This window comes from Chionomys nivalis, chromosome 5 (genome assembly GCF_950005125.1).
Source record: "Chionomys nivalis chromosome 5, mChiNiv1.1, whole genome shotgun sequence".
Classification (NCBI taxonomy): domain Eukaryota; kingdom Metazoa; phylum Chordata; class Mammalia; order Rodentia; family Cricetidae; genus Chionomys; species Chionomys nivalis.
The window spans coordinates 86145812-86289990 of record NC_080090.1 but is presented as its reverse complement, the minus strand read 5'-3'; the positions used below and the strand labels follow the sequence as shown (position 1 = coordinate 86289990).

The following is a 144179-nucleotide window of genomic DNA, read 5'->3' as shown; positions in this document are numbered from 1 at the left end:
GTGACCCCTCACTTTGTCTGCTGTGCTCTCTATAATGTTCACTGGTGCAAACTCCTTTCTCCTTCAGCCAGACAGCTGGAAGGTGAATTTGCACAGCCGTCTGTTCCAGCCGGGCAGATGACAGGTCCGTCACCATTCCTTTCTCTGAGGGTGTATTTCTCTGAGGGTGTATTTCTCTGAGGGTGTATTTCCCTGAGGGTGTATTTCCTGCCACCACCCAAGACATCAGTTTCTATATCTGTTCCCATCCAGTATTGCAAACGTCAGGACTCGCTTAGACTGATGAACTCTGAAAAGGAACGTATGAGGAAAAAAATGACCAGCTCATAAAATAGACGACGAGAACTGTGCTCATGTAACAAGCAGAGACAGGGCTGGCAGCCCCAGGCAGGCAGGAACTGTACAGAATTTACTAAGCCTCTCCAGGTACTGGCCAGAGCCTGTGTTGCTGAGAGCTTGGGTGAACACAACCAGAAAGCCATGGGCAACCATACCTTTACACAAGATCTTAGTGGTCTGTAGTCTTTAGACAGGGGATCAAAGCCAGCTAAAAGCCTTAAGGGTCACCTGCACACGGGCACTTGGTCATTTGCGATGCAGCAAAGCAAAGTCTCCTCCTTTCTTCTTCCTTCCTTCCTTCCTTCCTTCCTTCCTTCCTTCCTTCCTTCCTCCCTTCCTCTTTTCCTTCTTTCCTTCCTTTCTTTCTTCTCCTTTTTAAATTAGATTTAATCATTTTATCTTATGTATGAGTATGTTTCCTGCATGTACATATGTTCACCACAGTCACAGTTGTTCTTGGAGGTAGCCTCCCAAACTGAAGGTATGGTTGGCTGTGAATCACTAGGTAGATGCTGGGAATCGATCTCAGACCCTATGCCAAAGCAATGCATGCTCTTAACCACTGAGCCATCCTTCCAGCCCCTTCCTTTGTTCTCAGACTTCAAGTTCTTTTCAGCTTCTCAAGCACTTGCGTTCTAAAGAAAATTATTAGAATTAATAAGCTTAGACATTCAGACCATAAATCTGCATTGCTACCAGGAAAGAAAATCTTTCAAATGTGTACACATTAAATCCTGTGGATTTATGGGTACAGCCTGATTGTCAGGTCCAATTTGGCTGCAATTCCGGTTTCCAAGTTAACCTGGGATGGCACCTTGCTCTCTGTATCCTCACCCTGGCCTCAGCCATGGCCCACCCACCAGGAGTTCAGCCCCTAGATCTCACAGCTCAACTCTCATCAGTGAGCCAGCTTAAGAGCCCTGTTTCTGGAATGTTCTGGAGCAACCAGATCCTTACCCCTCCCCTGGCAGGAAAGGCAGGCTAGAAAGTGCCTCAAAAAACCAATCCCTTTTAATCCCAGCACTCGGGAGGCAGAGGCAGGCGGATCTCTGTGAGTTCGAGGCCAGCCTGGTCTTACAAGAGCTAGTTCCAGGACAGGAACCAAAAGAGCTATGGAGAAACCCTGTCTCGAAACCCCCCCCCCAAAAAAAAAAATCCCTTCAAAGTTGAGAGTCGAACTTTCTCCTGTTCACTCGAGTTTTAATTTCATCATTCTTTTTCAAAATCTTTCCTAGAGTAAGCCTGCTGTCAGCTCCCTTTAAGGTCAGTCACCCGCATGCAGCTATGGCAGGAGCTGCAGAAGGTGTATGGTCTTCTAGACTGGTCCTCTGCAGCAACCACCATGCCCTGTTACACTACAGTTGTGTTTCTGCTGCCCTGGGATCCTCTTTTTCCCTCTACTGGTCCTGTCTGAGGCTGTCACCTACACCACCACCGTGTCTGAATGCACATCTAGGGGACACTGCCTAGAGTTCCCATTTGCCTGCAGCCAGCTCCCGGCCGCATCGTGAGCACTTTTTACCCACTCTGACACTGCCCCTTTCCCTACTTGCTAAGCCTAGATTGCTATTTCTAACACAGCTTGTTATTTTTCTTGAGCTTGCCTATGTATAATCCTTGCCCACCTTGAGTAATGACTCTTTCGTGCTGGTCTGCAGGAATGAACATCCATTGATTTCCGGTAAAAGCTGCTCTCTCTACAAGACAATGGTTTTGATTGGATTGTGTATTCGTATGAGAAAACAGTCTTTCTTGTTGTATCCTGTTACATGTTGGTCATTCATCCACTTAATCCATTTTTATTGAGCAGTTACTGTATAATCCAGGCACCACGTTAAGTGCTAAGAATGGCAAGATGATTAGGCCACGGTTCTTACCCTCAGAGTCTGGAATAATCAGACATCCTTTCTCAGAGGTAGCACAAAGCCATTTGTGAGGCATGCGCAGAATGTAGCTTTGTTGTAGATTTGGTTTTCTTCTTAAAGGGACGATTTGATCAGGGTCATGTACCCAGAAAGTATTGGAACCAGGGATGCTGTGGGTCCCAGCCTCCTCGACGGCATCTGAGGTGGAGGGGAAGGAGGGCAGGCATGGCAGCAAAGAAGCTGAAGGCTACAGAGTGGATGGAAATGGCGGCGTGAGCGTAGGATGTCTACCATCAGTGTTCAGCCAATAAACTCTCGAAAGAGACTCACTCTAGGATTTAGAAATACATTTTCTATTAGCAGAAACTTAAAGCAAGAAGGAAGTCCAGAAGGTAGAAGGGAAAATTGTTCATTAAATCCTCAGGATTTTTAAAGGACTAGACCAGAATACACCCTTTTATATGATGCTGACCAGAAAAATTAACAAAAAGGATAGATCAAAGAAAGGCTTCATGAAAGGCAAATGCCATTGTGAATAATTAACTCTAAGTTTAAATAAAGTATGATCCACACAACTAAAGCCAACTCTTCTCAAGTGCACAGCTCAGTTGTATCTACACATGGCAGTGCACAGCTCGGCGGCATCTACACATGGCAGTGCACAGCTCGGCGGCATCTACACACGGCAGTGCACAGCTCGGCGGCATCTACACATGGCAGTGCACAGCTCCGTGGCATCTACACATGGCAGTATTGTACAGCTGTCTTTTCATTACTCCAAGAACAGACCCCCAGGCCCAGGAAACAAACAGCTCCTCCAGCCCCTGGGAAGCCACCAGTCTTCTCTAAACATGGTTTCTTACCCTGGATATTTTTGTGGACCGATGATGCACTGTGTGACCTTTTGTGGCTGGCTTCTTTCACTTAGCATCGTCCTTCTGAGATTCATCTACATTGTAGTCTGTGTCAAGACAGCATTGCTTTCTGTGGCTAAGTAGTACTCCTCCACTGATGGGCTCAGTTTGTATTCAGCTTTGGGATACTTACGCCAGGTGTTTGTGTCTCTGCTTTCAGTTCTGGATAAAGTCCTAGGGATAGAACCACAGGGTCATGTGATCATTCTATGTTTAACATTATGAGGAACCAGACACTTAACTACTAATCAGAATACGGTGTACGTCTGCCAATAATAAAGGAAACAAAGGACTATAGGACTTTGAGAAATCCATATTCAGGTAGGTAAGGACATAAGCCGAGGGCTGGTCATCCAACCTAGCTCTTTATCTCCTCACCCATAAGTTAATGTGCATTTCTCAGCCTCTGCAGCAGTGAATACCATGAACTTTCAACAGAATCTGAGAGGCAGTGTGCAAGGCCTGTCCATGGAGGCCATATTCAGGCTCCTGTTCTCTCCTGCAGGCTGGGTGAGGACAGACATGATAGCCCAGAAACCAATGAGGGGGGAGGTGTCACAAGGCAGAAGAAGCTTGGGCCCCTGGGTCACCAGTAAGCAATGGCTCGGTAGCCCTTGTTTTAGGCTTAGAGTGACAAATTGACAAATGAACTTTTCCTGCACGCACTCACAAGTCTGTGGGTCCTCCATTGCAGTAACAGTATTTCCACAGTGAGAGGACCACACCTTGCTCAGAGACCTAATGCTTGAAGCCAACATGAAGGATCAGAGACCAGGCGAGGCAAGAGGCCACTTCAGTCTGGGGGCCAAGGGGTTTGAGCCCATGGTCTTTCTGGGTCACATGTCAAGGGAGACCCAGCAGGAGCCTGTCTGGGGAGTCTTAGCAGTCTGCCAGGCCAGGGTTACGACCAGTGAGGCTGTATCCCCCCCACAGCACTTCAGTTAGGGAAGTTATGAGTTAAAAATAGTGTCTGTGTGATAGAGGGAAAGGGTTCGAGCTCTCCGAGTTTGGGAAATCTGTCCCTGTTCTCTGCTTTCATGCTTTGTGCTTTCTTTGATAATTTCCCATCTGTCTCCCTCAGCTTGGTAAGAAAGTTCCACTGGAAATGGAAAATTCCAATCTAGAATGTGTGATGGGGTGATGGTCATGGAAGGCAGCCCAGGAGGACAGGGGCATGCCAACAGCAGGGACGGTCCTGTTGCTGCCCAGGAGGACAGGGGCATGCCAACAGCAGGGACAGGCCCTGCCACAGCCCAGGACAGAGGCATGTTAACAACAGACAAAGGTCATGCCAGACTGATTCTCTGCCTGGCACTGGCATTGGGAAAAGGCCATTCTTCCTCAGGAAAGACTATCCCCAAAGCTTCAGCATTCTTGGCCCATCCTTTCAGTGGATCAGGGTCTCAGTCACTGTGACAATCACACATTTCCAAACACCTAGAGGCAGGGGTCATATCCTAACCCCTGGGCTGAGAGCCATTGTATGGAAGGTAGAGAAAATAGAAAATTTAGAAATGTAGAGAAGATGGTCTTTAGTAAGGTGAGAGGTGAAAGGTCAGAGGCACTCTGCTTTCTTCATGGAGAGTTCAAAGGTCAGAGGCATTCTGCTTTTTTCATAGAGTTCATCTGTCACCTGGAAAGATTCCATCCCTCTCTGTGTTTGCTCATTTCTCCCCCTTCCCCAGCATGAGTCAAAATTTAGATTTTTCATTTCTTTTGCAAAAATTTCCCACGAGTCCCCAGCCCACACCTTAGCCTTCTTGATGTTCTGCCGTCTTGTAATCAGCCATTGGCCCAGCCCATGATCTAGCGTGTGTCTAATATCCACTGTACTTTCTCTCAGAAAAACAGATTGATAGAACAGAAAGACATACAAGGCTAGGAAGATCACATTATCAAAGGCTGGGGTCTGGAGGAGTTGGACCTAGAGAAACAGCACCAGACGTCTGTCTACAGGCTTCTTCCTAGAGTGTCTGGACAGATGGTGAGGAGTCAGAATGGAGGTAATGCCCGCCTCATGCCTCATCCCCGTGATGGGCAGGGGGAGAATTCCCAATGCTTTCTGGCGAAAGTCTATAGGGATTCAGCTTGACATGACCGCAGCCATATTGAGCGGTAACCACTACGATGGCTCCAGAGCCATTCTAGTTTGTTTTTCACAGCAAACTATAACTGGTGGCTTCTGGGGCTTCTCAACCAGACCCTGATGCCAGGAATGTACCTGATGGTTAGTTTGACATAAGCCAGGTACATGCCAGCTTAGGTGAGCTCACATTTGTCCTCACCAGTATATATCTTCTTCTGGCACAAATTGTGGAGGTCCAACTAGTTATGCTGATACCCAGGACCATGTTTTGTGTCTGTATGTCTCTCTGGTGATAAATGTCATTCTGCAATTCTGAATCATTCTGCCTCAATTTCTTCTGTTTCATGGCACCTTGCAGTTGGTCCTTTCATACTAAGCTAGGTTATTCCAGAATACAGCTCAGAGATATGAGCCTCTCAGGCTGGTGACATCATAGAAGATCTGAACAGTGGACAGCAATGGGGGAGGATCTGATTAGAGAAAGGAAGGAATCTTGTCTGCAATTTTTCTGTGTGTCACTATTGGGAATGAGATGTCAGGTGTGACTGTGGCCGTGGGTAGTTACCCTATAGGCAGTAGCCCTGACAGCTGCCAAGGAATTCTAGTGGTTGAGCGATTGGCTAGGATGCTCACCAACACACACAACTCCTTCACTGAGGAGGATATTCTCTCGTGGTGCAGACCAATGAGGCACGCTGACTCCATTCGCTGATGAATTCAATCAGGCAATCGACTCGACTATCTCTCAATTATCATTTTCTCTTAATCACAATGTGCATCTTTCCCCTTCCCAGCACACATCTTAACATTTCTGAAATAGGCATGGATCTTAAAATAGATGTGCATATTTATTGCGAAGTTCCACTTTTTTGGGGGGAGGCAACTATTGAATCAAGGGCGTATCTTTTAATCAGCGGGAAATTAAAATCGAGGAAATAAGGTAATCACCAGAATTGATTTCCCATTTTGATGGCATATAGATAAAATTATTGTGGGGAGATGAGAACACCTGTGCTTACTCTGGGATGCGGAACTCTTCACAGATAGCCTCAGTGGGCCTGCAGGTGTGCTATGGGGTTTGATGCCATTGGATGCTCATGAAACTCGCAGAAATGCAGCACGCTCAACCCATCCCTCCTTTATAACTGTTGTGAAGGATCGCTTTGGTCCCACCCTGCTGTTGACATCTCTGTTGACCAGGTCAGAAAGGAGCAGGGCACTGAGGTACTTGCCTCAGCTACTGAGTCCTGCAGAGAAGCCCGCAGCTCACACTTAGGCCCTCCTTTCTGTGCCTGGCCTGATTGTCTTTCTCTGGTGGATAATTTCATGCATCTGCTTGTCCAGGTTGAAGGATGCCCAGATAGCTGGGGAAACACTATTTATTACTACAAAAGAGCCATTTTCCCTATACAGGAAGGCATCTTCTGAACAACTGAGGGGCCAGATAAAATGGCAGAGCAGAAGGGGGTCACCCCTCTTTCTCTTGGACTGGGGTGTCAGTCTCTTCCTCCCAAAGCTCCTGTGTCTCAGACTTTCAAAACTAGTTAAATACCAGCTTTCCTGGTATTTCTGACTTACAGGCCTGTCACCACACTTCTCGGAGAGCCAGGTCCCGTAACAAATATCCTCTTCTATGTTTATCTTATTGGCTTGGTTTCTCTGGAGACCGGTGACCTATTCATGTTCAATCTCTCTTTCTTGAAAGGAGGGTAGCATATGGGTGACAAGGTGGTGTAACTTGTCCTGAGGGGAGAAAGAGATGGATTACCTGACTAGGCCACGATTGTGGAGAACCTGAGCAAAAGCTGGAGGCTGCAGGGTCTCCTCAGGGAGATTCCAGGAAATGTTTCCTGCCCAGAACCTGCCCTTGGGAAGAGTAGAGGTACCTAGCAGGAGCTGTTCTCCTCAAGCCTGTGAAATATTCAGAAATACTCCAGGCTATGCTGAGACACCCCCCTCGCCCCTCCCTCCCCACTGCAAGTTCCACATGGTCTTTCCCACGGCATCACCCCAACCTCAGATTTGTGGCCATGGGCATCTCCGAGCTCTCTAGAAACTTCTATCTTTCAGCTTCCTTTTGAGGGTGAGTGTCTGTTCTGTGGAGTGGAAAGTGGGTGAGGGATAAGTTTCGACCATGAGCCAAAGATGCTTGTTTGGGCGCTATTTCTCTATAGCGGGGAGGAGAAACCTGACCGACAGACCGGGTGTTACTGCAGCTGCTGGCAGAGAACCGGAGGCAGCCCCACAGAAGGATCGGCCCCACCCCCACTCATTGTCTCAGAGCAGCCCCAAGGAGATCGATCAGCCAGCCTCTCCGATTTGTAATTTCACTTAATGCTATTAAGGGGGCAGTTTGGGCCATTTGCTGGAGAGGGCTGGAAAGGGTCCAGAATCTTCTGCTAATGAATCCCAAGCATTAATCCCATTAGTCTTCCACTGTCTGCTGCTTCTAACGAGCCTGCTCCCATTTTGCTTCCCCTAGAGGAAGCTCCATGACCCCCAAGGCTCAGGCATATTCCCGTAAGCTAAGACTAAGTTGGCCTTCCTCACCAAGCCAATATCGCCAGAAAATGATGTAGCAATTGAATGGTCTGCCATACTGGGCAATAAAGGCAGGGCTCCAAGAGAACCAGAGTCTGTCTCAGTTTGAAGAGGGCCAGGTCGGCAGGGATCCCTCCCCCTTTCCCTCTATAACAAAGCTTGAAAGAGCACCTCCTTCATCTATTCTGCAGCATCCACCTTCTAGGGTAGGCTGGAGGAATCTGCAACCCTCACATTGCAGACAGGTGGTCCAGAGGCCAGACTGTTGGTGACCCTGAAGGATAGCACAGTGCCTTCATCTGAATCCACAAGAGCCTAGCCTGGTCTGATCCCACAAGGCCACCCTTCTAGTATGTGAGCCTAGCACCCCAGGCTAGAAGCCCAAGAATGTACCAGCTGCAGAATCACAACAGCCGGAGAGTGCAATTCCAGCTCTTCTCCGGAGCTGCTGGGAGATTTGGGGCACGCAGCTGTGGATGGTGCTCACAGGTTCCCCCTCCCCCCCAGGTTCTAACAGGAAGAAAAGCTCCATGGTAATCGTTCTGCATCCTGTTCCAAAGCATATGATTTGAGGCACATGTAAATGAGTCTTTCTGTACTTAAAGAACAGGGAAAATGCACTGGAGACTTCTGGGACAATGGAATGTGCGCGCTTTTCTCACTCTTTCCCGCTAAGTATAACCTGCACCCTGAACATATCACACAAGCTCAAGAAGGCTCTGAAGGTGGGACCAAAGGAACCCTGGCTTGGAGACTCAGGACCCAGGGATGGCACAGTGGCGAGGTCCTGGGTGCTCTCCTTGATTTGCACGCCCTTGGCTTGAGCAGAATATGCCAGCTACCACTAACAGGTGCTAAACCACAAGAGCGAGCACTCCATGAAAAACCAAACCAAAACATCCGCAGAGGGGCGGCCTAGCAGGTCAGAACACAGACAGCACCTGCCCCTAGAGATTGAGGAGAAACTGAGATTTCTGCCGTCGGTCGGTTGTTACATGTTGTTCCAACATAGTTATTAGAAGTATGTCCAAGAAAGCAAAGACTTAGTAATAAGTTACCCACAGCTGGTGTCCGTGTAGACCACTGGGAAAGCCTGGTTCCTGCCTTCGCTGACCAAGTAACAGCACCATGCCCCTCCTCTGCCAGGTGGTATTAGATGAGGCCTAGCAGTCAGGGCTTCTCCCAGCAGTCAAGAGTAACTAAACCACCCGACCACTGTGCTAAGGGAGATCAACCCTCACCCCAGGCAGCAGAGGTGAGGAATCCTCCCTGGCTGTCAATGGAAGCTGAGCAGAAAACCAGGCTTCTACCTAGTTCACCAGTGACAGTGGCTCACCTCCTGCCACCCATTGCTCTGTCGAAGTCTATTTCCAAGAAAGCAGTGTAAAAGGGAAGGTTCACGGAAGACAAGGAGTCCCATAACATAATATGAAAAGGCTCATGTCTCAATAAACCTCTTGCCATACAAAGAATGAGAAAGATATCAAACCAAATTAAGAGTGGGGTGGGGGAGAAAGTGGGTGGGCGCTGGTATTGAGATAACCCCACTGCTAACAGCCTAGCACAGATTCTGAAGTACAGTAAATGCTTTGATAAACAGTTACAAGCACACTCGACTGCGACCAAGGGGCAAAGCCTCAGCGAAGAAATAGATCGTCAAGAAAAGCAAGGAAGTTTGATAACTTAACAATATATCCCCCAAATAGAAAGGCTCAATGGATGGACTGAAGGAAGAATACAAGAAGTAGACATTATCAAGAAAGAAGAAAGAAAGAAAGACATAAAGAAAGACAGAAATAAAGACAGACAGACCGACAGACAGAAAAAGAGTGTTTGACTTGGAGATAAAGCAACCAGAATGACTACATCTAAATAACTGATAAAAATCAAAATGGGGAAAAAATGGCAGGACCTCAGAGGCCTGGGGGAATATAGCAAGGGGTCTAAACCTGTATCACCAGAGTTCCCAAGAGGAAAGGCAAGAGGTGGAGCTGAAAACTGCTTAAACCCTGATGGCTGGAAACGCCCAAATTTAACAAGACCCATCAACCTATAGAATCAGAGCAAACTCCATCAAGACCAACTAGAAAAACTCCATGCCAATATATACCACAATTCAACCTCCGAAACGCAAAGCCACCTTGAAAGGCTCAGAGAAAATGACACGTCACCCATGGGAAAAGCAATTTGGACAGCAGCTTATTTCGCAGCCGCAGCCGCAGCCGCAGCCGCAGTCATTGAGGCTTGAGGGAAATTGCACATTTTCGCCCAAACACTATCAACCTGCTACCCTCTGCTTAGTGGAAACAGCTGTTGGAAATAAAAGGGAAATTAACTCATTCTCAGTCGGGGGGAAAAAGGATGAAAGTGGCTATGGGGGCTGGAAAGATGACTCAGTGATTAAAAACACATGTACTTCTTGCGGAGGACCGGAGTTCTGTTCCCGGTCAGGCAAAATACTCATACACGTAAAAATAAATAAATGCAAAGAAAATATTGTGGATTGTTTTGTTTTGTTTTGCAATGGCTGCAGAGGGCCAGCTCCATGCACGGCACTGTCCCTGGCAGGTGAGTTTGATTGTGGAGACAGCGTGGTGGAGACAGTTGTCATCTGCCCTCCACACAAACGACATTAACACGCACCCAGTTCACACTCCCAAGGAGAGCGACCGCCGGACATTTCACAACAGAAGGGAAATGATAGAAGAAAAGACCTTGAACCATCGAGAAGGAAAGAAAAACAACAAAAAGAGCCAAAATATGGGCAGATACAGTTTTTCTCCTCTGGAGTTTTCTCAATTATCCCTGACTGCTGAAAGAGAAATTATAGCATGAGCTTACATATTTTTTAAAATGTGACTACGGAGGAGGTATTTAAGAAAATTGTATTTTAAATAGGAAAGAGAGAGACATAAATATGGCAAGAGTTTGTAGAGTACATTCAAACTGATCGAATGATGACGACGGGTAGACTCCGATGGCTATTGTTTGTGATACAATGCCTACAGGAAACCCTGGGGAAGGGATACAAAGGATACACTCAAAAACATTCAGAATGGCATTCTTCAAAAAAAAAAAAAAAAGGTTCAAGCAATACATACAAAAGCATAGAAAAGGAAAACAGTATTGAAAAAGAGAGCCCAAGTAGAAAATAAAGACAAAACAGCAGATTTAAGCATTAAAATATAAATAATTAATTGTACCAAATACAAATAGTCTAAATACACTGATTAAAGACCAAAATCGAAACTGAACATGCAGGTGCTTCTCTGTAATCCTAACACCCGGGTGGCAGAGGCAGGAGATTGTCATTAATGGATCTGGGCTGTATAGTGAGTTCTACGCTAGCCTGACCTATATAGGGAGACCCTGACTCCCCGGACCCTCACTCTCAAGAAGAAACAAGACTGGAGAAACATGGCTGACTATATGTTCTTAAAATAGTTGATTTCGGGGCTGGAAAGATGGCTCGCTGTTAAGAGCACATGTTGTTCTTACAGAGGACCTTGGTTAGGTTCCCAGAAGAATCTCCACTGGGTCTCACAACTACATGTAACTCAAGTTCCCAGAGATCCAACACCCTCTCCTGACTTTAAAGGGCATAGGCATTCATGGGGTACAAATGTACACATGTCCTCTCTCTCTGAAGTGGAAGTTTGTGGGGCGGGGCTAAGATGACATTGGTTGAAAGCCTTTATGGAAGGCATTTCTATTGCCCAGACCCAAACCCTTACTCCTCAGAACTACACAATGACTCCAGTGCTTCCGGCAACTGAACAGGAAGAAACAGGTGCTCGTCACAGGGAAACAGACCAACCAAGGGGAAATGACAGCAAAGCAAAACCCCATTGTCCACGCTTCACCCCCTTCCCTACTTGGCTACAGAACATTGACAGACAGGCTTACACCTACCCATCCACCCACAGCACACACACACACATAAACACATACACACACAAAAATACACACACACACACACACACGTAGTAGATCATATTTATTTCTTTAAAAGTTATTGACTTTCTTTTTCCCCAACCCCCCTGCCTCCTACATGGCAGAAATCCGTCGGGTCTCCATGACACCCACCTGCTAACACATGACACATACAGCTGAGTTTCCAACTAGACTCTGAGTCTCTCGTGCTTTGTTTTGTTTTGTTTTTTGAAACAGGGTTTCTCTGTAACCTTGGGACCTGTCCTGAAACTAGCTCTCATAGAGTAGGCTGACCTTGAACTCACAGAGATCCACCTGCCTCTGCTTCCTGAGTACTGGGATTAAAGGTGTGTGTGGGCCACCACCACCCAGCTAAGTCTCTCATTCTTAAGTGTGAATGAACGACCAAGAATCAACAAAAACAGACAAGTCGTTCTCCCGGGGAGAAAAATGAACAAGGGATGGATAGCTAGCTTCCTTACCACTGTGACAAAGCACCCAGCAGAAGGGACTTCAGGAAAAATATTTTGGCTCAAGGATTTATAGTATACAGTCCCTTTTGGCTGGGAAGGCACAGCAACTGGAGTGGTACAGCTTGCTCAGATCTTCATAGATCAGAAGGCAGAGAGTTCTAGACCAGATGCAAAGGTTGGTGTAACTCACAGGCTCATTGAGAGTGGTTACACCATGACCTAGATCCTATATTCCAAAGATTTCACAGGCCTCCAAAACAGTACACCCAAGTGATCAACTTATGAGCTTGTCACAGAGGTTTCATGTTCAAACTATGACAAGAGAAAAAGAAATATGAAATAAATTATAGTGGCAAATGCATAAGAAAGCTTTTAAAATCTTGATGTCTTTGGACATATAGGAACATACATTACGCCAGTGGAAGGAAAACAGAGCTCTATAAAGAACATTCGGAAAACAAGAAAGAGCTGAATGTGGTGGCGCACCCCTTTAACCCCAGCACTCTGGAGGCAGAGGCAGGAGGATCTCTATGGGTTCAAGGCCAGCCTGCTCTACATAGTGAGTTCCAGAACAGCCAAAACTACACCGAGAGATCCTGTCTTTAAAAAAGTAAAATAAGAAAGAAATCTTGCAGTTAAATGCATATGTGGCAGAAATTTCAAAAACAGGTTGAAAAATAAAGATGGAGAAATATCTTAAGCATCAGAATAAAAATACAGCAGATGGAGGAAACAGGGAAGAGTTAAGAAAATCTGAAAGCTAGTACACCATAACAGAAGCTCAGGAAGGAGACGACGGCAAGCAGTAGCTATTAGGGGATAAGTAATAGTTAAAAATAATCACTGCCTCCAGAGCCCAGGCTGTGTGCCGCCATGTAGACTGTCTGCAGAACCCAGGTACGGACCACTGTGTCAATGTCACAGAGTCCAGAACCGTGTCAACTGTCTCCATAGCAAACATACTTTCTGATAGAATGACAAAATGCATACGCAATAGGAAACATCTTCAATAAATCTCCAGACATAGAACAATCTAAGAGATTTTTTTTTGTATGCTTTTTTTTATTGGAAAAAAAAAATTTCCGCTTCCTCCCTGCCTCCCATTTCCCTCCCCCTCCTCCCGCCCCTCTCCCCCTCCCCCCACTCCTCTTCTCCTCCCTCTCCAGTCCCAGGAGCAGTCAGGGTTCCCTGCCCTGTGGAAAGTCCAAGGTCCTCCCCCCTCCATCCAGGTCTAGGAATGTGAACATCCAAACTGTCTAGGCTCCCACAAAGCCAGAACATGAAGTAGGATCAAAACTCCATGCCATTGTCCTTGGCCTCTCATCAGCTCTCATTGTCCGCCATGTTCAGAGAGTCTGGTTTTATCCCAAGCTTTTTCAATCACAGTCCAGCTGGCCTTGGTGAGCTCCCAATAGATCGGCCCCACTGTCTCAGTGGGTGGGTGCACCCCTCATGCTCCTGACTTTCTTGTTCATGTTCTCCCTCCTTCTGCTCCTCATTAGGACCTTGGGAGCTCAGTCCGGTGCTCCAGTGTGGGTCTCTGTCTCTATCTCCATCCATCACTAGATGAAGGTTCTATGGTGATATGCAAGATATTCATCAGTATGGCTGTAGGATAGGTTCATTTCAGGTTCCTTATCCTCAGGTGCCCAAGGAACTAACTGGGGACATTGCCCTGGGCACCGGGTAGCCACTCCAAGTTCAAGTCAATCTAAGAGTTTTTAAAGAGAGAACAAAGCAAAATGAGAGAGAGAGAGAGAGAGAGAGAGAGAGAGAGAGAGAGAGAGAACAAAAAAATAAATGAACCAGGGAAGAGACTGGGAGTGAAGAAATCTCTAAAAAATTCTTACTTGGAGGGTGAAGAGCTGAAGAACATGAACAGAAGCCATTTGAGGTTCTAAAGGTAGCTCCTATCTTCCTCACAGAAAAGGTTTCCCAGTGTTCATCTAAAATAATTTTTTTTCCCAGATGATCAAACTATCTGTAGACATTTACAACCCCATCTATAAGGCCAATATCACACTGACATCAAAGTCAAGACAACACACACAACAACTACAGACAAACATCTCTTGATTATAAATGTAAAAATATTCAACCAAAATACTAGCAAACTAAATTCAGCAACATATAAAAAGGCTCAGACGTTGTGACTAAATGAGCTTTATCCTGGGAATGTGAGTTAGATTTAGCATATTAAAGCCAATTTAATATAACGTTGTGTTAACCAGCTTTCAGTCACTATAATGAAACATCCAAGATAATTAACTTATAAAGAGGAAATGTTTACATAGCTCACACTTCTGGGGGGTTTTGTCCAAGGTAAGTTGGACACATCTCTCAGGGCCTGTGGTGTGAACGTGGGATGGCAGAGGTAGAAAACGCAAAGCAGAGTGAATTGCTCACCTCCTGGCTTAAAGCAAAAAGAGAGTGACTGACAGTCTGGGGTCCCCCAGATCCCCTGGGAAAATACCACTCCAGAGACCTAAAACCGTCTCAATACTCCTTCTACCAAAGGTTCCAGCACTTTCCAGTCATGACACCTGACCCAATCTTTAGTCTGTGGGCCTTGTGAAAGCAAGTAAGTGCTTGATTGGCTAGGTGGAGTAGGGGTAGGGGGGTGGGGGTGTAGCATCACATGATCACAGACTGGAAGACTGCAACCTGCCAAGATCACAGCACCCCTCAAACTGGTCTACAAACCCAGTACCATCACTATCAGAATGCATATCAAGAGATACATCAGGGCTGGAGAGATGGCTCAGTGGTTAAGAGCATTGCCTGCTCTTCCAAAGGTCTTGAGTTCAAATCCCAGCAACCACATGGTGGCTCACAACCATCTATAATGAGGTCTGGTGACCTCTTCTGACCTGCAGACAGAATATTGTATACTAAATAAATAAATAAATAAATAAAAAGAGAGATACATCAAAGCCATCCATTCGTCACAGCAGATGAAGAACAAATATGGCAGCGAATGCTGGGGTTACAGCCACCATGGAAGACTTGCTGGACACCCTGGGATGCAGCTGGAAAACAGCGGGAACTCTAAGAGTGGACATGCTGAATAGTTTTGTGTCAACTTGACCCAAGTTAGAGCCATCTGAGAGGAAGGAACCTCAACTAGAAAATGCCTCTGTAAGATTGGGCTGTAGGCAAGCCTATAAGGTGTTTTCTTAGTTAGTGATTGATGGGGGAGGGCCCACACTATCGTGGGTGGGGCCATTCCTGGGCTGGTGGTCCTGGGTCTATAAGAAAGTAGACTGAGATAGCCACAGAGAGCAAGCCAGTACGCAGCCCCCTCTGTGGCCTCTGTATCAGCTCTTGCCTCCAGGTTCCTGCCCTGTTTGAGTTCCTTCCCTGATTTCCTTCAATGGTGGACGACAGTGTGGAAGCGTAAGCCGAATAAACTCTTTCCTTCCCAATCTGCTGTTGGTATGGTGTTTCATTCCAGCAATGCAAACCCTAACTAGGACTGCGAGGCTCAATGGGAAGAAGTTACGTTACAGGGGTACTCTCTTAAAAGGGTGATTAGACCTCAGACCTTTCCTGCCTTTTTGGTTTTATATTCCTTGCTGCCAGGAGGTGAGAGGCTCCCTCCCCATGCTCCCACCATGATACAGCCTTACCACAGGCCCAAAGTAATGGGGTCAATTAATCTTAGTCTCTCACCCGCCCTGAATCAAGATCAGTCTTGCTTCTCCCAAGCTAATTACCTTGGATATTTTGTCAGAGTGACAGAAAACTGACTAGGACACCTGCCAACTCCACTGCTACATATCCACAAAAGAGAAATGAAATGAAACCTCATATTCACATAGAAACCCATGCTTCCAGCAAGGTTATTCGAAACAGCCAAGAAATAACAGCACCCGAAATTGTCCCTAAACGGTGACTGGGTAAACAAAATCTGGTGTAGCCATGCCCCAGAATAGCATGCAGCAATGTAAAAGGACAGTGAATAGAACATATCCCCACAGGAACAGAGATGTGATGCCAAAGTGGAAGAAATCAGTGGCAAAGGACTCCAGGTGTCACATCACTCACTGTACGTAGTGTTCAGTCAGCAAGGCCACAGACACAGAAAGGAAGTCAGCCGTCACCTGGGATGACTGCAGCACAGCACGTGAGAAAAGCCGGAGCAACAGTGAAAGGCTGCGATGTGGACGGGGTTTGGGGTGAACTGAAGGTGCCCTAAAATTAAACTGTTTTCTGCATAACTCTGAACAACTGAAACCTGCTGAGCTATCTGCTTTTAAATGGATGATTTTCTGGACATCTTCAGATATGCCAGGTTTCAAAAAACTAACATTTATCTTTTTACAAAAATGCTGCTGTTCGAAGGGGGGGGCAGAATAAACCAAGAAAGAGGGCATCATGGTTGATTTGGATGGCAACTGGCCACAAATTAGAATCACCTGTGTAGGGAGCCGCGGATGAAGAAGTGTCCTGATGGCACTGAATGATGTGGAATTGAGGGGGGCACTTCAGGGCGTGGCCAGGGGAGGATCATCTGGCCTCTGGTTGGCCTGACCTAGCTCCTGTCACAAGTCAATCCACCCTATTGTTATTGCTGCTGCTGCTGCTGCTGCTGGTGACTCCTCCACTGAGAGCCGAACCAGGGTTTCCAAGATTCCATTATGGGCTAGGGACTAGCAGCTCTCCAGGAAACTCTCAGGCTTCCGGTGCCTGCTTGGGACTGCTGAAGCACCCAGCTTTGTGGACTCTGCAGCTACTAACTTTAGGTATCCCCAGTAAGAGACAGCCAGTGTGGGGCAACTCAGAGTGCAGAGGCACCCGGCATCCAGTTGGAGTTAACTACTGGGTTCTCTGCTCTCAGGTGTAATTCTGCTTTTGTTACTATTATAAAACTGACAATTAATGTGTGTGTGTGTGCTCGCGCGCGCTCGTGAATTCATCCTATCAGTTCTGTTCCTCTAGAGAACCCTAATACAGAGAGAAACATGGAATTCTGAAAATAAGAGGCTTAACACAGAAAATAAGCAAAGGGAATTGTCAGATTAGAGGTAAAATGGCTTTCCCAAAACAGCGAGTAACAAGCTTAGAGAGCTACAATTTAGACATGGCAGAGACAGGGGGCTGGAGAAAGCAGAAAAGGGTGAAAAGAAACACACTATCTGATGTTGAACACATTGTGACAACTTTTATTGTCATGGAAAGGGAGTCTTTGAGAGTGACTTTAAGAGAAACCCATGGAAAACCAAGCAAGTGGGCAAACTTGAGGCAACTGTTTAAAAGAAAACAAGGTTGCTTTACTGTCCCTATCAGTTGTAAATCATACTTTGATCAGAAATGACAGCTGTTGATTCTCCCACCCCCCCTACCCCCACCAGTGTAGTGTGACAACACTGTATCCTGAGGGCTAAGAGAAGCAGTTATGTGAGTGTATTCGGTGACTGGAAACTGGGTGTGTGTTTGTGTGTGTGTGTGTGTGTGTGTGTGTGTGTGTGTAAATGACTCTAACCCTAACCTCCCAAGAGGCAAACAAAAGCCAAGAAACACCGGTGTGATCTGCTGCCTGGAGATAAAGTGGGGTGGGGGCTGGAGACACAGGGACAGGGGATGATACCTGACTGACCGGAAGCAACAGACAGTAGCTGAAAGCATGGATTCTAAGAAGGAATTCAAACAGTAGGGCGGAGAATTTCATTTTATCCCATTCCAGATAAAGTGTTACTTTTAATTAAAAAAAAAAAAAAAACTAAACTAAAGAACAATACTCATACAGGAGTCTGGCTTTTTTTTTTTTTTTTCTCAAGACAGGGTCTCTCTGTGTAGTCCTGGCTGTCCTGGAACCCACTTTGTAGACCAGGCTGGCCTCGAACTCAGAGCTCTACCTGATTAAAGGCATGCACCACTGCCACCAAGTCTGCTTCACACACAAAGTCCGGCCTTAGACCCTCTGCACCACATACAGTGGGCACGGTGGTGCAACTCTGTAATCCCAGGACCCTGGAAAGAGAGACAGGAGGAAGCTCCAAGTTTATTCTCCTCTACTACTTAACAAGTTCAAGGCCAACATACGCTATGAGCTCGCAGGTCGCCTCTCAAAAACAACAAAGAAAACAACCCCCCCCCCCCATGGTGGCTAAAGCTACTGAAGCCAGCCTCCCCAGACAGCTCTGCAATTGTAGCATTCCAGCCTGCATTCCCTGAACTGTTCACATCAGCCTCCCTATAATTGCCGGGGCCCCTTGACCACCTGTGCCCGTCCAGCTCACCCGGCTTTGACATCAGCACCTGCTTCTCCTGCAGTTGTCCAGGTCCGTTCTCTATCTCGACCCTTCCTTCTGCCTTGGAATCCCAGACACAAGCTGGGGCCAGCTAAATTACCATCTGTCCTCCTCAGCTAAGGAGTCTGGTCCCCTCAGCTGCTCCGCTCGCCTTGTACATTTTCTGTATCGACTACAGCAACAGCTGTCACCTCTGCCTCTCCTTGTGCCTTGGGCAGCCCTGAGCGCGACTGTCCAGAGCGGCCTGGCACGTGGGTACCATGTCCTCTCCCGAGAGTCAGATGTGCATCCACTAATGAAGTCGTAAGACATACAGGCTCAGCAGCCACCACATCACTCCCATCACTGAGCCCAAGAAGCTACAGCTTAAACTCTGTTGCCAAATTTCCCCGTGCCTGAACTGGTGTGGCAGGTGTTTTAACACAAAAAGGCAACATGTTTGTAGACATATTTTAATTCATCTGTGGACCAAAGGCACTACTAACAGACTTAAGCAGAGTTCTCAGGCACATGATTGACAGGATGGATGCGGGCCCCCCTGACCACTGACGTCACATGGAGGGCCACAGTTGGCCTGACCATGGTGTATGGTGTCTAACATACATTTGAGAAGTCCAGAAGAGGACTCTGATGCCTTATATTCTTGCATATGAGTGATGGGTGTGGGAAGGGATGGTCCTGAGTTGTGCTATCTGGGTTACAGTCCCCAAAATGAGAAGTCGATGCTCCCCAAGTCAAGATCTCTGGGGAGTTTGTGTATCAGCACTGTCCAGGCCAAGTTCTTGAGACCCTCCTATAAGAACCTGGAGAGATACCCCAACTTGCCTCTCCTTCTCAAGTTGTTAGAGGGCTGACTTGTGTTTTTATCTTTGTATTATCTTTTCCTCCAAGTTTTTAATAATTTGTCAAAGCCATGAAACCTCTCAATATTTTAATCCTGCAGAAGTCAAGGCTAGCTCCCCTCCTCTTGTATATTACTGTAGACTTTTGTCTTCAGTGATGATGAACTGCGCTCTTTCTGTTAAACAGGCAAGGTCTCCAACCAACACACTACTGCCTGTCTTCTCCCTCCAGGTTGTAAACACAGACAGGTGAGGCAGGAGAAAGCCAAGGGAAATTGTGGTGACCTGGGAAGGGACCTTGGGGAAACAGACAGGCCCTTCATCCCAGGTTTGGTCCTGTCCTGCCCACTACAGGACATAAGACTTTAAGTGCCGCTGATGAAGACAAAATGGTTGACAGAGATGATATGATATGTTGTACCGCCCATTTGTACAATGAAGCCTGACCCTGGGGTACCCGGCTCCCACTCCACCCTGCCACCAGCCCAAATCAGTGAGTTTAGTGCTTGGAATAAAGTAGCCACCCAGGAAAATGTAAGTTGAATAAAGGAAAGCAAATGTCTGTCTTCCTATAGAAATGTTCAAAGACCACATGCAGGAGACCCCACCTGCACCATGCAATGCTGCCCTCCACTAACCAAGGCCAATGAGAGAAATTCGTGACACACCTCTGTAACTTTCCCCCAGTCTGACTTGGGTTGGAGAAGCTTCCTACGGGACAGGGAAGTCGGGGTCATCTCCTGAAGTCTCTCAGCAACCACTGTCTGGTACTAGCAGTGCCCGCTCCCACCCTCCTACTCAGCATCACTTCTCACACTGGCATCAGTGGTCTCTACTGTGAGCTGGCCTTGGGTGAGAAGCCGTGGACAAACAAGTCACAGGCTTGCCTTCTGGAAACTTTCATCCTACAGGGAGACAGCCAATACGATTCAACACAGAACAGGCCAGGTGGCGGTCAGACCGGGGAAGGGGCTGAAGAGAGCCTGGGCCAGTGTGATACACATGCAGAGTCTGCCCAGCCTCCTGTTCCTCTTGAGAGCTTCCACCTGGCTGCCCTAGCCATACTGCCTGTCACGCTCTCTCCAAAGTGCCCTCCTTCTGTCCTAGCATCCTGCTGCTGTGACAAAATGCCTGAACAAAAGCAACCTAGCAGAGAAAGGGTTTGTTTGAGTCCACAGATCCGATGTATAATCTATTGCTGAAGTGGTTGCAGGTAGAAACTTCAGCATCCACAGTAAAGGCCAGAGAGAGAGTGCGTGTTTGCCTACTACTCAACTCACCGGCTCCATTCTTATACAAGCCCAGGGGATGGTGCCACCCACAGTGGACTGGGCTATATAACATCAATTGAGTGTAATCGGACACCACCACCACCCCAGCTCCAGACATGCCTGCAGGCCAATCTGAGCTAGATAATCCCTCCTTGAGACTCTCTCCTCAGAAGCTTATGGGTTGTATCAGGTTGAGTTAAAACTAACCATCACTCCCTATCAATCATCACCGACCATCAGTCTCCGAATCTAACCATCAGCGCTCCATACAGCTCCTGTTGTTTCTGCTGCCTGCAGCACTGCTGCTCACCTCCCCGAGGGTCACCTCCTCTGCACGCATGCTCTGACCACCCTTTTTCAGGATGCAACACCTTCTTCATCTTGCTCTACTCTGTTTTCCGAACAACATTTGACCCCTTAGAGCACAGCGTACAGTTCACCTGTTTATTGTATCTATTGCCCTGCTCCCTTTGGTAGGGTTCACTGTGGGAATGGGGGTCCCTCTGGCTCCCCGGTACTTTTCAAGGGTCTGGACTAAGGCTGAGCATAGAGTAAGTGCTCGACAAGCCCTTGCGTACTCAATCCAGAAGCAGGTGTCCACCATTTTTTGGGTGCTGCACTTTAGTGAGTGAGATGATCCTTTATGATGGGGGGAGGTCAGGGGGAAACTGTCCTCACTCCCCGGTGAGCCATTTGGGTCTAAAGCTGATGGAAAAGGATGGCCACACGGTTTGGGACTCTCCCTGCCGCTTTGACCCTCTGCTCGCACAGAGGTGGAAACCTGAAGTGGAGCACAGATAGGGTGGCATGGAAGAAGGGGAGGAGGGCAGGAGCCAGTGTTGGCAGAGGCCACTTGTTTGTTCCCAGCCACCCAGACCTGAAATAAACACACAGAAACTATATTATTTGCAATACTGTTCGGCCAATAGCTTAAGCATATTTCTGGCTAGCTCTTACATCTTAAATTAACTCATTTCTATTATTTTATATTTTACCATGAGGCTTGTGGTTTACCGACAAGGTTCCGGTTGGAGGCTCATGTCTCCCAAACAGTGCTTTCCCAACTCCCTTTCCTCTAGCTCAGCACCTACCCTGCCAGGTCCAGGGGGTCTTCACTGTGACCCACTCCAAATACCCAGTTTCTCCACTGCCAACAAGTATTCTGTGGGGCCAGTCAGAGCAGAGCCCAGGGCACAATACTTCTTTCTTGTTTCTCCCACTTCTGAGTATGAAATTATCCTTGAGCAAATCAATACCGCATCAACCTATCCACTGCTAGTCCACATCACCTCAGGCTAGACTTAGAAATCCTGCCTTCCCCAACTGATCCCACCATGCAGCATCTTTGGGATAGAGGTGGCCACGATGCTCCCGGTCAGGACCTTTTCCCCTGCAAGCCCTCTCACAACTGCCCCTGCTTTTCAAGTCCTAATCCTATCTGATTGTCTTGTCCAGAGCCCATCACTGTCTTCGTGTCCAGTGTGCTCTTCAAGATCTCCTTCTGTGCCCAGTCTGGCGAGCACTGAGAATCTCCTGGGCTTGCGCTCAGTGAACTGTCTTGCTGCAGACAGTTCACAGTGAGAAGCAGACAGTTTGCATTTAATTGCATCCCATTTGCCTCATTGTGGCAAGCTCTGTCTCCCCTCAGAGCGGTTCAGCCACAGAAGGGCAGGACGTGAGCTCCCAGGAGCCCTCGCCACGACAAACAGAATGCACTAATGGAAGTTTCTTGAACCTGCATTCCCCTTCTCTCTTAATCCAAACTACCTCTACCTCTGAGCCCTCAATAACACTTGCCCTCTGGCCCTCAGAGATTAGGGGCCCCTAAGACCAGGCTGGCAACAGTCCTATAAAGGATTAGAGGGAATACAGACAGCCTGCTACGGCATACCAGGCTGCCGGTGTTGACACTGCCCCCCAAAACAGATGACAGAGAGGTAAAGGAGTCAAGGGGCTCAAGGCGGGAAGGTAGAGGATCCTTCTGTCTAACTCTGTACGGTTTCCCAAGCACGTTCCCATCGTTAGCGCACTGACCTTCAACCGTCCAGGAGATACAGGTAGACAGAATGATTAGTGCGGTGTCCTAGTGATGAAACTTGTTCTCAGGAGGGAGTGGGCAGCCATGTTCCCATGGTGGGGTAGGACAGGCTTGGGGCTCCCATGCAGATCCCGAGAGGTCACATCAGGGCTCTTCAGTTCCTGTCACTGGACTCACGCTGCAGCTGTGGGGAAGGCCGGGTGTTAAGCCTGACTCGGCTACCTGCCGCAAGCTATTTACACAGCTTCAATTGATTTCTTGTAACCTGTAATTATGCTGCTGATTTTTTTTCCACGCTCCATTTGTGTTTTCCTCTCCAGCAGGCAACTACAGGAAAAAGTCTTGAGAGGACGGTGGGGCTAGAGAAGCTAAGTGTGGCTCCAGGACGGGAGGAGAGGGGGTCCTCGAGGCTGTATGCTTTCTCACCACCACCTCCTAGACAACTCCCCTCAGCCCCATCATCCCCCTCCACGTGTGCGCATGCACACACGTGTGTGTATGTGTGCGCGTGCGTGTTTGTGTTCATGTGTGTTTATGTGTGTGCATGTGTGTGTGTATGTGTGTGCATGTGTTTGTGCCTGTGTTTGTGCGTGAGTTTGTGCGTGAGTGCGTGTGTGCTTGTCCAGGGGTTTTCCCAGGTCTGCCTCTGCTTCTGGCCTGAAACCTGCCTGTGGAGTAGCATCCCTACTTCTTAATTCTCCTTCTCTCTGGAACTGTTACCTCTTGTACATCTGTCAGAACGATGACTGGAAGAAGAATTAATGCCACAAGGAAAACTGTTCATCTACCCCTCCCTTCCGCCCTCCCATGCTGTGGCTGGAACCCAGCTAGGCAAATGCTCTTCTACAACACTATACCCACAGTCTCTCGACTGTTAATTTTCTAAATGAGGATGATGCAAACCCATCTATGTGCCTAGCTGGTAGAGTCTGCTATATTTCCTAAACTCTTGAGTGTATGGAATGGCAATGACTCTTTGGCTCGTGACCAAAACTACAGTCAAACTCCCCTGGGCTCACTGCCCGTAGTGCCAAGGTTCCTTCTCCGTCCTTGTAGAAGCCCATTGAAACAAGAGCCCCGCTCAGCCACTTCCATTTTTTTTAAACTACTTCAGTAATTTGCCTCAGCAAATCAGTTCAGCCAGAAACCTTCATTTTCCACACACTGGCAGCCCCCCATCTTTCATTATCCCCACCTATGTTTTTTGGAGGCACGGCTGAGCCCAGTCCCTCTCCCCTGCAAGGCCCTGTCACAATGGTCCTAGGGCCACGGGCCCCTTGATTCAAACCTGTCTTAGAACCTGTAACAAACATTTGGACTGCCTGTTTTTTTTTGTTTTTCTTTCTCTTTAACAAAGATAACCAGCTACTCAATTCAGAAAGCTTGGGGAAAGACATTTATAGTTAAACTTTGCCTGTGGGCCATATTCTGCCTGGGGCTTAGCCTCATCTGGCCTTTGAGTTAAGCATGGTTTCTACATTTTTATTTCTGGTTTTTTTTTTGGGGGGGGTGAGCAGTTGTTTATTCAACCTGGTATGAAAATATTTCAGAACAATGAAATAGTATGTTCCCGAAACAGGTGGGATTCAAGTAAAAGCTAAGTATGTACAAATTTATAATTATTAAGAAGACATGAGAAGGTGATGTCATTCTCGCTGCAGAGGTGCCAAAAGGCATGGCTAACATTTTTTTTAGCATTTTACAGTAGGCAAAAGTCCCTCAACTTGCAGTGGGGTTATCCCCATAAATACACATAAATTGAGGATATCATAGAAAATACTCTGAAGACATCTAAGCCAACAAAACCAACAGCTTAACAACATGACCGTGTCTATACTTCCGAGTGGCTGGAAAAGAATCAAAAGCATAGTAACATTTTGTGACATGTGGAAATTCTACATAATTCAGTTTTCGTTGTCCCTAAATCAAGTTACATCATCGGGATGTAACTTGTGCTTGCTTTCATGCTGTCCCGAGAGGTTCTAATCTATGACAACACAGCTATGCAGCTGCAACAGACTGTACATGGCCTGCAAAATCCAAACTGTTTACCCTCCAGTCCTTTAAAGAAAAAGCTGGCTATGGCCAAACACTGCTGCATGCCTGGAATCCAGGCAAGACCTTGTCCAGGCAAGGCCCCAGAGCTACATATGCCTGCAAACCCAGGGGTGTGCAGCTCTGTCTATAAGGGAAACGCTGAATTTTTTCAAGAATGTAATGGACAGGTTGTTAATCATACCATCAAAAATGGATACAATAGCCAGGCGGTGGTGCACACTTTTAATCCCAGCACCCAGGAGGCAGCACAGACAGAGGCAGGAGGATCTCTGAGTTTGAGGCCAGTCCAGTCTACAGAGCAAGTTCCGGGATAGCAAGAGATACACAGAGAAACCCTGTCTGGGAAAATAAAACATAGTAAGAAGCAGACAAACAAAAAAATGACACAAACTTACAATTCAATAATTTTTTTTACTGTGCTGGCTAGTTTTTTTTTTGTTTTTTTTTGTTTTCTCCACTTCCCTCCCTTCCTCTCCGCTCCCCTTCTACCCTCTTCATGCTCCCAATTTACTCAGGAGATTTTGTCTTTTTTTCCTTCCTATGTAGATCCATGTATATCTCTCTTAGGGTCCTCTTTGCTGTCTAGGGGTTGTGGACTGTAGGTTGTTTTTTTTCTTTGCTTTATGTCTAGAAGCTGCTTATGAGTGACTACATATTATATTTATCTTTCTGGGTCTGGGTTACCTCACTCAATATGGTTTTTTTCTAGATCTATCCATTTGTGTGCAAATTTCAAGATGTCATTATTTTTTACTGTTGTTTAGTACTCCATTGTGTAAATGTACCACATTTTCTCGTCTGACTCCAATTCAATAAATTTTTATTAAAAGCAAGGTAGTAAAGAGATCCTATCACTTCCTAATTCTCTTTTAAATTATTTTTGTTGATTTTATTGAGCTATACATTTTTTTCTGCTCCCCTCCCTTCCTCTCCCCTCCCCTTCTACCCTCTCCCATGGTCCCCATGCTCCCAATTTACTCAGGAGATCTTTTCTTTTTCTTGTGTTTTTCTACTTCCCACGTAGATTAGATCACTTCCTTAGATCACTAAGCATTTTATTAGTGTCTGTGCTCTTGGGGTTGTTTAGATCTATGGTCTCTGTGTGGTAGAAATAGCACGTAGCACTTAATAGGTTTTCTTTAGCCCAATATTAGGTTTCTCTACTGATGTGGTAAAGCCAGATCAAGCCAAATTGGAAAAGTAAAAGAACGAGTTTATCTAAGCAAAGCAATCCCCAGGTAGTTTCTCCAGCCCCAGAGATGGAGGCTAGAGAAGTCACACCCCCAAACTAAAGCAGGGAGGGGTGATGTTGTGCTCACCACAAGCTGGGGTTGTGCCCAAGTATGGCCCCAAACTGAACGCTTTAGGCAGGGACTTGGGCTGCTGGAAACTTCAGATGAGCAAGTACCACATCTGCCAAGAATATGGAACTGGGCTTTTTGGTTCCTTTTCTTTGTTAGAGAGTCTCCGAAAGGGTAGGGTTTGGAGAGAGAGAGGGGGCGGGGCTTCTCAGGCCATGCAAGAGTGAGCTGGAGTTTCCGACTGAACAGCGCTGTTACTGCCCCCCTCCTTGGCTCTGCACCCGTGGTATCATATTTGGTAAACTGGCCATGGTGGAAGCGTCTGCACCTTGGCAACGGCAAACTCTACAAATCAGACATTGCTCCCTCTCACATCTGCGGGTCAAACAGTTATGAGTGACTGTTGGGACCAGGACCCCTCTGGCTAGGGGGCTCACAAGGGAAGCAGGACAGGTGAATGGGGATGACAGGGGACAGAGGCTTCACCATGGGCTTCATCTATCCTAGGAATACTGGCCCACAGAGAAGAACATTTGGGGACTCAGACTTCAGCAATTTTCCCAGAACCCCTAAAGTCATAGCCATCCAGTGATCGACAGCTTTCCATTATACTTACAAAATGCTGAAATCTGAAAGAGACAGCTGTGTAAAAATGAGGCCACTAAGGTTTGTGGAGACAAATGACTTGCCTGAAGCCAAGCAGTGGCCAAACCTAGAACACTTTCCTCCCAGCAGACGAGGTCTTCCCAGAATGGAGATGTCTTTTCAAGTACCCGCGGCTTCCCACGTCCTCGCTGGCCCTCCTTCTCACGGCCTCCCAGTCATCTCCTCAGACGGTCTTCCTTTTCCTAACACAGGCTCGTTAAGTGCACAGGGAGCGTTCAGCACATGACATGCTTGGCATACAGGTAGGTGACTGACTGTGGCTTTGGGAAGTGCCAGGAGGCTGTGCTGGAGAGGGACGTCTTCACTTTCTGATGAGAGGACTGGACATCTTGACTTGTGTGCTCCTTCAGGAACAGTATAGGAAACTGAACACAGGGAAACCGGGGACAGCATTCCGGAAGCGATCCTCCCAGAAAGCACGTGCAATAATTTTATGTCATCTCGTCCATTCAGTACTATGCAAAACAGTAGGCATTTAAAAGTCATGTTTGGAAGAAACCCAAGAGACGGTCACATCCAGAACTGCACTTTACAGATGGGGAAGCGGGGGGTGGAGAGAGAAAATTATCAGAAAAGTGAGGTTTGTGGGTGAAAGCTTTATTTCTCTATCCAGCTGGACCCTGTGAGGTCACGAGCAGTGTACGCCTCCCGCTTGCCCCACAGCTCCTCATACATGTGTATCACCAGACGGATGACTGCTTTTGTGCACTAGTCAGATGACTAGCTTTGGCGAGTCCTAGATAGCTTCAGGAGAGACCAGCTCACCAGGACAACTGAGTCATGCCAAGCCATGACCAGCAGGTTGAGACAACAAGTCGTGCCTCCCACCTTTGGGGAGAAGAGTCAACCAAATGTTTGGTTGGTCATCTATGAATAGTGACATCATCCGCGTCTATGGAATGAAGTAGCCAAAGCCTCCAAAGGACAGAGCTCAGAGAAGACAGAGTTTATGGAGCTTTGGAGGAGCTAAACACCTGGGGACTTCTGAAGGGCCACACTCAAGAGGGCCTGGAAGCTCTACACCTATCCTACACACCTTATCTTGGTGTCCACACCCCAAGCCCTGAGACACCCGGTGTAATAAACTGCTAGCCGACAGCAGTTTCTTTTTTTCCTCTCAGTTCTCTGAGTTGTCCTGACAAATTAACCCAACCCTAGAGCCGGGGTGGAGCTGCAGCTTGGATGTGGAGCATGGGAACACAAGCTGCACCTGAGGCTTGGAGGGCGGCTCCAGAACACTGAGGGGCTTTTGTATGACCATGCTCTCACCTTACAGCGTTGGGTGCTCTCTGCTTCAATTCAGGGCTGAGTTGAAGCACAGAACCTTCGGTGTCTGCTGGATAACTAGTTGGTATGAAGGGAAGAAACCCATACATCTGGCCACAGGAGTATGCTATGGTGAAAAATTGTGTATGTGTGTGTGTGTGTGTAAGTATGCTTGCATATGTGTGCATCCATACATGCACAGGTGTGCATATGCGCGTATGTTTCAAGGCCAGAGGTCAATTTGAATGCCTTCCTCTATCCCTCTCCACTTTATTTTTTACAAGAGAGTCAGCGAACCCGGAGCTCACCAATTTGGTTAGACTAGCTGCCCAGAAAGCCCCCAGATCCATCTGTCTCTCTGGCAGCTGGTTTACAGATGCATGCTGCTCTGTCTCTTACGCAGGTGCTGGGCATCTTAACTCAGGACCCCATGCTAAACAGAAATCACTTTACCCACAAAGTCAACTTCCCAGCCCTGAAATTTTTTTATTCAGACCAGCTCTTCTTGAAGTTTCTTCTTTCCTAAGAACAGAAGTAGAACTTTGTCTCCAGACTCCATTTGAAATTTGTGAAGCCATTATTATTTTTAAAAAGTTATCTATTCCAGGAACTACGCTCAACACCATGAAATGAACTCTGTAAACACGGTTCCTGCTGTCCGAACAGTCCGGCTGCAGCTTAACCTTGAGGAATGGATGTAGAACGAGAGTTTATGTAGGGTTAGAAAACCAATAAATATCTAGAATGTGCATTCCCTGACTGGTGATATATATAAACCAGTATATATATTAGTATGCTACAGAGAGTACTGGCTTAAGAAGCAAAGACCCGAGATCAAATCCTGGCTCTGCTGTTTACAGCTGTGCGGCTTCGGATGAGTTACTCAGCCTCTCAGAACCTCCGGTTCCCTGATGGAGGATGCTCAATTTCTGGGCATTGTTGGGGGGACTGGAGAGTACCCAGTACGCGCGCAGGGCCGTGGCAGCTGGCGTCCTCATGCTCATGACAGACTACAGTACTCAGTGGGGTGAGAGAGAGTTGGAAGCCTGGGCATTGGGGAGAAATTGCTCACCTACCCGCTTTCCTCGCAGCAACAGCCAACGTTCTTCGTATCTGCCTCTCTCCTCTAACTTCAGAAAGCCCCGGGAGACAGCGTTGTCTGCCTGTTTTGCGGGCTAATGAGCGTTCATATTTATTTATTCAGTTATGCTTTTGGTTGTTTTTGGTTTCCGGGCATGTTCTAACTTAAAAGAATATAGTGATTATATTATTTCTATGCTTCACTTTCATATAATGAAATACCAGAGGCAAGCTAACTTGATAAAGAGGTTTATTGAGTTCATGGTTCTGGAGGTTCAAGGACACGACACTGGCTTTGGCTCAGCTCTGATGGGGACCCTGTGGTCGACATGATCATAACACATGTGGGAGGAATATCTCATGTCCTGAAGAAGGGAGCCATAGGGCAACTCAGAAATCAAGATTGATTTTGTGAGAATTTGCTCAGAAGTTCTATAAGAACTACCTTAATCTCCTCCAAGAACAGTGTCCCAGCGACCTAAGGAGTTCTCAGCAGGTCCATCTCCTAATGCCCTGCCAGCCCCAGCATCACTGCAGCAGGTACTGAGCTTCCAGCATTTGAACCCTTGGAGGCAAACTTGTTGGGAGCAGTAATACCCCAGATCCTGAATTTCTTGTAATCCCCTGATCTGAGTGCCTACAGCTGCTCTGAGCACGAGACCTTCAGGAGTTCCTGATGGCAGGAGAGTGGTTTCTGGTGGGTTTGGCTGGGACGTGGCTATCTCTATATAATCTGCCCCTGAACACAATAAAGGGGCATTCTTGGGGAATTCAAGGATGACCCGTGTCGCTGTTTCTCTGTCTCTGTGTGTCTGTGTATTTTAACCTCCAGTGCGGCGAACTCCCTGACCAGCAGGAAAAGACGACCACCAGACGAGGATTCTTCCCAAATCACGCTTTATTGGAGCCTCTTGGTTGAAGGGAGAGTGGAAGCGAGGCCCCCCCCCCCCCCAGCGCCAAACGGCAGCTGCTTATATAGGGGGTAAGGGAACGAGTCATGCCTGGATTGGCTGATGCGCGCCTGCCAATGCTCCTGGCCACGGGATTGGCCCTAAGCACATCATCGTCACTGCACATACGAGAGGCACGGTTCCACTGCATTGCCTAATATGGAGCTGTCCAGCAAGCGAGGCCGGGGCCAAGTGCCATCTTGTAATGGTGGCCACTCAATCGGCTCCCAGCACTCCAGCCCCCTTGCCCGAAGCTCGCGAACTGGGTGCCAGCGCACAGAACGCAAATACCGGGGCGCGGTGCGCGGCACAAACTATTTCTAAAACAAAGCTATGGTGCATTATCAAAGGCTGGTGGACACAGCAGCCCAGACTCTGACTTCAGATTCTCTAAACTGGGTTGTCATTCAGGCCTCACTCACACCACTAAAGCAAAAAAGGCCACGACTCTTCAAAGTGTCCAGACATAAGAGAAGATTAGAGGCAGGACCAGAAAGGGGCCACTCCATGTTCACTCATCCCGTGACTGTCTAGAGTCTTGGGGGAGCAGCCAGGTCACCTCCCAAGGCCTCTTTCCTTGATGGCCCTTCCTGACTTGGCAGACACCCATTCTGGGCTCGTGGAGGCTCATTCCCATTGGACCCTTGCTTCTGGGACCCATGCCAGGCAGACTCTGGCATTCACCCAGTTGAAGCCAGAGTGTGACGAGCGGAAGACAAGACAGGTGCTGTGGCATGAAGGAGGCGAGAGAGAGATCAGTCCTTGTGTGGGCACTGTCACGGCCACGGCCAGGTAGGAGCCGGCTGGAGAGAGAGTGTGTAAAGGGGTGTGCATCTATAGAGGAAGAGCAGCCATTCGGGTGATCACTTCTGGTCAGATTTCCTGAACTTGGAAGCTGGAAGAGGCTCCTATTTGGGTGTACGGATATGCGGATGTGCCTAAGGCTTGGGTGTTAGAGTGTGCGCTGTGTGTTATGAGAGCGGTGGGTGGGTGTGAATATGTGTGTGAGCTGTACACATCCACGATGTAAACAGGAAGCAAAGAGGCTGACGCCGTAAACCGAAGACAGAAACTTACAGACAAACACTGTTTCCACACTCGAGCTTGCATGTGTTACTGTCGGGTGTTGCTGTGGTCTGAATGCTGGTGTTTCCTGCCCCCACACTGATAAACTCCCAAACATGGCAGTCTTAAGAGAGGGGCTTTGAAAATGGGACAAGGATCCTTAGGAAAGAGATTGAAGGAAGCTGCCTGTCCTTCTGGCTTATGAGGATGCAGCAATCCTGACTGGTACCATCTTGCTTTCCTGGACAGTTTAAATCAATAAGGCTCTGACCATGCATGTCTTAGTCTATAGGGAGTTCCCATTAGAAGCCCCAGGCTGGAGGCACGTGTGCTTTCTAAAGCAAAGAGATGCATTTTCTTCACAGTTTTGGAGGCTCAAAGTCTGAGATCTTGGAGTCACAGTCTGCGAGCCTCTGGTAATGGCCGCCAACAGGATGCATCACATGACAGTGTGTGCAAGAGAGGTCACATGATGAGCATGGAAACACATCAGCCTGTCTCTTTTATAGGAACCCACCCTCGTGAGAACTAACCCATGCATCAAGATCTAACCCATGTTGACAGAGGTTTCTGTCCCACCAGGTCCCATAGCTGTTTAGTCCCAAAGAAATCACACAGAGGTCTACATTAGTTATAAACTGATTGGCCCATTAGCTCAGGCTTCTTATTAACTAATTCCTATAACTTACATTGGCCCATAATTCTTGTCTGAGTTAGCCGCGTGGCTTGGTACCTTTTTTGGTGAGGCGGTCACATCTTGCTTCCTCGGAGGCTGAGTCACGACTGTAAACTGCACTTCCCTCTTCCCAGAATTCTCGTTGCCCCGCCTCTACTTCCTGCCTGGTTACCCTGCCTATATTTCCTGCCTGGCTACTGGCCAATCAGCATGTATTTAAAATATAAGTGACAGGGTACAGACCATAGTCCCACAGCAAACCCAGTCTCAAGACCAACATGAATCCCTTTATAAAGGTGGTCCTAATCCAGTCATTCCTAGGCCCCACCTTCTGAATGCCCTGCCACTGGGAACCAAGGTTCTAGCATATAAACCTTTGGGTAACAAACCATTTCAACCCACAATGACCCCAACACTCATGGTTCTAACCTAAATTACCCAGACATGCTATCTAGGTTCACATAACCGAGGAAGAGCCTGTGACCCAAGGGTTGAGTAGTCCCAAAGACTGCCATATTCACCCCAGTCCTGTCACTCAATGCAAAGGGCCTGCTGCCCAAACTGAACAGTTTACACCAGCATCCTGTATCCTAGGGATAAAGGGGCTGATGGGAAGGATCGGATAATTCCCTTACTGCCTTGCTGTCTCCTGGAAGCTGCTTGCTCACACAGGCTGAAGGGCTGACATCCCTTCTCTACTCATTTCCCTCGGCTTCTGTCTAATGAGGTACAGAAGGCTGCTGAAACTGACAGTGGAATTACCTGGATGCTGGGTTCTGCCAATCTCTATTAGGAACCCAGGGAGAGAGAGCCAAAACCCTGGGACACCTGGGAGCTGTTATTGCAATAGAGCTTGCTACGAGAACAAATACAACAAACTTTCCCTGAGACACTCACCCCGACCAATGGATGAGTCTGGCATCCAGCCCAGGCTGCAGCATCCACCCTCTCCAGAGTCCAAGGAGATGGAGCCCTGGAGAGCGAGGACCTCACCGCCAGGTGCCACTGACCATTGGTGAGGCTCACCCTTCCCCAGAGGAAGGAGCATGAGGTTGGCTCAAGAACCTGCTCACCGTTTAATTACTTCTGCAAAGGCCAAAGCCTCTGCCAGATTCTCTGACTTATGGACTCTTGACACTCTAGTTTTGAACCTTTGGTGAGTTGCCTAGTAGGTAGACCATCTCTCTGATTCTTTCCTCTTCATAAGTTTTTCCCATTTGCACAATTTCAAGCTATTGTGGAACTCCATCTTTTTCCTCAGTGGGTTAAAAAAAAGAAAAAACAACAACAATAGTCCTGGAGCAACCAAACATACACGCATATGCACACACATATACACACATACATGCATGTGCACACACATACACACATACATACATGCATATGTGCGCACACATACATACATACATGCATATGTGCACACGTACATACATACATATGCGCGCACAATACACATACATACATGCATGTGTGCACACACATACACACATACATACATGCATATGCGCACACACATACACACATACATACATGCATATGCACACACATATACACACATACATGCATGTGCGCACACACATGCACACATACATACATGCATATGCGCACACACATACACACATACATACATGCATATGCGCGCACACATACACACATACATACATGCATATGCACACACATACATACATACACCACCTAAACTGCACTACTTATACAAAAATTAACTCCAACGTAATTCTGAATGGGTCAGGTCACATTTGGATCATTCATAAAACATAAGACTACACAATTTCTGGAAGAAAACATGGGAATCTTTGTGATCTTGGTTAGGTAATAAGCTTTTATATGAAATTCTGAAGATGTCATCCACAAATGAAAAAATGATAAATAAGATATAAAATTCAAAACTTTGTTTTGCAAATGATCCTGGTAATAAAAGGAAAACACAAGCCATAAACAGGGAATAAATGCAGATCACACATTTAGCAAAGTGCTTAGATCCAGAATATATAAAGACCCCTCAGAAATCAACAATAAACTGGGCATGGGGACACATACCTGTAATTTAGCACTCGGGAGGCTGAGGTGGGAGGATAGTGGATTTGAGGCCAGTCTGGACTATACAGTGAGTTCAAAGCTAGCTTGGACTATAAGGTGAGACCCTGTCTCAAAAAAACAAAAACAAAAACAAGCCAAAAATCCCAAACAAAACAAGCAACAACAAAATTCAATGGTAAGGAGATAAACACTCAAAGACAGCAATAGACAAAAGATCAGAAAGGGCAGTTCTCACAAGGACAATAGCACACGTTTGGAAAGGTTCTCTAGGACTGGTCATTGGAGGGATGTTGGACGGAACCTGAGAATCTGTTACAATGGCAAATAACTAACCGTGAGTGACAGCACCAGGCCCGGGGAGACCCAGGAGCAGCTGGAGCTCTTGAACCTTGTTCAAGCAGAAGGCTCAGCTTCTTGGATGGCTTCTCTTGTTGCCACACACACACTACTGTATGGTCTACAACTTCATTCTTCTTTGCTCAGTCACAGAAACTTGTGTTCAAGCAAAGGTCTGAGCCATGAGCGTAGACTGCACAGCAGCTTTACCTGCGCTTTTGCTGAGCTAGAAGCACCTAGACCTTCTTTAGCTGACAAACACACAGCAAACTGCAGAATGGAATACTACTCAGCAAAGACAAGGGGATACCGTTTGACACAGTAGCATCACAATGCTGAACCTTAAATATTCACTGAGAGATGTCAGATCCAAGATGGTAAGAGTCCCAAAAGACGATGTTCTAGAAGGCATAGCTATAGGGACAATAAAAATAGATGCATGGTTGCAGGACAAAGGAATTTCTGGCAGGAATTGTTCTCTATTGTGGATGTGGTGATTGAATTCAAGAAGAGCTGCATAAAAATTTAGCAGAAAGTTCAAAGAACCTAAAATATAACATAAGCTAATAAACTGAACTGTGTTATAAATGAATTATATAGCCATACCGAAATAATAGCACAGATGAGAAAGAAAATAGCTCCCCTGCACAACGGAATGGTTTCAAAGGCCTGATGCAGCGCCACTGTGCTCAGAAAATGTCTCCAGGGGCTTTTCAAGCTCAACACCACTTCTGTGAGAACTTGTAGCTAGAAAAGCAAGTCCATCATGGTCCTTCTAAGGTGACTATGTTCCACCAGTGATTGCAAGCTCTGAATGAGTGGTCACTGTACATACAGAAGTATTTCCATAAAGAAAACACAGGCATGGGCTTCGACTCCTGGAAGCCCCTTTCAAGAACCATCAATACTTTAGCTTGTTTTAACATATGTTTCTGTTTTTAAAGCACCATGCCTAACATATATTGTTGATCTGCTAACACTGAACTCACAGCTGACACCTAGAACTCACATCTGTATGAAATTTACCCAAACCCACATATTTTCTCTGCCAGGCACACCACAGCCTGCTTACAGGGAGACTAAGCCACACATTGACACCATGCTTGTAGGCCTCCTAAAGGGCAAAATCACCAATAAGAGACACACACACGTGGGGAGCATGGTATTAACTACTGCAGAAGAGGACTTTGTTTCTAGTGGCAGAAAGCAGCCAGAGACCTGTTGACCTCAGCCAGGACCGAGTGTGTGAGCTGCAGCTGCTTGGTGCTCTGCCCTGGACTGACACAGTGTCCTGAGTGCCGGCTATGTGGTTATAAAGGAAGTTTAGTTAGTAGAAGAATTTGCCCTACAGTTCCTGAGCTGTGAATAGGAGGACGGGCCGTGTATTGTAGACAGTGACAGACTAGGGGAATGAGGGATCCACTAACCCACCCTGGTAACATCAATGACACGGGCTGGGCACTGGGCTTTCTGGCGTTGAACTGTGAAGAGTCCTCACGGACAGAGGTCCCTTCATTCTCAGACCAAGGAAAAAACAGGAGCCTAGGAAATGAAGTGACTCCTCGGGTCCACCTTGGGTCCTGCCTATTTCCTTTCAAGATCTGAGACCCTAAGAGCTGAGTGTTTTGCAGGCTGGGGAATCAGAATCTTTGAAACCCAGGCTTCAGTTTACCTGGATGGTCCATCCTCCCATTCCACGGATCTGCCACTAGTGCTGAGTGCTAGGCCTGGTATAATCCACTCTCATCCCAGAGGCGCTCGCTCGGCCAGTGAGCTCACCTAGCCTCATTACTGTGAGTCCTGTGTGCAGGTGTGTGCCAGAATCCTGCTCTTGAACATCAGGTTCCCATTGCTGACCACATTTTCTTCACTACCTGGTTATCCCAGGCGAATCTCAAAGCCAGCATCCCCAAACAGGGCTTTGATGTGCTCCTCCTACATCCATTCCCACCTTAAGTCAGTGGTAGCCCTAATTGCTCAGAGAAGGCATCGCCCTCCCACCTCCATTCTACACGATCTGGAGCCATTTTTCTCGGCTCCTAGGACTTCCTGCCTTCACCGCTGTCCCCACCTGGAAATGCTGCTCCTGCCTGGGCCCTCTGCCTGCTGCACCCACAAGCTCTGCCTCACACAGCCGGGCGAGCAGGAGCTAGAACTGCCCCGAGAAGACACACCCAGCTTCTTTTTTGCGTGAAACTTCCCAGTGGCCTCCCTGTTCCTCAAAGCAAAATCCCAAGATCTCTGATGACCCCCAAAGCCATCTGAGTGCTGACCTCTCCTCCCCCAACCCCTTTCCCCAGTTCCAGCCTCATGGCTGGCAACTGCCCTTAAATGACATCAGCTGGTCTGTAAAGCAAAGGACACGGTCAACAAGACAAAACAGCAGCCTACAGAATGGGAAGAGATCTTCACTAACCCCACATCAGACAGAGGGCTGATCTCCAAAATATACAAAGAACTCAAGAAATTGGTCATCAAAAGAACACATAATCCAATAAAAAAAAAATGGGACACAGACCTAAACAGAGAACTCTCAACAGAGGAAGCTAAAATGGCTGAAAGACACTTAAAAAAAACTGTTCAATATCCTTAGCCATCACAGAAATGCAAATCAAAACAATTCTGAGATTCCGTCTTACACCTGTAAGAATGGCCAAGATCAAAAACACTGATGACAACTTATGCTGGAGAGGATGTGGGGTAAAGGGAACATTCCTTCATTGCTGGTGGGATTACAAACTGGTACAGCCACTTTGGATATTAGTGTGGTGATTTCTCAGAAAATTAGGAAACAACCTACCCCCAAAACCCAGCAATACCACTTTTGGGTATATACCCAGAGGATGCTCAATTGTGCCACAATGACATGTGCTCAGCTATGTTCATAGCAGCATTGTTTGTCACAGCCAGAACCTGGAAACAACCTAAATGCCCCTCAACTGAAGAATTGATAAAGAAAATGTACATTTACACAATGGAGTGTTATACAGCAGGAAAAAAAATGACATCTTGAAATTTGTGGGCAAATGGATGGATCTTGAAAACATCGTATTGAGTGAGGTAACCCAGACTCTGAAAGACAAATGTCACATGTACTCACTCATAAGTGGCTTTTAGACATAAAGCAAAGAAAAGCAGCCTACAGTTCACAATCCTAGAGAACCTAGACAACAATGAGAACCCTAAGAAAGACATACATGGATCTAACCTACATGGGAAATAGAAAAAAAAACAAAATCTCCTGAGTAAATTGGGAGTATGGGGATCATGGGAGAGGGTAGAAGGGGATGGGAGAGGACGGGAGGGGAGTGGAGAAAAATATATAGTTCAATTAAAAACAAAACAAACTCTCAGCTGGCATTCCTAAGCCAGGCCCGGAACTGCCTGGGAACCCTCTGCACAGAAAGCAAGTCAGGCTTATGCTTCTGGGCTTATGCTCAAGCTGTGTATCTGGTGGTGGGTGCTCACCTCCATCAAGGTGCTTCTCAAAAAAAAAAAAATCCCCTTTCCAAACTGCATCTTCAGCATCATGCTCTGGTGTCTTCCTCCTGAGTTTTCTGTCATTGCTACCTGCAACAGTGCATTCATTCATTTGTGAATGTCTTTTTCAGATTGGAAGCTCACATCTAATTTGTTCACTGATGTATATCCCCTGTACCAAGAATACTGCCTAGAGCGTAGAAGGCACTTGGGTTTTTTAATTAATTTATTTGTTTTTGGGAGGGGTCTCACACAGCCCTGTCTGACCTTGAGTTTGATCTATAGGCAAGGATGACCTTGAACTCCTAATCCTATTGCCTTCCCCTCCCAAGCTGTGGGACCACAAGCAAGCACACACTCCTCAGCTGCTACGGTTTTTTTTTCAATGACTGAATGGACAAAAGTGGGTTTGTGTTCTAAGCTAGAACCCCCTACCTTTAGAGGGGTGAAGTCGGAGACCATTGCTGGATATCCTCCCTCCCCCCAACAAAGTGAGCCCTCTCTTAGGTACCCTAGGCGCACAGTTCCATTAAAGCTATAGGGAGAAAACAAGCCAGTTTCTTAGTAGCCTCCATTTGGAGAGGCACAGGAGCATTTAGCAGTGCAAACCAAGAATTCAGAGGCTTAGGACTTGTAAACCCATCAAGTCTGTCCAAATGTGACTGGCACCAAGCCGTGCGTGCCTCTCCTGCCTCTCACGGGATCAGGGTGTCCCTCTGGCCTGCAAAGCAGCCTGCTTTCCATGTAGGCACAGCTATCATTCCCAGAGTCAACATTCTCCAGTCCTCACAGCTGTCCCCAGAGCTTATCTGGAACCTTCTGATTGCATCTCCAAAGGAATAAAATAAATTCCAGTGCCAGCTGTTTATTTTTTCCTTCTGTTCACCCAAGACAGACCTCTTGTGGCTCCTGTGATCCTCAGTGGGTAATCAAGGTGACTTCCTGATTTCCGGGGGTGGGGCGGCAGGGGAGCAGAGGGCAGGGGTGAGGCACTGGGGTGGTGGGGGATGAAACTCAGGATCCTTCACAGTGAGAAGCGGGAAGCTACAACTCCAGCTTGAAAGGAGGTGGGCGGGTAGGGCAGGGAGAACAAACACAAAACCTGCCTGATACAGACACAGCCACGTTTGCATAGCAGAGACCAAGCACCGCTTAGAAGGAGTGGTAATTAGATTCTCAGGTGAACGGGGACACTTTCCAAGCGTACAGAGAGGAGATGAAAACCCAGCCTTGAAGTGGAGGAAGGATGCGGAATTCAGGATCCCCGCAGGGTTTGAGTTGAGCAGGCAGGCAACACTGGGAGGAAGAGGTTAGCAGCCGGTACCTGGGGTGCGTGGTGAGACGGAGGACTGGGAATATTAGGGACATGGCCTTAGATGGTTCTTCTCTCTCTCTGAGCCAATGCTCAACTCTTCCCCTAAGAAAAGACATTGCGGGGTCACCTTGAGTACGGGGTCTGTAAATATGCCTTTATTATCAGCAGCAGATAATTTGGCCCTACCTTTCATTGCTTGGATTAAATGGTTCTTTGTAGCAGTCTTTCTCTTTGGGCACCCAATCAGTTCCCAAAAAAAAGACACGGAGACTTTTTATTAGTTATATTAGTTATGAACACTCAGCCTTATCTTGTGCTTGTTCCACTAGTTCTTAGAACTTATTTTAACTGTTTCTCTTCTATGTTTTGCTTACAGGCTTTTTACCTTTCTTTCATTCTGTATGTCCTGCTTTTCCTGTTTTCCCCATGGCTGGCTGACTAGCTGCTCCCTGGCTGGTTGACCCTGGGCATCTCCCTTTCTTTTCTCCCATGTTCTCTTCTCTCTTGAGCCTAGATTCCTCCTCCTACTTAATCTCTCTGCCCACCAGCCCCACCCATCTCTCTACTGCCTAGCTATTGGCCATTCCGATTTTTATTAGACCAATCAGGTGCCTTAGGCAGGCAAGGTGAAACAAGAGTAACACATCATTGCATAGTTAAACAAATGTAACACCGTTTTACAAAGTTTACAGCAGTTCTTGATGACAGGGACTGGACTTTTCATTAGACTTGTCTATTCCCGGCACTTGTTTCTTTGGTGTTGTGGCTCTGGTTAATGGCGAAGCAAACATGTAAACCTCTGCCTGTAGCCATCATGACTCAGCAAAGCCTTAGGGACTTGGAGGACACAACACTCTGGACAAACTTCCAAGTAACGTCTAGGCAATCAAATCAGCCCCTGGGTTTCCAGGAAGACTAGACAGCGAGGGCTTTAAAGAAGGGCACATTCAGGCCAGTCACACCTCACACCTGGATCCAGCATTAGACCTAATTGCTGTGAAGAGAATGAACCAACATCTATTCTTAAAGGTGTGTGTGTGTGTGTGTGTGTGTGTGTGTGAGAGAGAGAGAGAGAGAGAGAGAGAGAGAGAGAGAGCATGTGTGTGTGTGTCCATCTAAGTTGTGGCTATTGTAGTTATGGGTGTATTACTGCAAGTCAAGGATTAGCTAACGCTAAGAGTTTGTGGTCGGGCAGTTTCCATGGTAACCCAAAGCTCCTTTGCTCTCCTCTCTCCTCCCTCCTCTGTGATAGGAGATACTCCTCTCAACAGGAGGGCCAAGGGTGGTTACAAAGAAGGGAAGTCATCCACCCAGCCTCAGCTGCTCTAGACAATGGCTAAGAAACGACTGTAAACCCAGCAAGTCTTCACTGATGTAATGGGCATGGAGCCAGTGGGTAGCCAGCTCCCACTCCAAGGTTACCACTTTCTCAGAATCCACCCTGCCCTGAAAACCCTCTGGTGTTGTAGGCTTAGCTGTGCCCAGAGACCTAGCTACACACTGGATTTCACAATCTCTGAGACCAGAATTTGTCTTTAAAACAAAAGAACAACACGGAGTTAGAAAGGAGACAGATGGAAGAGCTAGAGGGAAGAATGAAGACAGGGCAGGAGAAGGGGACAGGGCAGGAGAAGGGGACAGGGCAGGAGAAAGGGGGCAAGGCACGAGGAAGGGGGACAGGGCAGGAGGCCTGGGAGCTGGGCACTCAATGCTGCTTCCTCTGGAAGAGCAGCAAGTTTTGTGCCCTCTCTCCAGATCTCATGGTAGTTTTGTGGCTGCTTATTTTGAGGCAGAGTCTTACTAGGTAGCCCTGGTTGGCCTGGTACTGCATAGCCCAGGCTAGCCTGGCTCCCAACAGTGCTCTGGCCTTCACCTGCCAAGTGGGGGTCACTCCTGCTGTTTTAAGTCAGCAACAGCCCCAAAGGGATTACAGGCAAAGGCGTTAATCAGAGGCCAGGACTTGGGCTCTACACAAATGTAGGTTTATCCTGTACATTCTGCAATCTGCAGGTTGCCTACCTGAGAGCACGTGGTACATAAGCCTGTAAAGATGCCTTCCTCCTACAGCGTATATCAAAAGTTCTCCCCAATTATTTCTGTAGTATTTCCTGATAAACACCTTCATGGTAGAAAGAGCCACAGACTCAAGATTCTGTTCAATCTCACAACTGCTGCGTGTGTCAAGTGTGACTACAGTCCCATCCATTAACTTGTTTCATGCCTACAAAGACCTTAGGCTAGAGGTGCCATTAAGAACCACCACTTTATGGAGATGCAGTTGGCACAGAGACGTTACATAAGTTGTCCAAGGTCACACAGCAAGCAAGTGAGAGAGTAGAGTTTGTGCTTGTGACCTCCACTAACACAGCTAGGGGAGAATTTAGAGAGCTGCCATCCAATCACCTAGCTTCACAGAGACTCAGTCTTTGACCTTTACAAGGTCATACAGCCTACGAGCAGGTGCCACCTGCAAGTATCCAGATAAGCCTTAGCGTTCCCATCCTGCCTCAGAGCAAGTTCCTTATAGCAACCACAGCTGCCTCCCGCTTCCGGGGTTCAAGCCCTTGCTCCTTTCCTTAGAGGCCCCTACCCAGATGCCCTGTCAGACTGTCAGGCTCACCTTCCTGGTGACAGTGGAGGGGTTCTGCCCAGTAGTCCCTGCCGAGAGTGACAGCACCACCCACCACCCTGTCATCTCTGCCTAGCTCTGTCCCTGTCAGACGCCTCCCAGCTCACAGCTGTCTGTCAGCAGCTGCTCCAGGATATAAATAACCAGCCGTTGGCAGAGGCGCCCTGGGCCGGGTGGGAGGGGGCAGAGTGGGGAGGCAACAAGCAGTGAGGAAATAGAGGTCCCTCCTGTGGGCTCGGATACCTAAAGCTCGGAAGAGGAAAGGGAACCTGGGCTTAGCAAGAGAAAGGGCCAGGGAGCCAGCTGTCACCATGCCCCCAGGCTTTCCAGTGGCTGTAATCCAATCCTTCAGTCCACACCCTGGTTCTTGAAGAAGTATCTGAGAGACTCCCCTCACCTCCAGACTGTGGATGTGAGGATGCCTGCTCATGCTAGGGGAAGGACTGTGCCAGAGAGGAGGGGTCCCAGAGCCTGAGGCAAGCACAGAGTGGGGACAGGAAGGAGAAGGAAAGAAAAGTTTGAGCAGGATGGAAAGACATGAGAACATTTATCAAGCCTCTACCAGGTGTTGGGTACACACACACAGAGAGAGATATACACACAAACACACACATACATGCATACACACACACACACACACACATACACACACACCACCTCATCTCCTCAGAGTATCTCCTCACTACTAAGGACAAGGACACTAGAGTAACGAAGAGGATCCAGATAAACTGAGGCGAGAAGAACCCAGAAGGTCACCCCTTCAAGCCTCATCTTCTGCTGGGGAGACATACAGAAGTCTGTGATGTGTCTCCAGACACAGCCAGGCAGTGGCAGGCCAAGCTGTAAAGAACGAGACAACAGCTGGTAACCGCTGTGTGGCCGCCCTCCTCCTCTGGGTGCCATCTGACCGCGATGAATACATGTCACTTTAGGAAAGCCCCGAGAGTGTCCCGCTGCTTAGGTAAAGTTGGGGAGGTGTCCTCTGCACACGCATTGGACGGGACTGTCTATAACTGACAGACTGCCCGTAAAGGGGTTCTTGATGTATGATTCTTACACCTGTGTGCACTGGACTCACCTGCTGTTAAAGCAGAGAGCTGGTCCCCACCCACCCCAGGGCTTCTGGGTCAGCAGGTACATTGTTCACGTTTTCACTTTTGAGCACATTTGTATGCCTTGATGTTTAAAGACATGTCTGGGTGGGGGAAGTAGCCTTCCAGGAGAGTCAGGTTCTTAGAGCATTCTAATATGCAGATTAGCCCATCCCAGCCGGAGCGAGCCCTGCTTTGCCTAACCTTACACCTCCCAGGTTCAGGATCCAGGCAGTCAGAGCTGGCAGCCCTGAAACATGCCTTCACCCTGCTTCACTTTCCCCCTGGGCTCTCCCCTCAACCCTTCCTCTCTAATTCCTGTCCATCCTGATGCCGCCCCACAGGCTGTGAGGAAAATAATGCCTAGGCTCTTGGACCTAGGTAACCTTGTTTCCCTGAGCTTCCTCTGTGACCACCCAAGCTAACAGTCACATCCAAGGATGCTACTGCTCCAGCTTGGGGCCTCGGCTTTTGAACTTTGAGAAGCAGCTGGGCATGACAGGAGACAAAACTTCATAGGGCCAAGGAGACTTCTGGAAAGAAGAGAATAAAGACGCTGTTCTCTTATTTACTCCACTGCAGGGGCCTGGAAGCCGTGGCTAGAAACTCAAGCCCTACTGCTTAGCTAGGAGCCTAAGTCCATAATGTCCAGGTCCAGGATAGGGATCCTTGGGTGAGGGGGCAAGAGTGGGTCTGTGCTGTCATTTGGTCAGCAAGGGTATCTGTGGCGAAGCCCTATGGGGCTGTAGAAATAAATGGGAAATCATTGCTGATGGGAGGGATGGAGGGACGGGCTAGGCAGGCACCCCCAAATCTGGTCATCTGTTCCTTCCGTGTGTGTTGGGGGGGGCATGCACACACATACACATGCATGCATGCAAGCATACACACACTACACATGCACACACACACACACACACAGATTTTCTTACCATCGGGAGGAGTGAAAGAGAAGACACAAAGATGGGGATGCTGAACTTTCTATTCAGAGGGTAGCTTAGAGGATACATTCACATATTAAAAGATCTGTCAGGCCTGGAGAGATCGCCGAGTAGTTAGCACAGGCTGCTCTTCCAGAGGACCTGGGTTCAATTCCCAGCACCCACACGGTGGCTCACAACTGGCCATAACTCCAGTTCCGGGGCATCTGACGCCCTCTTCTGCCTCTGTGGGCTCTGCATTCACATGGTGCACAAACAATAATGCAGGCAAACATTCACACACATAAAGTAAGAATAAACAAAAAAAATCAAAAATAAAAGCTCTGTGAACATTGTGCCCTAAGCTGTGAAGCGGGCCACACTGGTCATCTTTCACCGTTTTCACCATTTAGAATATTTGGTTTATGCCTCTAATAGAAGAGGTGGCTACTGGTATAGTTGACCCTCCGTACTCACAGGTTCATCCAAGGAGTCAGCCCAAGGAAGAAGGGAGACAGATAGATAGATAGATAGATAGATAGATAGATAGATAGATAGATAGATAGATAGATCATAACGAATAACTGAAATAAACCTAGTTGTCCATCAACAGACAAATAACTAATGGAAATTTGGCTTACATGAATGTAATGGAATACACTTAGCTCTAAGAAAGAAAGTTAAAAACTGCAGGAGATTGGATGGACTTAGAACATATTGTAGGGAGCAGGAAAGCTCTGCCTGAGTTAGTGAAGTCCCAAGAGAAGGTGTATGTTGACATGAGCACAGCCATGTCAAGGACCCCAGAGCCTCGGACTCATGGATGAATAGCAGAATCTTACCACTAAGATTAGGCTCAGAGGAAAATGTCAAAGTCCTCCTCAGAGGACAGGGTATAAGTGTTGACAATGTTTGTAGAAAATGTCCACCATAGCTCTCCCACCATGCCCAAGGCATGAAGACTGCTCCCCCATAGAGACTGCTGCTACAGAGGTAGCTGAACCCATCTCTTAGATCCAGCTGTATCCCATAAACCCCGCCTCCTTGTTTATCTGCATACAATGAACCCGCCTCTCTGTTCAGCTGTGTGCCATGACCCTGCTTTTCTACCCAACTCTACATAATAAACACGCAGGCTTTCTTGGGCATAGCAGCTTTTCCAGCAAGAGAGCCTAGACCACCGCATTTCCGTGTTTCTGTGTGTCATTTCTTCATTCCCGTGCTGTCCCGATCAGGTCCAAGTCCTGGGATTTGTGCAAGGATGCAGCAATCTCAGAAAGAAGTGAACTACATGCTCTTTACCATATGCAGAATCCAGCCTGGAATGCATATGTAAACGATTGTACCTGCGGGTTCCGTATAACATGAAGACAACAGAACAAAAAAGGACGGTAAGCGGGTAATGACATGAGATATGGAAGAGGAGACCAAGATAATTGTCTTTCCAGTTCTTATTCTGTCAGGAGTCCTGTTTGGTGGTGGATAGCACGTGAAGTACATTCGCTACTGAAAGGGTGATGTTTACTATTCAGCTCCACGGCTTCCATTCCGAGCGCCTATTCTAACTGCACAGAAGTTCACTGAGTTGTATAGACTTCAGCTCTGGTTAATCTGAGTGTGTGATGCTTTTATTTATTTGCAAATGTGTGTGTGTGTTTCTTTTAATAATAAAGGCTACAAAAAATTAGGGGAGAAAATACACCTGCATGACACATGTAGACTGTTTTTCTGATTGTTATTCCCTAAACAACACAGGATAACAACTATTTGCATAGCATTTATATTATTCTAGATATTCTAAGCCATTCAGAGATGATTTAGAGTGTTCCAGGGAGTGTGTTGTTATATGTAAATTATCATCTTCTATAAGAATCTCCAACCTCCTCCAATTATCGTACTTGCAGGGGGCCCTGAACCCATCCCCTATGTACACGAGGAATCATTGCATTTGCAGGGCAGAACTGAGACAAATGGCGAGTAGAGAGTGGGACTAGCAAACACGAGCATCTGAGTACACCTGAGGCCGGTCTACCGAAGGCTGCTGCCAAGGAGAGGCCAGGGGAGGAGTGAGAAGGCTGGGGCACCTGAGCACTCAAGGGCACCTGCCTCCCTCCCACCTTGCACCCACCCATGTTCCTGAGTTCCCTAAGCATCTTCCTTAGCCTGGAACTCTAGTCTCTCCTGTCTAAAGCATGGGCTCTCTGTAGTCTTGATGCCTCTTGCTTGAAGGTTTTCCAGACCCGTCCTTAGATTCTCCTGCACCACCCCCATGTGTTCTGCCCTTCCTCATAGTGCAGAGATTTTCCTCTTACCTACATTTTCTTAGAGCAAAGGTTGCTGTTGGGGGGGGTGGGGATAGTCAATCACACTGTGAACCTAAGTTTGCATTTGAGTTAACTAAATAAAATTAACCTCGAGTCAGGAGGCTGAGTTAGCAGCTATTGACAGAAAGGAATCATAGAACATCAGAGGGCATCCGGGAGAGATAGAGAGATGCATCAGAAGGAGTAGGGAGGGATTTGGAGTGCTGTGGCTTTTTTCTTTTGGCGAGCAGAAGGATGGGATCTTCAGAGATGCCAGCAAGGAGAGAGGGTTAGCTAGTTGCTACTCAGTCTCTCTGAGCTAGCCAGTTCTCACCCCAACCTTTGAATCTCGAGTCTTATTTATAAATAGAATGGTAGAGGTTTAGTTAAAATAACCTTGAAGGATGGTGACAGGGCTGTTGCCTTTGGGAACAAAATTCCCACCAGGATGCAGCCTGAGAGCCAGGCTGCTGTTAGAGAAGCAGCCCGGTAACTGTGGAGTTGCAGTTGCTGACATAGCAGTAGATTAAGATGCAGCCACTGTGCTGAGAATAAAGCAACAGGTTGCCTTGGCTGTCCTTTCTGACTCAGCATCCACACGGTGAAAAAGACAGATACTGCTTAGGTGACACTTAGAATCAAGTGGCGTTATTATAAAGGAATCCAAATCAGGGAAGCTATAAATGCCTGGTATTTTACCACAGACACCACTAAGACCCACCACAACAGTCCTTGAGGTGGGAACACCATTCTGGTAAGAGTGGCATGTCTCTTGCCCCCAGCAGGTTCCCAGAACTCTGTGAACTTAACAGTCGTTTCCCAATCTCTTAACAAAATGAGAAATGTGGCCTCAGGAAACCCACACACTGAGTTGTCTTAAGCAGAGGAAGAGGCCAGCATCTCAGTCTTCCACCTCAGAGGCAGCCCTGTTGGCATCGCCTGGTTTGGGTGCCCATCTCTATAGACAGGCAAATCTGGGGGTGGGAGGACGAGACAGAGGATCCGACACGGGACACAGTCTGAACAATGGGGGGAGAGCAAACTGTACTAGACAGACAAAACCACTGCTCCAGGCTGCTGAGGAGGCTAGACACACATAGGCCCAGCTGAGAACATAGACTCCTCGCATGCACACAAGAGGCAAGGGCAGATCAGTACTCCAGACTGCACTTAAATGTTGAGAAGGACCTTGGTGTTTGGGGTCAGATGGAATTAAATGGGGGAGGTTTGTGGGAATTTGAAGAAAGAAAGCAACAAGTCTTTGGGAAAGAGGAACCTGGGGAGGTCCTCATTGATGGCTTGGCAGGACAGAATGACTTAGGGATGGACTGAGAAGGGAGATGGAAATACCAGAGGATGTCACAGGCCCAGCATCCTCCGGTTCCTACAAGCCTGTTCAAGGGCCTCTGGAGTAGCATCAGACACTCGCCACCCCTCGTGTGGGATCAGCCTGTGGGAAGCAACATGTATAAAGAGGGAAATAAGGGAGGGGGTTCAAATTCTATGAAAATTAGAAATAATGATGGTGTGGTGGGAGAGAGAGAGAGCTCTGCTGCTTGTGAAAGGAGCAGAGGATGAGATGGGAGAGAACAGGGGCAGCTCTCGCTATTGTCATGGCAACAAGACAAATCCAACTCTGCAGCAAACACCACTCTGTGTGAGTCCTTTTCTGAGATAGAACCCAAGACAGGCAGAAACGGGGACATAAAGCCCAGGGTGTGGGGATCACTCAGGCAGCCTGCATCTCTCCTCCTGTGTCTAGTCTGTGCCACCCTCTGCAGAAAGGGATGTAAAGTGTGCCTGTGTCTTGTACACGCAGGTTGGCTGGGTCACAGGGAGCAGCAGAGGTTGGTTCAGAGGTGGCCCTTTCCTGCTCAGCACATATTGCATGGGACACGGGGATCTACTTTGAAATGGCAGGGCACACCTGTTCTGCTCTCACTGGGCTCTCTGGAGCAAACACCAAATACCAAGAAAGTCAGACGGCGTGGAACCCATCTGCTCCCTTTTCGTCTTCCTGTTCCAATATTCTCTACTCTATGCCTTTCAGTTGCCCCACTGGGCCCTCCGTGGCCCTCTTCGGCCCTCCTATCTTTTCTTCCTTAGCGACTCCCTTCTCCCCTGACCACCTTCTCTCTGTTGAAACTGAAACCGAAGCCAGAAGAGTAGGCGACAGCATGCAGGGACACTCGGCATTATGCCTTTCCTTCCGGCTCCCCGGTGCTCCCCACAGAAGTCCCCAGAGGAATTCCTATCGTCAAGCCCCACAGGGACCCTGGCTATTCTGTCATTTAGAGTTTAGCAAAGCCCTAATCGAAACATCCCTCAACTCTCAAGATGGAGAACGAGGAGGCAGGCTCTCTCACAGCGACTGAAACACTGTAGTCCCATAGGGGCCCATGCTGGGCTTGCAGAGGACAAGTCAGCCTGAAAGGGTCACTGGACAGGAAAGGGTCACTGGACAGGAGGTCAGAAAGACACTTTTAGACTCAAAGTTTGGTTCTGAGGAAGGACCTCTGAATTTCATTTTTCTAAAATTGGATTAATAAAGCCAACCAACAGGGCAGGGCTGTTCCTAATAGCCTAGAAGCATCTTTCCTCAAGTGGCTGGGCCCTGATGTCCAAGTCTCTGAACCCTGGAAACCTCTATACTAGAACAGCTATATTGCCCCCAGGCTAGCAAAAAGTGTCCTAGGATGTCATTCGGTCTCCCTTGGAGTGACTGTGTAGTGAGGTAACTGAGACAGACCGTAAGGAACAATTGTCAGCAGGTACAATGTAACTCTGAGACAGACTGTGAGGAACAATTGTCAACAGGTACAGTGTGACTCTGAGACAGACCATGAAGATCAGTCATCCAGCAGGTACAATGTGACTCAAAGACAGACCATGAGGAACAGTTGTCAACAGGTACAATATGACTTGGAGACAGACCATGAGGAACAGTCATCAGCAGGTACAATGTGACTCAGAGACAGACCATGAGAACAGTCGTCAGCAGGTACAATGTGACTCTGAGACAGGCCGTGAGGAACAGTCATCAGCAGGTACACTGTGACTCTGATGAACACATGAGCACTTCTGTAACAGAATCAGAGATCTAGCTGAATGTAGTCTCTACATTCTATCCCTGTTCATCCATTAGCTGTGGTTGTCAAACAAACTGAAGCATTCAGAGCCCATTCTCATCTATGACCTCATGGGATCCTCATAGTTATTTCTTAGGGGTCACCTTCCTCACTTCCTGAACTTAGAGATGCTGTGTGGCCTGTCTAAAATCACTCTGCACGTTAGACTTAACAAAATGCTTGATTACAATATGACCCCTCTTTTATCCATGAATTCCACAACTGTGGACCCCACTACCCAGAGATTAAAAAAAAATATACCAGGCAGCTAGAGAAACAGTCATAGGATCTGACTCCCAGCACCCACATAGTGTCTCACTATAGTCTATAACTCCAGTTCCAGGGGATCTGATGCCTTCTGCTGGCCTTTGTGGGTACTGGGCACACAAATGTTGCACAAATACACATGCAGACAAAATACACACATAAAATAAATAGATTATGTAATCTTTAAAACTTGAAACCTGCACTGAACAGAGTTTTTCCTTGTCATTATTGCCTTGATTGTTCCTTATTCCCAGAGCATCTATGTTGTATCAGAGATTGAAGTCTATAGATGATCTGAAGCAGACAGGAGACTGTATAGGTTCTATGCAGATACGATGTCTTTATATAATGGATGTGAACACCCGTGGGCTGGTGTCTTTGGAAGGACTTAGGATCAACCCCCCACCCCAGGGATACTTGGAGACAGATAAACCACTGGGTCTTCCAGTGGTTAGAAATGTCAAATTTGCCAGCAAAGGATGGCACACTGCTTTGCATCATGCTGGTCTAACATGCAAGAGATCTGACATTGGTCCAGTGCAGCCTGGGATATGCGCCTCTTAGGTCTGCTGAATGTAATATGTGGGCAGCTGCCATGCAAGAGAAAAGAATGAGTTAAAAACTAACCTGCCTCGAGCAAAGTGGCTCCCTCCAAACTTGCGCTCTGCAGCTCGGTTAACGTCTGTACGCATGTACAGGTACAGGTGTGTGTGCACACATGCATGCAGGCAGGTGCACTCTCTCTGATGTCCTGAGTGTCCTTCCCGAATCCCCACGTTCAGGACAGCTCCCAGAGCAGAATCACAGATCTAGCTGAGGGAGCAGCCCCTGTCCCAGCTCTCCAAGCTCTCCCTGTGTGGGCAGGTTATGCACACACAATGACTTAACACAGTCAAAGAAAATACATAAACAAGCGTAGAGTAACAACCCAGCTGAGAGAGAGAGAGCCTTGCACAGCAAGCCAGGGGGCGGATGCTATGAGCAGGGAAACAGAAGTGGGGGTGCTGATTCAAAGCAGCTGGGTTCTGGGCCCAGACAGACTCTAGCAGGTACCTGTGCCTTGGCCATTCAGTCTGGTAGTCAGCATGACTGAATGGATATCTTAGGCCTGTGGACTCTGACCTAGAGACTGAGGCTTCTGGAGCAGGCATGAAAGGGACAGGAAGACAGCGTGTCCCTGCCAAGGACTGGGGTCAAGTGCTTCCGTACAGTCCTTGGGCTGGCTACGATCTGTAGTCAAAGATGACAGTGCCTCAGATCTGTGTCAGGACCGTGTTCTCCATCTTGTAGGGCCAGGTCTCTATTAGGTTAATGGTCTTCCAAATAAGGTCACAGTGTGGCTGGAAACCCGAGCCCAGTACTTACGGGAGGCTTGCGTAGGGTTCTTTTACTCCCAACTGGCCTCATTTGAGGTCTTCTGGAAGTTGATTTAAACTAAGCTTAAAAAAATAAAATAAAATAAAAAATAAACACAGTCCCTACAGTTCCTACCTTGTACTACCTTGTATCCCAGGCTTTATGTTCCCTGGGCTCCAGTTCCCTGCTTGTAATCTGAACCACCCCGAAAAGACATAAAGATGTCTGTATTTGAAGGGTCTCTGCGGAGCCACCTCGGCGCTGGCTCTCTGTTGATGCGGGTAGCTGCCATGGAGGCAAGTGGAGACACCAGCCCTACCTCCTGCTGTCCTGTCCTGTGAACCTAGATCTGGATGCACCTGTGCCCTGGGGTCTGAGCTGCTGGAGAGGGAGCAATGGCCCGGCCCGCCTTGGGAGCTCCTTCTCCCAGCACTGGTGATGTTTCTGCAGTTTACAGCAGGCACCTAATTCATAAGCTGCTTTTACAGCTGTTGTCAAACAGCCACAAACCAAAGAAATAAAGTAGCCAGAGGGGCAATGTCTTGTCTACCTTGGCCTCCCAGCCTGTCTGCTGCATCGGGACGGCTCTCTGTGGGGGCTGGCCGATGGAGAGCCCCTGAGCAGGCCTACAAAGTCACTTCCTTAGGGCCAGGTTTCTATGAGGTTAACAGGACAAGACGTGGTTAGCCAGGGTCATAGGAAATGAGCTGCTCCCGCAAAGGACGCCTCAAGAGAAAGCTCCCAGGCCTCCTCTGGAGAGAGGGCATGTGTCCAGACCTCACTGCCCCTGGTCCAGGATAGCAGGATCCCTTACATGACTACCTCCCCAGTTTTCTCTCAACTGCCAAGGGATGAAGCCAAGAGCATGCTTGCCTGAAGGAAGACTGATGATGTTGCCATCCGGGGCTTCCTTCATCCTTCCCCGGGAGGACAGTGCAGCCACTGCTCTGCCACACTCAGCCCTCCTGATCCATCATTCTGTGTTATCAGCACCAATAAGCCAGCTCAGTACCTCTGTACTAGTGCCGTTTGCTGTGGGTGGCCACAAATACCTGTCCCCCGTAGCACGGGGCACCTCACACCGCTTCCCTGTCTTCTCTTTGTCACTTTAGGCCAGGCCCGCGATATGCAGGGGACCAAAAATTACAAAAGGGATGAAACTGAGTGATTCTGGGGAGAAAAAGGTCTGGGTCACAGGGAGTGGCAGCAGACAGGGGTGAGGCCGAGAGGGTTGAGTGTGGGAGAACTAACCAAATGGAGCCGTGACCACTCCATACCCCTCCACGCCTGCAGGTCATGGCCATGTCTGGCTGCTACTCCGCACTCCCCACCCTTGGAATGTTCGAACCCCTCCCCAAAAGGTTCTCTCCAGTGTCTCCAGTGACATTGTCAGGGCCTCTCATTCTTCCTGCTGAGCGCAGAGGAGTGATGACCTCCCCAGGGACTCCGAGTCCTGTGCAGAAGACGGCTGAGTGCTAAAGCCTGGATTTCCTGGCTGGAGAGAAGACAGCTGTTCCGCTTTATGAAAAGAGGGAAATTCGTGATGACTATTGCTGAATCCTGTCAGCCGTGGCTCAGCACAGAAAACCAGCTGCAGTCACAGCCCTGGAGCAAGACCCCCCTCTCTCCACAGCCTCTCTCCCAAACCATGGGCTCTTCAGGGTCTGCTCAAAGCCCCTTTGCTCAGGATAGCCAGAGTGAGCAAGGGTCCCACCTGCATTCTCCAGTCTACACACAGAGGGCCACAACCCGGCTCCTCTTCACTCACTACCACTCTCTCCCTTCACTCTTGGCCAGTACCACCCCCTTCTTCCTCTCCCTACTCACTGCCTCCGTCCATCCCCCACCACTCAGCAGTCACACAAGGCCACTCTCACCCAGGAGAGTGAGGGCCACGGGGGTGCTTGCTTTGTCTGATGTTTAGTGGCTGCCCTTGAGGAGGTCACAGATGAGTGGATGGATGATCACGGCCTGGTAGTCAGGAGTGATGACCAAGACAGCCTGTCTAGGTGACATAACAGTAAAGTAACCCGAAAGATGGAGTGAACTGCCATATCACAGAGCAAGACGGCAGAGCAAAGGCTAGACCTGAAGCGTGTAATGTCTCATGTGGATCTGGTGACAGCCTGGACTTCCTTCCCGGCACTGCCGACTTCTAGCTGTTGGACCATTGACATACCGCCAGCATGTCTGGGACTTGGTTTCTTGGCACGCATGCCAAGGGGCAATGCTTGTGGGAATTGTGAGGATCAGAGTGAGATGACCGACAGTTGGGCACAGCAGACCCAGTTCTGGGCTGGCATTTTACAGGAGCAGAGGCAGGAGAAGAAGGAAGAGCCATAGGAGCTGACACTGCTGTGTGCCAGTCACTTGGTGTGCAGCTCCTCACGTCTACCCTCTGAACCAGGCTCTTCAGACAACAAGAGAAAGAAATTGGCCCTGGAGCCCCATCCAGAAGGTGTGGAGACAGAGTACTCACAACCCCGCTCCTGCCCATGGCTGTCCTGGCCCAGGTGCCCCCTATGCAACCCTCTGACCCTTAGCCCGTGAGCATCTGTTGGTGTTTACCAAGCAGAGGACAGAGTGCTCAGGGAGGAAGGACACTAATATACACAATAGCCACTTTTCCAGGCCCTTGTCAAACAAGACCATACGAGTGGGACCCAAGAAGGGTCCTAGGGGTGCCGCAATAAGGGAAGGTCTCACAAGGAACTAGGGGCTCTAGGAGGAGCTTAGGAGAGCAGATGCTATAGGAAATGATACAGATAGCCTGAGTGTTGGGGTGCACACCCGTAACCCAGCACTGGGGATGTGCAAGGTAAGGGATTCCAAGTTAACCTCAGCTGCATATAGAGCTTAAGGCCAGCATGGGCTACTTGAGATACTCTCTCTACAAAGTTATCAATAGGAAAAAATAAATAAACGAAGGCCCAGGGACAGGATGGGTGTCGCTGTGGAAAGTGGGGGAGCCCCTCATACACCATCTTTTTTGTCTGTTTTCCCTTCTTTAAACTTCATTAGTACTGTGTGTGAATAAAGTACACGTGGGCGCATGAGTGCTACGGCGTGCATGCGGACCTCAGAAGACACACTGTGGAGCTGATTCTCTGCTTCCACCTTTACATGGTTCCTAGAGATTAACCGCAAGTCACTGAGCTTTCAAGGCAAGTGCTGTTACCCGCCGAGTCATCTTACTGGCCCTCTCTCATTCCTCCCGCTACTCATTCAATCATCCAGTAAATCTTTCTGGGGCAGCTATGGCTGTCAGTCATTGCGCTGAGGCTTGGTGGTGAGTGACGGGGATGAACAAGGTCACAGCTCTCAGTTCAGGCTGCCGACCAATCACAGTATAAGGGGAGACGTGGAGGAAGACAAGGACAACCGCTGAAGAATATTTTTAAAAGACTGTCTGGATTGAATATGTATAGAGTTTCCCCTTGTCATCATTTGCTAAACAATACCAAAGATGGCTATTTTCATAGCATTTATATTGTTTAGGAATTATATATTATATTGTTTAGGAGAGACAATTCCAAGTCTCGAGGAGGACATGCTTAGGTTCCAGGCCAAGATTGTGCCATTTTGTATAAAGGGCTTGAATACCTATCCACGAGTTGTGAGGAGGCCTGGCACCAATCTCCCTCAGGCACCAAAGGATAGGATCCAAGGGAACAAAAGGGTGGCCCTTTTCTGTCCTTGTGGCATCATCAGGTAAGATTCCCTAGAGGAAGTGGGGGCTGAACCGAAGCAGGAGGGACACATCCACAGAGTGACTCAGAGACAGTCATAGCTACTATCACCATCATCGGCATTGTCAAAAGAGCGTACATTTGGTGAGGCCTTGATAAATGCCAGGGACTAGATTAGGCACTTTACACACATTGTCTTCTGATGCTCAGGACAACTGTGTGCAACAGATGCTATCCATTACCCTGCTTAGAGATGAAGGAATGGAAGCTGGGTGTTTACAGGCTTCTCTAAAGCTGTGTGGTGAGGAGGTGGTACAGATGTGTCCCTAGCTGCTCATCATCTTACTGAACTCTGAGGTCATAGGGCATGACATTAGGGGATACCAAAAAAAAAAAAAGTCCCTGACACTTGCTTTGGAAAGCCTGCAAGTCCCTGTTGCAACTATGAAAGAAGACAGGAGTGTGTGTGTGTGTGTGTGTGTGTGTGTGTGTGTGTGTGTGTGTAACACATTGGAGAGTTTTAGGCTTCTCGCAGTACTTCCTAGGTCACACCAACTACCCACAGCTTCAGGGCCTTGGCCACCCTGCCCACGGTGAAGGATGACAAGCCTGGAGTTCCAAAATGCCAGAGCATAGAAAGGCAAAGTCAGAGATGTTTCTTTTTCTCTACCTGCTTCCCCAGTTCCAGAAGAATCAGTCCCAAGGGAAGCAGGGAGGGTGGGTGCTCTTTAGCCTTCACCGGGTGCCTCAGATGATGGATGTCCTATGACTGACTGCTGTTTTGTAAACTCCTCAGTGAAGAAACCAGAGCTATGGTCCACAAGCAAGTATTCGCTTAGAGTCAAAAGACCTGCACTGCCTTTATCCTCTGGGAGACTCTGGGTCCCACCCACAATGTGGGTCTTGGCCCAGAAAACCTTGTCCGTTTGTAAGGAGCCAGAAAGAAAGTGTTGGGGGCAGGACAGGAGGGGGTGGGGTACAGGTGATCTGATTGCCTGTCTTCCTGGGAGCTCCTACAAGGCTGAGCAGCAAAAGACAGGCGTGTAGCTGGGTGAGCAGCCTGTTCAATTTTGATAAGAGCAGAAAAAGGCCTGTCTTTCTCTTCCAGAGATCTGTGCAGGCGGAATGAGCTAGGTTTCTGAAGGGGAGCGGGCCTGTTAATTTAACCAAGACTTCGAATAGCTCATTCTGGCTCCTGAGTGGAGGGAAGCGCCATGTATCCCATGCCCAGGACAAGGTGGAGGCTGGGATCATCAGAAGAGAGGCAGGCACAGGGAACACAGATTTGATTCCAGAGTAAGGCAGCGAGGCGAATGCTGTTCTACCATAATTGAATTCAGGGTCTTCCTCCAATTTGAAGGTGAAGCTCATTCGGCTTAGGACAAACAAAAACAAATCTAGTTTATCATCACAATTCACAGAGTAGGTAATCCACTTAGAATATAATGTCCCGAGAGCTGGCATAGGCTTGAGAATCAGGCGCTCCCAAACACGATTATGATGAGTCGGGAAAATGGATTCATGGGAGATCGAGGTTGAAAGAGAAATGAAGTATTCAGCTCTGTTCCTAGCATTTGAGCCTGCCAAGGAGGCTCTGCCCATCCCAAATCACTCCAGCTCCAGGAGAGATCAGGCAGGTCCAGGACTCGAAGACAATGGTAAGGTAAAACGAAAGAAGCTTCTTTAAGAAGAAATAAGCACTTTATCTAGAAGTGATTACATATGCATAGGAAGTTGCAAAATAGTAGAGGAAGAGCAATGACTTCCTCACCCACATCTCTTTAATGGCAAACCATGTTGAGTGGTTACAGTACAATGACAAATCAGGAAATGAAGGTTAGACAATGCACAGACCTCTCTTGGTGTGTGTGGTGTGCGGTGTTTGTGTGCAGTGTGTGTGGTGTGGGTGTGTGCAGGGTGTGTGTGGTGTGTGTATGGTATGTGTAGCGTGTGTGTGGGAGGTGTGCATGTGGTGTGTATGTGGTATGCGTGTATGTGTGTGTGGTGTGCATGCTATGTATGTGGTGTATGTGTGTACTGTGTATATGTGTAGCGTGTGTGGTATGTATGTGTGTGCTGTGTGTGTGCTGTGTGTATATGTGTGATGTATGTGTGTATGTGGTATGTGTGTGCTCTGTGTGTGTATGTGTACTGTATGGTATGTGTGGTGTACGTGGTTTGTGTGCTGTGTGTGTATGTGTGCTTTGTGTGTGTATATGTGGTGTGTGTATGTGTGCTGTGTGTATGTGGTGTGTATGTGTGCTGTGTGTGTATGCAGTATGTGGTGTGTGGTATGTGGCGTGTGGTGTATGTGGTGTGTTTATGTGGTATGTGTGTATGTGTGCTGTATGCTGTGTGTATGTGTGCTATGTGTGTATGTGGTGCGTGTGTATGTGTGTTGTGTGTGTGCGTGCTGTGTGTGTGCGTGTGTGTGTGGTATGTGGTGTGTGGTGTATGTGGTATGTGCATGTGGTGTGTGTGTGTGTGTGTGTGTGGTGTGTGTGTGGTGTGTGTGTTGGCAGGTGTTATATCATCACCATCATGATGGCCGGAGCTCAGAATTATTCCATTGACAGAGACCCCACACACGAGTCATAGCACAGCTTCTCTCCTCAAGCCTTGGCAACCACTCACCTGTTTTCCATTTGTATAATTCTGCCATTTTGAGGACGTTTTGGGAACAGGATCATGTAGTGTGTGACCTTTGGAATCAGTGGTTGTTCCACTCTGCACAGTGCCCGTGACATCCATCCATGTTGCCACATGCATCAGTCAAATAATCTTTCTTTTTTTCTTTTTTGCTGCTGGGCAGTGCTTGGTGACGCTGATGTACCACACTTGGTCTAATCACTCACCCACTAAATGCCTTTCACAAATGAAGCTGCTGTGGCTTGTGCAGGATTTTCATGACCCGCGACTCTCTAGAAAGGCCAGGGTAGTAGTTACTTTTCTCTTTACTTCAACAAAATACCTGGCAAAAGCGACTTAAGGAAGGAAGGGTTTATTTGTCTCGCAGCTCTAGGGAGTACAGCCCGACATGGCGGGGAAGGCATGGCGGCAGGCACGGGAGGCATGGCGGCAGGTGCGGGAGGCAGCTCACATGGCATCCACAGTCAGGAACCAGAGGACAGTGAATGCGGCCCTCAGTCTGCTTTCTCCAGCACAGGCGTGCTCAGAGACTGGTTTCCATGGCGATTCTAAATCCCTTCAAGGTGGCAACCAAGACTAACCATCGTAGCAAGTATGTTTGCTTTGAAAGAAGTTTCAGTTAGGAGTGAGTGAGCAGAAAGCACATCTGGGGACCAGACGGGTCTCTGCTATATATTCAGGGGTGTTCTCTGTGCTTGGGATAGGGCTCCACAGGGAAAGAAGCAGGCACTTATGGCCCGTTAGAGACTGAGGCCGCTGCTCTCACGGCTGGGAAATGAAAAGGGTAATGGAAGAAAGAGCAATCCACACTTCAGAGCTACTCAGAGCAACCTGGGGAGAACTTAGGAACAAATTTTAGTCATCAGAGTGATGTTGGCCTCCAATAAATGCCTAACCATGCTAGAAAGATGGGGTGCTCAGGATGATAACCACACCATAACAATGTACTGGTAAATCAGAACTGGGTGCACGTAGCACACAATCAGATAGGCTGAACTGTTCACTAGGAAGTCACATGGTCCAGCCCCAGCTTCTCCAAGGCTCACCCACTGGGAGGGCTGCTAAACAGAGAGCCCCCGACCACTTCTCCTCCTGGATGGACACTTGAGGAAGCCCTGTTCTGCACTAGGCTGCTGGCCAGTGCCAAAAAGATTGGCATGTGAGCAGGTGATCACATTTGGAGGTGAAGTAAGTTTGAAGGCTGGGGTCTCGCCAAGTCTTAGGCCACCTTAAGAAAATTAGCATCTGCCCAGCTAGAGCCTCTCAATAGAGGCAGACAGGAGGACATGTGGAAGAGGCAGGGTAGGAGCCTCAGCAGCAAAGGCTAGTGCTGCACACCCAGCCGGGTGCCAGGCCCCAGTGCAGCGGTAAGCAATTTATGATAATTTAAATGTTTTGTTATATGCATGTGCATACATGTGAGGGAACAGCAAGTAGGGTAACTGTGGAGGTCAGAAGAAGGCACTGGATACCTTGGAGATGGAGTTATATAGATGTGAGATGCTCAACGTGGGTGCTGGGAACCAAAGAGCAAAAAATACTCTTAAATCACTGAGGCATCTCTCCAGGCCCATGTTTTCATAATTTAATACCTTAAGATTTGAGAAACATGTATCTATTGAATTTCCTACTAGACACCAGAATGATCAAAGATTTTGAAGAATGAGGAAGAGATTTGGACAAGGAACCAAAAGACTGTTGGGTAATCCCCAACAGGCATGTCCTAGGCCTCTCTGATTTCCTGTGTTTCCATTCTCCAGTGGGGAATAGGGGGAGTTTATCCTCCAAGGTGGAACTCAGCTGGAACTGGAAAAAAAAACATACTCAAAATTCTGCCTTTGGAAAAATAAATGTGATTTTATTTTTATTAATTTATCTAACAAAAAGTCGAGTAAGTTGGGATCAACATTATGGCCTTAGCTAATATGGACACACAGAAAAGCAGTAACTCTCAACTGAGGACGAAATTCTGGAGCAAGATGCAGCAGAATCTCCACATAGGAGTGGCATTCTGTTTATACTGAAAATAACTTGAATGAAAAGAAAAAACTAAAACACTACTAACCAGTTAGAAGGTAGCACTCTCGGGGACCCTTGCAGCTCTTTCTTCCGTCCATCTCTCTAAAGTTGGCGCTGTCCCTCCAGGCCTTTAGGGGATGTCAAGCTGTCCCTTTTGCCCCAAAGACTGAGTGAAGGCAGAACTGTCATTTTGGAAATAGGAGTGGACCAGCTGAAAGTCTCCTCAGTTGGGGATGTGCCTGGTGTCCACCTGGGGATAGGGGTTAGAGCAGGAAGCTTTTCGTTGGGCACGTGTGTCACTAGGAGGGCAGGAAAGGAGGGCAGGTAGTAGGACGCCAGCCCCCCACAGCTATCTGGCTGCCCCCAAAGTATTCTGAGTGCCAGTCCATGGGAAAGGAGCCAGATCAGCATTTTCTCTTTGTCCTTAAGAAAGAAACACTCCAGATAATTTCACCAGGACGGAAGAGAAGGAAGCGCTGAAGTAGCAAAGGAAATAAGTTAACGCCATCTCAGCTAAAATCACACACAATTAAAGCCTGGATCTGAACGTGCCTTCTTGTACAGAGAGCAGCCTAGAAATGGTAAATACTGGTCACTCATTCAAGCCCCCGACACTGTGCAGGAATGCCAGGGAAGGAGCGGTGCTGGTTTCTGATGCTGGTTCTCGGCCTTGGGTTTCCCCATTGATGTCTGAAATCCTACCCTTCTGTGGCTGGGGTGTCCAGGTGAGTCACATAGGAAAAACATCTTCCCTTTGGAGTGAGACCTCCCTAGGCAGGGGTATTGGCTGATATTTCTGTCCTGTATGGTTCCTGCAGCAGTTAAGTTCCAAAGAAATCACACAGAGGTCTACGTTAGTTATAAACTGATTGCCCCATTAGCTCAGGCTTCTTATTAACTAATTCTTATAACTCACCTTAGCCCATAATTCTTGTCTGAGTTAGCCACGTGGCTTGGTACCTTTTTCGGCAAGGCAGTCACATTTTGCTTCCCCTGAGGCTGGGTCACGACTGGAGATTGAGCTTCCTCTTCCCAGAATTCTCCTGTTCTCATTGCCTTGCCTTTACTTCCTGCCTGGTTGCCCTGTCTCTACTTCCTGCCTGGCTACTGGCCAATCAACATTTTGTTAAAAATAAGACAAGTGACAGGATAAATGACCATTGTCCCACAGCACAGAGGCAGAGACCTGGGGTGTCTGCAGGCTCTGGACTTTTAGTGATGCAGAAACAAGGCACGGTGACTAAGGGCTCTCGACTCTACTCAGTATTTTGGGGTAATCTCTGTCTTGAGGCTGCCAGACTCCCTTGCTCAGGAAGGATGAGTTTCTCTTCCTTCTCCTACTTTTCTCCTTTTAGATTTTCTTTCCTGGAGAGACAGAACATCGTTTGATCCAGGGAAACATTCAGTCCCTTAGAGCCCGGCCTGCACACTCCTAATTTGTGTACATTTATAACAGTGGGGCCAATAAGAATAAAGACTAAAAATAGACCCAGGTAGCAGTTGAGGGGACAGACTGCGGGCGTGGTCCTTGGAGAGGAATTCATCCAAATATTAGAAGTCAGACCATAATGACCTTTTTTCTGAAATAAGAAGTAATAATAGGAAGGAGGAGACAGTGATTAGAGAAAGAGCCTTTGGGTTTTGTTTTTAAAGAACAGGATCAGGAGACTTGGAGTCCCAGTGGATGATATGTTCCGAAATTAACAGAGTCTGACTGGAAAAGAAGACGGTGTTCAACCTAAGAATGCCCAGCACAGAAGGATGCATTTCCTTCTTAGCACATGAAACACTCGACCTGTAACTTTTTTTGCAGGCTTTGGGATTAAATAACCAAGGTTCAACAGCAACTCCTAGGAAGGATCCACAGACTCAGTACCCACACATGTCTATGGGAACCCGGGACAGAGAGACTACTGAATGCCAGGACTCAGTACCCACGCATGCGTCTACAGAAACCTGGGACAGAGAGACTCAGTACCCATGCATGCGTCTACGGAAACCAGGGACAGAGGAGCCACTGAAATACACCCCTCTTCTATGTCATCTGCTTTTGAAGTGGGTCTCCACCTGCAGTTTGGACACCAAGCAGAGGAGAGGGCGTGATGAGTCCGTGGGGATGGTCTTCCTGACAGCCTGAGGGCTGTGTTGAGGTGACCAGAAGTTAAATCTATGGCGCCAAACTCTTGGTAAGCCTCACCATCCCTGCTACCTGGGGCATCCGCAAAGTTCACTCCTCCAGCAAATACTTCTGGAGCAGAACTCCCAAGGTCCAGCGTTGCTCCGACTCAGGGATTCCAGGCTCCCCGCCAGAAGCCCCAATTCTTGATTTATGCACTGACTGCCCTTGGTTTAAAAGTATGTCCACTGGAATGGGCAGGCTGTGCCACCACCGAGGCTGCCTGGCCAGTCTGTTCCCCGATGTGCTGTGTGATACAGAGCCCTACCTCCAGCTTCAGACTTCTGAGAACCACTCTCTTGCCTATTGGGGTCTTACGGAGGAGGAGCAATCTCTCACCCGCTTCATGCTCCTTCTCCCCAGATCATTTCCCCCCAGCAATTTCTTTTCTTTACTTTAAAAAAAAAAGTCAGGATTTCCCTATGTACCCTTGAAGTCACTGTGTAAATCAGGCTGGCCTCGAACTCACAGAGGTCTGCCTGCCTCTGCCTCCGGAGTGCCAGTATCAGAGGTGTGCACAACCACACCTGATTCCCTTGGGAATTTTATGAATACATTCAAGTAAACAGCATGGGATTTGGCTACCATATTGCCCAGTCTGTTTTAGATACTCGGGTTCCGTTTCCGAAACACAAAGTACAGGTGCACCATTTGCAGGTGACTAAATATGGTGTTTATGTTCACACCTACAAACAACTGGGCACCAGGACCTCGGTGAGGAATGTAATTTCCGTTATCACATTGTGTACGGGTGAAAACAGATTCATCCCACACCGTTCTTACCAGCAGTGCCATTTCCAGGAATCGCAGGCTAAATGCAAGGGCTTCCTGCGGCTCCACAAGCTTAGCTATCTGCAGTACATGGCTGGCTGCCTTTCTGGCTCACTGAGCTCCCAGGGTAATTGTGGGTGCTGGCAGCTTCCTAAGGGCAGGTGGCCAGGGATGATCCTGCCTTCATGGGGCCCTCTTAAGAAACAGAGAACAGAAACAGTTGCTTCTGGGACTGGGGATGTAATTTAGTTAGCAGTGCAATTGTCCAGCATGCATCAGGCCTGGGTTAGATCCCCAGTGCCATCAAAAAAAAAAAAATTAAATTAAATAAAAATAAACAGCGAACTCCAAAGAAAATAACAAAGCCCCCACAAAATCAGCTCCAATGGTAATCTTTTAACTTTTAAAAATTTATTATTTTTATGTGTATGGGTACCTTGCCTGCTTGCATGTCCATGTATGCCCATGTACCGCCTGCAAGTCTGGTGTCTGAGGAGACCAGAAGAGAGCATCAGATCCCTGGAGCTACAGCTGATTGTGAGGCACCATGTAGATGCTGGGAATCAAACCTGGGTCCTCTTAAGAGCAGTCAGTGTTCTTTACTGCTGAGCCCTCACTCCAGGACTCGGCCACCCTGACTCCCAGGGGTGATCCTTAGCTAGTACTAGGCAGAAAGACACAGCAAAGTATATAAGCGCTGGAAATGGGATCCTTTTCTCTTGATAGCCCTTCATTCAGTTTATCATAAATGCCTACATTAAAACATTTCCCATTTATGAGCTGGCTTTCCCTCCCCGCCAAGAACACTATACAGCTCTTACCTCCCCAGCTGATGCTCCTGGTACCCTCAGGTGAGAAGCCTCAAGCTTTAAACTGCATTAGCTTCTCCATTCATATGCCTTGGGCTGAGTTGCTAGGCTGTCCGTCCACTAGGACAGAAGGCAAGGCTGTACCCTGGCGTGGTGGTTTGAATAGGAACGGCCCCCACAGGCTCATAGATTTGAATGCTTAGTCACCAGGGAGTGGCAATCTGAAAGGACTAGAAGGATTAGGAGGTGTGGCCTTGTTGAAAGAAGTATGTCACTGGGGGTAGGCTTTGAGGTTTCAAAAACCCATGCCAGGCCCATCTCCACAGTCCCCCCCCACACACACACACAGCCTTTGCAGGTAAGGATGCAGCAGCTTTCAACGACTTCTCCAGCGCCATACCTGCCCACACCATGCCCTGACTGTGATAATAATGGATCAAGCCTCTGAAACGGTAGGCAAACTCCTAATTAAATGCTTTCTTCTGTAAGAATTGCCTTGGTCGTGGCAATACAACAGTAACTAAGACAACTGGGGGGCCCGGGTAGGGGCACAGAGAGCAGTGGACGCTCCAGCCAGCACATTTGAAAGCGAGGTCTATCCAACCATTCTGCGTGACTCCCACATTGACGCCTACTCCCCTAGGGTCACACTCCCTGTGGTTGAGCCTCTGGTGGAACAGATGTTCTCCCTGACCCCTGAGGCCCCATCCTACACTCCCTGAGATGGGAGCTGGGCAAAGGAGGTACGCAGCAGTGGAGGGTCCTTGAAAGGGAAAAATGCTACCACGTCCAGCCTTTCTCCTCGGTCTGGGCTCATCTTTAAGACACTCTCCTTGTGTGCTGTATGCTCAGACTCAGGCTCCTCTCCTTAGAGCCCCCAAATACACAAACCGCACACTGCCAGCTCGGGGTCCTGATCCCTCCACTACACAGCTGAGTGAAGTTGAGCACAGGATTATTTCTAGGGGTACATAATCCCAACATCCCTCTCTCGAGACCCTTTGATGTTCTCGAGTCTTAGGCTTCCTTGCAGGACAACGGACTTACAAAACCCAGAGATTAAACTTGGAGGGCAAAAGGTCAATAACAGAGCCATTAAATCCTCTGCATAAGTCCCCACAGGCTTCCAAAGGACTGCACTGATGGTGGCCTTAAGGCTAAAAGAGCAAAAGACTCCTTACCAGTGTCTGGGGTCAACTTTTGAACCCCTCAACCTACCCACTTAGGCTCTCCCAAGTCTTCCTTACAAGACTTTTGAGCAAGACCCTGTCTCAAAACAAAAACAAAAAAAGTTTATTTGGGGCTGGAGTCAAGAGCACTGGTTGCTCAGCCAGAGGACCTGGGTTCGATTTCTAGCACCCACATTTACAACCAACTGTAACTCCAATTTCAGGGCATCCAATGTCCTCTTTCCCCCTCTGTGAGCACTGCACACATGTGGTACACAGGAAGAAGCACCCATACATACAAAGTAAAAATAAAGGGGAAATGGTAGCGTGTAGAGAGTTGAGAGAAAAGTGTTGTTGTTTACCTTAGACGTGTGCCCCTGTTCTACCTCAGATCAGCCTCGAACGCACACTCACTGATATCCCCGTTCTCAAAGAAGTAACAGACAGCCTCCTCCACGCGTGGATTCTTCGCGCAATGGCCACGAGTTCTGATCTCAGCCCCCTTATGTCCTAATTATAAGAAGTTGATCTCCTGTTTCCAGAGTCCTAGGCTTGGTGGGAGAGTCTTCTTTTGTTGCTGTGTTTGTTTTCTTTAAATGTTGAGGACTGAACCCAAGCCCTTATGCACACTAGACAAGTGCCGCACCTCTCTGAGCCACACACCCGCTTTTTTTACTTTTGTTTTGAAGCAGGGTCTTGATAAATTGTCCAGGCTTATGCTCTTCCTGCCTGAGCCTCTAAAACAGCTGGTTTAGGCATCACTGTGCCTGCTGTACTTTTCAGTTAGATGATTCACAAATGAGATCACCACCCTTGCCTATGGTGCCCAATCAGCAAACACCCATTCTACTCTTGACTAATAGATTGGTCTCCATGAATTAAATTAAACATTATTATTATTTTTTTTTTTACACAGCGAAAAGAAGTCCAATGAGCTTCCCAAAGCCACACAGAGTGTGGACCAGTAAGTTTGAGGCCCAGCTCTCCCTGACTCTAAATTCTTTCCCACTGGGTTATAAGAGCTCACGCGATTCCTTCATGTTTACACCTAGTGTGCAATAGGGTCTGTCACTTGGGGATCAGCCAGTGGCAAATAGTCTTTTTTTTTGTTTTGTTTTGTTTTTTGTTTTTTTGTTTTTGTTTTTTTTTTCGAGACAGGGTTTCTCTGTGGTTTTGGAGCCTGTCCTGGAACTAGCTCTGTAGACCAGGCTGGTCTCGAACTCACAGAGATCTGCCTGCCTCTGCCTCCCAAGTGCTGGGATTAAAGGCGTGCGCCACCACCGCCCGGCGGCAAATAGTCTTTGTTCACTAATCTAGTTATTAACAGATGTGGTGGCACACGCCTGTGATCCCAGCACTCAGAAGTGTGAAATAGGAGGCTCACAAGATTGAAGAGAGCCCGGGCTACAAACAGAAACCCTGTCTCAAAAGCTACAACAGTGGTAGCAGCTGTTCCACAGCCACTGGAACACCCTAGCTTCATCTCAGTGCTGCATGGGTCAGGCACAGCCTTCCAGAGTTGGTGTGCCCCAGCTGGGCTAAAACACACTTGGTGGTGTGGGTAATGGGGGTCGGGGAGGCGGTGAGTGCCAGCTCAGACCTGGAACTGGGAAGGCTTAGCAAAATCTCCTCCTTCTGGACATCAGGCTACATACACTGAAGATGGCCTTCAGGCTGGAAAAATGGCTCCATTGACTTGGCAAGTGTTTCCTAAGCTCAGACTCAAAAACTTGGGGCCAAGTTTTGAACCCTTCTACTCACTTAGGGTCTGCCAGTCTTCCTTACAGGGTAGAGCATTTGTTCTCTCTCCATGTCTCTAGAATGGCCACCTTCCCAGCCTCTGGCGTCTCTTTATCACAATCACTGTGAACTGGGCCACAGATGAACGTCTGCACCCACAGGTTCAAGGCCCTGATCACCGGCTCCCAGTCTGCATAACTGAAGTGACTACTACTAACTAGTGTGAGAGTGCGGCCAAGACAAGGACTCGAATTCCACCTGCTCCCAGCCTTCATTCTCTGGCTATTAAATGGGGCTGTAAGTCATTTTGCGACAAGGGCTGTGTGGAAAGGCTTGGTGCCTCATAGTTCGCCTCTAAGTTTCTTCCGCGGCCCTCCCCCTCCAAACAGCCCATTCTATTTTGCTTGCCTCAACTTTCCTGCTTTGCTGGACCCCATTTTCTCTGCCAGTTTAAATCCTATCCCTCCAGCTGGGCTCAGCTGGAAGCTCAACTCCTCTGTAAAACCTCCCATGAATAACCAGAGCCCATAATGGCGTTTTCTTTCTGTTTCTACGGCACCTTCCATTGCCTTGAAATGCTAAAATTTGTTTCATGCACTTCCAACTTGTCTCCCTTGGCTCCTGCAGGCCATTATACCCCACAGCAGGGGTGGCGGGTGGAGGCCTGGGAGCAGTTCAGCGGAAATTTAGTATGCGATTATTGGATGGATTGAGGGGCCAGCTCCTCCATCTATACAGAACTTCAAGTCCTCTTTACAAGCCTGTAGGCATGGCTGTCACTGCTAACTGTACCCTTAGAAAAAGCAAGATCCAGAAGCTCTGCGTCTAGCCAGGGGCACTGAGCTGAAGCCCCGGGTCAAGAATCTTTACCTCTGGAGGCCCTGACTTACAGAAGTCCCCATGCCTTGGGCTCCATCTTCTCTCTTAGTGATTTTTCCAGGGTCCGATCGGGCGTGGCCTGCTATGAAGCTGAGTTCTGGTGTCCATTCTGAGTGGCCCACACCAAAGGCCTCTCAAAGACTTGGGTCTGAAGCCTTAACCGCAGCAGGAGATCTGCTCTTCTAAGCCCCAATGTGTGGTAGTGACTCAAATTTTCTAAGCCACCAAGCAGTAGCCCAGCATCCCCTTTTGGATACATGGGATCTGCTCCACTTCCTAGTTTAATGGCTTCATGATGGCCAGCCTGCAGGTAGAGAACCCTAAGCCATGTTTGGGTGGGTCCTGTCAGTTCCTTCCTCAATCCCACTGAGACTAACCCCCTTTCCTAAGTGTTAGAGGCTTGAGCGGCCTATTCTGGAGGCAATGCTGGAAAGGCTACTCCTCCCTCTAGGAGAAGAGTCACCAGTCCCATGGACAAACTCACCCACCGCTACTGACCTTACCCACCATTAACACGGGGAGGGTAGCAGTATGCAAAACTGTGGTCACAGCCATAGCTGAGCCTTTGAGCCACACCTGTCCTACACACTAAATTCCCCACCTGTTCTTCTGGCTTCTGCAAGAGGGTCGGATGGAGCATCAGCAATGCCATTCACTTCTCCCCACCGAGTCCCAAGCGTCATGCCCTTCTGCCTTGGGTCTTGATGCAGAAGAACCGCTCAAACTACATCATCGTGCTCCACCCAACTCCTTCCTCTGGGGTGTGTGCCTTGTGAAGCAGAAGGGGCTTCTGGCCACTCAGGAGTTAAAATGGCAGCGGGACTAGAGGGGGTTGGCGTGGCAAGCAGACAGGGAGGAGGCGACCAGAGTGGGCTGGGGAGGTTGGGAGCGCGGTGGAGCAGCTAGTGAGGAGGACGAGCGCGAGCAGCCGGGAGGGAGGAGGCGCGGCGGGGGCGCCGGGCGCCGCGGGCCTGCTCTGTTGTCGGCAGACGCGCGGCGCTCCGGGAGCGCCGGCCCTGGCCGCCAGCCTCCGGCCGCTGCACACAGGATTGGGGACACTGCCATTCCCTTGACGTCCTCGCAGGCCCGGCATAGCGACCACTCCCAGGACAAGTGCAGGTTGGGGAAGGCGCCTTGCGAGCTTCCCGGGCCTGGGTGGCGGCGCGTCGCGGAGGGCGCAAGCAACATCCCCAGCCGGGAGGCGAGCGACATAGAACGGCTCCCACGCGGTGAGTGTGCGGCTCAGGGGCGGCCGGGGTCGTGGACGCCGAGGCCTCTGGTTTGGCTGCGAGGATCGCCGCGATCCAGTCCCCGCAGCTTGGACTCTGCTGACCGGGTGGGGGAGGGGAGCGCGGCCGCGACCGCGGCGGTCGCCAAGATGCCTGCAGGAGAGCTGGTGACTTGGGAGAAGGCCGGGAGGGGCGGGAGAAGGAGAGCTGGAAAATGCAAAGGAGGTGGCCTCGGCACCGCCTGGACCCGAGCGGCGGGGGTGGGGGTCGGGGCCTGAACCTATTAAGAGAAGCCCCAAACCCTCAAACTGTTGCTGGGTAGCGGGGAGCCATGGAGATGTGGAAGAGCCGAAGAGGTGGCCCTGGGGTTAGAGAGGGCGTGACAGAGGCGGACTCACAGGATGGAAGCGCACCAGAGCCTAGGGGACTTTCTCTTCCTGGGAGCTCGGGTGGTGGCAGTGCGGAAAAGACAGGATGGCCTCGGTTGGGTCTGTTCGAAGTATCTGGCACCGAGAGCCATGCTTCTTCTGGGTGGGAGACTGGGGTCTGACTGCAGTCTAGGATGGGACATTTGAGAGGGGGAGGGGCCAGCCGGGCTTAGCCTGGGTACTGTGTGGTTTGAAGCAGCTCCGAGACCACCGCATCACAGCAGGCCGGGCTGGTCAGCCACAGGTGGGCCGTCTGTCCTGCTGGCATGACAGGGCTGTGCGGGCGCAGGCTGCCCAGCCAGCCAAGAGCCGCGAGTGGCGGGGTGAGGCAGCTGAATGGAGAGGACAGAAGAGGTGGGGTGAACTGGACCCCGGGGGTGGGCCCTAGTGGGGTGTTACAATGATCCCGGCAGCCCCTTCCCTTCCTCCCCCACCAAATGAACAGGAAGGAAAATGTCAGCTGGGCTTTGTGCTCTGTTCCTCAGGCTGCCGCAGCTCCCATCTGTTGAAGCCAACGCAGCTTCTAATTGGGCGACTGGCAGGGCTTGGAGGGGGTGGACTGGGCACAGCGCTGGTTGCCGCTAGTTGCCAGAGATGGACTGGCAGGCCCTCTACTTAAAGACCCCAGGAGAGGGGGGCAATGGAGAGAGACACCAGGTCAGGACAGGACAGCAGGAATGGCCTCTTGCCAGCTTCTTCACCGTTGTCGAGGGGACCAGAAGCAAAGACCTAGGCGTCTTTACTTACCCAGAAAGATGACTGGCTCCATGCCCCCTGTCTCGACATCTCTCTGGCCAGTGTTCCCTTTCCCGGGGAGAGGCCAGCAACCTCCTGTCCACTGAACAGTCCTCCAAAAGAGCAGAGATGGGCAGGGCTGAGCACAGGACACGAAGGCCCCCCTGGCCAATGGGTCCTCTACTTACCAGAGAAAGTCACATGTGGGTGGCTTGACCCACTTTCCTGACCAGGAGATGTTGTGAGGAAGTGGAAGAAAAGGATCACAGCTGGGGGTCTGTGTCTCTCAGGCCTTCCTCCGTCCCTGCCCTGCCTGTCTAACGGTGCCTGGCTAGAATGTTATCTGGAAAGGGTAAGAAGAAAGGACTCTCTGACATTTCAGGTGTTTTGACACTCCCGTGGTCCAGCACCTAGAAGCCTTCCCAAACCCACATCTCCTGACAGAGCCTCCACATCTGACAGAGCCTGAGGGAGACACCCAATGGCAGTAGGAACTCGGAGATCTAAGCCTCTTGCAACCAAGCTAGGCCAGCCGATTGCTTGCTGACTGCTGGTGCTCCCCCTTTCCTCCCATTCCCCCCTTACTCTCTGCTCCTCAAGCACCTCTCCGTCTCCCTTTGCCCTCACAGCACACCATTCATCTCTCACCCTCCTCCTCCTCCTCCCCAAGTATACCTTCCCTTCATTCCTTCCAGGTCTCTACCTCTACCTCTGCCTTTCTGTAAGAAGCAGCTTAAACCCCAAGCTGGGCACACAGTGGCTCGCTCACGTCTTGACAGCGGGAGCATATGTACAGTTGCCCCCAATGAATCCCCTTGGTAGAGAGTGCCAGGCTGACAGGTCTGGCACCTGAATGTCCTTGTCCCTGCATCCCCTGTATCCTGCCATCCGCTCACTTGCTCCTGCTACTCTCTACTCCCTTGTTTCTTTTATTTGAAGGAAAAGAGAAAACACGCTGCTTTTTTTTAAAAAAAAAAACAAAAAAACTTTTTCATGCAACAGCTACTCATTGATCACCTACTGTGTGCCTAATACTATTGTAAGAGTGGGGGATACAAGTAACAGACAAACCTCCATGTCGCAGACAGAGCTGAACTTGTATTTGAACGTGATAGCTGGTTAGTTCCATGCCCACCAGTTTCTTTCAAAGGTTTGGTGGAGGGAGAGGAGTATAAACCCTAGCATATTAACAACACAATCACAGAATGACTATCCCAGGTTCATTGCTAAGCATAGATGATGTACCACTTAAGTACTTCTAATCTGAAAGGATGGAGCAGTTTACATCATACGATTGTCTGTCTTGGAGGCCAGGGCTGTGTGGAAGGCAGTGGTTTGTACATGGATGGAGGCAGTGATGGTTTAGGGAGCAGCTGCTCTGCACCAGCCTGTGTGAGGAACGTTACAGAAACCATCGCATTCGGTCCTCCTAAAGAACTGCATCAGAAGCCAGGCGGTGGTGGCGCACGCCTTTAATCCGAGCATTTGGGAGGCAGAGACAGGTAGAACTCTGTGAGTTCGAGGTCAGTTTGGCCTACAAAGCAAGTTCCAGGACAGCTGGGGCTGTTAGAGAAACCCTGTCTCGAAAAACAAAACAAAACAAAAAAAGAGCTGCATCATGGCCCCTGCTTTCCAACTGAGGAGTCTGGGCCTGGACAGAACGGAGCTCTCAGCCTCATTCTCGCTTCGTGAAGCTCCCACTGCAGTTCAGTTGGCTCTCACGATGTTTATGGCATCTGCTAAATTCTACATTTGCCCTAGCTTTTCAGGAGTGGGTCTTGTCTCTCTACTCAGAGTACAGACTGTATTTGCTGAATGATTGCATGAATAACCCTTCTCACATGATCCAGGGATGCTTTCTATAGGAGTGAGGGCGCTGCAGAGGACACAGGGAGGGCAGAGAATCTTCCTGACCCACAAGTGTGACAAGCTGTAGCTAGCTGTCTCTTACCCTAGGCCTCCACCTTCGTGGGGGTGGGGTAAGAGTGAGGAGGACATCGCCATTTTTCTCTGAGGTCAGTGTTGGAGCTCCATCCACGATCTGCCTAATGAGTCAGGGTTGCTCCCGTTCTCGGCCTCCTCGGGTAAGCCTGCACTATCGCAAAAGCCCAGAGACAGAGAATGGGGGTAGGCAGCTTGGGCGCAAGGACTGCAGGGCCAGGACAAGGTCAGCGGTCAAGGCCGGAAGTGGGACAGGCGATGGGGGCACAAACAGGAAGGAGACAATGGTAGAGGAAAACTTCAAAGTAAACCCCAGGGCGTGGAAAAATAGCCACAGTAAGACAGGTCCTGCTGCAGGAATGTGTGTGACTGGCCAAACCAGAGAGAGGCGTCCTTGTCTTAGACTTCCTGTGTGGCATAGGTGTCTCTAGGCTATAACGCACAGGCTGAAATTGTGTGGTGTTTGTACTTATTCAGGCAGATGTCTTCCCTAGTGCACCTACTCTGTGCAGAAGCAGATGAATCAGCTATTGTCTCTGACATTGGGGAGCTCGCATAAAGGGTATAGAGTAGGTGGAGCCACCCGCCCGAGCTCTATAACAGGCTAAAACACTTGTTGCTGGGAGACCCTGGAAAAGTCATATGACCTCTCTGTGTCTCCGTTTCCTCATCTATAACTGGTTTGATAATAGTACCTACTTCATAAGAGGCAGGAACACAGGGCAATGAACCCAGAACAGTGTCTGAAATATAAGAAATGCTACATAAATTGTTATTATTATCAAGGAGTCAGCGCTGTGGTTCAGGGCTGAAGAGAGGAGGCTACTCACATCTGCAGACTAGATTTGCTAAATTTGGGACAAGGCTTTAGAAGGGGCCAGCGAGCCAAGGTGGAGGGTCTCGGGACAGGGTGCCAAGGGTGTCTGGGGCACAGGAATTGTATATGAAAAGGTGCTGTGGTGTGTAGGTGTTTTCCCTTTGTGAACATCACTAACACCACTTAGTGTCCCTCTTCAGCTCTTTGTCCTGGTGTTAGGAGCTGGACTTCTCGGGGGCTGCCCAGCTGCCCGGAACAGCCCCACACCCCTTGGGCTAAAAGAGTGGGCTGCCAAACAGGGGGCTGGGGCAGCCCTGCTGGATTTGGTTGTGTGACCTTGGCCTCCCACACGTTTCTAAGTCATCAGTGTCCAAACTCTGCAGCAGCAAGGTCTTGCACTCTGGCTTCTGGTACTGCCTGGGGACCTGGGAGATGCCTTGGCCTCAGAGAGCTGCTGCAGGAGGTGAGTTTAACCAGGGTCTGCTTTAGAATTCAGTTTGTCTCTGTATGTTTCTTCCACCCACATCTTCCCTGCTGTTCGGCGTTTGATGGACTTGAAGCAAGTTCCAACATGAAGAGCAGGCCCAGGGTTCCTGGGGCAGAAATGGTTTCTCAGCTTCCACCTCCCTACCTGTAATGACACACATTACAGCCCCTATCATTTGCTGAGCGCTCGTGCCAGGCCCGGTGCCAAGTGCTTTACCTGTGTTGTTCAGATAGACCCCAAACACCCCTCTTACCCGGGTGCTTCTCTTGTCCCTAATTTCAAAATGGAACGACCGAGGCTCAGGCTTGCTCAAGAAGACATAAATGAGCCCCTGCAGCACCCCCAGGATCCAGCAGTTATTGGCCTAGGGGGTACCCTGGAGTCACATAGCCCACTCGCCTAGCTAGCCTCTTCCTACTGGAACAAGTTCGCCACACCTGCCCTGTTCAAGCCAGTATTGCCTGTCACTCGTTAGGGAATTACAGTGTCTCCCTGACCTCTTCTTCCTTTTACAACAGGCTGTGCTAGCCAATGCCTCTAACCTGCTTTTGTTGTCTGTATCTTATGTACTAGGGATCAAACCTAAGCCAGCTCTCTACCAATGAGTCGTGTCTGCAGCCCCCAGGACTGATAGTTAAGCTCTAACACTGTTTCTTTCTGCCTCGGCCAGAGCCACCAGGGCCTTCGAGGAGTTGACCATGACTCAGTGCCCATGGACACAGGAAAGGGTCCAACCAAAGTGTGGCTCCCCAGAGGAGAGGAGAAGGGCTACCCACGGTGAAGATGAAAGGAGACAGGCAGACTATTTAGGCCCGCCAGCGGGCCGCTGTTAACATGGCAGGTTCATGTGTCCTGGGAAGAGCCCATATAGCCGGTCCTGTTTACAAGCATCTCTTGAGAGAGCTCCTTCAGAGAAGACAGGTGGCAGAAGAGGCGATGATTGTGCAACAGCCAGCTTGGGTCCCCCAGGAGAAGTGGGTCTGTCTTATTTGATCCTTCCCGGATAAAGGAAGCAGAGGGAATGACAGCGGGGAAGGGGTAGGTCTGTAAAGCCCTGCACCTGAGCATGCAAAGCTAGTGGAGAGCAAAGGGCGAGACGTCCCGCAGGTACAGGCGCTATAAAAGCTGTGCAGGAGGAAGGGGAAAGGAGAGAGATTGCCACTTCACCCTGATGCTCAGGATGGCCCAGTCAAGGAGGCAGGATGGACTCCCACAAACCAGGGAATCTGTGGACTGGCTCCACCCACAGCCCATCTCTGCACAGCCATGCCTTTGCCATCGTACACAGGGTGGGCGGTGCACCTCTTCATTAGCTAGTGTTTATCGAGCCTCGGTGCCTGCCCCAGGGATACAGGCAGCAGGGAATAACAGAGAGCTCTGCCCTTAAGGAGCTTTTATTTTGCTGTCTGGGGATACAGCAAAGTAAACTTAGAAAGCAAATGGCATATTAGTGTTAAGTGCTCCAGAGAAAAATACAGCGAGGAAAAGAAATAGAAGATGCATGATGGGAGAGCTGGGGGTTGAGGTTTGTCCAGGGTGGCCACCGCCGCTAGCAGACGTGAAATGGGTATTGCGCAGAAGGACTAGCTGGTGTGTCAGCTGGGAGGCAGGATGGGGCCAGGGATGCTGGAAAGATGCTAGAAGGAGCTAGTGGGAGTGTGGTGCATGGTGGGAAAGGCAGAAGCCAAGGCTGGGCCATAACCAGGAGGCCAGGCTGGAATCAGGGTTCTGACTGAGGACTTGGCATCTTCTGAGTGTGGTAGACACATTTCAGGACTTGGATTCTTTTAGTTGTTGTTTTGTTTTGATTTTTGAGACAGGATTTCTCTAGCTTTAGAGGCTGTCCTAGAACTTGCTCAGTAGATCAGACTGGCCTTGAACTCACAGAGATCTGCCTGTCTCTGCCTCTCGATTGCTGGGATTAAAGGTGTGCACCACTGCCCGGCAGGATTTGGATTCTTGAGGCCCTAGAGTCTGGGGTCATCCATTCCAGCACTCTCTTGCCATTGCAACTATTCTGGTCCATCAGTGTGTGCATGCTTGTTTGTGGAACTTGGTCTGGGTGGGGATGTGGCTGTGGGTTTGGGGAGAACATAGTGTAAGCCTTGGTCGCCGATGGTAGGGAGCTGCTCAGATGAGGAGGCAGAGCTCATACTCTGAAATAATGAGGGAATAATACCAGACAGTATTTAAAACCAAGTGCTAAACTGTGTGATTTAGACTATAAATGTTATCAGAACTGTGCACTTTGTGTGGGCGTACACAGGGAACGCTTCCTTGGGAGGTGCGGCAGATTGGGGCCTGGAGAACAAAGTGGGGTTCCACTCTGCAGAGGGGAGAATTCAAGAATCTAAACCTGGAGGGCTGAGAAGGGTGATCAAGCAAGAGGGGAAGGTCAGAGGTCACCTTTGGGGTGGGAGGAAGTCAGCAAGCTCCATCCTAGGGCAGAGAAATAGGGAACAGGTGCAGGATGCCCCTGGAAAGGTCGCTTCCCTGCAGCCTCTGTTTCTTGCATCCTCTTTAACTCCTCCAAGGAAAAGGGCTATGGTCCTTTAGGAGTCTGTGCTCCAGCGGTTTTGCCTCTTTCCCAGGTTCTCAGAATCCCTCTGAGCTTCTTCGAATACCCTTGACCCACCGTGTATCTGTGGCCCATTGCTCTGAGATGCCCCTAGGCTCCACTTTCTTATCCAATCAGCGCCAGACTCTCCTCTTGAATCTTAGCCCCTGAGCTCCTCGATCTGGCAGGTTACTCCGAGACAACTAGATGGTGCTCCTTTTCCCGAGAGCTGGGGGTCTTCGCTGGAGAAGGAGGTGGCTCACCTCTGCAGAGGAGGGTGAGAAGGCCAAGGAGGAAGAGAACCCATTGGGGTACCTTCACCTACCCAAAATAAGCAAAAATGCACACACACACACACACACACACACACCCTTGGACGCCAGCCAAAGAGGAGAAGCCAGGGGTCACAGGGATTAAATTGCCACTGTTAACTCAATAGCCCACTCTCCTGCTCTGGGCCCTCAAGAGCTAAGAAAGGAGGGCTCGTTCTGTACCCCAGGTCCTGCTCCTCGAAACTGTTGGGCTGAGTCTAAGGCTGTTGCCCTTACGGCTCACAATCTTGAGCAAGTGGAGTCAGCTGGAGCTGGGTGAGAGCCCCATTTTCTAGCCACTTGCCCTGGGGTGCTTTAGCTTAACCTCTCTGAGCCTCAACTTGGGCTTGCATTAAGTCTGGGTTAATAACGCCTGCCTCCCAAGGTTGTGAATAATAACAGCTCACACTTGTGCGTGCTTACAAGGCGCCCAGGGCTCTCTGCATTCATCTCATTTAATCCACAGAACGCTGGGAAGTCGACATTATTTTCCTCCCATTTTGCAGCTGAGGAAACTAAAGCTGAGATGCTTTAAGTCACTTGCCAGAGGCCACACACAGTCGGCAAGTGACAGAGCCAGAATGCAGCCCCACACCCTGTGACTCCAGAGCTCTGCTTCTCAGGCACCACATGAAATGATCTAATCTGTGTGAAGCGCCTGCGACAAAGTAGGAGCTCAATAAACGTTAGTTCCTTCCCCCTCCTTTTCCCCAAGGCTGCTCCTCCAGAGAACAGCTTCCCCCTTCCTCAACGCATTGCCTTTCCAGAGTCCGCTGGAACCCGAACATGAGATGCAGGATGGGAATGAGTCGCCGCTTTACACCAAGAGAGAGGTGGGGCTGAGGACAGGGTGATCCATTAGAATAAAATCTAAGGACACCAGGCTGTGATTACTTCCCACCATTCTCTGAGGAGTGGTATTCAGCCTCACTGGGTCTCAGCTCAGGCCCTTGTCGGACCGGACCATATCTATGGAGATGAGACCAGAGGTCAGGTGGAAGGAGAGAGAGGGCAAGAAGGAGGCTGTTTCTCCTGCTGATGCTAGAAATGACCCTAGAGCTGTCAAGGTGCCCAGAAAAAAGGTTCCAAGACTGGGCTTTCCGAACTTGGGTATGAGTTTTTGAAGGTCAAGGTATGTGGAAGAGAGGCTGGTGTCTCAGCTTCGTGAGTGCTGAATCAGGGTGCCTCCTGCACCTGACTTACACACACGGCTCCATCTGACCTTATCTGGAAAGTCAACCTGCAGACAGACACTGCAGGGTAACTGAATGCCAGGGTGCATGTGGGCCCTCGGCAAGGAGGTTCTTTAGAATGGTCCTCATTGGTTCCTCCTTAAGTTCCATTTTCAGATAGAACTAGACTCCTCTGTGCAGTCCAAACCAGCCTGTCAACAATCCCACTGGGCATGCAGATTCCTGGGTTCCGAGTTTCCCCAGAAGGATATCCCGAGAGATGAGAAGAGGAACCCAGGTCTGGGTTACTTTATAACCGGAAGTCATCTGGCCTTGTGCTTTCCGATGCTTTTAGAATGTGATGTCTTGCTTTGTTTCAAAACAAAACTGCAATGTGTGATAGGCAGAGTAAGAGCCACTTTATATTACCCTAGTCCCCAGAACCTGTGAATATGTTGTTGCATAGACAAGAGACAGTAACTGGGGGATGAGAATTGGGGGCGGGGGGAGGACCTGGGAGGAGAGGACAGAGGGGAGACTGCAGTCCGGATGTAAAATAAATAAACTTGCTTAAAAAATAAAAGAGACAGTAAGGTTGTAAATAGAATGAAGGGTGCCAACTGACCTTCAGATGTCCTGAATTATCCTGGTGGGTCAGTGTAACCACAGGGTCCTGTGGAAAAGGGGCAGAAGTCAGTGTTGGAGAGACGCGCATGAGAAAGACTTGGCCAGTGGTCGCTAGCCTTTGGCCAAGAATGAAGGCTGCTTCTGGAAGCCAGAAAAGCAGTATAAACATTATCCCCTGGAGCCTCCAGAAAGGAATGAACCTGTCAATACCTTGACTTTAGCCCAGAGAGACCCATTCCAGTCTAACCTCTATGCCTATAATAAATAATTAAGCCCAAGTAAGACGCTAAATTTGTGTGAATTTGTTACTGTAGTAACTACAGGAAAATGAGTAGAAGGCAAATGTAGTGAGGTAGACCAGAACTCCACTCAGCCTCCCGCTGACCTCCTGGTGACCCTGGAGGAATTATTTCATTACCTGTGACCTGAAAGCTAACTTGAAACACACTAGGTTTAAAGTAGCAGCTCCACATCCTCCAGACAGTGAAGTCAAGGCCCAGAGGGAAGGGACTTTGCTGGAGGTGAACAAGTTGGACCTCCATCCCCAGGGCTTGCTTTTATCTTGTCAAAACCTGGCTGCTTCCACGAATTCTCTGTTCCAGTCACTAGTGCTGTGTGTGTGTGTGTGTGTGTGTGTGTGTGTGTGTGTACTTATCTACAAAGAGTGCTATGCTAAGTGCCTGGCAGAGACCCAGAATGGCACTGCTTGGGTTCTGCCCTACCTTTAGACCCTCACTGGGCCCTTAGTATCCCCAAAACATAGGTAACCAAACCCAGCTGCTTAGGGCTACAGTGTTCCTTGTCCTGGGGCTAGTTGCTAGCTGAACACAATCACAGTCACCTCCTCTGCACCTGCCTCCCACCCCAGCCTGTGTAGGATTCATCACCCTAGCAAGCTGCAGGTGAGCAGCGCACAGGCCTTGGGACTGGGAAGGGAGGGACGGAGGCAGAACAGGCAGCACCTCAGTAGCTCCTTATCAGCCTCTGTCAGGCAGTCAGCCTTCCCAGCTCTTCCCCTAATACACCTGAGCCATTGGCCAGCCCCTGGGGCTGCCAGTTCCTAGTGTCGGTCTCCATGGCAACCCCACATTTGCCGTTCTGGTTTCTAATGACTTATTGGCATGTGTGGTAATTTGCAGAGCTTGGCAGGCAGAGCTTGAGAAGCCAGGAGGAGGAGCTGGAGGCAGTGAGGGTCTTGGCCCTAGGGAGGGGCTCAGAGTGTTGACTGAGGCGCAAGCCTTCCTTCCGTACTCCTTCTAGTCCCTGCAGAGTGATAGTCCAAGTAAGGGAGCTGCCTTCAGGCCTAAGGCCTCCCCTCTGAAGAGCATCAACTGTCTCCACAGCCCTGCAAAGGACACAGATGGAAAGGCAGATGTGGACCACAGCTGCTCACCTACCAGGCAGCTTGAGCAGGTGTTCTGCTATGACAGGTCAGACAAGGCCTGCCTTCCAGCACTCTCTTGCCTACTCGGGGCTCTGGAACGAGGGGTCCCTTCTGGAGCCATGACTCAGTAGGCTTCATGGGGACAAGAGCAAGGACAGTGTCCACAGTCCCTAGGTCCTTGCTGTTTCTAGGCCTCTGGGACATTCAGAGAACTAGGGGGTATAGTACTTAATGAAATGCAGGATGCTGTAGGGAGGGGCGAAGCGGCCCAGCCATTAAAGAGAACAACAGGAGCCCGACCTTTCTCTGCTCTGCCTGGGCAAAGCCCCCTGGACAAGGCCATGGGGAGAGGCTGTGGAGCCTCCGCTGCCTTCTTCCTTCACGCAACACTGTCTTCCCCTTCGTTCCTGTCCCTCTGAAGTCATGGGAGGTGACTAGTGTGCTGATCCTGACTTCACCTTTAAAAGTAGCTCCCAATCTAGGTTAGAATCCAGGGCCCACTGCTTACTTGCCTCCTCTACAGCCTTAGACGGGCTCTTGACTTTTCTTTAAGCTTCAGTTTGCTTATTTCTAAAATGGGATTGACATCCTCAGCTCACGGGATTGTGAGATAAAATCACCTCATATTTGTAAAATGCTTGGTCCGTGGTTGGCCCCAGTAAATATCAGAGAATGTTTTTAACAGACTTTTAATTATCTACCCAAATAAACAGGAGCAATGCAATCAATAACAAAGGATGGACGTGGTGAGGTTTTCTTCTTTAAATATTTGAAATGCCTTCATTTACTCAGTAAATGTTTATTGAGCATCTACTACTGAGCACAAGCATCCAGCAGACCCTGAGTTTTTCCTGGTGTGTTGTGGCTAGGGCGGGACCAGCTGACTTGAGCATTCTCTGAATGCATAGCGTCTCTCAGAATTCTAGTACCCTGGAAGTGGTCCTTGTATGACTGTCTGAGAAGGGACTGGTCCCCAGAGAAAGACCAGCCTTGCAGAGGCTCTGAGTGGTGCCAGGAGATAGTGCCAAACTCTGCAGAGTATTTTCAGAGCTAAACTGGGGAGGAGAAAGGCTTAGGGTTAGGAAACTGATGGGTGTTCAGTACTCCTCTACCTTCAAGAGCTTCTGAGGTACTAAGGGACCAGCAAGGACCACTGCAGCCACCAGCTAAAAGAGGAGCAGAAGGTACCTGTTCTCTCCTGCTCAGTAGAGTACATGCTCCTTTGACCAGTCCAGGGACAGAGATAAGACAGCAAGAGGAGCTAGGACACTTGCTTCCTCTCTGCCAGCACCACGTGTCTTTCTAAGCCCTCCTACAGCCACCTCTGAAAGGCACACTGGACTCTGGTGTACTATCAGTGACGCTGGGACCCCGGGGACTGGCTAGTTAGTGGTGTTCTCGCCACTCAGGTTTCCACGATGGCTCATATCCAGGTGACAATGACTTAGGAGTTCCAGGGATTACTACCTGAACACACCATACTGTCGCTCCTAACCTGGCCTGGAAGCCAGACCTCAGCTGGTTCCCCACACCTACTTTTATTTATGAGAAAGTTAAACTGCGTGGAAAGGAAATGACTTGCCTGAGGTCATGCCATGTGTTTAGCGCTGTGGGAACTGGACATAAAGCTCCTAATTCTGTCCTTGTGCTACGTCTGTTACCTGCTTTCCAATTTCCTGGTTTTCTTAGTTGTCCTGATCCAGTTCCCAGACGTGAAAGGAGGCCGTTCCTCTAGGTCTCATAGTCAACCTGACTTCCTTACCTCTTTGCCAGCCCCTGACCTCATTAGGTAAAGCCTTTGGCATCCACCCGTATTTCCTCTCCCCCCTTATTCATACTTTCCCTGGTATTGTTCCCTCCATGCAATCACCCTTCCCTTCATACCCACCCTTCTCTTTCCAAGCATGTCTGTCGCGTGGTAAGATCAGTGTCTCTATGGACATTGCATCCTTCCTGGGGCCCAGCAGCCCTTCGGTGGCTCCTCCCTGTCAGATCTTGCTCTGGAGTTAGCCATCACCTGCCAGAGGGTCACCCTGCCCTGGTGACCAGGGCCACCTCCTGGTCTCCCAACCTGCTTAGTCAAGCAATCCCACAGCACCATTCCTGAACTTTGGGATCTTGGGTCTACTGGACCCTTTTCTTTCCCTCCTCTGACTCCAGACAGATTCTATGGTCCGTGTTAAGGATCCTCCTGCCAATACCCAAAGCTGTCTGGACTTTCAGTCTTTTTACTGACCCAAAGCCCCAGGTTTAGATTAATTGCTCTCGCTTTTGGCTGAGGTCAAGCTCACACACACACACACACACACACACACACACACAGAGCAATGAGCACATCTACAAGCTCGAAAGTGCCTGGTTTTCCTATCACATCTCCCTGGCTCTCCCTCCTAACTCCCCGATGACTATTTCACACCCTCCTCCCCAAACCTCCGTCTCCATCAGTGATCTCAGCCGAGGACCTCACCTCCCACCATACAGAGAAATAGCTGTCTTCAGGCAAAACTTCCCAACGTGTCCCTACCAAACCCTCAGGCACACTGACTGCCTCTCATCCTCTGCTCCTCCCGTTGTTTCAGCCCAGGCCACAAGGCGCCACCACTGACCAGTGTTCCCCATGGGTTCTATAGCCTACCCTCAGCCCTCCAGTAGTTTTTCCTGGCTTCAGAAAAACAAACCAACGACACAATCCTTCCTCAAGCCCAGTTGCGGCCCACACCCTTCATCCTCTCAAGCCAAGTGTCTTGAGAGATTTGGCTCCAACTAGTGTGCTCTACTTCACACCACCCACACCTTCCTCAGCCCCACTCGGGTACGGCTTCCTCCTCCAGCCCTGGGAAGCAGCTCTCCACTCTGCTCAAGCTGGGGAACAAGCTCCATTCGTAGATGCGTTTCCCTCACTTTTGGCACTCCCGCTTTTCTGGGCTTCTCCGACCCCATATAGTCCTGGATTTTTGGATACTCCAATGTCATTTTTTGCTGACTCCTCCTCCTCCCCTCAGTCTTTAAATGTTAGCTGTCCTTGGAGGCTCTCCCTGGTGGCGGTACTGTTTTCTCACCAGGGATCCTGTCTCCAGGTCACGGCTTCCCAAGAATGGCTCAATGGCTCCCCTTATCATCCACATGCAGGTGACATCCAGATCTCTAATCTGTGTCTTTTCAGTTTAGTGCTGCGTCCTCGTAGCCACCTGCGGAGGTGATTAAGATGGATATGCCAGGCAACTTTGAATTTGGCATAGCTAAGCCAGAGTCCTGCCTTTCCTAACTCCCCATGCCCTTTCCACCCCTGCCTCCACTGTGTGGCCTGATTTTGTGAATGTTGCCAGCTCATGCTTGCTCTACACGCCATAGACTAGGACTCATTAGCTGTTCTTGCTTCACCACCTCAAGCCCAGGGTGGGACCAGGTCCCATCTCCCTATAGAGGAAGATCTTTTGGGAAAAGCTCAAAGGAGGACTGGGTAGGGTAACTGTATACCTGTAACACCAGTACTCCAGAGATAGAAACAGGAAGAACATGAGTTTGAGGGCAATCTGGGCTACATAGTGAGATTCTGTCTCAAATAAAACAAAACAAAAGGGCAGGGGGAGCCAAAAAATGAATACAATTATTAAGTAGGGAATTCATTAAGAATTTTAAGCACTAAAAGAATCTCAAAGCCAAAAGCAGAAGAAGAGGTTGGAGAGCTGGCTCAGCAGTTGAGAGTGCTGGCTGTGCTTGCAGAGGACCCAGGTTCAACTCCTTACACCCACATGGTCGTTCATAACTGTAACTAGTGCAAGGGAACTTGAGTCCCCCTTCTGACCTCCACAGGCACTAGGCACACGTGTGTACATACATAAATGCAAGCACAGCATAATACACATAAAAATAATAAAAATAATCAATCTTTAAAAGATGTTTAAGCTGAAGGGAAGTCTGCCTCTGAGTGTGGCCTCGGTAGACCAGATGCCCACACCTTGTCAGTGGCCTCTGGGTGTCCCTTCTCTCTTCTCCCCTATCCCACTAGCTGCAGATCCAGCCCAGGAGAGCCAAAGTCTCTAGTGCAGGCCCCTCCTCACCGGCCGTTCTTCCAGGAGTAGTCCCTTTCGCACCTGACATTTGACGCTGTTGTTGCAAACTACAGGACTTCACAAGCATTATGACGCTCAACTGCATTGTCCTTGATGTCACCCGTGAGAAAGCTGGCGCATGTGTGATGTTTGCTGCTGCACGGTGGAGGAAGCTGCAGAGCAGGGGTTCGATGGGTCTAGTGCATGGGTCGTCACTCCAATGCTTCTCCTGCATTGCATGGCTATGCCTATGGGGAGGGGGAGACTGTTGCAGACTCAAGGTGATCACAAGGGATGGAGGAGTCACACTAAACCAGACCCTCAGCAGGTGGAGGACAGGACCTGGGGTACAACCTGCAGCTGAGGAGAGCCAGCTGGGCCTCTCAATTTTTGCAGAGATCCTCCTTTACTCCACGCTAAGGACAGAATGCCCCACTCAGAAGCAGAAATACCCAGAGAACCATTGTGAAGAAGGCAGACATGGAAGCTGGTGGAAGACAGTGGCTCCTCGTACCATCTCCTGAGGAACAAGAGCCATGCGCTCCCTGGCATGACTTCTGCCAGTCTCTCCTCAGCCCTTCACTGCTTTCCATACGCTCTAGTAGAGCCAGCTGTCCTGGGTCCGCAGCCACCCCTGCTGCTCCATACCTCTGACCCTGGGGACCTTCACAGCCTCCTCTCCTGGATGTCTCCACTTCACATCAGCACGCACAGCGCTTTCCAGGAAATTCCTCCCACATGCTGTGCACACTCTGCAGAGTCTATGAAATGCCCTCTCCTCTGGTCTTTCTCTTCTGTTGGGTTGGACGCTCCTCAAAAACAGCCTGAGTTATCCACAGGGGTACTCTCATGCTGGCATGCCATGGTAGCAATAAAATAACACGTATTGAACACTTGTTTTGGGCTGAATGCACTGAATTTTAGAACAGCTTTTTATTTTAAACCAAGTATAGATTCACTGGAGGTACAAAGAAATGGGCAGGGAAGTCCTAAGGAGCCTTCATCCAGCCTTCCCTAGAGTTAACATCCTGCCTAACTACACTGCAATGTTAAAACCAGGAAACCAAGTCGGTTGTGGAGACGCACGCCTTTAACATCAGCACTTGGGAGACAGGCAGATCTCTGAGTTCAAGGTTAGTGTGATCTGCAAAGTGAGCTTTAGGACAGCCAGGGCTACACTACATAGTGAGACCCTGTCTTGGGGGGGGGGCGGGAGGAAGGAAGGAAGGGAGGGAGGGAGGGAGGGAGGGAGGGAAGAAAATCAGAAAACTGACTTGGTATAACCCATAGCCCTTATGCACATTTCGTGTTTGTGTGTGTGTGTGTGTGTGTGTAGCTTTGTGTAAGTACAACCAAAATCAAGATACTAAACAGAAACTAGGCATGGTGAACATGTCTGTAATCCCAACAGTTAGAAGGTTGAGGCAGGAGGACTGAAGGTTCAAAGCTAGCCTAGGCTACATAAAGAATTCCAGGCTAGCCTGAGCTACATAATGAGACACTATCTCAAGTTACTAAATAGTATAAGGTAATTAACTAGAGTCAAAGGAGTCTGCTCTGCTGCCCCTTTATGACAGTACATACCCACCAATCTGTTCTGTCACTACGTTATATGATATCCAGATGTTCTGTTCTCTGTCACTACAGTTATAGAATGTCCAGATGTTCCATAAGATGAATCTAGCAGGCTGGAATCTTTCACTGTTAGGTTTGGTTTTCCTCCTGCACTTAGATCCATCAAGTCTTGGTCCACATCAATCATCCGTTGCCGAGTAGTATTCCGAGATAGGGATTGGTACACTGCAGTTAGTTGAACCATTCAGCCACTCACTAGGAGATAATTGTCTCACTCTGTTTTACAAGTGAGGAAACTAACTCGTCTGGGGTCCCATGATTAGCAAGCAGCATTTAATAAATGTTAAACAAGAGGAAACTGATAGATGTTTATTGTGTGAGCTCTGCTGCTGCGTGAGGGTGCTGTTTGCTCTTACCCTAGCATCCAGAAAGTCGTTCTGCACATAGTAGGTTCTCGGGAAATGCTTGCCGGTAAGCTGCGCCTGTGTTTGTGTGGGCAGGAACCATGTCCAGCTTGTCCTGAGTGCCACCATTTGCAGGACAAGACTTGGTCTGCTCAGTATTGTGCCTGATATCTGCACTTCCTCTTTGCTTGGAATGAGAGGAAAGTGAAATTGTAGCAGTAAATATTGACTGCAGACAGGTCTGCCATTGTATCACCTAAGATGCCCGAAGCTATTGGCTGTCTTGTAATTCCCATATTTGCATGGTTGTCTGTATCTCATCTGCAGACTGCTTGGTTAATCAAAATGCTGAGCAACCTCTGTGGCCCCTGCTTCTTGCCACCATGGCTTTCCCAGGAAGTGCTGGGTCAGGCTGTCAGATCCTGGGTCAGGCTGGGCAGGAGCAGCCTATAAAAACTGCCTGTTGGGTCCTGAACCTGCCCACCCTATGCTGCAAAGTCTGCCTGGGTGTTTCTGCTCATGAAAGGGGTGACAAGTCATGACCTCTCCGCAGGACCTCAGGAGGTTTAGCTAAGGAAGATTTGTGGCGCTCTTAGTCCCCAACCTGAAGTGTGGAGCACTAGGTGAGATAAAGGAACCACAATCTGGACCAGCCTTGTCCAGGGCACAGTGCCCAGAGATGTCTTGTTGAGCACCTCCTGCCACCCTCTCTGTAGAGGTAGGGTAATGAGAATTGTGGTGGTTTGAAAGAAAATGGCTCCCACAGGGAGTGGCACTATTGGGAGGTGTGGCTTTGTTGGAGGAAGCGTGTCACCATGGAGGTGGGCTTTGAGGGCTTGTATATGCTCAAGCTTCACTCAGTGAGACACTCAGTCTACTTCCTTTTGCCTTCTGATCAAGATGTAGCTGGAACTATGTCTACCTACAGGCTGCTGTGCTCCTCGCCATGACAATAATGGACTGAACCTCTAAACTGTGAGCCACCACAATTAAGTGTTTTCTTTATAAAAGTTGTCATGGTGTCTCTTCATATCAGTATAAATCCTAACAAAGACAAGAACAACCGCTGCCCATAGGGACACACTAACAATACACTGGGTCCCCACTAAAGCAAGCATGTGGAAATATGTGCATGGCCTTGAAGAGAACCTGAGGTTTGGGCCAACCGAGGCCTCACCAAGGACCACAGGTACAACTGGGCTCTACCTCAAGGAAGAACTCCCCCTTGAAGTGGTCTGCATAATCAGACCCACCTTGTCAGACACATTCCAGCACCAAGGTAATATGTGAAGTCCACGTTGACCCTTTTCCTGGAGGGCACTCCTATCTGGGTGGGTTCATGCTGGGCATTAGAGAGCAGTTCCCAGACTTCTCAGCAATGGTCCCCCATAGACACAAACTCCCTGGGGGGGGGTAGGAAAGCAAATACAGTCTACTGAGAGTAAATGAGAGTTCATAGTAACTGTGCCCTCAGCCCCCGGAACGTATGAGCACGCTACCATCGGAAGCACAGAAGAGATGGTATACTGACTTCAGTAGAGACTCCCAAAGGGTGGTGTGTTCGAAATGTATCTCCAGAGTGGTTCTGTTGGGAGGTTTAGGTCACTGGGGACATGTCCTCAAAAGGGATTGTAGGAGCCATGTCTTCCTCTTCTCCCATCCCTGGCAAGAAGTGAACCATTTGCTTTGCCATATGTTCCACACCATGACAGGCTTCATTCCAACGGTCCAAAGCAGTAGCACCAATCAATCATGACTGAAGCCTCCCAAAGTGAGTTCAATGAACCTTTGCACTTTGTAAATTGATGTATCCCGTGTGTTTTGTTACATTAGTAGAAAGATGGTAGAACAAACAGGATGGTAACTGGGGACACAGAATGGACTGTTAGGAAGTGGGGCCACCCCAAGAGCAGAGGGGTAACATATCTGATTTAGGATTGGTTCTAAGAACACAAGTAGAAGGTTGGTGCTTGAGGGAACCAACGGGAAGGAAAACTTGGTGCAAAAGATGATCACTGGTCTAACTTTAGTGGTACAGAGATTACAAGGAGAACCTATAAAGAGAAGGATGCAGATGGGCAGAGAGTCCAAGGATGCATGGAACTAGGAGTCGGGAGTCAAGGTTTTCAGCCTGCTGACTGATCCCAGGACTTCCCAGAGATGAAAGCTGGGGAGATGAGGATAGATATGGAAGAACCATAAAATTCAAAACCAACTCAAAAAGGCTTAAGCAGGAGGGACCTGTACCTGGGAGTGACAAACCAAGGGGACTAAGGCAGAAGAAGGAAAGTAAGTAACGGAGTTTCCTGAGGTGGGAAGCGCTGAGGCTGGTTCTAGGAGTCCGTTCCCTGTACACCAGAGGGAAGGCAGGTGGGACAGGCAGGCTGGCAGAAGTGGCTCAGAGGACGGGACAGAGAGCACACCTGCCCACGTCCATGATGCAGACGGTATGCAGCAGTGCATTTTGTTCTTGCGGGCTGTGCTGAGTGCCTGGGCAGCAGCCAGAGGGGAGAAGGGACCAGGCTGAGGTACTGGATGAGCTAAAATCACACATCTGCGATAGGGCAGTTCTGCCGGTTTCCCGATTTTCTTCCACAGTGGCCTAGGAGGGGACACTTTCCAATGCTAAAGCCAAGATGAGGTAGCAGTGACCTAACCCTCCTGCAGAGCCTGGCCCCTTCCGTTGTTCAGCCCATTGCCCCCGGCCTTGCTGTTCAGGGACTTTCTCTATCGAGGAAGCTTCCATTATTTCTCCTTGGCCTGACTTATGGATGGCTCCGACTCCGAGTCCCTCTGCCCTCCACTGCTCCCCTGAGCACTGGTTTTTTTTTCCCTCTCCTCCTAGATCTGGCAACAGCAGCTTAATAGCCTCCCCAAGGGTCAGGCTGGGAAGATGAATGCTAGCCTGTGGGGGCTGTGTCCTGCCTTTCCATGGGGGAGGAGATAGAAGGCAGGGCGCAAAGAATGGACAGACATAGCAAACGGCTCGTAGTATGGAGCCAGCAGAGTGTCCACCCGTGCCGAACTGTGCTGTGTTGGCTGGAGAGCCCCCAATTGCTGGTCTAATCAGCACTGAGTGGGAGAAGGCAGGGTGTGTTTCCCAGTGGAAAGCCAGGAGAAACCAGATCTGGCTCAAAACGTTCGCTGCGAAGGAACAAGTGAATAATAGCCACATGCAGGCCCAAGCAGCCTGCAGGGCCGGTGGTAGCTGCCTTTCTTTGTAGGCATGGCACACAGAATGAGGGCAGCTACGGCAGGATACTCCAAAGCCAGCTGCTTCTCAGTGTGCCTCCCATGTTGTACGAGGGTCCCCTGCTAGCCAGATTAACCAGGAGTGAGAGTTATCACGGCTGTGATCAGGTGACACCCTCTGCCCCTGCCTGTGCCCCTGCTGGCACGCCCCCATGTCCATGAGCCGAGATGTGTGCACTGCCACCTCTCTTCAGTCGGTGCTGGCCGGTGCCTCCGCTATACCTTTGGCATCTGTGGTTCAAATGAAGGACACAGGAGAGTGCCTGGGGCAGAAAACCTAAGGCTGCAGGGGCATCGCAAAGGCTGCGGAAAGAAAGTGGTGGGAAAATGTGGATCCGTGCTTCCCTTCTGACCTGGGGTCCTGGGTAATCCTATGGAGCCATGAGCCTCACCAAGGCTCTTTGGGCCTCTATTTCCCCATCAAGGCCTTTCCCTCAGCCCAGTTCCCTGAGTCATTCTGAGAACAGAAAGAGGCCCAGAAAAGTCAGTTTCCGATCCTCATAGAATAAGCTATATCTTTAGAAGGGCCACCCCCAATGATAAAAGACTGCAATAGACTCAGAAGTGCTCAGCTTCTACCTAAGTTCCAGGTCCCAGCCACTGACCAACGAACCACTCAGCCTGGGTTCGTCGTCATCCTTTTGACCGCAGATCAGCTTTCCTCCGCAGAGTAGAACTCAGCAGCTGCCTCACACAGAGTACTTGGGAAAATACACTAGAGAGTCGTTTCTAGATCCCTAAATGTACTATCATAGGCTGAGGAGGGCGGCAAGGATGGTGGACAGATTCCGGTCCACTATATGGACTGTGTGTGTCCATGGCTTTGGACACGTTGGTGAAATCTGTCTTGGTGTCATCATGTGTAAACCAAGTCAAAGCATTACTCAGTGGTGATGGTCTTGGAAAGGGCCGACACGGATGTAAACTTGTCCCATGTCCTGTGGGTGGCTCCATTCCCTCTTGTCAAACCCCTCTTAGATCGTCAAGTCAAGGGCAGCTCAGAAGACATCATTTGCACGTGTTTGCAGACACCCGGCCTACCCTGGCATCTGCCTTTGGAAATGCCACACTGTCTGCATCCTCCCCAGGGGGACATCTCCAGTCACATATCTTCGGGATCTGGTTTCTTTTTTCCCACAGCAGATGCATGTGAAGAATGCTGACTGATGTGACCCACTCTACAGACCCTGTGACCCCTGATATCTTAGGCCATCCCTCTGCTGGGGACCATACTCCCTGGGCAGCTGACCACTTGATGAGGTTGTCCAGCTATGGGCAGGGACCAGGCCCTAGAGTGCTGGAGAATGCTCCTAGTTTAGGGAGATTTTTCTCCCCTTGTCTTCACTTCCTGTCCTGATCCAAGCTGACTCAACTGTGCCACCTGCAGTTCTGACAGCCCTTCCTTTACGCCACAGCCTGGCCAACCTCTGACCTTCCCAGTCAAGGGCATCTGAGAGCCCGTCACCACCTCACCACCTGTGTGGCTCCTGGAAAAATAGTACTTGAACCATTAGGACCCTTTGTCTAGACAGCTGTTGAAGCTTCTCTGTGATCTCATCTGCCCTGTGGACTACCTGCTCCAAAATATCCTTAAGGGTAGGGAGCATTAAAATGTCCCTGAACAATGAATACATAATGAAAAAGTTAATATGTTTGCAGTTCAGACTGGGGGTTCAGAAACCTGTACTTCAAATAAGCTCCCATGAGATTAATAAGCACAATAAAGTTTGAAAAAACACTGGGGGAACCCCCCATGTTACATTGAGGTAGAATTAAGAACAAGCGTATTCTCTGTGTGCAACTTGATTAACTCACATGCGAGATGTATGGGGTCCCCAAGTCATTACTCCCAGATCGAGGCCTAGAACATACAGCACCCCCTTGTTCCTGTGCATTCCGTAACAGGAGGGGACTGCTGTTTGGAGCCTGGCAGCACAGATTTATCTTATCTGTTTCTAACTTCACCTGAATGGAGTACGTATGACTTGTTTCATTTAGCATTATGTCAGCACTGCCTATTTTAAACAGGGCAAACCACCTCTCTGTATCAAAGCATCCAGCCTGTGTGCTTTGGCCTCTCCTGAGACACTGAGAGAAGTCAGGTCTAACCCTAAATCCTTGCCATATCAGTTCCCCGCTCCTCAGCCAGTTCTCCTGACTCAGCCTTGTGGAGACCATATTCAAGTATGGTGTCCATATGTAGGGGTGTCATTCTTCAAGCCTTAGTACAGGGGAGCCTCAGCGGCTAGGGAGACACTGGGCCGGCTCCCACAGGTTCCTCTCTAGACAGCGACTAAAGTTGTTCATTTGCTGGCTGTGGGTTGCTAGAGAGTCCAGGCACACTCCAGGTGAAATTGGCCAATTCCATCTACAAATGAAGAGACAAATGAGATGGAAATTGCACAGAACAAGCGTCCTCCTCGCGTGTAGGTATCGGAGCTGACACACTGCGCTGTGGAACTGATTCCAGCCCTTCTCTGCAGTTGGGTGAGAAGGGCTTTCCTAACAGTGGGAAACACCATCTCCTCTCCAACCCAGCCAGGCAGAGGAGCAACCTAAGAGGCTCCTGGGGGAAGATAGCGGGTGTGCGGGTATGTGTGTGTGTATGTGTGTATGCGTAGGAGTGTGTGCGTGTGCACAGGTGTGTAGGGAAGAGAGGAGAAAACAAGCAGAAGACACTGGCCAGGTACTAGGGGAAAAGTGTGGCTTTCAATTCCTCCCTCTCCAAAAACCTCAAAATTTTAAATATCTACTCCATGCCAAGCCCCCTGCTGGGTGTTCTGACGGTAAAAACGGACATGATCTGCCTCTAAGAATCCTTCACCCAGGGATGGAAAAGCAAGCGACAGCGATGGCAGTAGAGAGGGCGGGGAGGCAGGGGACACATTTATAGATGAGGGAGAGAAGAGCTGGGAGGAGCAGGGCAGGAAACTAGAGAGGAGAAGCGGAGGCCCAGAGAGGGCGGCCAGGAGGATGCCCTGGGAAGAGGCCACAGACGCCCTTGCAGGCAGCAGTATTAGCAGCATTAGTCCCTGGTGAAGGGTCAGCCCAGGACAAACCACGTGTGGTGTCTTCTCCCTGTTATGTAAGGAAGTTTAAAGAGCCAGGGTTTCTCAGACTCTGGGTCTCTGTGGCATCCATTTTCTTTGTTAAGAGAGTTGCAGAGAGGCAGGGAATGCAAATTTGTTTTCATACGGACCCCAGCTAAATACAATTTTAGTAATAATAATAATAGCAAACACTTATAAAGCACTTACCATGAGCCAGGCTGTTCTGAGCACTTCACACATATTAACTCATTTGCATAGTAAGTATGCTAGGAGGGAAAAAAAAGCAACCCATGATGCATTTCAAAGCCAAACAGAAATGACTTTTGAACTCTACAACACCCATACACAGCCTAGGAACTCTGTACCAACCACCCCCGACCAGGTGAACATGAAATCGAAGTCCTAGGAAGCGGGTTTCAGAGGAGTTCCAGGGAGTCTTGAGTAATTCTAGACCTTAGCAGGCCAACAGGCTCATGGTCTCCCTCCTTTACCTCTGAGCTGACACACTCCAGGGCAAGCCCCAGGCAAGTTTCTCGGGCTCGAAGACCCTGGAGACGCCATGAAGGATGTGACCAGCATTAAGGGGAGGGTGGCTTTCTCTCTGGGGACTGCTCTGCTCCAGTCCATGTGCATCACATGATTGCCACTGGGGAACTAGTTTCCATAGCGACAGAGGTACAGTAGACCCTTGACATTCTTAAGGGATACAGCCCAGCCCTTCATGAGTCTATGAATTAGAAAGGACGTATCGTCCCCCCCATAAAATGCCGTAAAGTATGGCTTGGCAATTTAATGAATGGCTAGCAAGGGTACAGTCACCTAACTCCCAGCTGCCCGGTGCCCTCCGAGGACCAGTCTCAGCCCGTACGGGTCAGCAACATAGGCTGCATTGTGTCAAATCACATCATTTCATCCTAAACCTGAAATTCTAGAGTCTGCTGCAGCAGTAGCTGGGAAGGGGGGAGGGCATTCTGGTTAGCATAACAGACTAAACACATCCGAGAGTCTCTCTGCTGCTTCTCAAGCCACACTGAAATGAAGGTAAAAAAGAGGCAGAGAGAAGCGAGCAAAGCTAATAAGCAGCATCCATCCCATTATGGAAATTGAAGAGAGTACATTGACTTGGCAGAGAACAAAAGGGCTCTTAGAGGGCTGCAGGGAGGGCAGAGAGGAGGGTCGGGCAGATTCCTGCCACGGAGGCTCAGACGCCATGGTCCTGAAGGTGTGGTATGGAATAGTGACACCCTAGGGCACCTCCTAACTGCATCTCATCCTGTGACTGACCCCGCCTGACCCCCAAAGCACCCGGAGAGAACTTTGTTTCCCAGATAGGCTGACCAAGAAGTGAGCCCTTGGGGCACGAGCTTATGTGGGAGCGGAGATGGAGGCAAGACGTGAAAAATGGAGGGTTGCCCAAAGCTTGTAGGTGACGCCAAGGGGCCCTTTGCCCCCCGCCCCTTTCTTCAGCAGCTCTAGGAATGCTGGGGACGCAGGGAGCACGGGTGCTGAGTCCTCGCACAGTGTCACCTGCCTAGTCAACACTCTGCTTGGGAATGTGGAACTGTTAATCAGTCTTTCCAGTCCTCCCTTATGAATACGCAATTTTAAAAGAAAACATCTAATATTGGGGGAAAAGGTAAAATAAATAGAAAATAATGTGAAAAAATCATACATGATGATGAAGGGGGGGGGGGCAAGAGGACACCAGACCAACATAGTTGATATTCTCCAAGAGACAAAGAGATAGTATGTCCACAAAACAAGAACATAGGATGCTTTTTAAAACTGGGGACTAGTTCACACATCCTCAAGGTCACGCTGTCACAGCACACAAATTGGTGGGCTTTTGGGGATTCACAAAGCTATGCAGCCATCAACCCTAATTCTAAAATATTTTCATGACTCCCACCCCCCCGAAGAAACCCTGTGCTTATTAATAGCCACTCACCCACCCCAGTCCCTGGAAACTGCTAACTCCTTCCTATATCTATCAAACAGCCTACTCTGACGCTTCACATCGGTAGAATCATTTAGTATGTATTTTTTCGTCTTTGGCTTCTTGCACTGACATGTGTTCAAGGTTCCATGTTGCTGCACACATTGTTGCTGCATTCCTGGATGCAATTAGACAACAATGCTGCAATTCATGAATATATTTTATTCTATTTGTTACATATTGCATTTTAACCATGCTGGTAGGCTTTTGAATAATTTAGTCTCCTTAAGGCGAGTTGTAGAAAACATAAATGAGCTCTTGGAAATTTAAAATATGTTCTGTCTGGAACCTGCTCACACCTGAAATCCCAATTCATGAAGCAAAACAGGAGGATCAAGAGTTCCAGGCCAGCCTGGGCTATATATCAAGACACTTTCCCAACACACTAAGGTCTGGGATATAGCTCAGTGGTAGAATTTTTCCCTAGCATGCATGAAACCCTAGGATTGTTCACTGGCACTGTAAATACATATCTATATATTCTGTGGGTGTGCTGTTTCCTTAAATAATGTTACTTTTTAGATTGCAAGGGTCCACTTGGTGATGGGCACATTTAATGAAAGAAAGAGAGAGCCCCATTAAAGCTAAATGTTACAACATAGATCTGTTGTTAGGACAGGATTTAGGAAGTTAAGGTAGGAAGCTTGCTTGAATCCAGGAGTTTAGGAACTATTGTAAGGAACATATCAAGACCCTGTCTCACGTTTTACAATACTGAGGATAAAACAAGATTCTACAAGCATCCAGAAACCCAAAGATAGGTTTTAGGATCCAGCAGACTTCTCTATGGCTACCATAGCAGTGAGCAATGAGAACGGTACCTTCGGAAATGCCAGGAAAAGCTGTTTCAATGTCAAATCTTACCAAAATGTCAGTCACTCATGCAGATTGAATAAAGATGTGTAAGCATGCAAATTTTTAAGAAATTTACTTCTTTTTTTCCAAAGCAACAGGAAGGATCTGGGAAGATGGCTCAGCAATTAAGAGCACTTACGGCTTTTGTGCAATGCCAAGTTCTTGCAGGGCTCCAGGGATTGACCTGGCTGTGAAAGAGTGAAGAAAAGATAAACACACGGAAAAGCTGGGTCTCGGCACCCTGGAAGCTTAGCCTGTTTAGTATGTAGAGAGGCAGGGTTACAGCATACAGCTTAATGGAGGAGGCAGGTTTCTCAGTCTCAGGAGGAATGGTCTCTATAGAAGGATGGTGTTCAGGCTATAGTCATGGTGCAGGGGCAGAGAAAGCTACGACTGGACATTTTTGCACACACTGTAAACATATGTACTAGGACCCCGTAAGAAGGCTTTGCCATCCTTTGAGCTTCACCTGGTGAAGGCTTCGCCACTACCATGAGGCAGAGGCACTAGGGTCCTTGGCATGGGCTTCCCATGTCAATAACACACGTTTGCCCAGGGGTTCATCCACGCAGGCCTTCCTCTGCTGCCCACAGCACAGGATCTGGGTTTGGTTCCCAGCGCCTACATGGCAACTCACAACCACTTCTAACACCATTTCTCGAGTTCTGACTCCCTCTTCAGGGCCCTTAGGGCACTGTGTGCATGTGGCACACATGCACACCTGAAGGCAAACACTCTACACATGAAATAAAATAATAATAATTTCCAAAAGCAACTGGAAGCCGGGCAGTGGTGGTGCACGCCTTTAATCCCAGTATTCTGGAGGAGGAGGAGGCAGGTAGATCTCTGAGTTCAAGACCAGCCTGGTCTACGGAGCAAGTTCCAAGGAAGCCAGGAATGCATGGAGAAACCCATCTCAAAGAAGAAGAAAAATAGGCAACTGGAAGATAAACTGTATCGAAAACAAGATTTGAAAAAAGATGACATAAGACCAGGGATAGAGATAAAAACTGTTTGCCACCGTAGGGAAAGCTGAAGGCTGAAGAGACAATGCTAGAATGTGACAGCAGTCAGCTCTGGGAGGCAGAAGGGAGCGTCGCTTAAATTACCTCCACACTCTTCTGTGTTTTCTCATTTTTCAATAATAATGTTGTAGTGTACCTACCAATGGCTGTGATTTGTCACGTGCAGATCCTGAGAGCCAGCAGGCAGGAGACGGTGCAGAGGAAACAGAAATAACATAGCTAAGGGATGGGTGACTCTGAGGCCACGGTACAGACCCCAAAGCCAGCACCCTAGGTTGCAGATGCCCATGCAACATGCCATTGCCATCAGCCACATCTACTTGCATGCCCTGCTGGCTGGAAAGCTACATCCGGACATACACTGGGTCTTGCTTAGCTTATATACCACCTGCCCCTGTCCCTGGCAGAGAGAAGGTAGCATCAACTCGGAATGAGAAAGAGAGGAAGAAAAGAATGCCCAGGTATGGCATGAGGGTTTCAGGACACAGACTCTGAGGCCAGGCTGCAGAGATTCTTATCCCAGCCTCAGCTGCATGGGCCTGTCTTTTACACTCTTGCTTACAAAGGAGGGTAAAAGTGCCATCGGGCTAGCTGCAGGAATCCACACTACACATTTGGGACAGTCTCTGTCGGGTCCCAGCATAGGGGCCGGTTTATCATCACTTCATAGCGGAGGAGCAGAACCCAGAGAAGCCAGGGGATCCCTGACATTTAGAATTCAGTGGAGAGGCCTTGTGCTTTCGTCCTCCCTGTGAGCGGCAGACACTGAGTTCTGAGCATGTGCTTCTGGGTAGGCCCACACCTGGCCCACCGTTTCTTCCACTGGAAAACAAGAAAGCAAAAAGAGGCAGATGTGTAGGTCTTTGCTGCATTAGTTCTGACCTGAGGACCAGCTTGCCTTGCTAAGGAATAAGCCCTAAGGTGTGCGTAGAAGTGAGGAAGACTCCGCCCCCAAGCTCTCTCAAGACTTTGCGTGTGTGAGTCCAGAAAAAGAGACAGTGGCTTCTTGAGACAGCAGGGTGGACCCAGCTTCACATCTGAATCACCTGCTTGGGGGCTGGTCCTCTGCGTAGGTCTGTAGACCCCACCCTCAGAACAGCAGGGTAGACTGAAGGAAAATGGAGTTTGCGTGCTAGCCGGGCTCTGTGGTTCTTGGATATACTCTCTGCCTTCCGTTTGTTGTTTTCTCTTTTTGAGACGAGGTCTCACGTAGCCCAGGCTAACCTTGAACTTGCTTTGTAGCCAAGGATGGCCACGAATTGCTGACCCTCCTGCCTCAGGTTCATGAGTGCTTAACCATAGGCATGTGCCAGCAAGCTCAGCTTTGTTCAGCAAGGGGACTGCAGTCTAGGAGTCGGAGGGTGTGGCTCTCCTACGCATCAACGGTGGGAAACAGCCACCACTTATCCAGTCCCTGCTCCACACCGATCACTTTTTGACATCCTTAATCTTCACAACCACCCTGAAAAGTAGGTATTACTACACTAATTGTACAGAAGAGGAAACCGAGACCCGGGGAAATTAGCTTGCCAGGCATCAAACAGAATGAGACAAAGCCAAATCTGTCACCAGCCCTTCGCCCTTCTCCAGTGTCCGCACACCCACTCCTAGGTAGAGGGAGCGGGAGGGGTGAGTGGTGGGGCAGGTGGGAGTGTCTCCGTGCCTGCCCGGCTTTCCCTCCCTCTCTTTCTGCTTCTGTGAAGTCTTCAGTGTACCGCCACTCTTTTGACAGACCTTGACACTGTCCACCACCTTTCTCTTCCCTTTTTCCCAGCCTCCTATTTTCTCCCTAATTAAAGACGGCTTGAAAAATTCCCCCTGCAATGTGCCGCTTGGCAGTGTGCCAGCACCCTGCTGGAGAAGGCAGCAGTAGGCACCTGGTGCCTTGGCACATGGAGACACCTGAGCACCTGTAGGGGCCAGCTGGGGAAGGGAGGCAAAGAGGAGAGAGGTGACCCGGGGCAGGCCAGGACAGGGGAGGGGAGGCTGCCAGTGTGTGTCAGCTGGGAGGAGGGGCTGGGGAAATGGGTCTCTTCTCAGATACTCAGTTTTCATCCCAGAACTTTCCTTACTCGTTCCCAGCAGCCCTCATTTCCTGCCTTGTATCTGAGAGAGCTCCCCTCAGGATACCTTCACCCCAGAGCCTCTGCCCAGCCAGCTGTTCCATCTGCCAATCGTGGGATCTCCCCTACCCCAGACTGGAGAGGTTTGGGGGCTAACGCTGGAAGATGGAGACAAGAGCCCTGCCTCTCTCCTCATCATCATTCTGGTCTCAGTCCACAAGTCTCCTCTTCCAGGAGGCCGCCTGAAATACGGACGTCCCGCGCCACTCCCCTGTTACCCTGGCTCAGGTTTCTATTGCAGCCATGACACGCCACCACAGCCGTAGTGGCTTCGAGTCTCACACTTGTCCTGTCCCCTGGCCCTGCCTCTCACAGATCCAGCTGTGCTGGCAGAGTCTTTATTCAGATTTAGGCTACTAAAGGTCAAATCAGGGTGTCAGGCAGACCATGGGGGGGGGGTGGGGGGGGTTCTGCTCTACGCCTGACTTGTATGGTTGGTGACATTTAGGTCCTAGTGTAGAACCAGCATTTTTTCTAGGCTGGCTATCAGCCGAGGGCCATTCTTAGCCCCCAGAGGCTTTCAGCTGCCCTCTGCACAGCTCCCTGCACCTCTGAAGCAGTGAGACATAGATCAGATCCCAAAATGCTGGAACTTTCCTGCTCCCAGCTAGAGAAAGACCTTTCTCTGGAGGGTTCACCTGCTTAGAGCCATCCTCCTCAGATAACCAGAGACGCTCTCCGACCTTCAAGTCTTTTGCCATGTGAGGTAGCAGAGTCACCATGTTCTAGAGTGGAGGTCTTTAGAGGGCTGTTTACCTACAAAGTGCCTCCTGAGCCCTTGCCACCTTCGTCACACGCAGTGTGAGGACCCATGTCACCCCCATGAGACCAGCAACAAAGACCCCCTTAGTGCTTGGCACAGAGTGGGCTGTTGGGCTTGTTGAATGAGTGAGCATTATGGTGGCCAATAAATCCCCAAGGGAAAGGAAAGCATCTGGAAAACCCAAGGAGGCTTCCCAGGGCCCAGGGCCCTCTAGCCTGATGGCAAGTGGGGTCAGTCATGCAGGCCACAGCTCCCCCCAGCCCTGGCCCTGCATGGGGATCAGTAAGGTCAGAAGTGAGACCACTGCTGCCCGTTGCCTCAGGGAGTGCTGTCCAGGTGGAGGCCGGGCCTGCCTCCCTTCACTGGGTTCGAAGCCAGTACACCTGGGATTTCAAACAATTAATTTCCCCAATCTGCAAAACGATCAGCTTCTGAGGAAAAACAATTAGCCCACTGCAAATTGTAATTGTCATCTCACTACTGATTTTAATTTGGACTAATGAGGGCTAAGTGATTCCGGCTGCCTCCGACTCCCACTGTCCCCTACTCCCACCCCCAGGCCTAGGCCCTCACCTGCCAGTGGGTAGTTAACCCTCAGCTGCCCATCCTGCAGCTGGGGCTGAGGGGCCTTTTAGGACTGGCACAGTGCCCAGGGCGGGTGCAGCAGGAAGAGGGAAAGATGAGAGTCTCTGGCCCGCAGGGAAGCTGCATGTTTACAAGGCTCATAGGCAATCAAAGTTTTATTGAATGGAATTGACTACGGGCTTGATCCTTGTCACAGCCTGTTACCTCTGGCTGTGCGGTCTCAGGAGGCCCGCTTTCAGGAGGAGCAGCTGTCGGCCTCCCTCTTGCCAGGGAGTCTCTACCTGGCCTTGCTCCTCCCACCACCCTGCCTTGATACAGCAGCTGAGAGAATGCTTAGTGCTCACATCTGCCAGCTGTTGGGGTCAGTTAGCAAGTGACCTTGGTCTGGTTAGTCTCTTATTTCCTGATAAACAAATCAAGGCCTGGAGAGCGAGGGTCTCGGTCAAGGTCGGAACCCTGCAGGACCCCAGAACTCTTGCTGCTTTTGTCAAAGCAGAATCTCCTCCCCCATCCCACGTATTTCTTAAAGTGCTTGCTGTGGTCCACACCCACAACAACACCCGCTACATCCAAGGCTGCAGGATTCCAGAAGCAGGAGCTGATGCAGAGGCCATGGAGGGGTGGTGCTTACTGGCCTGTTCCACATGGCTTGCTCAACCCACCTTTTTATAGAACACAGGACCAAAAGGCCAGGGATGGCTCCACCCACTGTGGGCTGGGCCCTCCACCATTGATCACTAATTGAGAAAACACCTTAGAGCTGGATCTCCTGGAGGCATTTCCTCAGCAGAGGCTCCTTCCTCGGATGACTCTAGCTTGATTCAGGTTGACAAACAAAACCAGCCAGTACAGTCCCAAGTAAGTGGTAGAGGTAGGATTTGAACCTAAATCTCTAATCCATAGTTTCTTGTAGAAATAGAAGATTACAGCCTATGGTGTAATGGTGCTATTTGAATGAATACATAAAACAAGTAAAAGGGAAGAGGGAAAATTATTATCACCAAGCCTATACACAAAAACATTATTTCAGGGGCTTGAGCAATGGCTCATCAGTTAAAGCGCGCGCGCGCGCACACATACATGCATATAATTGCTATTCTTGAAGAAGACCTGGGTTCCATCTCAAGTACCCATGTTAGGTATGTAGTCTTGTGTACAGCCCAGCTCCGTTTGGACCCTACACATACACACACACACACTCACAGAGCTACAGCTGCTCAGTGGTCACTTGTGAGGCTGCCGCATTGGACAATTCAGGTCACTGTTCTTAGTTACAAGGTGACCCAGGGCAAAAACCTAAGCCACCTCACCTGGCCTGGCTTCACCTGTACTTCAGATTGTCCTGGCCTCTGTCATTCTTCTTTAGGCTCTTTGGGGGTAACATCCACTTCCGTTTCCACTCATCTGCCCACCTGCTGTCTCTGGCACCGGGGCAAGAGGGTGCTCTGTCCAATCTTAGCCCCTGGGACCACGCCCCCTTCCAATCTTAGCCCCTAGGACCATGCCTTCTTTCCCTCCTTAGCCTCTGGGACCACGCCCTCTTTCTAATCTTAGCCTCTGGGACCACGCCCTCTTTCCATCCTTAGTCTCTGGAACCACGCCCTCTTTCCATCCTTAGTCTCTGGTATCACGCCCTCTTTCCAGCCTTAGCCCCTAGGACCACGCCCCCTTTCCATCCTTCGCTTCTGGGACCACGCCCTCTTTCCATCCTTAGCCTCTGGGTCCACGTCCTCTTTCCGTCTTTGGTTGTCCTGAAGAAAGCCTTGTCGTCAGCTTTTCTCACCTTTAAGTCCTGAGACAAAGGAGGCAAATGTTCCTCATTTACATTCAGGTCCTCCCTGAGGTTTCGGCCTGTTGAATGGCACCTCTATCAAAACATCACATTCGGAAATGTCAAGAGTGGCTTTTGATATGCCATCTGTCACTCTAAGGGTAGCAGACACAGTGACAGTGTCTAATACGCAGCGGGTGCTTCTTTTGCAATTATGTAGTATTTTATTTAGTCCATGTGACATGAAATCTCCTGAAAGAAGGAAATGAATAATTATCCCCACAGGCCCAGCTCCCAAGGCCCTCTGCTCCTTTCTAGCCTGTGTCGCTCCTTCTTTCCTTTGCTAACTGTACTCAGAGTCTTCCAGTCAACAGAGACCAGCTCTGGGCTGCTTCTCTCCCATGGCTTCAGCAGCCAAGCCAGCCACTGTCTTGGTAGCCCTGACATCAAGGGCTACCAAGTATGTGAGTATGTGAGTGTGGCTGGGTCCCTGGGCGGGGCTGTGAATCAGAGTGGCCCACCTGTGTCCTGACTATGCCACAGCTCATCTCTGCAGGAAGGAGGTCCACCCAGTTCCTGGCCATTAGCCCCTCTTCTCCATCCTCTCCTCCCACACACTCCAGCTCCTTAACTGTGGCTCTCCATCCTTCTTTCCTCTTAACTTCAATGGAAACAACAGAGTTTATTGGGTTTTTTTTAAAAAGGAACAACATTCGCTAAAAACTAAAGGAAAACAGTAATACACATATGAAAAGGAAAAATGCCAAAAAGTAAAATTAGTACCTACCAAGTGTTTTTAGATCATTTATTTCTGATCCAAATAGCGGCACCAAGTCCCTGGGGAGATGGGCTGATTGGGTCACAGCAGCTTGGTCCCAGCCCTTCCTGTGTCTCTCCTGTGTCTGAGATGCCTGTCTTCTTCCTGACTTCTCCCTCCAGTCCTTCTCTCCATGCTTTGATATGCAGACTTTGGCCAGGTGGTACAGATGATCACACACAATGAAATGGCAAGTCACTATCTGGTCAGGGATGTCACCAAACCAGAGAAGGAGCCATTCGGGAGCTTCTTGTCAGTAAGTAGAGAGGGCACCCCCTGCTTCACATGGTGTCACTTAGTAGAGGATGCCTTAGAAGCTGATGTTGGGACCCACATTCCATGCTGTCCAGTATCTTGACAATGAAATCAGCCAATTTTCTATCCAGACAGAGAGACACATATGGACAAATGTGTGTGTGTAGGTGTGTGTGTGTGCATGTTGTGCATATATTCACCTATCCAACCATCTACTCACCCACCTACCCATCCATATTTCTATCAGCCCTGTCTTATCTATACTCTGAGGGCTTCTATTGCTTTGATAAAAAACACCATGACCAAAAGCAAACTGGGGAGGAAAGGGTTTATTTGCCTTACACTTCTACACTGTAGTCCACGATTGAAGGAAGCCAGACAGGAACTCAAACAGGGCAGGAGCCTGGAGGCAGGAGCAGATGCAGAGGCCACAGAAAGGGAGGGGCTGCTTACAGGCTTTCACCTCGTGGCTTGCTCAGCCTGCTTTCTTACAAAACCCAGGACCACCACTCCAGGGGTAGCACCACCCACAATGGGCTGGGCCCTCCCGTATCAGTCACCAATAAAGAAAATGCCCTACAGACATGCCTACAACCCGATCTTATGGAGGCATTTTCTTAATTGAGGTTTCCTTCCTCTCACATGACTTTAGCTTGTGTCAAGTTGACATAAAACTATCCAGCACACATACATACTTGCATACATATATACATGCATACATTCACCCATCCATCCATGCATTTACTACTCATCCAGCCACTCACCCATCCACCTATCTATCCACCCATATGGTCATCCATCCGCCCACCCATACATCTACCTTTCCACCCTGCAACCCATACATACATCTACGCATCCATCTGTCCACCACTTGTATGAGTAACTTTTCTCCTTACTGTGACATAAACAGTTTAAGGGAGGAAGGGCTTGTTTTGGCTCATAGTTCAAAACTACAATCCATCCTAGTGGGGATGTCATGGCAACAGCAACTTCAGGCAGCTGGTTACACTGTATCCAGAGTCAGGAAGCAGAGCCAAATGAATGCGATGTTCAGTTAGCTTTCTCCTGTTTCTGAAGTTCAGTACCCCAGCCCATGAAATGGTATTACCCATATTTAGGATCAGTCTTCCCACATCAGTTAATCTAATCTAGATAATCCCTCATAGAAATGCACCCAGACTTGTCTCTTCAGTGATCCTAGATCCTGTCAAGTTGACAATCAACATTAACAATCATATCAGCTACTTATCCATCCACCCATCCACTCACTCACCTACCCATTCATCCATCTACCCACCCACCCACCCCTCCACTCACACACACACCCACACATCCATCCATCCACCCACCCACCCACTCACTCACCCACCCATCCACTCACTCACCTACACACCCACCCATCCATCCACCCACCAACTCACACACTCACTCACCCAGCCAGCCAGCCATCTATCCACCAGCTCACACACTCACTCACTCACCCACCCACCCATCCATCCACCCACCAACTCACACACTCACTCACCCACCCACCCACCCATCCATCTATCCACCCACCCACTCACTCATCTACTCACGCATCCACCTGTCCACCCCTCCACTCACTCATTTACCCATCCATCTATCCACCCACCTACTTACTCACTCACCCACCCATCCATACACTCACCCACCCATAAACCCATTCATCCATCCATGCACCTGCCAGCCTATCATTACACGCATACCTATACCTATGGTCAGTTGTCTACGAAGAAGAGATGTCAGGAACATAAACCACACAGATACAGTTTTTCAGTGTGAATCTTTCCCCGACTTCTCTGGGGCCTATGTTGCAATTTCTACAGAAGGAGGCATCTTAAAAAAGAATTCTTGCTTCAGGGTTGGCTGGACAAGTATAGCTTCATTTTTAGCTGTGTAACTTCTCAAATGGCTCTTGACCAGTCAGTTGCCTTGGTTTCTTCATCTGTCTAATAACAGCAGGGTGTCAGCCTTAGAGGTCCATATATGACTCTGAGTTCTCATGCTTGCATTTTCCCTTCCTCGTCCCCTCCCTGTCCTCTCCCTGTTGTGCAGGTGCAAGAGGGAGCAGGTACCTGAACTGATGACCGCTCTTTGCCTTGGTCTGGAGTAGAGAAGTATAGACTCCAGGTGGCTGCATCTCCAACTGAGCAGGCCTGGTCCCTATGTCTTGTTTACACACAGGGGCCAGGCCTGCTCTGGTAAGATCCAAGTGGGAGAGGAACTGCCCCCTTAACAGGAAGCTTCCTTCAAAGGGTACCCCCATAATCTGTTCCACCTAACACAAACTGATGAACACTGGCCATGTGCCCAGTTCCTGCCCTGAAGAACTCAGCCTACAGAGGCAGCCAAGGCCACCAGCACCTGCTAAAGGTGGATCAGCACTATAGCAGCAGGAAGTATAACAAGAGAGAGCTAAATAAGTAAGAATTCTCTGAGCAGAGAAGAAAATTCCAGAAGGACAGATTCAAGGACTTAGAAAGCTCCAGATCTTGTGAGTGCAAGAGACGGAGGTGGTGGCAAGACCGAAGGAGGAGCTGCCCTAGTCAGAAGCTGCCCTAGTCACCAAGGAGATTAGCAGCTCTCCTGAAGACAGAGGGAAGAGATGAGAGACACAGAAGGGAAGCCCAGATGGCCGCTGTGGGATGTCGAGGAGTAACTGCAGGGACAGCTGTGTGGCAAAGCCATGAGGATTGGTAGACTCCAGCCAGAAGCAGCACAGGAAAGTAGCTCTGACCAGCACTTCCACCCGACCATGTGGCCACCCCGAGAGCCCCCTTTCCCTTATACTCCATTGGTGCTGTCAAAATGACAGTGAATGAAAAGAAATAAATAAAAGGAGGACATGATGTTCCTAGGTAGGGATGGAGAGGGTTTATTACAGATATGAGGGCGAGCAGAGCCAGAGCCAGAGGCATCTGGTAGAGTCCAGAGTGAACATGACAGACTAAACTGGTCCCATGTAAGGAGAGAGGGGAGGGGAGACAGGAGAGCCAGGAACCAAGAGCAGCAGCCAAGAGACAAGAGACCAGAGAGTTTAGGGTAGGAAGAGGTGGGGGTGAGGGAACCGTATGCCAGCCAGGATGTCTCCATAACAGGTACTTGTAGATGCTGAGAAAAAGAAGCTGACAGGAAGTGTCCACTTTGATATGTTAATAGGCACCTCAGATAGGCTTTAGTCCCAGGTTTGAGGCCCAATAGATAGAAATTTCATGTCCCTACCCATGCCCACCAGGAAACCTGTATACCAGATTCTCTGTCAAGATTCTAGCTAACGCTCAAGATAATACTGTGATAATATTGTTCTCATTTCATGATCTAGAAACTGATGCTTAAAATGGTTAAGTGATTTGTTCAGGTCAATACCTAGAAAGATGCCAGGGCAGGACTTGAACACAAGTCTTTAATGTCTGGAGGCTTTGTTCTCTTTCACCGTGCAGCGAAAAGCATTTGGTTCCCAGCGTCCTGAAACTGCTCTCCTTCTAGCCCCTAGGATGCTAGAAGAATTTATATGACAGTGGGGCTGTTTTCATCATTAAAGGCTGTCAGCGTGGTGACAGGGAGCGGTAGATACGGAGCTGTCACAGTAGGAAAAATGAGGCGGCGCAGAAGGCACTCCATCACTGCCTGTGTAGTGGAGGAGGCCAGCGCTCTGCCGCACACAGGCTTCTGTAAACCGCCTCAGCTGCATCTTCACTCAGTCCCTCTTCCAGATTCATCCCTGAGTGGGGGAAGAGAAAGCTGTGGCCATGGCCAGAGGCTTGCCAGCTTCCTGAATCGAGCTGAAGCCAACCAGCACGAGGGGGCAGAGCAGCTGCTGAGAACCTCATCAAATCACGGCCCCAAGGCTGCCTATAGTTTCCACCCAGCCCCCGCCCTAGCCTAGAATCCCCATCATGGACTCCCAGGCTCAGAGCTTTTGGATATCTGGACCTTCTCAGGTGGGGCAAATTTATTGTGTCTTCCTCTCCCCTCTGACTCCTTCCTGCCCTGAAGTTCCTGAAGGTGAAGGAAACGCGACACCCTAGCAAGTCACTGCTAACGCGGTGGGTCACTGACTCAATGAGCACCTTAAAATCATTTAAACTGCTCAGGGTCCTGGTGTCTGACAGGTGTGAACGGAAGTGGGCTCTGTGGCTGACCACCAGTCTAGCTTAAAGCCCTTCTCCCGAAGGGGCTGGATGCATTCTAAGGAAGGATGCAGGGTCCCCAGAAGAGTCCCTGCTGGAGAGACGCTGGTCTGGGAAGTTCCCATCCTTCCCTGGTGGGAAGGACGTGCATTTCTAAGAGAGTCACATAATCACTTGTTTAAACCAGGAATTCCGTGTATAATGACTCCTGGCTGAGACCAGAGAAAGCCATCAGCTGTCCCCTGCGGGGGCTAGCCCTGCAGGATGTAATCCCCACTGGTGTGGGAACAGACAGCCTTATTGGAGCAGAGGCAGCTGGGAAGCTCTGGGAGAGGCTGTTTTCAGGTGGGACTCACACCTTCTTCGCAGCTGGCCAGACCGTCTTGGGTGCAGGTACAACTAGAGCCACAAGACGTGGGCACCCACTTTTTCAGCTGTGCCTGTGACACTCACCAGCAGCTTCCAAGGCTGGTCCCTGGGCACCTGCCCTTCTCTGTCAACAGGAGGACACAAAATCTACCCATTCTGAAGCCTTCCTGGGCCCTGCTGTGTGGCTGTAAGGCAGCTGGTTATTTGCCCAGAGTTTTGAGGTCTGGAGTAGCTATAGGGTGTTCATTATTTGGATTTTAATCATTATTCCTGGGAGAAGAGACCCCCTGTCCCTTCCCTGCGAAAATGGGCTGGCGGTGGCCCATTTCAGCACCCATGTCAGGTGGTTGTAACTCCAGGGGACTCAGTGCCCTATTCTGGCCTCTGAGCACACACAGTAAAAGTAAATCTTTTTTAAAAACAAACAAACAAACAAAAAAACACCATTCTTTACAAAGCCTAAAAAGACCCAGTATTCTGTAAGCATTTAAGTAAATGGCACCTGTTAGCACTCGAGAGAGATACTCAAGAAATTTTAGATTGGTTAGACTATCCACATAGACCAGATTTTTTTTTTTTTTTCTGAGACAGGGTTTCTCCATAGCTCTGGCTGTCCTGGAACTCACTCTGTAGACAAGGCTGGCCTTGAACTCAGAAATCTGCCTGCCTCTGCCTCCTGAGTGCTGGAATTAAAGGTGTGTGCCACCACTGCCCAGGGAGAGCAGATTTCTTGCTACCAATGTCACTGTTTTCTGGGAAGACCTGTGTGGTGCTATGGGACTGGGCACCCTCCCGCTCAGTCTCTTGATTCTTCTCTGTAGTAGCTCTGCCCTCTCTGTCCTGTCTACTCACCTGGAGACTGCTCAGGCTGACACTTGATGTCCAAGGCTGTAGGACCAAGGAGCAACCACAGGGAAGCCCCAGGGTCTCAGAGGTAGGGATGGGGAAGAGAGGAGGCCTCCCAACCACACTAAGAGGCCTTGCAGCCAGACCCCAGGGCTGCAGCTCTTGAACATGCTGCAAAAGGAGAAGGTGCACCCAGGAAGTGCTTCACCAAGGTTTCATGCCCTACGGTAATGGGGTGGCTGTGTTCACTGTCCAAGTGCTGAAACCTAATTTGCAAGGTGTTGGCGTTTGCACACTAGTGGGGTGGGTGCTTGTTTAAAGCCCCAGAACTTCCTGAGCCGCTCTACAACATGCAAGCACCTTGAGAAGGTAACGTTCACCTGTGGACCAGAAGGAGGCTCTCCACCTTGTCTGCTGATGCCTTCACCTTGGACTCCCAGCTCCAGAGCTGTGAGAAATCAATTCCGTTGTTTATTAACTACCCAGTTTGTGGTACTTCGTGACTGTGTCCAAGCAGGCTAAGGCAGTGGCCAATCAAGTTAAGAAATAAAATATGTGGCTATGAGCTCGCTGTACATGAATTCTCTCTAAAGAAGTTATTAGCATAACTCTGGCCAGTGACTATGAATGTGTGCACAGCTATGCACACAAACAGCTGCGGATGTGCCTATACGTAATCACCTATGATTGACAGCTGGCTCTTGCCCCTTCCTAGCTGTGTGACTTTGGTCAGAGGCTTACCCTCTTTTATCCCTCGTTTCCTCCTCTGCGTGATGAAGATGATGCAGCAGAACTATGAGGATCTACGAAGTCAGATACTGGCAAGTGCCTGGCAGAGGACTTTGCTAACTTTACTGCGTCCATTTCATGCATTACTTCCCGCCCCCATTCTAAAACTGAGGAGATGGCATCCAGGAGGTTGCCCTGGTAAGCAAGCATGGAGCCAGGTGGCTGGGTGGCCCCAGGCCATGATGCCATGTCCAAGAGAGTCAGGAGAGGGCAATTCTTTCCCTTTGCAGCAGGCCCTGGCACTGAGAAGCAGGGCTCTAGCTCCTCTTGAGTTCAGACAGGTCTAAGCACCTGGGGAGACCAAGGAGGCACTATGACCAGGAGCCCACTGAGGACCTAAGAGCCAATGGCCTCCAAAATTGGCCAGGACTAAGCCATGCCCCTGTGATAGCGAACACAGGAAGGCCTCCCAGAGGCTTGCTGAGATTACCAGCTAGGGGGCCTGTTCCACTTAGTGCAAACAAGGAGTCACATGAGCTTCATGTTGTCTGTGTCACCACCATGGATACCACAGAAAACCTGAGGGGCTTCTCTGTGACGTGCAGTTGTCAAGGCTTTCGGGAAGTTATTTCTTCCACTTCTCTATACCTCCATTTCCTCATCAGTAAAATGGGAATGCCAGTTGTCCCTGCTGCAGGGGAATGGGGCCCAATGAGGTGAGGCCTTAGAGCCCCCAAGGTCTGTCTAAACCACAGCTGCATTGAAGCTGGGGTTGGACCCAGGCCTGAAGAAAACCCACAGCTTGAATAGTGGTGTTTGAACTGTATTCCCCACACTGCTGCCCTGGGCCCAAGGATGGGAGAGCAAGCAATCACAGTTGCCTTCCTGCCCCCACAGCCCCCCATCATGTACTCATGCTTTCTTGAAGCTAGAGGGAGGACCAGAGGCAGCAAGGCAGGGAAAAGAAACCCCCAGCGAATTCTCCTGTCTTCTCCCAGTTCCACAGCCCCTGCGGGAACCAAGCTGCAGAATACAATGGGATTTAATAAAATGCCTTTAACTCACAAAGTTTGTCTGCTGCCAGCTCCTTAATTAAATTGCCTAATTCTGCTCTGCAATGGCAGCACAAACTCCGGTGTTTAAAGAGCACGAGGTTGCTATGGCATTTGCACCAGGGCAGGCTATGGAGGAGCATGCAGATGAGCAGGTCTTCCTGCCATCACTATGCCCGCCCGTGGCATCCTCCCAGCCACTCACCGTGATGCCCAAAGCACCAGCCCCAACCCCCGGTCCCATTCCCCACACATTGCATTAATCAGCTAGGAAACAAGTCTTTCATAAGAGGGAAAGAATCCTTGCTGGCAATGCTGAGTTGGGCTTTAGAACTGGGAAGTTTGGGGGTGTCTGCAAAGAGCAGAACTACTTCCTACTCTGACTAGGGTGAGTGTCAGCCCGGCCCTGGCCCACAGAGCAGCCCTATGGGGGCCGCAGCACTATCTCCCAAGCAGCCCCTCTCCCTTCCCTGATAGCCTGTGCAGATCCATCTGTATTCATTCAGCAGAGCCTCAAAACCCGGCTCAGAGTCTGCCTGGCTGGACAAGAAGCCAGGTTTGCTCTTTAACTGACATGAAAAGGCGCGAGAAACATCTGCTTTCATCTGAAGACGTGGTTTCCAGCCCTAGCGCTGCAGTACAGCAGTCAGGGGTCCCCCCACACCCAACATCGTGAAAACTATAGTCTCCCATGGACCTCAAGGTTAGAGAAATCTTGGCGATGCTCCCACACCCACCACCTGGTTTCACCATAACTCCACCAGCTCTGTCCATCATCCATCTTCCTTCTGGTACATTTCTCCCTGGAGAGTTCAACATCAACAACACCGGAGTTTAGGTGTTGTGAGGGTTTTGTTTGCTTGTTTGTTTCACTATTATTTACATACAAAGAAATCCTAGAAAGTTCTGTTGGAATGCTGTACTTGGATCCTTCCCTCTGAGACTGATACAGTTGAGCTAGAGTAGATAGACGGGGAGGTGGTGGCGCACACCTTTAACCCCAGCACTTGGGAGGCAGAGGCCGGCGGATCTCTGAGTTTGAGGCCAGCCTGGTCTACATAGAGTGTTTCAGGTTGGTCAGAGATATGTAGTGAGATGCTTTCTCAGAGACAGACGACAGACAGACAGACAGACAGAGATCCCTCTCAGTGCCTTCCAAATGTGGAGATTATGGCAACCCACGACCACACCTCGCTAAGATTACCTCATAATTCTCTGATATAGCAAGAGCTGAAAAACACATCACAGGGAGCAAATAGTTACCCTTTTCCTGTCCAGTAGGTCGAGAGCAGAGCATGCCTGGCATCTGGGCCCGACCCTGCTCTCCCCTCCCATGCCATGACTGTTCCTCTGACTCTGCACGTGAGCACCACATGCCCGTGTGCACACTTCCTCTGTGTGCACTTCTGTAACCCACATCTCATATTGCAATTTCGCTGTCTCATGTGTCTTTGCCAGTGGTCTGTTCTGGGGCTTGTACACTCCACAGTTGTGAGACATGGCTGTGTTCTTATGGTGATCAGGATCTTGGGGAGCCCAGGGTGGTGGTGGCAGGTGAAGATGAGCATGCCAGGGAGGTCACTCAAATGGGTGGGGATGACAGACAGAGCCACTGACCACCACAGTTGCAATGACGGCACATGGCAGGCATGGGGCTGATGAAGAGAAAGAGGGCTGACCCCGCAGTGGGGACATGGCAGTAAATCTCAGATGGTGGCATTGCGATGGTGGTGGCTATCATGGTGCTGTTGTTGCCCATCCCTGTGAGAGAGAGATGTGCCAACATATTCATTCGCTCTGGTGATGCCCTCTGAGAAGAGTGCTAACTTCCCTAGGAACCCGTCTGAGACCCCCACTGCTACAAACTGCAGCTTCTTCTGAGATGCTGAGACCACCTGAAGGCCCTCTCCCACAGACCCCAGGGGAGGTTCCCACAGAGCAGGTGCCCCGTTGTACTGACTCAGGGATGCAGCAACAGTGCTGAGTACAATGGCCCTTTAGGGACATTTGCTTAAGGTCCACACAGGGCTTCGAGTGATCTTGATGAAAGAATGTTATTTCTGGCTTGCTGGTTTCCTGGTCCCTTGACACTCTACATGCTGTAAGGAGGATAAAGGAAAATACTCTGGGATCCCCTCCCTTAACCTGGCCAACAGGGGCAGAGATAACATCTCAGAACACTCCAGAAATGTCAATCAAAGCTGGCACCCCTCAGAACCAATCTTACTGTACTTCTGGGAAAATAATGAGAACAAGATAGAACTGCACAGGCTTGCTGGGTTCTTGTCTTTGATTTGTTTGTTTGACACAGGGTCTTGTGTAGCTGAGGCTAGCCTCAGATTCATTCTGTAGTAGTATCTAGCATTGAACTGATCCCCCTACCTTCACTTTCCAAGTGCTGTGATTACAGGTGTGCACCACCACAAACAATGGCACACCGTTTTCTTCTTTGAACACGGGTCCCAGTAAATAGCCCAGGCTGACCTTGAACTCAAACTCACAGCAATTCTTCTGCCTCAGGAGATTACAGGTGTGAGCCATCATATATACAGATAAGTTGTGTGTGTGTGTGTGTGTGTGTGTGAGTGTGTGTGTGTGATAATGAAACTATCTTTTAGGTGATATCATTCAATCCTTCCCTTTTATTGATTAGAAAAGATCAACTTGCATTAAGTAAAACCCCACTAAAAATGACAATAAAAACACCTTTGATGTCCACAGCATCTCTAGTGACCCAGTGGACACTCCCCTGTGATCTGATTGGATCTATAGAATGGGCCTCTGGTGGCCCGGCACTGGGAGGGACTGAGCCAGCCCTACAGCTTGTGAAGCATGTTTGCCCTCGTTTCAGATCTTTAAAAGAGAGAGCAGTCTTACCACGTTTTTCATAAGAGGAAATGAAGGGCATCTTACCCTAGTTGGCATGGTTAGTAAGGGGCAGAGTGGAATGAGAACCCAGAATCCCTGGATTATCGTCCTAAAACTGCTACAATAAAGCACTATAATCTTATCCCTTCAAACAATAAAAACTCATTGTCTCGAAGTCCTGTGGGCTAGAAGTTCAAATTCAAGGCGTTAGCAGAACTAGCCTCCCTCAAGAAGACCAGAGGAACCCATCCTTGCCTCTGCTGGATTCTGCTGACAGCCATCAATGGCAGGATGGTGAGGGGGACATTCCTTTGCTTGAAGCTGCATCCTGTCCCTTTTCCCTAAGTATCCACCTCATGCACCATTTTCTTTCTCCTATGGGACATCAGCCATATAGGATTAGGGTCTCCCTGACGACCTCAACTTTGCCTAACTACATCTGTGAAGACCCTATTTTCTAAGGGTGCATCCACAAATACCCAGGGTGGGAGTTCAATATCTCTTCTGGGGGGACACAGTGCTGCACACAGTACCTCTGACATCAGGCTAATGGCCTTGCACTCTTCCCGTGCACCCTTGCTGTTCCCGTTTCTCCCATCTTCTGTCTCCACAGACAAGGTGCCCTTCTTCTGCAGTGTAGCACGGGGCAACCAGAGCGCCACCCATTTCTGCTCTTCCAAATTATTACCAGCCACCAAAGCAAAATCATGAAATATAGGCGGGCTTTTCGTCTTTTTTATTCCCAGACAGTAAAAAAAACCATTAAGGCTTGCTCTTAATTAGTTTAATTTTGAAGCTTCTAAATATTGATTTAACCTCCACTCCTTTGTACTTGCTGCTGCAGTCACTGAATTATGCCTGGTATTGATCACAGATGGAAGCATTTCCCTCCACCGGGCTCAGGGCTCGGGAGCTGTCAGCCTGCCTGGCACTCTGGGCTTTCAGGCTGCACAGGTATGGAGGAAGGAGAAGCTGTGCCCGGGTAGAGCTTGTCCTTGAGGAAGGCCTGTAAACCTGGGCCAGAGACCCGCTTCTTTTTCTTGCATTGGCCCGGACCCAAAGGGGATTGAACAAGAAGTCAACTGGAACTTCCCTCCCATTCCATTCTGGGATGGAAGAGAATTGAGCAGTGGGGCTGGAGGGTCATGAAGAATCAGATCCCGGAGCATAGGTGTTGGCACCAGCCAGCAGTGACCTGGCTTTGCTGCTGAACGCTCTCAGGCCAGGCCCTCACCTTCTCACACAGCAATGGGACCTGTCATTCCCACATCACAATGGCATTGTGAGCACACAGTCAGCCCCTCCTGCCAGATGTCCAGTCCAAGGCCTGGATCACCATCAGGCTGTCTCAGGGGCTACCGTGATTGTTGCCTTTCCATAGGGGAAATCAGGACCAGGCCGGAAGCACACTGCCTTCTCGCCTTGGCCCATTACTGTTTGCTGTGTGAAGTTGATTGAGTCACTTGATACTCTTCCCATTAAAATAGGGGCAGTAGCATCTGTGACTGTCAAACATGTCTCCCTTGAGCAGCTTCAAGACAGCACCAAAAACTGGGCATCTATAAAGACCAGAAATTGGTTTCTCACAAGTTTGGAAGTCAAGCATCAGAGATCAAGGCGTCAGCCTTCAGTGAGGCCTGCTGTCTGTTTCCAAGATAGTTTTCTGAACTCTGGGTTCTCTGGGAAACGCAGTATCTCCACATGGAAAAAAAAGCAGACTGACAGAAAAAGACCAAGTCCCTCTCTCACAACTTTCAAAATATCACGTGTTCATTCAGGATGGTAGAGCCAATCTGACCTAAACACTTCCAACACTGTACCATTGGGGATTGTGTTTCTTTTTCATTTTTATTTCAGTTTTTTTTGAGACAGGCTTTCTCTGTGTAATGGCCCCAGCTGTCCTGGAACTCACTCTGTAGAACAGGCTGGCCTCAAACTCAGAGATGGTCCTGCCTCTGCCTCCTGAGTAATGGGACTTGAGCCACCATGCCTGCCAGGGATCATGCTTTTAATGCAAGAATCTGGGAATGGTAGAATCTCAATCGCAAGGTGCATCCGGTTCAGTATGTTATTATTCATGGTGGCTGGAGCTGTAATGAGCTCCCTGGTCCCTGTGAGTACACTTGGTCTACAGGATCATGTCCAACCACGCTGCCTCTCACCTGCAGTCCTCACGACCGCTCTGCTCACAGAGAAACACACTCCTCGGCATTTACTTCCTACAGTTTGTTCCCAGGCCTCTGCTCATGATGCCCCCACTAAGTGCTGAATGTCTTCCACCATCCTCTACTTCTAGAGACCTTCTTGGTCCAGGCTCCCTCTAGGATCTTCGCCCTCCACCCCAGGGAGATTTTTTTAAAGATTTATTTATTTATTTATTTATTTATTTATTTCCGTATACAGTATTCTGCCTGCATATATGCTTGCAGGCCAAAGGAGGGCACCAGATCTCATTACAGATGGTTGTGAGCCACCATGTGGTTGCTGGGAATTGAACTCAGGACCTTTGGAAGAGCAGGCAGTGCTCTTAACCACTGAGCCATCTCTCCAGCCCCCCAAGGGAGATTTTAAAGCAATCTTATCAAAGCACCCACTAAGTTCACTCATTGTCTCAGCGAGGGTTTCTGCTGCTGTGATAACGCCATAACCTTAAGGAATTTGGGAAGGAAAGGGTTTATTGCCTCTTAAGCTTCCAGTCAGTCTATCATCAAAGGACTCAGGGCAGGAACTCAAGGCGGGAACCCAGAAGGAAAAACTGATACAGAGGCCAAGGAAGAGTGCTGCTTACTGGCTTGCACCTCATGCTCAGTCTGCCAGGACCTGCCCACTGCCCACAGTGCCAGCTCACGTCAATCACCAATCAAAATGGCCAGTCTGGTAGGGGTATTTTCTCAGCCGTAACTCCCTCTTCCTAAATGACTATAATTTGTGTCAAATTGATATAAAGCTGGCCTGCACACCAATTTTTAGCATATTTCCTCTGAATATTTGCCTAACTTCCTACCTGTGGTGGGACTGTGCCTGTTCCCACAGTCGAGCCTACTGTCCTGTAACAACTTTATATTCCATAGGGAGTTTTCCTTTGTCTTGTTCTCAAGTTGAGCAACCTCACCTGCGCTTCCCACGCTGTGTCCCTTGCCATTCCCATAGGTAGAGTGCCCAGCATGCCACCAGACCTTTATCGATGCTCCTGGAAGTTTCTCTGTGCCAAGGACAGAGGAGGTGAGGGGGTTCTGGAAGACTCCATCCTGTTAGGATGTCAAGACCTAACCTCTCAAGAGAGCAACATGGAGCACATCATGAGTAGATGCTTTTGAGATTTCTAACGTTCGTTCCTTGGTTTTCAGAGTTGGACTGCAGAAGTCATCCAAGCTCAAACTTGGATTTCTAGGCCCCACCCTCAGCCTCTGATCCTGGAGGGCTAGTAAGCTCGAGAATCTGCATTTCTGAGAACTTTCTCAGGGGTGAGGCCATGATCCAAAGCTGCTCCCAGCCCTGACCTGGGCTGTACTGACTAGCCCTGATCCCCAAGCCCTGCCCTGCCGTGAGTTCCCTGTGACTGTAGGGCAGTCCAGGTGACCGTGGAAAGAGTAAGAAAGACCTGAGCTACGAGGTCACCAATGAGGCCTATGGGGTCGGGAGAGCTAAAGAAGAGATAGCTGAGGGAAAGGATGGCTAGGGCGAACCTGGAAGACTGGTGAGGACCCGCAGGCTATCTCGCTGCAGTGAGGGGAAAGGAGAGAAAGAAAAACACCCACTGGGAGCCTCAGCTGCAACCATTTATCTCCCAGCCTGCCTGTCATATCTGACAGGGGAAGGCTTGCGCCCTCGAGCCCGGGGCCTCCTTCCGCAGTGTGATTTATCTTGGGGCTTCATCTGGTAGACCTCTGATGGAACGAGTCTCCTCTTCTCCCCGCCTCATCAATTTTCATTCTGATTTCATTTTCCTTTTCCGTGAGAAAGGGTTTAGCCTTTCTCCGTGTTTAACTAGCCTGCTCTGCATTCGCTCTGCCGTCCGCCCTGCCATCCCACCTTCCCCTGTGTGTAACCAGGTGCCAGGGAGACACAAAGCTCCTCCTCACACGCAGGGCAGAGTCTTCCTCTCCATGCTTCCCTGTCATCGGGGCCTTGGGACCTTCTACCCTCCCTAACTGTGCACAGAGAGGAGACAAGAGCCCCTCAGGATTGCAGGCTGTGGCTTCATAGGGAGTGGGGGGGGTTGGGGGGGGTGTTACTCATCCACAGAGGCGCCAGTGACTGAGGCTTGAGGCGGGAAGGCTTTTCCTAGATGTACAGTAGAGAACGGAACTTCAGGTTGAGGACCTGGCTGAGCAAGGGTGGGGGGACAGAAAGAACTGCCTGTATCCCTCTTTTCTGCCTTCCCTTCCTTCCCCCTGCTCCTAGCTGCCTGTGGCCAAGGGCCGTCCTGGCTGGGGCCCTGGCTCATGAGATAGCCGGGGAAGGCTGCTGAATCTGCCCAGCACCTGAGCAGCAGCCGGTCTAGACTGCCCATCTGGCTTGTGACTGGGGCGGTGGAAGGTCCATCGCAGGAGCAGCCCTAGGGGTCTTGGCAGGGAGCACGGGGGAGGGGGAGGGCGCAGAGGCACTGCTCAGCAGCTGTGGCCTCTGACCTGTTTATTGAGCAAATGTTTTGTCAGGCATCTGTGATCTGCTGGTGGCTCATGTCCTTGAGCTGTCCTGAAACCTGGAGCCAAGGATCCCCATTGAAGGTGCCAGGGAGCACTTTCAGCGCTTTGGAAGAGGGCTGATTCTCTTGGAAAGGGTACCAGCTGCAGAGGAAATGGCCCTACCTCCTAAAACATGGGTGATCTAGAAGGCGAGGTACAGTCCAGTCCAGCCGAGGAAATGTGAGGACACTGATGCAAAGGGAAAGGGGGTCTCAGAGCCCCAGGTGCTTTGTGGATGGACATTTTCTCCAGCTCCAGCAGGAGGCACATTTCTCCCGGTGTGACAGATGAGGAGGCCCAAGAACACTTGCGTAGCCGGCAACAGGATTCCACGGTGGAGCCCCCTCCACAGCCAGTATTTCTGGCCTCAGAGCAGAGGCTAGTAGAGTCTGGAATTTCTAGAGGGGTTCAGAGAAAGCTCCAGAAGGGTGAAGGTGAACGCAAGATCCTGTTAAGCCAGACAGAAACTTGAATGAGAACAAAGTGACTTTCACTCAGGAGCAGTGACCTGGAAGGCAAAATGGCCACAGAAAGGCCTGAAACCAGGAAAAACAGACTCCGGGATGATGCTGGCCTCCTTTAAGGGCAGGAAAAGAGGCAGAAGGAAAAGCCTACACAATGGCCTCTTCTCTGGGCCCTTGATCCCTGTGGCTTCTGATCTCTAAGACAGACAGACATCCCTGCCCTGCCCTGCCCTGCCCTGCCCTGCCCTGCCCTGCCCTGCCTGTCCCTTGTCCAGATACATTCTGAGTTCCTACGGTGAGCTTGAGCAAGGCACCTGGCCCTGCAGAGTTCTCAGTCTGCAGGAGAACAGGCAGGTTCTCACGGAGGGATGCAGGGCACCCCAGGAGCTCAGGAGAGAGGTCCTGGTCAGGGAGCAGTTCCTGCAGGTTTGCAGAAACCCTGGCAGCATCAGGAGATGGGCTCAGCCTGAGCCATTCTCTGCCTGGGCTTGCAGGCCCTGCTCCCCTGCAGCTTGTTTTGGTGCAGTGCGATCAGACAGAAATGACTGTGTGCTACCTACTGGCACCCTCCGTTCTAATCAAGAAATAATGAGGCAGGCTCCCTTCCAGCTTGGAGCTACACACCCTCTGCCTGGACACTGTAGAGACTCCTGCCTGGTAACAAGACCCTTCCCTCCCCACCCAGGAAAGAGATTTATCAGAACCTGGACCTCTAAAATTCCAGCGACGAGGAGAAAGAAAGGCTGAAATAAAGGAATCTCACCCTCCCCACTGTGCCCCCCCCCGGCAGACCAGCTGAGCTCTGGCACCAGAATCCCAGAAATAACCATGGCTGTGAATGAGATCTACTGGGTCCCTCCTGACCCTCTATGTCCCAGCTGTAGGACCTCAATCTTGTCCCTTCTCTAAGTTTCTCATCTAAGAGGCACTTCATTTACAGGATTGTTGGCAAAGTAGCTGGCATACAGGAAACCAGGCACACGAGCCCCCAGGGATGCCACGCATCTCCTTTCAGTTGAAGTGGTTTGGGGGATAGGTTTGGTGGCGGCATAAGAGTTTGATGGTTGAAAGGAACAGGGCACAACAGTCAGGGTGAGAACCTGTGGGTAAGACAGTGGCAGGTTGGGTGTAGCAGAGAGAGAGGCAGGTCTAGGAGTGTGAGGTCCCCTCTAATGTGAATAGGAGAGCATGGAAGAGGCCGCCATAAGAGTCAAGACTGGCAATAAAGACAGAATGTAGGTGTATTTGCCAGGGGAAAAGGTGCGATTCAAAATAGTGATTTCCAGTCTTAGGCACTGGTGGCTGCTGAAATCCACAACCAAGGGACCAAAGAAGCAGGCTGGTGGGAGGGCTGCTGGCTTTGGGATGAGATGAATGTGAGGGGTTCCGAGACTGCCAGGTAGAGAGATATGGGGGAAGCTAAGAGTGCGCGGTAACTCCTGTGAATCCTCTTGACTACTGCCCCGGGGCTCTGTGAGGAGAAGACCTAGAAACAGGGGTAGCGGAGATCACCAAGCACTCTTCCTGTCTCAACACCTAGGTCCAGGCCATGAGGATTCTAGTCAGAGCTGGGACCCTGAGGCATAGAACTGTTTCTAGATGTAAGGACAAGAAAGAAGCCCCCACCTTGCCTGAGAAGGATGCCGAGAGGCTCTGACCCACTTGGGAGTGATAAGAGTTGTTCCGTGAATCACCCAGGTCCACTGACCTTGTTCTCAATTTACGGTGGAGAAGAAAGAGGGAAGCGGAACTTAAAGATGACACTGGCTGATGAGGTGAGAGGTCAGGACTGCAGTTACCAGGTAGGGCTGCGGATTGACCTGCAAGGGCATGAAGGATGAGTTCTGGGATAGTCACATCTAGATCTGAGTGTGGCTGACCCGGTATTGGCCTGAGTTCATGGAGCCTGGGGCCAGAGTCTTCGTTATACACACGCCTGTGTAGTTAATCTTATACCTCACAACTCAAAGTGTTACAAAAGGTGAGGCGCGGAGATACGATAGGAAGCCATGATGATGGAAGAAGTGAAGGGAGCCGAGTTATTACATTGCTGTCTCCATGGCTGATAAGGCCTAGGAAGCTGACTGCTTCGCCCAAAGTCACATGGAGAGTGGAAGAGACGGGCTCAAACTCCAAGGCAAAGCCTTCTGCACCAACAGCCCCCCTTCATATAAATTATCTATGGGATTCAGGCTCTGGAAGACTAGATAAACACAGGGGCTCCTGTGCAGAAGCTCTGGTTGTGTGTGATTAAGTGAGAGGCAGGAGTGAGGGACCTATTCACCTCCCAGAGGAACTGGAGGCCGCATGTACAGATGGAAGCCGGCCTTCCACCCTCCTCTGCAGCTCCTGTCCAGGGCTTATCTGCTGCTGAGGAGGCCGGAGTTTATCAATGCTGCACTCAATTACGCCCGCCCATCTGTTCTCCACAGCTCAGAGAGACCTGGTACTAAAGCTGTCAAGGCCAGGCAAGTGTAGCTTCCTGCCTGCTGGCATCCCGCTGAAAGGCTGCTGGGGGAGGGGGCTAGGAAAGGAAGGGGGGGCCGTAGGAAGGTGGAAGGGAGACTCTCCCACCCCTGTGCTGCGGGAGATTGGGACAGAGAAGGGAAATGGAATGACAGTGTCCCCCAAAACTCTTCCTTCAGAGATTTGCCACGGGTCTTCTTAGAAGGACTGGAGGATCGATTCCATGCCTTCTGCCAAATTCAAAGATGAATCCAACTGGAAATGAGTCCTTTGGGATTTGTAGTGCGAGCCCTTCCAAGCTAATGGTGTGCCTTTGGAGGAAGCCACCAGCCATGGGGCCTGGAGAATGACTCCAGGACCCTCCAACACCCGCTTCACAGTCAAATGGCAAGGTCGGGTCCGTGTGCAGCTCTGAGCTTTGTTTGACCCTGTGGTTCCAGGCCCATCAAGACTCAAACAGTAACAGAGTCCTTCCTGAATGTTCCTCAAGGGTGTCTAGCCAGGAGCCAAGGAAGGGGGCTGGTGGGCTATCAGGGGACAAGATATATTTGTTAAGGACCCAAGTCCTTGCAACTGAGGCAAGTGTTCCAAGCCAGTCTGATACCAGCTGCCCTCAAGCAAACATTGATCTCTGTTGATTGGGCTGGTGGGGTAGATTATAGTAAATAATAATAATAATAATAATTGGGTTTCCCTTACCACATAGAAGCTGTGTAACCTCTGCTATAACTTTTCTTGAACCTTGGTTGTCTCCCTGACAGAACTTAAGTAAAGAATCCCTTCGTTGCCCACGCATGGAGCGGGTGGAGATATGAAACGTAATGTTCTGTATTCTGTAGGTTTTATTATTCATATTCGCCCCCAAGTGCACAGCTTCCCTTGATTCTCTGTGGACCCGGGGAGCTCACAGACCAGCTGGAAGATGTGTGTGTGCCCATGCACTCCTGGTCACCTGGATCTTAGAGAAGAAAGACATTTGCTTTCTCTGCAGAAACTCTTGCTAACCAGCTTGAATGAGCAGGGCTGTGACAGCCTTTACAGTGATGGCAAGCGAGTAGGCAGCTCTGGGCTCCATCCACAGAGGGGCTTGGTGCCCAGCCTCAAGAGAAGAACTCCTCCAAGGGTTTGCCACCCTTTAGGGTCCCAGATTCAGCTGCCATTTCTCTCTTCCTCTTAAAACCAGCCCTGATCCTAGCCCATGAATAGCGCACTCTGCAGCTCCTGCCCAGGTAGCTGGATAAGGCCAGCAGGGGAGCTGTCTGCCATGGAACTTTAGGTTTTGGTGGCTTCCTAGCGCCTTGAGCATAACTGAATGCTAGCTTGACTCTCAGAACAAGGAGGAGAGGGAAGCCAGGGCACAGGTCTTATCTAAAGGTCAGGTGACACGTTGAGGTCCCCTCTGAGGAGTCCTTACTGCCTATTCAACCTCTGCTTTCTCTCCAGCTGGGAACTGTCCTGGGCTGTCCTCACCCACTGGCATTCTTTTCTGGATGGCTATGTTGCCAGTTCACAGCTCTCCACCCCACCTTGGGGGCCAGTATTGGGAACCCAAGGGCTAAGCTTAGTAGAGAGGAAGCTTATTGCACCCCGTTGTCTGTTGCCTAGAAGACTATTGTTCCTTCAGAAGTCATGTGACCACTGAGCACAGTGTTGCCTTCCTGTGCTCGGAGCACTTGGGAGATAAAAGGAGATCCTGAGTTCAAGGACAGCCTCAGCCACATAGCAAGAGGAAGAAAGGATGAAGAGAAGAAAGGAAGGAAGAGGGGAGGGAGGAGAAAGGTCTTTATGTGGCAGAAGCACCTCCCGACCCTGGAAAAGGAGCTAACATTTCTAGAACTCGCTACGTGAGCCACATGCCATTTCAGTCTCAGCCTCATGACTATCTTTCTTTAAGAAAATAAAGGGGACAGAAAGCAACAGACGCTTGGAGGGATCAAGGAGCTTGTCCTAGGGCAGAGGTAGAGGCAAGCTTGGTATCCTAGCCTCTGGCATGGGAGCCATCATCTGCATGGCAGGTGCCTCTTGTTTCCTGCAGCTTCCCAACCCACAAAGGACACCACAGCACCCCTCCCCCTCCACGAGCCCCAGTTACTAGCCGGGGTGGCTGGCTTCCCCAGGCTTCCATTGCACATGTATGTAGGCAGGCACTCATGTGCACACGTGTGTTTGTTTACCCTGCGATCTCCGTGGCAGTGCACACAGACCCACACACACACACACAAACCTCCGAGCCTTTCAAGTCACCGTTGTTTTTCCCACCTTCAGAAATAGCTGCTGCGGGAAGTGGGCCGCAGTCGGCTGTACACAGGCCTGCTGCTCTCCTGCTCAGGGAGGGGTGCCCTGCCCCCATGGCTCCCCTCCCAGCGTCCCAGAAGCAGGATGATGAGGCAAAGAGCCCCGTGTGGCCAGCTAGAGGCACCGCCTGGAAGCTGGTTAACACCGCTCTGAGCTTCCTGCAGCTTCCTGGCAAGGAGAGCTCACCGGGAAGACAGGAATGGCACCAGCCTACCTCAGGACAGTCAGTGCACCCCAACCTTGGGTCCAAAGCAAGCTGGGCAAGACCCGAGGCGGAGCAGTGACGTATAAATGACACAGCCTTCAGTTTGGGCTTCTTTTCTATCTGTGGATGTTTCCCAGCATGGAGACTCGAGCAGAGTTCTCTGGGTTCTTCTGGACCTACGTACTCACAGGCCTCTTAGGACAGCTACACAGGAAATAAGCTGCTCAGAGTCTTAGAAACGCATCCTGTATACCTACCGCTGAAGGGCTACCTCTCCTGAGGAGTCAGACCAGGCTGAAAAGGACAGCTCGGATCTGGCCCGGTTTTGTGTCCATCTTCTGTTTTAAGCCAAGGTTTGATGTCCCTCGGCCTTAGGGTCTGAAAGAGAAGCCAGGTTGATTGCATACACCCAGGAGGGAGGAAACCAGTGCCTTGGGTTCCAGGTGGAGGAAAGCCCTGAGGGGAGGGTTCTGAGGATGTGGGACTACAGTGAGCACCAGCCACGCCCTGTGTGCCCCAATGTCTGTTGTCTAAGAGTTTATTGTCCTCCGAGAAATCCTGTAGCCCCAGAGAAACTCTCTGACTTGAGAGTCGTGAAGAACAAACAGAAGTTGCCTGGGAGAAATGAGACAAAAGGGGATGGCATGTCAGTTCACCCCAAAAAGGTTTGTGCAGAGAGTATGAGGGGCAGAAACAGCAGATTACAGAAGACCATACTTGAGGGCTGAGGCAAATAGACTCCAGCCCCAAACATCTGCCCGGAAACTCTAACAGGCCCTTGAGAGAGGAAGGCCCATGCCTTCAGGATGGGAAGTTCACCCAGAAGACCAGGAAGGATGCTCCAGCACCCCAGCCTACGTAAATGTGGTCAAGATCCACTGCCCAGCTCCAGAGTCCTGGGAAGCCTACCCCATATTTTAGAGCTGGGTTTGTTTCCACTACCTCCTGTCTCCTGCCTCACCAGAGAAATGTCTAGAAACCATCATTTATCTCACTTACCCAGTGAAAAAGCAAGAAAGGTCAAAAAATCTATTCCACGTTTATCCGGGCTCCAGTGATGACAATTTCAGCTCACACATTCTCCTTTCGTCCTAAACATGCACACATAACCAGTACTCCCCACTGTCACCCACCACACCACACCACACCAATCCATACACATAACCTATACTCCCCACCGTCACACACCACACTATACCACACACATACACACCTCTGAGTTATCCAAAGACTTAGAGAAGGTAGTAGGAGAAGAACCTGGAGGGCTGCAGAACAGGGCCCAGGAAGCCTGGTTCCCATCCAGGCCAGTTCCTGGAGTCCACCAGGGGAGGCTGGAGGAACAGATTCCACCGCTTAACTCTGCACATCCCTAACTCTGTTGTCTTCTTCCAGGGCTGCCCAGCGAGGAAATGAGTGACGTCCCAGTCTAGTGCACAAAGATGAGGACCCACACCCAGGAGGGCACGAAGTGATGCCCACCCACGCCATGTAGAATGACTGCCCTGAGAGGATGGTTCCTCAGACCTTGGCAGGGCTGCTGACCCTCAGTCTGCAAGTCGCGAAGAGCAGGACTCTTCCTGTGGAGGGTCCCCTGCCTTCCAGCTCCACCATGAGGCTCCTCGTGGCTGCCCTCTTGCTATCTTGGGCAGCTGGTACCACTGCCGCGGTACCTGTGGTACCCTGGCGTGTGCCCTGCCCTCCTCAGTGTGCCTGCCAGATCCGGCCCTGGTACACGCCCCGGTCATCCTACCGCGAGGCTGCCACTGTGGACTGCAATGACCTCTTCCTGATGGCAGTGCCTCCGGGGATCCCCGCGGGGACACAGACCCTGCTCCTGCAGAGTAACAGCATCAGCCGGATAGACCAGACTGAGCTCGCCTACTTGACCAACCTCACAGAGCTGGATCTGTCCCAGAACAGCTTCTCAGATGCCCGAGACTGTGACTTCCAGGCCCTGCCTCAGCTGCTGAGCCTACATCTAGAAGAGAACCAGCTAAGCCGGCTGGAGGACCACAGCTTCGCTGGGCTGACCAGCCTGCAGGAGCTCTATCTCAACCATAACCAGCTGTGCCGCATCGCCCCCAGGGCCTTTGAAGGCCTCAGCAACCTGCTGCGACTGCACCTCAACTCCAACCTGCTTAGGACCATCGACAGCCGCTGGTTCGACGTGCTGCCCAGCTTGGAAATCCTCATGATTGGTGGCAACAAGGTGGACGCCATCTTGGACATGAACTTCCGACCCCTGGCCAACCTGCGCAGCCTGGTGCTGGCAGGCATGAGCTTGCGGGAGATCTCGGACTATGCCCTAGAAGGACTGCAAAGTCTGGAGAGCCTCTCTTTCTACGACAATCAGCTGGCCCAGGTACCCAAGCGGGCACTGGAGCAGGTACCTGGGCTCAAGTTCCTAGACCTGAACAAGAACCCACTGCAGCGGGTAGGGCCGGGAGACTTCGCCAACATGCTGCACCTCAAGGAATTGGGACTGAACAACATGGAGGAGCTGGTCTCCATTGACAAGTTCGCCCTGGTAAATCTCCCTGAGCTGACCAAGCTGGACATCACCAATAACCCGCGGCTTTCCTTCATCCATCCCCGCGCCTTCCACCACCTGCCCCAGATGGAGACCCTCATGCTCAACAACAATGCTCTCAGTGCCTTGCACCAGCAGACAGTAGAATCTCTGCCCAACCTGCAGGAGGTGGGGCTCCACGGCAACCCCATCCGCTGCGACTGTGTCATCCGCTGGGCCAATGCCACGGGCACCCACGTTCGTTTCATCGAACCACAGTCCACCCTGTGTGCTGAGCCTCCGGACCTGCAGCGCCTCCCAGTCCGGGAGGTGCCCTTCCGGGAGATGACAGACCACTGCCTGCCCCTCATCTCTCCCCGCAGCTTCCCTTCCAGGCTGCAGGTGGCCAGCGGAGAGAGCATGGTACTTCACTGTCGGGCACTGGCTGAACCAGAGCCGGAGATCTACTGGGTCTCTCCAGCTGGAGTGCGACTGACACCCGCTCATGCAGGCAGGAGGTACCGGGTATTCCCCGAGGGGACCCTAGAGTTGAGAAGGGTGACAGCAGAAGAGGCGGGGCTATATACCTGTGTGGCCCAGAACCTGGTTGGGACTGACACTAAGACAGTCAGTGTTGTGGTTGGCCATGCTCCCTTCCAGCAAGGCAGGGACAAGGGACCAGGACTGGAGCTCCGTGTGCAGGAGACACACCCATATCATATCCTGCTGTCTTGGGTGCCCCCACCCAACATAGTCTCCACCAATCTCACCTGGTCTAGCGCCTCTTCCCTCCGGGACCATGAAGCCACTGCTTTGGCTCGGCTGCCCCAGGGCACCCACCGCTACAACATTACCCGCCTCCTGCCGGCCACAGAGTACTGGGCCTGCCTGCAAGTGGCCTTCGCTGATGCCCACACCCAGTTGGCCTGTGTTTGGGCCAGGACTAAAGAGGCCTCTCCTTGCCATAGAGCCCTGGGGGACCAGCCTGGGCTCATAGCCATCCTGGCTCTTGCTGTCCTTCTGCTGGCAGCTGGGCTTGCAGCCCACCTTGGCAGAGGCCAGCCCAAGCAGGGGGTGGGTGAGAAACCTCTGCTTCCAGCCTGGGCTTTCTGGGGCTGGAGCACCCCGTCTTTCCGAGTAGTGTCTGCACCCCTTGTCCTGCCCTGGAATCCAGGGAGGAATCCGCCCAGATGCTCAGATGGAGAGACAGTGTCACCGCCATTGTCTCTACATTCCTGAAGCTCCGCCAGGTCTCAGCAGTAGAGAAATAACTAGGCCAACTCTACACTAAAAGAAAAGTAATCTGGGCCAGACACCTGCCAGGAAAGTGGAGTCAATCCACATGCTCGAGGCCTGGCAGCTTGACCAAGAAAGATGGGGCTCTGTGGCTCCTGGGGGTGCTCTTGCAGCTTCCAAAATGGTGGCTGTTGCCTTCTGGGGGTCCTCAGCTACTATTCTGAGGAGTGTCTCCAAGGAACAGGAAGGACTCTGCCTAGAGCCTCCTACCTCCCCAGAGGCATCTGAACCTCAGCTTGGCTGTCCCCTGCCTGTGTCCCTAGGCCCCTGGCCCACAGGATTGCCCCCACCCTCTCTTTCTTTGTACAGTCTCGGTTGCTTGCTCATCCCCCTCCTGGGCAAGGGCTGAAAGAGGCCTCTCCTTTCTGTCTTGGGAGCCTACCCCAAAGTGGGAGTGTCCCCCAGCTGGATCTGAAGGATATTTGGGGAGAGGGGTATCCAGGGATGCCTCATCTCATAGCCTGGGCTCTGAAGTTGACTTTCTACAGGCAGTTTTGTACCTTTGTGGAGAAATGTGTCACCTGTCCCCAACCCAATTCACTCTTTTCTCCCATTTTGTAAAAAATAAAAATAAACAATAACAACAGCCACGGGGAGAGGAAAAATCCTTTGCATGTTGGGCGTCAGAAAAAGTCTCTTGGATCTCAGTGGCAGGGCTAGGGTAAGAGCCCAGAGAAGACATTTTGAATGCTGGCCTCTATGTCTGCTCCAAACACAAAGTGTCCCCATAGCAGGGAGCAGAGGCACTGGGGGAAGAGAGTGGAATTGAGGAGGTGTCGCCAGCTAGAAAGAGCGTGACACAGGCAAGGAAAGGCGGAGTGGGAGAGGAAGATGGAGACAACACGGGCACGGGAAGAGAGTGGGAATTTCCATTCCCAGACCGGATCCTCCTTTCTCCTCTGCTGAGCAGCTAACATGCCTGGGACACACATCCCCAGCCTGATTCTAATTCAACAAACCCAAGAGGTAGGAGAACCATGCCGAGAATCGCAGATCACGAAGACAGCAAGAACTTTGGCTCACAGGCAGGCAGGAGCGAGCATGGGTGATCAAAGGTCCGAGGAAGGGAGGTGGTGGGTGAGGAGGACTTTGCTGTTTCTGTCTCCACTCCACTCCGCTGTGGTTCACAATGAGCCTAGTTTGCTTTGGTTCTTTTGTTCTTAACTGATTAACTTCTGGTGACCGAGAGTGAAGAGGAGCATCTGCTGGAAAGCTATCAGAGCAGAGGACTAAAGGAGCTGCTGAGGGGCCAAGCCATGGGGGATGTCAGAGGCCGCTGGGCAACTGGGCTGGGGAAAGGAGTGAGTTTCCTGAGACTTGTCAGATACGCACAGGAGTCTGAGGGTCACCTAGTTACAGAACATGTGTGGTAGACTTGGTGACGCGGATCCCAAACCGTCACCAAGACTGCAAATGGACACACAGGTGGGCACCAAATCAGCATCTGCACGCAGTCCCAGGAACCTAAACTGGGATGACCCCCCCAAAAACTGCCTCTGGGGAAGTTTCCTCCATAGCCGGGCTCTCAGAAGCTGCCATCTCCTTGGCAGGGACTCTCAGTTTGCAGACTCCCCTGCAAACCTGGTTGAATGTTTCCCATGTACACGGCTAAGGCAGATGCTGCCAGCCTGGGCATTACACTCAGAATCACTGGAGCCCAGCCTAAGACAGCTAGAATTTTCCATACCTACTCCACGCCTCTGCTATCCCCACCTTGCTTTGTTTTTGTTTGGGGGGGCAGGGTCTAGAAGCTTTCTATAGCTCAGGCTGTTCTCAAATTGGCAATCCTCCTGCTTCAGCCCTCGGAGTGATGGGATTACAGGCACATACCATAACACTTTTGGCTTTTTTATAGACAGCTAAAGAAAGTTGGAGTAGCAACTACAGGGTGGTCTCCACTACCCTGAGCACCCAATACTCTTTCCCAGGGTTGTATGGTCTTTCAACACGAACATACATACTGTGCCTGACTGCATCCCTGCTGGGCACTGTTGACCTCCCAGGGTTCTCTTCTGATGCACATGGATGCGCTCCTGATTGGCTGGACTCGTCACAATAGCCCCTGTTAATCAATCAAGCCTTCATCATGGCATTTGTAGGCTGTGCTTTGCCCAGCTCATAAGACAGGCGGAAGCTTACTTTAGGTGAACGTGTGTCACCAGGGAGATGGTACTGCCATGACAAAGTCACGCCTGCTCTCCCACCTCACACTACCAAGGCCTTGTCTAGTGTGACTTTACCAGTGAATGTTCCTCGTGGGAACCACACATGTTAGGTCCCTGCTTCAGTCTACCTTGTATGGCTCTCACCCATCTGAGAATGGTTTGGGCTTTTTTGTTTGTTTGGTTTTTGGTTTTGTTTGTTTTTGTTTTTTGCAGCTTCCCTTGAAGAGCATCTTATGTGTTTGCAGGAAAGCAAGAGCGGCTGGCATTGAGCACTTCCTGTCTGTCTGCGAGTCCTAATAGCAGGGATTTCCCATGTACCGTGTCATTTAATCCACCAGTGACGTGGGCTCTCATATTGCAGATTTCAATCTGAGAGCTGAGGAAGGTTAAATGGGGTCTCCACGGCAACACAGCTACTAAGTGGCAGAGGTGAATTTAAATGCTGTCTGACTCTGAAGACGGTTGCCTTGACCATTTGGCTCTCCCGTATTCAAATCTTGATGACTCACAGCCTGAATCCAGAGGCTGAAGCAAGCAGAGTTCTGGGAATTGAGGCCAGCCTGGTCTACACAGTACAAAACAAACTCATACAACTTAACCAATTTGGGGTTTTATTTTTGAGAGAGGGTCTCATGAAGCCCAAGCTCGCCTCAAACTCACTAAGCAGCCGAGGATGACCTTGAACTTACAGCTCTCCTACCCATCTCCCCAGGGCTGGGGTTACAAGTATGCACCACCATGCCCAGCTTCAAACTCACGTATTTTTAAAACTGTGTCAAAAGTTTTTTTGAGAACATGAGCCCTTCTCAAAGCTCTGTGCATTAGAGGGTTTCCCGTGCAGCCGCGTTATTTTTAGATACTGCCCTCATTTTTTTAACTCATAATAATTTGTAATTTTATTGTCAGGACTTCAGATTTTCAACCCCTTGAGTGGTATTACCTTGAGAACCACAGCTGATGACTCTTTCCCCCAAAGTGTCTTCTGAATCATGCTTTCTGCAGATCTTACCTTCCTCCCCTCCTTCCCATCCCTGGTTCCTACTTGAAGACTCTGTGGTGGCTCCTCTGGAGGGGCTCTTGCTTCCTCATGGCTCAGTTCAGGTGAGCTTTGCTCAGGGGCTTCTGAGCTCAGGTGTCAGCTAGGTAGGTCTGGGGTTTATCAGAGGCCAGAGGCTGAACGAAGCCATATACCAAGTGTGCATCTAGGTGGCAGAGGGGCCTTATCGCTGCTTCCTTTGCCTCTGGGACTCTGAGAGTATGAGCTAGAGACTTCCTAGAGTATGTTCCTTGAAACCAACAGTTCCAAAGCCCCTGAGCCATTCCTCTTCCATCCTCGTCCAAAGGTTGCTGCTCAAACTTGACCTTTCATTGTCCTGTTACGGCCACGAGTAAGGACCCCTATCCTACCTCCACCACACTGCAAGCCTCTCAGTTCCTTCCACTGGGTTCCCCTCTCTGCATCTTCAGCCAGAGAACCCCTTTACTTTGTTTGTAAACGCTTCCAAGCATCACAGCGTGCGCGCACACACATGCACGTGCGCACACGCACACATATCCCTCAGCACCAGTGCACACAGAAGGATTGTGATCTCTTGACCACAGTTTGTCTAGCTTCTGGATGCCTTAGAATTTACCAGTGTCCTTGGCCACAGAACACTGGTTGGTTGAGGGAGTACTAAGGGTCTATTCTTCATCTCATTGCCATCCTCAAAGATCCAAAAGGACCAGGATGTCAACCTGTGAGAAGCTGAGAGAGAGCCCAGACTCAACCTACAGGACAAGAGTAATGTGAGGCCAATCTAGGCCATGACTCCCTGACAGTGATTCTCATTCGCCAAGCAAATCTCAGTGAATCAGCAGAACAGATATTATTAGCTCTACTTTACAGGTGAGAAAGGGTGAGACTCAGAACATTTAAACAACTTACCAAGGTCACACTACCAAAAAGAGTCAGCCTGAGTTCACACTATCCTGCTCAACTCCTTCTCCTTGGAGATCCAGGAAGCAGGCTGGGGAGTGGGGCGCTGCAGCGCTAGGTGGGGGAAAAAAATCAGGCGGTTACTATGGAGGAGAAAGAGATTTATTCTCAGCTGGGTACAGGAAAAAGAATTCCAGGTGTGATCACAGGACACACAAGCATGGACTAGCCAGAGCCAGGCCCCCACGGCCGAGGGATCTGAGAGTCACGCTCCCAGAATGAATTCCCAATGACCACAGTTGAAGCCGCCTACTCAGACCCTTCTAAGGCAGGCTATGCTGTATAAGTCCAGATACCTCTGTCTCTCATCATCCTACAGTGATGAGATTAAGGCCGGACAGGGTGAGAGGCCGGGTGAGCTGGAGGGCCATTCCTCACAGCGCCTCCAGGACTGAGTGATTCAAATACTCTGATGAACCAATGGACCTTTCTATATCCATGGGAGTGTGGAGTATTCTATAGAGAACATCTTGGAGTTAGTAGGATTTTGAACCGTAAAGAACGAAGGCGTTAGAGGTTTGAGAATCACGCTCAGGGCCGCAGGATTCAAGAGAGCTGCCATGAGAAACAGAGCCACCTAGACCAATCTGAGAGCCTGTCAGGGAGGGTTAGATTGATGAGGATCTCTGCCCCATCGCTGTGCCGAAACGGGATTTGCATTTGCTTATATGGCTATTGCCTTTAAGAATAAGGAAAGTGGAGTGGAATCTCCATGTTTTTATTAGCAAACCAAAGTTCAAGCTTTTAATCCCTGGAAACCCACAAGCTTCCTGGAGCTCTGCTGCGCTCTCCAGCATCAGCTCCTGAAGCCCATATCAAGGCTACCTTCTCCAGTCAACAACACCCATCTATCCAGCATGCTCTGGGAAAGGAAGAGGGGTCTCCAAAACGCCACATGGAACCCTGTGCAAGGAAATGAGAAGCCACCGTCCTTGTCCTCCTTATGCCCTTTCTCGACCCCCACGGCTGTCTGACTCACCCCCTAGGCAGGTGCGTGAGCTGTGTGCACACATGCATGCCCATGTGCTCCCGTGAACACACAGACTCCACAAATGTCACCGGCAGCTGTGAACTATCTTCCTCTCTACACTCCATCTGCCAGAAGCTATTTTAAGCACCTAATAAAACTGTTTTAGAAAGATTCCTGGGGTGATCTGCCCTTTGCTTCCCCAGGGCAAGAGCAATTATGCTCCAAATAGAGCTAAACTTTGCTATACAGCCAAGACAGGAGAAAGAGACCCCGGTGACCCACGGAGAGGAGTGATCGTGTTCTGGGAGGATTGTGGGTAAAGAGGAAGGACAGATGGGTCTGGGCCTGGGTGTTCCTGTCCCCGTTCTGAGCCTTACTCTCCAGGTTCCCTTGAGCTAATATGTAAGTCCCTGCACTTTATTGATGAAGGGGTGGGTGGCTCCTCAGTCTAGGGGTTCTGAGGCTTGAGCAGGCAGTCAACAGAAAATCCTGGAAGGCTTTACAACACCAAGTCTGAGGTTCTCATTCCCTAAATTTGTGATGAGACTGGAAATGTACATTTCTAACACAAGTCCCTGGGATATGGTGGGTTCTGGGACGGTGTTCTGTCAGCCACTGGCCTAACTCCTGAGCTTGCGGTGAGACACGAGTAAAGCGTTAGGCACACAGTAAGCCTTGGCTGTGCACGGAACCACCTGGGGAGACTTAAAACTCCCGATGCCAAGCACCACGAAGTCTCTAGAGTTGAAATATAGACGTTGCATCTGAGTGCGCACAAGCACGCGCATGTGTGTATGTGTGTGTGCATGCTCACATGTGCACTTCTGCATATACTCACATGCCCGTAAGCATGTGGAGGTCAGAGGTCAAAGTGATATGCCTTTTTTGAGATATAACCTGGTGCTGGAGATTCCACCCAAGTTCTCAAGCTTGTGTGGCAGACACTTTATAGACTGAGCCTTCTCCTCATCCCCTAAATATCACTTCTTGTTCAAACCCCTGGTGAGTTCCCTGTGAGGTGAATGTTGAGTGTGACCACACTAGGAGCGAGCTTCCTATCTTTTGTGTGTGTACCCACACATGCATGTGCTATTTGTTTTGTTTTTAAGATAAGGTCTTGTGTAGTTCAGGCTTGCCTAGAGCTTGGGATCCCTCCCACCTTAAGGCCCCCAAGTGCTAGAATTATAGTTGGGAGCCACCACACCTGGTTTGTATAGCTCAATAAATTCTAAATGCGGCTGGGTGCACACCTTTAATCCCAGCACTCAGGAGGCAGAGGCAGGCAGATCTCTGTGAGTTTGAGGCCAGCCTGATCTACAAAGTGAGTTCCAGGAGAGCCAAGACAGTTTCACAGTGAAACCCTGTCTCAAAAACAAAACAAAACAAAACAAAACAAAAAGAGTGTATACTATTGTTTCAAAAGAAGACTCCAGTTTGGTCCCCAGCATCCACAGGGTAACACACAACACCTGTGACTCCAGCTCCGTGAAATCCTCACCCATAACTACCACGGGCACCTGTACACACATGCAAATACCCACACAGAGATACACACCCATACACATAATTTAAGGTAAAATAGTTTGTAAAATAAGAATCTGCTACAAAAGTCAAGAAGAAATAGAGTCTATTGTTTGCTAAAGGAGTCTATTGTTAACCAGTAAAAGAGCTCCTATATTGTGTCAAAGGCTCCTGTGATAGCCAATGTTAGATTCAGGAGAATATGGGTTAAGAGTAGGAGAGAAAAGAAACCAGCGGGGACCCAGAGCTTCAGAAAGCCTTTGCCATGAAGAGGGAACAAACTTGCTTTTGAGGAAGACAGCCATCATGACCATAGCTACCTATCTTCTGTTTCCTCTATAAACAACACTATATTCTAGGCAACTGATGACCAAAACACCCAGGCAGCCCAAGTGCCAATTATGCACCAAGCATGCTGAAAATCAAATTGCCATGTTTACCGTCAGTATCTCAAGAGCACAGACATGGTAATAGATCCTACATGGTAGAGGAAGACTGAGAACTGAAGGAGCTCTTGGGAGTAAGGAAGCCATGCAGGCCCCTTGACACTTCCAGCCCAGTGCCTGGCGTGTGCTGCCAGCGGCCCATGCCCAGGGTCCTCCGTAGGTCTTTTACCAGAAGGGAACAGGGAAGGGCAAAACATTACACTTGAACAAGAAGAAAATCTGCAGCAATCAGCCTTCCCCTCCATACTCCTGGTAGGGGATTTCCTACCTAGCACCCATCAATCCCCTGCCTCCAGCTGGACTCCAGAAGATGAGCAGCCGAATGGGTGAAGAGAAATCCCTAGCTGGGTATGGAACTCACTACTTTTACAGAGAAGAAATAGGACAGGATCAAAATTGAGAGTAAAATAGTTATAGACATGAACATGAGAGAAGGGGGTCCAGTTAGGGGGCATAATAGCTGTGATCCCTGACCGTCTGGGCACCAAATAAACACCCGGCTCTCTCTCCTTCAACTGCTGAGTCCTCGCTAGGCCCCAGTGAGTGATAGGCTCTGAGAAGTCCAGACCTTAGCCTGTGAGGCAGCACAGAGGAGTCTGGACACAGTTGATAGTCTCTCACTTCCTGCTGACCCTAGAAAGAAAGTCTGGCTAGCCTACCTTCACCCTAGGCATCCTAGCCTCTGCTCTCATCATTCTTATTAAAATGATCTCATTTATTTTACTATTTGTTGGCTGGTTTATTTGAGACAGGGTCTTTCTGTAGAGCCCTAGCTGTTCGGGTACTCACTATGTAAACCAGACTGGCATCAAACTCAGAGATCCACCTGCCTCTGCCTCCAGAGTTCTGGGATTAAAGGTGTGCATCACTACTCCCAGCTATTTTATTTTATTGTAAATTGTGGTTTTACACACACACAGCATGCATCATTTAGCCACTTGTGGTGCACACCTGTTATCCCAGCACTCAGGAGGATAAGCCAGGAAAATCAGGAGTTCCAAGCCAGTTCGGGCTACATAAACTGATGTATATATTCCGAACCTTCTGTAAGCTTATGCAATATTTTTATCAGTGGACCAGCTGCCTCGTAACCTGACCCCTCTTGCCTACACTTTCCTCCTAACCCAACTTCTGCTTGACCTCGTCTGTGATGTCGAAGGTGTTTGCCAGTGCTTACGGCATGCTATAAACCAGTTTTCAGAATGCCTTTCATCCTAAAGCCTCAAACTGGGTCACCAAACAACTCCCTGCTGTCTCCTGTGGCCAGAGCAACAGCCATTCTACCCTCTGTCATTATAGATTTGGCTATTCCAGGGAGCTCCCTGGTGGATGGACTCAAATAGTGCTTTTCCTTCTGTGGCTGGCTTATTTCACTTAGCACAAAGTCCTCAGGGTTCTGGCATGCTGTCGCATGTCTCATAACTGTCCTCCTTTGTCAGGCTGATCACGATTCCCCGTGTAGTCACATGGTGTCTTATTTATCCTCTGTCTGTCAGTGCGCAGGACCGCTTTCATCCTTGGCTCCTGTCTTTCCCTCTGTTTTCCATTTCGGAGGGTGAACACTGGAGGCAAGATTGCTACATCATGTTGTAATCGTTTTTAATTGTGTGAAGAGCAGCCATTCTGTTTTCCACAGTGGCCGCACCATTTTACGTCCTGTCGGCAGGCAGCACACAGGATCCCCATAGCTCTAGCCTGCTTTGTGTTTAAAAAAAAAATAGTGAAAGCCAAGGGTTCCCCAGACCTCTGGACTTGAGATGAGAACCCAATACTTCAGCTGTTGTCTGGCCCTTCTCTGTCCCCCACTTCTGGAGGAATCTTCTGGAATTACTCAACCCCTGAGGTTTCATGCCTTGCAGGAGGCCTGGGAGGAATAAAGAAAATAAAGTCCTTGAAGGCAACGAGTAAAACGAACCCCCAAGAGCATGGACCCCAGCTCCTGTGCTCAGCAGGCAGGCGGATTCAGGAGACAAATGGGATCCCATCCTCCTGATCTTGCCACAAGGGTGCATGGCCCAAGTCTTGATAAGGAGGTGAGAGAAGGCAACACTGAGTTCAAGTCCCTGGACCCTCATAGTGGGAGGTGAGTACTAACTCCTGCAGCCTTGTCCCTGACTCCACACGTGGGCTGTGGCTTGTGTGCACACACATACATACATGCACACTGAATATTCAAGCCTGTTTAATAATTATTAGTCATCAATGTTGATGGCTTTTTTTGTTTTGGTACTTACTGATTACTTTATTTTATGTATGTGAGTATTTTGCTACATGTATGTTTGTGCACCGTTTGCACTCCTGGTGTTGAAGAGACCAGAAGAGAGCTTTGGTCCCGGGAACTGGAATAGCAGGTGGGTGTGAGCCTCCAAGTAAGTGCTAGGAACCAAACCCTGATCCTCTATGAGAACAATTACTCATAACCACCGAGTCATATCTCCAGCCATGACTTTATTTTATTTTTTAATTTATTTTAATCTTTTAGGCAGGGAAGCTTAGCAGAAGATACAGAATCCCCACATAGCACCCCCTCCATGTAAGTGTCCTCCTCAGGTCCAGCCGCAGGGACACATCACTGTGCGTTCCTTGGGTTTGGGCAAATGGTGCTGACACAGCCTACCGTGACAGTGTGGCCCAAAGCGGTTTCACTGCCTGCAAAGTCCACTGTGCTGAGGTGGAGAGCATTAACCTCAGTTTATAGACGAGGAAACCAAGACTCGGAAAGTGCATGTGACCTGCTCAGGCCCAGATGTAAACCACAGTCTGATGTTTCCAGAGCTGTGGCCTCTGGCGCCTCCTTTCTTATGGCAGGTGGTGAAATCTGTGCCCAAGCCACAGCTCATGGGACAGTGGCTCCCCTGCCCTGGCAGAAAGAAACCCTAGGCTCTGACGGCCTTCACCACCCTCTTGACGCCAGGGATCATTTAGGCAGAGACATCAGGACAGAAATCTTCCTCAGTTTGGCAGGAAACCCTTTTAGGTTGGGCCATGTTTGAGAATCCAAGTGTTCTTGCTCCTGGCTAAAAGGCCCCAAGTCCAAACTCAGCAGAGCACAGCAGCCCTCACTGTGCTGGGAGCGAGATGGTTGCAACCTTAGAGCAGTGGTGCATCTCATTCCACAGGGTCTGGCCTAGAGCCATCAGGAACTTCTGTCCACCTGGCTTGACCAGGGCTGAATTCTGGCCCCAGTTCCACCTGAATCCCGTAAAGCTGGTATATACGGCCCTAAGGAATTCAGGGTACTAATGTCCAACCTCACCGCCATGGCTCTCTAGGCAACCCCAACTCCTACCATCATCCCGAAAACTCACAGTAAGCCAGAGTGAGAAGGGGAGCCACCAGCCCACACCTGCTGGCAGAGCCAGGGCATTGATGCCCACCCTGTTTCTAGTCATCCTCATCATCCCAGTACCTGACATCACAGACCGGATCCCCAGTCATAGCTCGGTCCTGCTGTGTGGGCAAGGCAGCAGATAACAGGTAGGTAGGAAACGAGGGTCCCGGAGACATTGGGTGATTTACTCAAGGTCGCACAGCGGAGACCCAAATTTAGACCTCTTTCTGCTACCACATACAAGACTTCTTTGCTGCGACAAAGCTGCTCCCCAGGTCCAGGCAAAGCCCTGAGCTGCTGAGCTCTGAGGCTTGCGAACACAAACACACACAGTAGGGGAAAAGGCACCTGTCTTCCTCGTCCTCCAGGAAGTGGGACCTCAGGGACAGGGGCTCTAAAGTTCTCCAAAGGTCAGTTCCTCAGACTTCCTCTCTCATTGGTCACTCTGGAGACTAGACAGCACCCACAGCAGAAAAGATGAGCAAATGCCAGGGGGAAGGAGAGCTGACACCTACTCGATCTTCCTCTGCCCGCTGCACACACTAGGGTTCCCCGAAACCCCCCACTGGGGGGACTCCAGAAGGTCAGTGGAGCAACCAAGATCTTCCTGTGCTGTCTACCGGGAGCCACACTAAATCTCAATTAGGAGGGAATAAAAGGCAATTAGCATAGGCTCCATGGGAGAAGTGTGCTACAGAACTGAAGCCAGCGCATCTAAGGCTGGACAAGACCCGCTCAGTGGTGACGGAGGGCTCGGTGACTCCTCCGAGACCTGCTGCAGCCTGCCCTCTCGATGGTTGGGCTTCTGCATCGGTGTGAACAGCCATCTTTACCTCACTGGGGGATAAATGAGTGCGGGGTGGGGGTGGGGACAATGTAGATGCAAAGCTCCAATCAGCCAGGACTTTGGCTTTCAAGTGATGTCCCCCGTGAGACCGGACAGGCACAGGTGGATGAGTCTGGGCCGCTGCTCTCCCGGCTCTGTCACGTGCACTCTTGCATACGAGCACCTGCAGATGCCTCAGAACAGACATTTGCGACGCACCCCACACCAGGGGAGTCTGCAGGTCTTGCCCTCTCATGGGACTTCCTGTTTGAGCCATGCTCTTTGGTGATTCAGCCAAGAAGGCCAGACCAGTAGAAGAATTTCCCTTGCCAGAAAAGCTAATGTGAGATGAAATTAACGACCGCAGTGTCGGGACAGCAAAGAATGACCCTGAAACCACACGGGCTAGACTTCACCTCGCTTGGCCTGACAGCCACAGTCTGGGGAATTTGAGCTCCCTCTCTGTGGGGTGGGACTAGGTAGGGTTAGGATGTATGGTGGCCTCTGAGACCCAGAAAGTTATGGAACGAAAAGGAGAAGCGTTCTCAGTTCCCACGTAAGAATTAAATAGGGAGGTGGGTTTCCACTGACAATATGGGAACACTTTCTCTCTAAAGTTTTATTGCAGTTATTGTGTGTGCGCATGTGCACATACCTGCCACGGATGTGTGGCAGTCAGAGGCCAACTGGCAGGAGTCGGTGCTCTCTTTCCATCATCCAGGTGCTGGCATTGAACTCAGGTCATCAGGCCCGATGGGCAAGTGCCTTTGCTCACCAAGCCATCTTTCAGCCTGGTGGAAGCATTTCTAACAGACAAAGCTCCCACGGGACTACTGAGAGGGGACCTGAACTGGTGGTTGTGTACTCAGGCAGTCCAGACGTCACTCAAGCTCAGAGTCTGAGTCTTCTGTCCTTGGCCCCTGGCTCTGTTGTTTACTAACTGAGCGACCTTGAGGAAGTCCTCAAAGCTCCTCTTCACTGTTGGCCCGCCCCGCATGTGACAGGTTTGAGGGCGTGTGAGGGCACAGAGAGCAGGATGCCTCCTATTGTAAGCCTGCTGGATTTCTGCTAAGGTGGCTTCGAGCTGGGGAACACTAACAGAGGGAGCCTGACCAGGCAGCGGACGGGCTAGACACTGAGCAGTGCTTTCTAGGTCAAAGGGCATCTGGATCAATTCACTTCTTTATTTTTTACTGTTATGGTTTTGGGCAGTGGCGGGTGGGAGACCACATTGGGTCACGAGGGGCGGCTGGGTCCCACCACCCAAGGCCTCTGTGGGTCCCAGGCAGGTGGGAGGCGGCTGGTGAAAGACCTCGGCAGGGCAGTCGGTCCCACGAGGAGCCACTTGGGGGGGCGGGGGAGATAGGCATAGCCATGCAGAAAGTGTTTGGGTATAGTTTATTCAGTGGGTTATGGAAGGGAAGGGAGAAAGAGAGACAGAGAGAGCGAGGAGAGGAGAAGCGACAGCAGTCACCTCTTCCAGAGAGACAGAAAGAGTGAGCAGCTAGAAGCAGGAGTGGGTGAGGCTTGTCTCTTAAAGGGACAGGACCAATCAGCAGCAGGTCATGACATTTACCACTCAATGTGTGGACTACTTGGCAGAAACCATGCTGGATCCTGACTAGGTGAAAGAACAGAAACTACCCTCCACCCTCTTCCCTCCCTAGCATGCAGTACACACACTGCCCCAGTGCACCTCATCACACTGCAACTGAGCCCTGGGCCAAGCATGAACACAGCAAATGGCTTTTCACTCACTCTGCTCACCGCATGTGTGCCTGATGCCTGCGGAAGGCAGAAGAGGGTGTCAAATCCCCTGGAGCTGGAGTTATAGCTGGTTGAGAGTCACCATGTGGCTGCTGGGAATTGAACTCAGGTCTCTGGAAGAGCAGTCAGTGCTCTTAATTGTTGAGCCATCTCTCTAGACCTTTCTCTGGACTCTTGATCTATCTGTGGTAGCAAGGTCTCCCTGCCTAGTTCATCAGGAATCTAACCTTTGGCAAAGAAGCAAGCAAATAAAAAAAAAGGACTACAGACCCCTGTCATTATAAAAGTCACTGGCTGATGGTGGCTCTTATTCCACTGGGAATGGTGGTACCAAATCGTGAGCTCGGGGTTGATTTCTGCTTCAGAAAGGTGAATAATGGCAGTATCCAGGTGAGTCTTGGTGAATCAATGTGGTAAAACCCAAGCCGCTCCCTCAGCTGAGACACCAGAGCCACTGTTCCTTAGCACTAAACAAACCCTGTGTCGTTGGTGATGAAGGTTAATGGGCATCCATAAAGTGGGCCATCTTGTCTACCCGGTACCAGTAGTAATTTAGTGGATACCAACAGTGAACACAAAGAGTCTCACTCCAAGAAGTCCATACGCAAAACCTCTTTTCCTAAACTTCCCTGTCACCAAGCCTTGACTCTTACCCCTCCTAAGTCACTGTCCATCTGGCTGAATCATTCCCAAGGCACAGGAATCAGTGAGATCCTTGCCTCAGGCTATCTTGCTAAATAAATGAATCAACAGCCCACTGTGGCCAACTGGCAGATCTCTGTTTTCTACCCCATGGCTACTCCTGAGGAGAAATAACACTAGAGTTGTTTACTTTGAGCTAATACCAACAACAGAAAGAATTCTGAGCCACCTCTGTCCTCCTTAGTGGTTCTCCTCACAGCCACCAGGATAGGCCGAGGGAGATGCGACAGTCCAGGGGTGGATACTTGCACAGCTACGGTGACAAGCTCCTCCAATTAACAGTTGCCATGGTATCTATCTATGTGGCCCGCCACCTCCTTGAACACTTGCCTTTGTCTACAGAGTACTGCTTTGAAGGATGAATTTACAGAGAGGTCAGTCATGATGGACAGCTTGAACTGCATGCTCATGGCCTGCCCAGTGGCCAGGGGTTTAGTCTACCCATGGCCCAAAGTAAAAGAAAACTGGGAAATATTAAAAACACAATATATCAAAATGTTGAGCACCACTAATGTAGGTAGGGGAATTTCCATCACTAAATACCGATTTTAGAAAGGACACTTTTGTATGGTGGATATTTCTCATTTGCACCTATTAACAATGTGTAGTCACCATACTGTGCTGTAGAACAATGAATTGTTTCCAAATCCTACAGACACTTTTAGCCAGTCACTGGCCTCCTGTGAGGATCTACTTCTGTCTCCTCACCCCACAGGGCGACATGTGTCCTCAGGGGACGTCACACCCCATCAGCCCTGAATCTACAGGACTAACCGCGTCTCTTCCACTGCTGGCCCTCTGGTAGGAGCCTTCTAGTCCATTGGAAGAAACGAAGCTCTGGCTGTTTATGTGATGCTCGGAGAGTGAGGGCTGGAGATGGATCCATTTCTGAAGCCCAGTCTGGGAAAGGAGGCACCCTAGCCACAAAAGCCTACTGACCCCTTGGTGACCACGGCGCTTTGCGCTTGCCATTCTCTTCTCCTGACTTGATGCGTGCATGCATGAATGCGTGCGTGTGTGCGTGAGTGTGTGTGTGAGTGTGTGTGTGTGTGTGTGTGTGTGTGTGTGTCCTCTCTCAGCTTGGGTCCAGCACAGCCATGCTGGGAAAGGCCTGGGTCCAACCAATGGCATTCATCAGCCTCTGCTCACAGCTTCTGCTTTAGCATCACCACCTAGAGCTTGTTCCAGGTGACCACCCCTGCCCTCTAGCTACAATCTTTTTTGGTTTTGGTTTTGTCTTGAGACAGGGTCCCACTGTGCAGCCCTGGCTGGTCTGGAACTCTTATGTAGTCCAGGATGACCTCGAATTCACAGAGATCCACCTGCCTCTGCCCCCTGAGTGTTGGAATTAAAAGCATGCCACCATGCCCAGCTACAGTCTTGATGAAACTGTCAGTCAACCCCCCACTGGTCTCCATCCTAGCCTTCCCTGTGAAGACTGACAAACAGAGTCACGTTAGATGCGTCCTGTCACAAAGACCCCAACACAGCCCAGTGCCCACCCATGGTTTTCTTTTGTCTTTTTGTATTTCCTTTGATCCTATGACCTCTCCTTATTCTTCCAGAAATTTCCAGGTTTTCCATAGCCAGTTTCTATTGCTTGCAATAACTAACTCTAAGTCTGGGGATGAACAGTGGTAGAGCAGTTGCCAAGAGTGCATAGGATCATGATCTCATCCTCAGTACCACAAAACAAAACCAAACCAAGGAATTCGTTCTTTTATCATTCAAGATCAAAAATAATTTTTTAAAAAATTGTTTCCATATTTCTTGTCTCTGCCACAAAAATGAAGATTGTAAATCAGCAGAGACCTCTTTCTGCTTCCGCCCCCTAAAGGGAGGCAGAACTCGGACCCATGGCCTGCACCTTACATCCATGACATATGCACTGAATACCAGTGAGAAAGAACAGAAAGGGAGAGAACCTACAGTGCCTTTCCCAGGAGAGCCAACTCCAGTTTCAAATTCCAAACCACGGATCCCAAGACCAGCTCCCCTTTCCCTTCCCCTGTAATCTCACCAAGCCTGCGTAATTTTCAAGCAGAGTCTTGTAAATCTTTAATTACACGAAGATTGCAACACAACCAGCGAACACACAAACAGTGCTGATAAATATTTAAAATTGCAACAGCAGCAGATCTGAAGGGATTAAGAAAAGATATATTGGAGTGACAGTTATTAAACACTAAATCCCTGTAAACGTCACGGAGCAGATAAATACGCAAACTCTTGACAGGCACTCCTCCGTGGCTGAAAGATGGGGGAGGGATCTGTCCAGGGGCATGGTGTCTGGGGAGGCAGGGAGACTGGGGAAGGGACAGTCACTGGCTTTGTGTCCTGGCCCTGGCCCTTGGAGGCATTTCCTGCCTCAGTTCCCTCAACTGCTGACTCCTTGGAAATTCAGTTAACAGTGTCATGGAGGAAAGGGAGGACGGAGGGACAAGGCAGGGAGGGACAGAGGGACAGAGGGATGGAGGGAGCCTCCCACATGAGTGCATGCGGGGCAACTGGACTCGTCCCCAGTGCTGTCCCTCAGGTTGTCCCATTCTGGACTCCTCTCTGGACTCTGGACCTGGCTTGTTTGGTCACCACCATCATACAATTCTTTAGAAGGCAGGTAATATTCCTCCATTAGTGTCTTCAATTCTTGTTCTTTGGGTCACCGCTCCCCATATCCATCCTTACTGACTCCCATCTGTGCACTCACTAGGCTAGGCATCTCCTTTAAGCCGTTTGTCTTTGTCCTGCGTACTCTAATTTATCTACTCACTGGCCTTACTGAACACATCTTATAATAAACAGGAGAGCTACAGAGCTGAGCGAGGGCTAGGTCTTAACCCCAAGATGTGAAAACTGAGAAGGGAGTAGAGATACAGGTCTCACAGGGTAGGAGGAAACAGGCTGTGTGAGGTTCTCTAAAGAAATGGAACTGCCTGCCAGGTGGTGGTGGTGCACACTTTTAATCCCAGCACTCAGAGGCAGGCAGATCTCTGTGAGTTTGAGGCCAGCCTGGTCTACAAGAGCTAGTTCCAGGACAGGCTCCAAAGTTACAGAAAAACTCTGTCTCAAAAAAACAAAACAAAACAAAAAGAACTTACAGAATGAATACATAATCTATTACATAAAAGGATGATTATTACCGTGGCTTACAGGCAGCTGTGGCCTGGCCAGCCTTGCAGTGCTGCCTCTCCTCGGAAAAGCCAAGAATTCCATAAGTATTGGATATCTCAGCTCCCGGTCCAGTGCTGGAGTCTGGGAAGATTCCTGGAGAGCTACTTGCTGAAGTTAGATTTGCTACTGGCCGCAGCAACAAGATAAACAACTATGCCGACAAGTGGGAGGGGAGGGGAAGCAAGGAAAAGACCAAGCTGCCTACTTCCATGTCCTTTTGCCTGCAATGCCCCCAGATTTGGAGCTTCCTGCTTCAAACAATCCCGTTAAGGAAACCCCTCACAGGATCGCTCGTCATCTTGGGTTTTTTGATGATTTCAGATATAGTCAAGTTGACAACCGAGATTATCCAGACAGGGACCACAGGAATATAATGGCAGGCTCTGGGCGCTTGCGGATTCCCATTCGGAGCATGGTATGTGCCAAACACCGCCAGGTTCCATACTGGAGGTCAGAATTGCACATGCGGAGGTTGTTAATCATGCACGCAGAGGTCGGAATCACACACACAGAGGTCAGAATCGCTCACTTGCTGAAGCTGATGTGTGGAGGTGAGGGAGGCACCTGCAGAGGCTGTGGGAAGTCAGGGAAGACTTCCTGCAGGAGGTGGCTGAGAATGCTAGCGAAGCTTGCTGCATGGACTCCTTTGTCCATTTTAGGAGTTAGAACACTGAAAATCCAATTATCTAAGATCACAATAGCAATAATGAAACAAGATTAGAATTGGAGAGTAAGGGCTGGAGAGATGGTTCAGAGGTTAAGAGCACTGACTGCTCTCCCAGAGGTCCTGAGTTCAATTCCCAGCAACCACATGGTGGCTCACAACCATCTATAATGAGTGTTGGTGCCCTGCTCTGACCTGCAGGCATACTTGCAGGCAGAACACTGTGTACATAGTAAATAGATATATCTTTTAAAAACTAAAAATAAATTTTATAAAGAATCAGAGATTGGGTCAAAAGCCAAGATTTTCAAGTTCACTCAACTGCCCCCTGCCTGGGGGTGGGGGTGGGACAGACAGCCATCCACCTCCATACTGTAGAGAAGAAAAAATTTTTCTGCACTAAGCATAGTGTGACAAGATGGTTTTGCTTATTTATTGAGTAAATGTACGGGTTTTAAGTGAGCAGTTTAATATGCATAGGCAAGGAAGAGCCCAGACAACTAGCACATAAATCAGGATATGGAATAGATATCCCCATGGCTGGTCTATCATGTTCTCATTTCTGCCACTGTGGATTCACATGGATGGTTCTAGAACTTACGTAAAAGAACTTAGTGCATGTATGGTTTCTCTCCTTTAATGAAATTAAGAGCAGGTTTCATATACAGCACTCCCTAAGAAATCTCCAGACGCAGTGAGGTCGAAGACCACCAAATTCTGGCGTAGTGCTGACTACAGGCTACCCATGTCCCTCCCTGCTCACCCAAACTCTCCGTTAGCCAAAGACACTCAGATGCCCAACCCTCAGGTCTGGAAGACTTCCGACCTTCCATACCCTGTCCTATCACCTCTTCTCACACGAAAGGGACATCCTCAGCCTGTGCTGGCTACTGGGGACTCCCCCCCCCAGTCTTCCCAGGATTCCCCCAACCTCCACCACTGCCCTGCACTTACACAGTAACATGTACCTCGTGTCTCCAGGAAGAGGATTCAAAACTGGCCCAGGGAAGCCCACCTGCTTCCTCGGAGTCCTGGATGCTATCTTGTACCTGGCTTTCTCTTGCACAGAAGCCTCTAAGGTGGAGAGTCTTTTCCAGGGTCTCTGGCTACACCTCAGCTTCTGTGCGGATCAGCCCCTTGTCTCTGTCACAGCCCTCATCCCCACATCCCTGTTTCCTCCATGGAGTATCTCTCTGCTCCCTTGATGGGCAGAGATGCCCTGACTCACCAAATAAGCATGCCAGCTCAGAGAAGCAGCCTTGCAGATCAAGGGCAGGACATCGGGCATTCCCCAGGGAGAACAAACCCTCAATTATATCTTCATCACCTGGGAAAGTGACCTTTGGACATCAGAATGTATAGTAAGGTTTTCAGGCACAGGGTGTCTGGTAAGGTTGTGGGAATTCTCCAAGAGTAGGTACCATTAAAGTGCCCTAGGCCTGGGGGGCACGGGAAGGGAGCACCTCAGGCCTCAGTGCCTCTGAACCCCAGGATCTTCCCCCTAAAATACACTGTAACTGAGCTGGAGCCCCAGGAATGGTTGAGTGAATGTTTTTAATTGATATCATAGACATCGCAGAGTAACTGCAGCTCAGCTTCCTCCTCTCCAGGCAGCTCAGTACTAAAGTGCCCAGTGGTGTTCTCCAACATACCCCAGGAAAAGACTCAGGCTCTGCCTCATCAATTATCCTCACCAAAAGAAAACCAGGAGCTGAGGCAGGATAGATGTTTCAGCTCTGGTGCATATCAGCCAGTCAGTCAACAACCACTCAGGTACCCTTCAGGGCAAATACTGATTGCATCCACTCTGCTTTTACCATCTGCTTCTCCTGCCATTTCCTAATGTGCCATCTGTCTGTCTGTCTATCTATCTATCTATCTATCTATCTATCTATCTCCTCTCCCTCACCTTCTCTCTTCCTCCCCATCTCTCCTTCTCTCCCTGACATTCATTCAGCAAAGACGGACTGTTCTTAAAAAGCGGGTTGGTGCTCAGGAGTCCCTATCTTGGGTGTGAACCTCAGCTCTCCTACTTACTTGGGCAAATGAGCCTCACACACTGCGCCTGTGAACTGGCAACAGACCAA

The 144179-nt window shown here is 49.6% G+C and overlaps 1 protein-coding gene across 1 annotated transcript; it reads left to right on the top strand.

Moving 5' to 3' along the window:
- Positions 1 to 67224: 67224 nt before the first annotated feature.
- On the top strand, positions 67225 to 125137 carry Lrrn2 (leucine rich repeat neuronal 2). Its single transcript, XM_057769093.1, has 2 exons — positions 67225 to 67631; positions 122139 to 125137. Exon 2 carries the CDS (start codon positions 122257 to 122259, stop codon positions 124492 to 124494), a length of 2238 nt encoding a protein of 745 aa, XP_057625076.1. The 5' UTR covers positions 67225 to 67631; positions 122139 to 122256; the 3' UTR covers positions 124495 to 125137.
- Positions 125138 to 144179: the final 19042 nt, after the last annotated feature.

What these genes read in the sequence shown, in the direction of transcription:
- Lrrn2 (XM_057769093.1), top strand. Translation starts at nt 122,257, where the DNA reads ATGGTTCCTCAGACCTTGGCAGGGCTGCTGACCCTCAGTCTGCAAGTC.